Raw genomic sequence first — 116,150 nt, forward strand, 5'->3', positions numbered from 1 at the left:
CTCCACATCGAGAACATACATCTCTTTGCTCGAACTCCATTGATTGAGGCGCTTTGAAAGCGTCATTTAGATGGCTCTTAGTGTTGGTGGCGCCACCAACATGGCCAGAGGCATTGCCTTCCTCTCTCTTTCCACATTTACCTCTTCGGTTCTGTGTTCGCCTATTTTGGCGGTTACCTTCCTAAGTAGAGCGATTATATGGATTAGAATGTCCAGAAGTATACCTAAGATTAGGGTTTCGCTCTTGGCGCCCTCTTTTAGAGGTGCGACTATAATTGGATTCCGGAATATGCTCTGTTTCCACGGATCTCGAATTATAGTTCTTCACAAGGATATTGTCATGATTTTCAGCGACATTCATAGCTCCAATGAGCTCATGAAACCTTGTGATCCGTCTTGCATTTACATCGATTCGATAGTTCTTAGCAACCATCAATGCAGAGACAGGGAAGATAGAGAGAGTCTTCTCAATCAACATCGCATCTGTGATCTCTTTACCACAGAATTCCATTAAAGATTTAATGCGAAGTGCTTCAGAGTTATAGTCAAGAACCGACTTGAAATCACAAAAGCGGAGGCTATGCCATCTCACTTCTAGGTCAGGAAGCAAGGAGTCACGGACGTTGCCAAATCTTTCTTCGAGTGAGACCCACAGCCTTCTGGGGTCTTCTTCCTTCATATACTCGTACTGGAGCGAATCATCCATATGACGAGTCATTAGGATGATGGCTTTCGCCTTATTTGCCTTTAAGGCTGCTCCATTTGCTTCCAAAGCTTGAGCTTGCTCAACAGTTAGCACATTCTGGCTAGGCTCGAGAATCATATCCAGAATTCCATCAGCCTTGAGATGCTGGCGGATATCACGAACCCACCTGTGATATCCAAAGCCATTTGTTCCCAATGGAGCAAAGTCCAATTTGTTCAGGTTACTCATCCTGAAAGAGAGCAAGAAATTAGGGTAGTTTCGGAGCGAAATAGGCTACCACGAAAACATATGAAATTTCTGAGCGTAATCGCTTCCAAGAAAATAGGAATTTCCGAGCGTAGTCGCTTCCAAGAAATTCGATTCCAAGAGATATTGGATTAGATCGAAACAATGATGTAAGTGGTCGATCATAAATTCTCTACAAACTCTAAGTTTGGAGATCTCAACAAGCTCTAAGCTTAGAGTGAGCACGAACCCCCACAGTTCTGCTTAATTTGGTCTCCCGTATAATGAAGAAAGGGGGGTAGAATAAGGGATGTTGCAAGTCCCCGAAAAGAAGAGAAAATAAATTTAAAGACTCTAAAAAAAGGGGAACGTTTAGTAAAAAATACCTCGAAATAGGTCGCAGGAAAATTTGACCGGAAAAAGTGGTCAGAAAATGTGCCTAAAAGTCACAGGAAAATGTGCCGGAAGTCGCCGGAAAAGTTGCCAAAAAATGGCCGGAAAAAGTCACCGGAAAGTTGTTGACCAGAGGTTCACTGTTGACCGGCGCTGACGTGGCACTGGTGCTGACATGTCAGGATGATGTGGCTGTGTTGCTGACGTGGCGATCTTGCTGACGTGGCAGCAGTGTGGATCAGTGGGCCTTCTGATGGTAAGTGGGCTGTGGGGCCCTCTCTTCCTTTTCCTTCTTCTTATTCTGCTGGGCACTGTGCCCTCTTTTCTTCTTTCTCTTTCTTCTTCTTCTGCTGGGCACCGTTTCCTCCTTTCTTTTCTCTTTTCTCTTTCTTCTTCTTTTTCTTCTTTTGGGGCCTGCGCCCTTTCCTTTCTTCTTCTCTTTTCTTTTTCTTTTCTTTTTCTGCTGGGAGGTGGCAAACCGGGCAGCGAGCAGGAATATTTAGGGTTTGGCTATTAGATTTTTGGGTTAGGGCTTCGTGTTGATAACGTGTTTTAGGGAATTAGAAATTGAGAGATAAACGCTGTGTATTCTCATTGATAATAGGGGCCTCTTTATATAGAGGATTACAATGCATAGAGTTAGAATCATACAAGGAAACATAATCTCTAGATTCTTCTAATTAAACCCTATTACCACTAGGTCAAGTAACCTAGAGTTTGGATTAAACACAAATAGAGATATCCTTAAACACAAATCAGATTGTTTTAAATTTACTTTTGTATTAAATGATAGGGTCATGTATATAAATTAATTATTTTCACTTAATTTTTTTAGGTACATTATAAAATTATATAGGTAATATAAGGAAATTTTGAAGAAAAAAAAAGTTTAATTGAATGTTAGATTAATGGGGGAGGTCCAACTAGAGATAGAGATCAAAGTATCAAATTTGAAAGTCCAACTAGAACCACTCAAAACAAAAATAATTAATTAATTAATTCAAAAAATAGAAAAAAAAAAAACGCGCCTCCACATGCTTGAAGCCTCTAGCCTAGTTTTTCCTCTCCGTCTGGCGGCACGTCCTAGCGGCGTTGTCGTCAGACGGGAAGTGATTGTTTTGTGCCTCTTTTGGCTGCTCTGGTCTTTAGTGAGCTTTGGGTCTGAATATCCGTGTTAATGATGGGGAAGAGATATGTTGGCCAGAAGGTTTTTCGAAGTCGATGGTGGTGGACGGAGGTGGAAGGTGAGGGAGGTCAGATTGCACCGTTATGCAGCGCTACGATTCAAGATGATAGATGCCTACTCGGAGATGGGATCGTTGGGGTTTGGCTGGGATTAGAATTCAATCGGATCTGGTCTGATTGCAATTGAGATCGATCTGATCCAAGTAGATTAGTGACGTCAATCCTAGGGCTGGGCTCGGGTCGGGCTGGGCCCGAAACTTAGTGAGACCGAGACCGAGACCGAACCCGAAACTGTCGGTTCGGGCCGGTTCGGTCTTTTTGTAAACTGAAAACCGACAGAAACCGAACCCATTCGGGCCGGTTCGGTTTTCAGGCTTTTTCGGGCCCAAACGTTTATTTCCAATGAAAAACAAAAACGAAACATTTTTTTTTTCCTTTTCTAATGCCCAACACCACATCATTGTATATGTTACATGTGATCAAGATAAAGATTTCATTTAGTTACAAAATCAAAGGTCACCCGCAGCCACGGGGCCCCTAGATGGGTCTCTTTCTGGCAACCTAATATAAGGTGTGTCACTGTGTTGTAATATATAAATTGTAAAGTATCACAAGACTATAACTATCCTAATGGAAACTACAAGGGAACCTTTCCAGGTTGTACATTGGAACGTTTTACAAGTCACCCTGCAAAGAAAAGAGAAAGGAAAACTTATGTAAGAAGTCATATATCTAAAACAATAAGCAAATACATGAATTCGGGTCGGTTCGGGCTTTCGGGCCCTGAAAATATGGAACCTAAGACCGAACCGATTACATGAATTCGGGTCGGGCTTTAGACCAAACCGAAAATTTCTATTCTAAAACCGAACCGAATCGGACTTTTTTCCTCGGTTCGAGTCGGGTCCTCGGTCTTTCGGGTCCGGACGCCCAGCCCTAATCAATCCTCAACCAGATCTCGTTTATGGCAAAATGGGGTTGTCATCTCCGGTTAGTCGAGTGGGCTGGTATTACTGGTGCTACGAAGGTGGTGAGGGGCTCGCGGCGGCAGGGGCTTGGTGTTGGTGGTGGTGCGACTATAGGGAGGAGGCGAGAAAACGTCTGGGCCTGGCGTAGACTTCCTACATTTTGGGAAGGATATTGGGCCTGGGGTCTGGAGTTGGGCCTATTTTGGGCAGCTATGTTTTTATTGCTTTGTATTTTTAGTTGCAAGTTATTTACCGTTTTCAATAAGTCTCAACCGCCTTATGCTTTGGAGATGTGGGTTTGGTCCCGGTCTGTGCACCTTGCGTGCCTTGTCTACTCTAGGTAGGCTGCGAGTTCCTTTCATTACCAAATTGTCGCAACCTCTTAATTGCAGTAATGTGTCTGCTCTAGGTAGGAGGCAAGTTCCTTGCGTTGTCAAATGGTCGCAGCCTCCTAGTGGCAGGGTGAAACTAAGTGTCACCGGGTTTAGGTAGGGTGAAACTAAGTGTCACAGGGTTTATTTTTCGGTGGCAACATAGTGGGAAATCTATGCTATTTGTAATGATGCTTCTTCATATTAGAGTTATCTTTCCGGTATTTCACCACAATTGTAAAGCGAATGGAGTAGCCAGTTGTGCACTCTTCGCTAGTTGGTGCTCACTAGAATACATTGTTTTAGTTGAGGCTCTTGTTATTATTTCAGGAATTTCTCTTGATCCATATTGTAATTCGGGGTTCAGGTACCCCCCCCCCCCCCTCCCATGTATTCTGCGGTTTCATTAATCAAGGTTTGAGGGCAGCCGCACATGCCCTTATTAAAAAAAATTAATTAATAATTCTGGGCATTCCCAATTCTTTTGGGCCTAAAAATCTAACCAATGTCGGCAAGATAAGCCTGAATCGCATGATATGGGATAGAATAAAAAGTGATGAGACCAAATTCATTCTCAATACTATTCTTTTCCATAGTATCTATAGTCATATTGCAAATTTTCAGCCAAATTGATGATCATTAAGGTATCTAACTCACTTAAACAAATTGACGGACTTTAAAGCAGTTATCAATGCCTTAACGATCATCAATTTGGCTGAAAATTTGCAGAGATGATCTATACACTAGTACCTAAAAAATGAACGGTCGAGATGTGGATATGTGACCGATAAATGACCCAAAACTCGAACTTCACAAGTTAATTTCAAAGCAGAGCTCCGCTCTGAATATATAGGATCTATGTGTATATATATATATATATATATATATATATATATAGCTCGCCAATCTAGAACTGAGGACTTCTATAACATACAGTTAATTAAGCATTTGGAATCTGACGTGATGATTATTTCAACCTCCGAGTAATCCATAGCTAGAATCAAGGCTTCCTTCAAAGCCAAGGCTTCAGCAGCCATAGGAGAAGGAGCTAGAACTATATATATACAGATCCTATCCAGAGCGGAGCTCCGCTTTGAAATTAACGTGTGAAGTTCGAGTTTTGGGTCACTTTTCGGTCGCATATCCACATCTCGACTGTTTTGTTTTTAGGTACTAGTGTATAGATCATCTCTGTAAATTTTCAGCCAAAATGATGACGTTAAGGCATTGATAACTGCCTTAAAGCTAGTACGGTTCAGGTTGACATATTCAGTTCATCCATTGGTTTAAGCGAGTTAGATACCTTAACGATCATCAATTTGGCTGAAAATTTGCAGAGATGATCTATACACTAGTACCTAAAAACTGAACGGTCAAGTTGTGGATATGCGACCAAAAAGTGACCCAAAACTCGAACTTCACACGTTAATTTCAAAGCGGAGCTCCGCTCTCGATAGGATTTGTATATATATATATATATATATATATATATATATATATATAAATCAACAGCACATCATCAAGAGTATTCATTAGAACCTGACAAGAGAAAGGCAAAGATCCAAGAGGCCGGTTAGATAGTGTGACAATTTCCCTTAATCAAATTGGCCAAAATATATAGCTGGAATTACTTTCAATCTCCAATTTCATAATCCTACACTGGTACCTGAAGTTTCAGCATGGCAACATCTAATATGTCACCCAAATTAATTTGAAAACCAACAACCTACTCACAATGGTGGTTTCTTATTATTACACTACTAGCTCCAATTTTACCAGATATGCAAGACCTAGTGCTATCAATGTTTAGCTTGAACATTTGTAAGGGAGATCTGCTACTGGAGAGCTTTACTTGAGCAGCACACCATTCATCAAAAACCTTATAGATGATGCTAGTAGGATTAGCAGTTATATGGAAGTTTGTTCATATATTTCTTTGTTGCGTCATTTTCATATGAACCAATAAATGAACACAAACAGGTTGCGCCACTTCCATATGAATCAACAATTGAACACAAACGTACAGGTTGTGCCATTTAATTACATTGCCACTAACAAGGATAGAATAATGAAGGTGTGCAGGATCCACTCATTCCAGTCAAGAACAAATGAGTTTTAAATGAAAATAGATTTAGAAATTGATCTCCACATAGCCTGAGTCGACCTCTCACAATCCCTAAAGAGATGAACAAAGTTTTCATCAATGTTATTGCATTTTGCACGTACAAGTAGAAAAATTAGTTAAATTTTTCAAGACTCTATGCACATTGGTCAGAAAAATGATGCAGGCAATTTTTTTCCCAAAAAAACTAAATGAAGGCAATTTTTCGATTCCATGGAAGAATTAATTTGAAACACAAGCTGCTAGTAAGATCATTGGATAATTTTAAGGTCATATCATTATTTTTTTTGGGGATGTGTATGTATTTGCACTACTTTATTGAGTCGCTGCTAGAAAATTACATATATCATAGCCTAGACCCTGAAGCAACAAACTGCCATGCCTTTTCAGTTTAATTCGAGAGAAAATCCCTGTTAAACAATTTCATTCCAGAACTTACTGCCTTCTTATTCAAAACGAATTAAAAAGAGACGCAACTACTCAACTAATACATCACTTCACAATTCACTCAAAGAGGCTCGCCTGCACACAATTGTGGTACGAAACAGCACAAGAGATTAGATGAAGTTTGCCAATGACATACTAGAAGACAAATTGTGGATCTGCCAAAAACAAAAAAAAGAAACGAAAAATCAAGATAGCAAAGACTACGTTGAGGCCCAAAAAACGAAATTAAGACTCTGGGCCTATTAGCCCAAGCCCAAATCCCTATGTTCTACAATGAAGCATGCCTGATGTGAATGTCACTAGCATTGTTCGTGGAGTCATACAAGAGGCTAGAGGTGGCAAACGAGCCACTAAGCACGGGCCCGGCACAGCCCAAACCCGTTAGTGGCCAGGCACAACCCCAGCATGTTAGAATAATAGGTCAGATTGGGTCTAGGAATATTAGCCCATTGGTCTAGCATGGCACAGGCACAAAATATGAAAGTATTGTGGGCCAGCCCGTTACAAACACAAAATTTCATTTTGTTTTTAAAAATATTAAAAAACTATAATGATGAGATTTGAATATTAGACATTTTTATTCAAATTAGGGCTGTCACTCGGTCGGTTCGAATCGGTTATAGGTATTATCAACTTCAAAACCAAAGCTTTCAGTTTCAAAACTAAGTTACCAATTACCAACCAAAATTTTCAATTGTTAATTATATCTACCAAATTCGGTATTTCGGTTTTCGGTATTACCAACTTTAGAACAACTAATCCTTTATAATATAAATTAGAATGAACAAATCTAGGTTTTTGAATTTTATAGTCATAAACTTTGTATTCATCTACTAATTATAGCTTTCTTTTGTATATATGACATCAAGTTTTTGCAATTTTCAATAAACTAGGTTATTTAACCATCGTTGACTAGGTTACTTAAAATACATATACTATTAATGTAGTATATGTAGTAATGTTCATACTATTATAAAAAATTTTATGTTTATTTCTTAATATACATGTATGTGTATTGAAAACTGTAGTATATAAATATAATATTTAGATAATCGGTAGATTCGGTATTTACCAAAACCAAACCAACTTTTTCGGTAATTTTCGATTTCAGTTTTATCGGTCTCAGTTACCAAAAAATCAGTTTACCAAACCTAAAACATCGGTTGGTATTCGGTCGGTTTGGTAATTACCAAACCAAGTGGCAGCCCTAGTGGTAATACTTAAAATTTATTTTTTTAATAAAACATCATGATTAACTATGATTATGTTTTATAATACATGACAGTTTTATATTGAGTGGTGGTATCACCACCAAAGTATTGGTAGTGAGCAAATTTGAATCTCCAATGGCCCAATGTGCATTGAGACCTAACCAACTTAAATTTAATTATGTAACAAGGGTGAGAGAAGATTTATTTTATCATGTAATCCTTTGATCTTTCTTCTCAGAGTTGGACCAAAAACAATTGCTCTCTTCTCGCACGATGTCATCATTTTTTTTTCACACACTCCTTTCGCATTGTTTGGTGTATTTTAACAACTTCCTAAATCTAGAGACTTGGTGCTCGGACGGCCAACATGGCATTGCAGCTTTTATCCTGACCACATATATAATTCAATAAATAAAAGTAAACCAATTCAACCACAAAGCACTTGAAGATGGAATTTGATATGAAAGGCCTTGGGAGAACAAATTATTGTCTCGACTTGAAGCCCGGGCACAGTGTAGATGAAATTTTGGTCCATCAAATTACATCTAGAAGATGTTAAGACGCTTTAATGAGGATAAAAGCAAGCACACCCATGGTCGTCCGAAATCTAGAGAGAACTGTATCGTCCTGCAGATGATAACAAAGAGATATTGGTGCCAGAAGTTCTATATCTAAGTGCAATAGGCGCATTATTGTACTTGGCTCAATGCCCTAGACAGAACATCTCATTCAATGTGAACTTGTTAGGTAGATATAGTTCTACGCTCCAATACGCCTCCACCGAATGGCACAAAAGACATTTTACGCTACCTTAGGGGTGCAACGTATATGGGCTTATTCTATCCCTTTGCATCAAGGAATGGATCAAACCCCATTTGATCCTCAGAATGATGTCAGCCTTGTTAGATATGCTGGCACGGGTTATTTGTGTAAACTCACACAAGACTTGTTCCCAAACTAGTTATGTCTTTACTATTGGGAATACAATAATATCTTGGAGGTATATGAAACAAGCCTTGTTCCTATTGCTTCAAATCATGCTAAGAGTCTAGCTCTTCACGAAGCATATTCCAGGTATTAGTTTTACCTAGTATGTAGTTTTTAGGGGGAGTCGATATCAGGGGGAGTATCCTAAAGCATACTCATTTGATCATCGTGTACTCTTTTTGTCCTTCATCCAAGGTTATTTTGTCCCATTTGGTTTTGTTACCTGACAAGGTTTTAACGAGGCACATCTTTAGCATGGTCACCCCACTTATACTACATCCTGAAGATGTTTTGATTCGACAGATACGCATTTTCTCACATTTTCCCTTCGACCACGGGTTTTTCCCACTAGGTTTACCGGGCAAGGTTTTGGTGCAGCAACTCTAATGCATCCCTCTCGTAGACATACTGCCTACTTATGATCCCAACAAGAAAACTTCACTCATCTCTGAAGTTTTGATACGTCTACTCCACACTCACGTGCATTGTGCTCTTTTTTCCTTTGATCAAGGTTGTTTTTCCCACAGAGTTTTTTTTTTTTTTTTTTACTTAGCAAGTTTTTTTACAAGACAACTTAGAAGCGCACAGCAGGGGCAACACTATTGACATGGAATATCCAAGGGAGAGTGTTGTAAATATTAATGCGGCTACTCATGTAATAGCAATTAGTGTTGCGTGATACGCCAATTAGGATTGATTGGTGATTAACATAATATAATTAGCGATTGATTGATTTGTAATCAGATGAGTGATTGTTGTAATCGTTAAATAGTTACTTTTTGTATACCTGAGGTAACTCTATATAAACCTCATGGTGAGATGAATATAAATACTTCATTCTCTGCGTCTAAACTCTCTCTCTCACTTGTTTACAACACACACACACACATATATATATATATATATATATTATTTGATTCTTTTTAATCAATGCCCATGTGTTCAGTTATACATCTGAGCTCAGCTAGAACATCACACGGTTTGACAAAATAAACTTACATAAACTTGTTTGTGTGAATGGCTATTTGGATATCTGAACAGCTGGATAAACAGTAGTAATCAAAAATGGGAGAAATTCAATGAATACCGAACAATAATTAAGCACCGCTGTATAGCTATAAGTATTCAACAATTGGAAGCAACAAAATTGTGAATTAAGCTTAATAGGAGTCTTATTTGTAATGGGTACCGTAAGCGAAATCAGTGAGACTTGTCCGTCATCTTTAGTTTCTTTTAATGTTTTAAAATGCTGAGGCGTATCTGAGGCGTTTTCGAGAGAGTCTTACTAAGACGTTAACTTTGAAGTGTAAGGCGTAAGCCTTATGATATAAAAATTTATAAATAAAATATTAATTATATAAAGAAAAAAGATTATTCATGATCACTAATAATAATTCTTGATAATTAAGGTAATGGTAAAAATCATATCTAGCAAAATATATACATATATACTCAGCCTTGCTCATAATGAATTAATACACACTATTATATATATAAAAGAGTAGAGGTGGGCTACTAACAGTAAACGTTGTCGAGGAAAGTGGAAGAAGGAATTTAAATGAAAAGCATCTAACAGTAAACAGACTGAGATCCAGTTGATTAAACTGATTCAGCAAATAGAGTTGATCAGTCTGATTCAGCAAACAGTCTGGTCCTCCGGCCCCTACTGCAATTATTAGCCTCCCATACTGACTTTCCTTGAGGACGACTGTCGGTGAATTGACTTGCTCTGCCTTTTTCTCTGCATCTCCACCGATTGCAGCAGCACCAGTTGGCGCGGCACGTACACCTTCATCACGTTTTTTCCGCTTTTCGGGAAAAAGCTCAAGTTTTTGGCGCCTTGCTATGAAAACACAGGCGTTTTGAAGGCAGAATTTCGCTTTCCACACCTGAAGGCGCCTGAGGCGCGCTTTTTAATACCATGTTACCAAGTATCTAACAACTATTCTAATGATTCATAGCAAATTGTATTATATGTTGTTTCTTTTTCTTTTTGACTATTGCTGAGAAAACGCGTTAGCTCTTCTTATGTGTGCTCAACCCCCAATCAATTTCCTGCTTTTCTCAAAAGTGAAACCGATTCTTGCTTTTGCTCTTGTTGATTTGTAGGTTTACTCAACTCTCATTCCTGTTGATTTGTATGTTTACTCAACTCTCATTTCATTTGCAAAGGAGAAATAGGAACTTTGGAGTAAACGGAGCAACATAGATCGCAGGAAGCAGCACCAGTGGCCGGGGAAGAAACCCCTGAGCCTTGGGGTGCGCAGAACCTATCATGATTCAAATAAACAGGTTTGAATGGCTATAGACACTCCGATCAATTGGAAGAACGGTCTTAATCAAAACTCAGAGAAATTTAACTTAATTCTAAACAATAATTAAGCACCACTGTATATGTACGTTAAGTAGCACCCTTCAATTAATAGTCAGTTCACTCAGTTGCAATATATAACTGGCTAGCTCTAGTGTTCAAAAATAATATAGAAATATTCGCGCCCTCCACTCGGAGCTTTGAAAATTCTTTTACCAGAAAGTTGAGCTTACGTAGAAAAGTTCTGATTCACATGCGTATAATATTCAAAGTAGACTGATAGAAATAATAGTTAGGGAGGACCCAGATATATACATTCAGCTACTACGTACTCGTCAGCTCTCTACAAAAGGGTTGATATGCATTAGTCTCCAATCAAAACCAATCTCACCTCCAACGTTAGAGCAATTCCTAGCAAATAAATAGCTTCTCCTCGTCAAGTTTCATTTTCCTCATCATAATCATCATGTCTACATTTTCATTTGTTGCAGCAGCAATTGTTCTCTTTACCATTGTGTTGGGCAACTCCAATGCTCAGCTCAGCTCCACTTTTTACGACACAACGTGCCCTAATGTGTCGAGCGTGGTTCGTAATGTGGTGGAGCAAGCTCAACAGAATGATATTCGTATTGGCGCCAAACTCATCCGGGTTCACTTCCACGACTGCTTCGTCAATGTAATGATACATTATAATCTCACATAAGTCATAACTTCACAAGGGTTTCTGCATATTGCACACACATTTAATTGTTTTCTTACCAAGCAGTTTGACACCCTACAATGATGTGAATTAAACTATTTATGAGGTTGATTTTTACCTTAATGTGTGATAAATTCACAGTTTTTGTGAAGAGTCACTATTCGATCAGAAAAAATTATTTTGTGTATCCAATACACCAGTGCAGCGGTATATAAACTACATGATATTGATAGTATATATCAATGTTTTAAAACGCTGAGGCGTAGGCCGAGGCGTTTTTCTATGATCCTCAAGAAGGCATTCGTCTTGAGGCGTAAGGCTTACGCCTTACGTATAAAAGACCTATAATGATGTAATTATTACTCTTATATGTACCACATTAAGAGTAACCAAAAGAACATTATTAATTGTCATTCACTCATAATAAATAAAGTACTAGAACTATATGATTCAATAAAATCACCAAACTAAAATGAAATCAAAGATCTAAAGTTGAAAGACCAAGGATGAAGCTTAATGGAGTTTCATTTTGCCACACAGATAAAGACACACCAAAGAACTAAAAAGAAGAGAATAACCAATGCAACTGTGAACTGGGTAGACAATATTTTCAAAATCATTGTAATTTCCCAATGAACACAAGAACATTGAGCAATAGGGTTTGCAGACTACAATATAATCCAGATGAATTATTGCTATCTTTTGGGAAATAATGATAGGAAGAGTAAGATGGACAGTACGTAAACTGAATCTGACTTCCATTTTCAATTAAAATTTCAGGGAAGCTATAACAATCTAGCTACTTTAGCAAAAGAAAGCAGGTAATCTAACTCCAATTCAGCTCATGAAACTTGATAAGGCTCAAGGATAAACAAGGTAAAGGTACCTTGCTAGAGCTACTCTTTTATGCTGCAGCTGCTGCTCTGCTTCTTCTTCCTAACTATTTCGAGCTCTCATGCGATTCTCAATCTCAAAGAATCTCCCTTGTCACCAAATTTATGTGCTTGAAAACGGGAGCCAAAATTGAATCCATTCTTTCCCTCCATATTTACGGTGAATGAATTCAGAACCAAGCACCAATCACCAATCTTTAGGCCAAAAGCTTTTACTTTTTACAATGTCACAACCCCATTGTTAACCTCCATAGACCAAGTCCTAGACGTCCGTGCTGATACCACCTGACGTAGTCGGATTTATAACTAGATTTACCAGCAATAAACCTAAGCAAAAGATTCTGGAGTCCACCAGAGATAAAAGAGAAAATCTCTATTTTATTGATTAAAAGATGAAAGATGCGTTCTGCAGACGCTTGCGGCTGCATAAATAAGAGAAAAGTACCCTAGGGCGACTAACAACGAAACCCTAAGGCCCATGGATAAAAACGAAAACAATCCAAAAATAACTAAGAAAACCAAAAACGGGTAAAATAGAAAAATGCCGTTTTGAGGCCCTAAACGATTCCCAAAGCCCAAAAAATGCTACAGCTCATGGCAAAGTGATGAGTCTTGTTTCTGGCGCGATTCCCTTTCCGGAAAGGTAAGGTGCGTCCCAATCAGACACCAAACTGCCATTTCCTATCTACTAGTCACTTTTCGTTTTCCTCCTTTAGCACGATCTAACTGTTGCTCAAATTGAGCAGCCATCCTCTCTGCATCAGTCTCCTCCACCTCCGAAGAACTCGACCCCGAGTTCTCATCTGGATAAAGAACCTCATCTTCACGAAACTCATGCAGGTCAGCCACATTAAAAGTGTTAGAGATACCCATAGAATCAGGTAGAGCGACAACATAAGCATTGTCGTTAATCTTCCGCAGCACCTTAAAAGGACCATATTTTCTGGGTTTCAGTTTGTTATAGGTACCAACAGGAAATCTCTCCTTCCTCAGAAATACCATCACGTCATCACCCTCTTGGAACAATTTCACTCTGCGATGTTTATCAGCTGCAGCTTTATTCTTAGCATTAGTTGTTTCCAGCTTGGCCTTAACTTCATCTCGAACAGCTTGTACATCTCTAGCCATACTATCAGCAGCAACACTAACTCCAGGAACCTTAGGAAGCTTCACCAGATCAACCACATGTTGAGGAACAGTAGTATAAACTAAGGAGAATGGTGACTTCCCTGTGGCGCTATGCACAGCACTGTTATAAGCAAACTCCACCTGGGGCAAAGCATAATCCCACTGTTTGGGTCGATCTCCACAAACGCTCCGGACCATGTTACCCAAAGTTCTGTTAGTAACCTCTGTCTGGCCATCCGTTTGAGAATGGGCTGTGCTACTACGGTTCAAAGATGTTCCAAACATCCTCCACAAAGTAATCCAGAAATGGCTAAGGAACTTGGTGTCTCTGTCAGATGTAATGGACTTGGGTACTCCATGCAAACGAACCACTTCCCTGAAGAACAGTTTAGCTATATTAGAAGCATCAGCAGTCTTTTTACATGCGATGAAATGCACCATCTTAGAGAACCTGTCAACTACCACAAACACTGAATCCACTCCCCTTTGGGTACGGGGTAAGCCCAACACAAAATCCATAGCAAGGTCCTGCCAAATGTCATCAGGAACAGGTAAAGGTAGATAAAGACCTGTATTTTGGGACTGACCCTTAGATACCTGGCAGGTGTAGCACTTTCTCACAATAGTTCCTGCATCCTTCTTCAACTGTGGCCAGAAATACCGCTCCTCCAGACTAGCAATAGTCTTGTCTCTGCCCAAGTGCCCACTCAATCCTCCTCCATGCAGATCTCTGATCAGTTTTTCCCTCAATGAAGAACTAGGGATACAAAGTCTGTTGCCCTTGAATAAATATCCTTCATTCTCATAAAAATATGCGACTGCATTGTTATTGCTGCACTTGGCCCAAATCGCTTTGAAATCAACATCTTCCTCATACAACTCCTTCAAGAGATCAAACCCCACAATCTCCTGAGCTAAAGTGACCAGTAAGGACGCCCTCCTACTCAAAGCATCTGCTACCCGGTTAAGAGTACCAGATTTATGTTGAATCACAAAAGGAAATTTCTGCAGAAAACTCACCCACCTTACATGCATTTTATTCACAGTTTTCTGGCTATTGAGGTACTTCAAGGCTTGGTGATCGGTGAACAATACGAACTCCCTCTGAATCAGGTAGTGCTCCCATTGCCTCAATGCCCGGAACACTGCATAAAATTCTTGATCATAAGTACTCCACTTCTGACGAGCTTCACTCAGCTTTTCACTAAAGAATGCTACTGGTTTCTTCTCTTGTGACAACACAGCACCTACTCCCACGCCACTAGCATCACATTCAACCTCAAATATCTTGTCAAAATTAGGAAGAGCAAGAACTGGTGCAGTACAAAGTTTCTCCTTGATTAAAGCAAAACTTTTCTCTTGTTCCTCTCCCCATTGGAATTTGCCTTTCTTCAAACATTCAGTAATAGGGGCAGTAATGGTACTGAAATTCTTCACAAATCTTCTGTAGAAAGTAGCTAAACCATGAAAACTCCGCACTTCAGAAACTGTTTTTGGAGCTGGCCATTCTCTTATTGCTCGTACCTTTTCTTCATCAACCTGAATGCCTTCTTCTCCAACCACAAATCCCAGAAATAATAACTTGCTGGTGCAGAATGTGCATTTTTTTAAGTTGATGTACAGTTTATTCTCCTGTAAAGCTCCCAAAACCTGCTTCAAATGCACCAGATGTTCTTCTTTGGTCCTGCTATAGATCAGTATATCATCAAAATACACTACTACAAAGGAACCTATAAAAGGGCGAAGAACCTGGTTCATAAGCCTCATAAAAGTGCTGGGTGCATTAGACAACCCGAATGGCATAACCATCCACTCGTACAAGCCATCCTTGCTTTTAAAAGCTGTCTTCCATTCATCCCCTGGCTTGATTCGAATCTGGTGATATCCACTTCGAAGGTCTATTTTGGTAAACACTTTGGAACCTTCTAGCTCATCAAGCATATCTTCCAAACGAGGAATAGGAAACCTATACTTCACAGTTATCTTATTAATGGCCCTGCTATCAACACACATCCGCCATTGATTGCCCTTCTTAGGAACAAGGAGGACTGGAACTGCACAAGGACTCATACTCTCTCGAATGAACCCTTTTTTCAACAAGTCTTCAATCTGCTCTCTCAAAATCTCATTCTCCTTGGGACTCATTCGGTAATGTGGCAGATTGGGCAAGCTAGCTCCAGGCACCAAATCAATCTGATGTTGAATGTCTCTCATAGGTGGCAGCTCGTTGGGTAACTCATCCGAGATCAACTCTGCAAATTCTCCCAACATGTCCTGTACTTCTTTGGGAATCACCACTTCTTCCTTTTCTGCAGACAACAACCCCTTTATCACCACTGGACAGAAAACCTCAGATTCTTTAAAGGCCCTCTCCATCTCAAGTTCACTGCTAGATAAGGTCAGGAAACTCTCCCCTTTCTTCACAGCAGATTTCTCAAATTGACACACAGGAGCCATAGCAATTTTATGGTTATTCCACATAAACAACATCACATTGTCCCTGCCTTTATAAGTAACATCCACATCATATTGCCAAGGACGGCCAAACAAAATATGACAAGCATCCATATCAATAATGTCGCACAAAACTTCATCTTTATAATGCTTACCAATGGATACCGGTACTTTGCAGGATTCAACAACTCGAACTTGTGGACCTTTCTTGACCCACCCGAGGGAATAAGGTGCCTCATGAGGCTGCGCTGGTAACTGCAAATACTCCACCAGTTTCTTGGCTACAAAATTTTCGCAGCTCCCATTATCCACAATTAAATTGCACACTTTGTTATTAATGGAACAAAGTGACCTGAAAATATTGCGCCGCTGCCCCTCTTCTTTAGGGCATAGTAGAACCCATTGCAACACAATGTTAACCTTCTCAGGGGATTCCTCCTCCGCAAACTCAACCCCATCATAATCGCCATCTCTCCTAACTTCTTCTTCATCCTCATCATAATCATCTATAAGGGCAGTTTGTCTCCTCTCAGGACACACATTAGATCTATGCCCAGGCTTGTTGCATCGATAACAGACATCTCCTGTAGGTCTAGCATAAGGATTATTAAACCTCTGATTCGGGGCTCTATTTTGAGCACCACTAGAATTGTTAGAACTGCCCGCGCCTTTAAAAGGGGGATTAGAAGCTTTGAAGGCGTTTTCTGCTCTCTGCAGCGTAGTTGTACCCTTGGCAGTTGAGGCATTAACCAAATCTGCACTCCTTTGGTAGTTATACCTTTGGAAAGAAGAAGCTCGTGAAGGTTTCTCCAACAACTCTGCTTTCAATGCTAGGTTTGTAACTTCGGCCATAGTATGAACAGTTTGTAACCCAATTCTCTCCTGAATGGAAGGCTTCAGCCCACTGATATAGCGAGCCACCTTCTGGCCTTCAGTTTCTCCCAATTCATTACGCTCTGAATAGCGTAAGAACTCAGCCGTATAATCAGCCACCGTCCTAGTTCCCTGGACACATTCAATATACAGCCTATATAGAATCTGCTCATAATCATCTGGCAAGAACCTCTCCATCATCAACTGCTTCATTCTTCGCCATGTTCTAACACCCTGCTTCCTCTGCTTCTTTCGAGTGTTCTGCAACTTATCCCACCATACTGCAGTAGTACTCTTCAATCTCCAGGCTACATGCTTAACTTGCTTGTGTTCAGGCACTTCCATAATCTCAAAGAATCTATCCACCTGAAGCTGCCAATCCAAATAATCTTCTACACCCAAATTGCCCGAAAAGAAAGGAATTTCGGCCTTGACTTTGTAATCCTGGTCAGTTTGTCCATGTTGTTCATGTTGTAAAATTTCTTCTTCAGGTTCAGATTCTGATGTATTATCAACAACTTCACCACGTGGAGCCCTAACTCGCTGGCCTCCTTCCCCATCTCTACGCCGATTATTGTTGTTGTGGTTGTTGTTGTTCCTCTCACCCAACAATCCACGAATTTCTCCAATCTGATTATTCATGGAATTTATGGCAGCGGTAAACGCTGCTGTAAGAGCTTCAATATCTGATTTCGTAACTTCACCCATTGCTACTAAGGCAAATAAAAGAGACAGGGAAGACCTGCTCTGATACCACCTGACGCAGTCGGATTTATAACTAGGTTTACCAGCAATAAACCTAAGCAAAAGATTCTGGAGTCCACCAGAGATAAAAGAGAAAATCTCTATTTTATTGATTAAAAGATGAAAGATGCGTTCTGCAGCCGCAAATAAGAGAAAAGTACCCTAGGGCGACTAACAACGAAACCCTAAGGCCCATGGATAAAAACGAAAACAATCCAAAAATAACTAAGAAAACCAAAAACGGGTAAAATAGAAAAATGCCGTTTTGAGGCCCTAAACGATTCCAAAAGCCCGAAAAATGCTACAGCTCATGGCAAAGCGATGAGTCTTGTTTCTGGCGCGATTCCCTTTCCGGAAAGGTAAGGTGCGTCCCAATCAGACACCGAACTGCCATTTCCTGTCTACTAGTCACTTTTCGTTTTCCTCTTTTAGCACGATCTAACTCTTGCTCAAATTGAGCCGCCATCCTCTCTGCATCAAAGTTGGCCTCTCCGAGGACCTCACCCTCCTGCCCCAAACGCCTAACTAGATTGGGGCATCATATATAAAGAATATGCAATTCATCACCTAACTATAATTTCAAACACAGTGCCACTCCAGCATATCAATTAACACTCAATGACTAGTTCGGGCAGCATATCATGACTAGTTCATACAAAATCCCCAACTTCAAGTCCAGATTACATACAACTTACAAGTTCCTTACTTTAAAATCAACCCATCAACAAATGATGCCCAAAAGTGAGACACTTAGATACTCATTAAGAGCAGCCCAGAATCAATTGGAATCATACACATTTTTCAAACCCAGATACATCAAACCCAGAAAAGGTGGACGGGAACAACTCAAACCCAGAAAAGCTTGACATTACCAAACATTCAAATATATTCTTGACATTACCCAGATAAATATAATCTACTGCGAATCGAAATCGAAATGGCCTGCTGCGAATCAAAATCCAAAACCTTCAAATTGACTCCTGCGAATCGAAATCGAACTCCTAACTCAAACTCTGGGTTAGGGATCGAATTTGCTGCCTTTTGGAAGAGAGAAGATCTGAATTCGGCTCTTCCAACAAGAAATAACAGAACATCGCGACCCAGATAGGCTTTAGAACACAAATCTTTTCAAACGACGTCATTCCTCCTTTATTGCTGAGCCTGCGCCTTTGGCGCCTTGGGTGTCGCCTTTCACGCCTTGTCTGACGCCTCAGTAGCCTCATCGCCTACCGATCGGAACCCACTCAATTTTATGCCGGATTTCCGCCTTTTGAGCCTCAGGCGCGCTTTTTAATTCATTGGTACTATATATAGATTTCAGGTCTAGCTAGAGTTCATAATTTCAGAGTTTAGTGCTTATTTTTGTTATAAAATTTAAATGTGTACCTCACACTATTTGCTACTATGCACTAGCAAATGGTTGTATATATCTGGGAGGTATAATATACCAAGTCAGCCGTGTATGGAATTCAGTGCCAAATAATTACTGTTATGAATTGCATGTCAATGACTATGAGTATGTACCATTATTACCATATATGCATTTCAATGACTTTGAGCATATGTTAGCACTCAAAATATATAATTTTATGGGGTGATGCACATATGCAGGGCTGTGATGCATCACTTTTGCTTGACAACGCAGACGGCATAGAAAGCGAAAAAAATGCAGGTCCGAATCTATCCACAGCTGGATATCCATGTGATTGATGACATCAAAACTGCACTCGAGAATGTCTGCCCTGGTGTTGTCTCCTGTGCTGAAATTGTAGCTCTTGCTTCTCAGATACTCGTTTCTGAGGTAACCTCTCTATTCTTTCTTCTAGTAGTATGACTAAGTTAGCTACCTAGCTAGAAGGTCAAATAATGAACAGCTCAAGGATATGGTCGACTCCAAAAAAAATAGTAAAAAATAATTAATTAATAGATATATACTAATTGGGTCAAGAATGTTTTTTGATACTTTCTCTTCCTTTAATTAATACTAGTCTGCAATAATATGTTCTGCATGTATAAGAAAAACCTTCATTGTGTAAACAGATAGTGGATAGTTATCTGCAGAGAAAATGAATTTAGTGGATAGTTATTCATGGAGTTTGTAGTTCTCCCACGTATTTATCTATTTCCCTATTTTTTTTCTTTTCTTATTTTTCTGTTTCTCTTGTAATTTGACTATATTATCTCTTTATATTTTATGAGTATGAAAGTTTATTAATATTTCACAGTTATTTTGGTACAATTTTTCAATTTTAGCTAACAAAGTTTCTTTTCTTAATAATGATATAGATTAATAGGTGCATTTTTTTTTTTGAGAGAAATTAATAAGTGCATTTATATTGCAGAATGGAGGACCAACTTGGGAAGTTCAATTGGGAAGAAGAGACAGTAGGACAGCCAACCGGGCTGGTACTACTGCCATTCCAGGTCCTAGAGAAACCCTTGCGCAAATTACCAAAAAGTTCACTGATGCAGGACTTGATTCTACAGATCTCGTTGCTTTGTCAGGTACATACATTCTTTGCTTAAAATCTAGGATTTCAAGTTTAATCACATTGTTATTAGAGTTTGACGTAGTAAAAGAATTGCTCTAATTAAAAATTCGAAATACTTCATTCGATTATTTCAGTTAACATATGGCTAGCTGTCTTCTTTTTCAGGTGCTCATACATTTGGCCGGGCACGGTGTTCAACTTTCGTCCACCGCCTATACAATTTTAGTGGTACCGGGAACCCCGACCCAAGCCTGGACACAACTTACTTGGAAACCCTACGCCAAACATGCCCCGAAGGCGGCGATGGAGGTACATTGGCCAACCTTGATCCTTCTACGCCCAATGGCTTCGACAACAACTACTCCACAAACCTTCAGAACAAGCAGGGGCTTCTCCAGACGGATCAGGAGCTGACACTGTTTCCATTGTGGACCGGTTTGCTAATAGCCAAAGCGACTTCTTTGACACTTTTGCTAAGTCCATGATCAATATGGGAAATATAAAACCTTTGACGGGCAGTGATGGAGAGATTAGGTCTGATTGTAAAAGAGTTAACAAAGTGATCATTCTCAATTAAATTAATAATTTTAGTAAGCATCGAGTAAATTGGCTACTTATTTTTTCGATCACAAGTAAATTATGGGTCACGTTCGCTGGTGAGCTATAGTCCGTTAAATATTTGGCTCACGGATTTAATTTACGAACATAATGGGTGGGGTGGATTGGGTACGGTTGGGATAAAAGAAAAGGAAAAAGAAAATGTAAATGAGTCTTTACCTTGAGAAAAGCTAATTATCTGAAGCAGCCAATGAGCCTCAAATGACATGACTCACTGCGCAATTTCAGCTTGTAATCCAACTAAATGATTAATTGTTATTAATGACTTTATTATGGTGCCGAAGAGGAACTTAACAGAGTTGAAGCCAATCCTTAAGCCCACTCTTCTTTTTTTTGAACAATTTAAGCCCATTCTTCTTAAATTTGAGGGCCAGTTATTCAGTCAATTTTTATGGCCTCTATACTAGTGTGTATTTGTGCAATTGCTATTTCAATCTATATGTTTTGAATTTCAAAATCTTAGTCCATTTATTTGATAATCTATATAAGTCTGACATTTTCATTGTTTTGACGTTATAAAATGTTCGCTTTTATCGTAAGTCTTAAATTTTGCGGTAAGATCAAATTTTCATTTATTTGTTTAAATTTTTTTTTTTTTGGAAACTAGACTTGATATCAAGGGCAGGCCCAGAAAACAATTCCCCGGGAAAGATCCCAAACCAATATAGCGAATGCAGTACAAGGGGGTGAAATCGATGCTGAAGGTGAAAAACAATTGTTCATATTCCCAAATCATTTCAAAGTTCAAAATGATGAAGTGACCAAAATTAAAACAATAAAAGAAATAGAAAAATATAAAATAATTGTGAAACACGAGGATGAAAACACACAACTAAAATTACAATTTGACAAAAGCACAAAACCAAAATTGCAAATATTCTTCAATTTAATCGTGAAAATACAATTGATCGATCACAAGTTTCAGTTTCAAAAAAAAATGATGATGAAGGTTTTCAACTTTGGTCTTTATATAAAAGACTGAGGTTAAAAGTTAAAAGTCGGTGTATATTACCGACATTTTATCCTTGCACCGACTCTACGCTTTATTGGTACATTTGTAGGGCCGCATTTTTTTTTGTTGGGACGTAAAGTAGGGCTGCATTCATTGATCTGTTTGTGCTATGTAGCACTCGTTTGCCAAATGTGTTTGTCATTTTTGATCTGTTTGGTTTCCAATTAACTGTTTGTCACTTTCTACATAAAAATCTCACATGCATTAATATATACCACTACCGGCTGTAGCTCATTCAACTTGTTAAAAGAGACCTGAGGAGATGCCTTCTTCTCTGTATCACTGTGCAATGGCAACTACTAGTTCTGCAGTTTTCTTTGCATTGTTGATCTTATTGTGTGCAGGAGGATATGGTGAGGCTCAGCTGACCCCGACGTTCTACAATGAAGCATGCCCCGATGTGAATCTCACTAGCATTGTCCGTGGAGTCATTCAGGAAGCTTTGCAGACGGATCCACGTATCGCTGCAAGCCTCATTAGGCTTCACTTCCATGATTGCTTTGTCAATGTAACTAACTAGCTAGCTAGCTAAGCACAAAAGTACTTTTAGAACTAGCTGCTTCTCTGTTATGACTTCTGAAATTTAATTTAGCACTAAAGGACTTGTTAATTAACTCTGGTTCTGCAGGGTTGTTATGCATCAATTTTGCTGGACAACAGTAGCAGTGTCGATGGCATAGACAGCGAGAAAGCAGCCTTTCCGAATGTCAATTCAGCGAGAGGATTTTGAAAGCTTCAAGATAAGCTTGAGAGAAAACCAGAGAAAAGAGAATAAATGGAAACTAGGCTTATTATGAAGTTAAGTATTACAGAGAGGTTAGGTTTTGTATTTATAGTAAGCTAGCTGACCAACTCAATTAGCACGCTAACCATGCTAATTGACAAATCTATCTAACTAATCCATGTAACCATCAGCTATATGGCACGTGTCAGAACAACACACGTGAGGGGAAAAATACACTTGAAAAGCATGAAGTAACAGAATTGATAAACTGGTATATATGTTAACACCCCTCCTCAGCACAGCACAACTATCTGTGTACCAGCTTGATGCTCGGTCCCTCCCATCAAGCTGGTACACAGATAGTTGTGTTGTGGAGAGCAAAGGCCCTTGGTAAAGAGATCAGCAAGCTGGTCATGAGAGCAAACGAACCGAAGGCGGATGGAGCCATCACGAACCTTGTCCCGTGTAAAGTGGACGTCAACTTCAATATGTTTGAGCTTGGAATTATGGACAGGGTTTGTGGCAAGCGCCAAAGCAGAGATGTTGTCACAGTGAAGCGTTGGAGGAGAGGCACAAGGGAGATGCAAGTCAGCAAGGAGAAGTTTGAGCCACTGCAACTCAGATGTGGTGTCCGCCATGCTACGATACTCGGCCTCAGTGGAAGACCTGGAAACAGCGGTTTGCTTCTTGCTGCACCATGAAACTGGAGAGCCATTTAGTAAGATAACAAAGCCAGTGGTGGATTTGCGATCGTTAGGATCCCCAGCCCAATCCGCATCACTATAGGCTTGGAGGGAGAAATCGTGATCAGAAAAGACATGAAGGGAGAGATTGGTAAGAGAGGAACCCCTCCTGAAGGTGATGCCATAATCGGAGGTGCCTTTGACATATTTGAGGATACGTAGAGCAGCCTGAAAATGATGATCAGTTGGGCAATGCAGAAATTGGCACACAGAGTTTACACTATAGGCAATGTCTGGCCTGGTGAAGGTAAGATACTGCAAACATCCAACAAGACTCCGAAAGTGAGCTGCGTCACTGGGAGAGAGAGAGGTGCCACTATCCCTTAGAAGTTTGAGACCAGATTGGCATGGAGTAATGTGGGAATGACAAGTATCCAAACCGGCTTTGTGAATAAGATCTGTCGCATACTTGTGTTGGGACACAAAAAGACCATGGGATAGATATTTGATTTCCAATCCCAGAAAATAATGAAGTGGACCTAAGTCCTTCATGTCGAACTCATGCTGTAACGACGTTTTAATTTCAGCCAAGAGATGCTCACAATTGCCAGTAAGGATGATGTCGTCAACGTAGAGAAGTAGATAAGCTTTGGAAGAACCAGAGACAAGGGTAAAGAGTGAGGGATCTGCATGTGAAGATTTAAAACCAAGAGAGGGTAGAAAGGAGGTAAACCGTTCATTCCATGCCCGAGGGGCCTGCTTGAGACCATAGAGAGATTTGTGGAGCTTACAAACATGAGTGGGAAGCTGTGAGTCTTCAAATCCAGGGGGCTGGGCCATATACACCTCTTCATGAAGTATACCATGCAAGAATGCATTTTTGACATCAAGTTGGTGTAACTTCCAACCATAAAAGGCCGCAATACTCAAAATCAAACGAACAGTAGTGTGGCGAACCACGGGTGAGTAAGTTTCGTCATAATCAATACCATATTCTTGACTGAAACCGCGAGCAACCAGCCGAGCCTTATGACGAGCAATAGAACCATATGCATTTTTCTTCAGTTTAAAAATCCACTTACAGGATACTAGATTCTTATCTGGAGGAAGGGGAACTAATGTCCATGTATTTTGATTAATTAAGGCATCATATTCTTCTTGCATGGCAGACTTCCAAGCTGGGATTTTGAGAGCAGTTTTGTGAGAATGGGGTTCAGAGAGTGTAGGGTCCGAACAAGCAGAAGAAAGAGAGGATAAAAAGGCCTTTTTCTTAATAATCCCTCGTTTGCTTCTAGTGAGCATGTGATGGGTATTCATAGTAGAATCAGTCAACCCCTCCACGGGATGTAGAACATTGGAACTAGATATGTGACTAGTAGGTCGGGTGGGAGCACATGCTAATTCAATAGAGACACCAATTCCAGGTTGGGAACGGATGTCAACTGAGCCGTTAATTTCATCAAAGTGTATAACTGTGTGTGTATCTGATGCACTAGATGGAGAGTTGATTGTGGGAGTGGACATGAGAGCAGTAGGTGCATGTGCAGGAATAGTAGAGGGAATGCTCATAGTATGAGCAGTAGGTGTAGAGGGAGAACTTGTAGGTGCATGTGCAGGAATAGTAGCGGAAGAGTGCATTGTGGAATCAGTCATAACATCAATAGCTGCATGTGTAGGCAAAGTAGCATTAGTACATATAGTAGAGGAGGTAAGAGGTTGACCTGACGCAGGAACAGTAGGAACATTGGTAGTAGAGTGGAGAACAGGTGCTGGGATGGTAGACTGAGTGGGGGACTGAGTAAATGAAGAGCAGGGCTGTACACTAGGTTGTTGCAGCGGTGACCCATGAGATAGCTGAGAGCCAGCATAAGGAAAAGACGTTTCATCGAAAAAGACATGTCTTGATATAATACACTTCCTTGTGATCCAATTGTAGCAAATGTAACCCTTGTACCCAGATGAAAAACCAATGAACACACATTTTGTGGTTTTGGGTTGGAGCTTGTCAGTCCTATAGGGTGTCATGAGAGGATAGCACGCACATCCAAATACCCTTAACAATTCAACTGAGGGAATCCTATTGTACAACTTTTCAAATGGAGAAAGCATCCCTAGGACAGTGGTAGGCATCCTGTTAATAAGATATGTAGCAAGAGCGCATGCGTGATACCAGAAAGGAGAAGGAAGAGAGGCAGTTTGCAAGAGAGTTACAGCTGTTTCCCGAATATGCCTATTCTTTCTTTCTGATATACCATTCTGCTCGGGTGTATAAGGACATGAGACCTGATGAAGTATCCCATTAGCATTCAGAAAAGCTTTAAACACTGAGCTAGTGTATTCACCTCCGCCATCACTGTGCAATGTTTTAATGGTTTTGGAGAATTGAGTTTGAACAAAGGCACAGAGAGACTTGAAATGAGGGAATACTTCAGTTTTATTTTTCATTGGAAACATCCAAGTATATCTAGTACAATCATCGATGAAAATTACAAAATACTTAAAGCCATCTAAGGACAAATGAGGAGCAGGGCCCTAAACATCTGAATGTACTAAATCAAAAGGTGCTTCACTTCTGGTTTGAGATGCTGGAAACGGTAGCTTATGAAGTTTACCAAGCAAGCAGGCTTCACAGAGTGTAGGGTCATCAGTAGAATCATCAGGAAGCTTACACTTATTCAACATACTTTTGACTATGTCACTAGTAGGATGGCCTAACCTTTGATGCCAAAGAAAATGTTTAATATTCTTTATTGTCTTCCCAACATATGCAGCCTTGGAAGAAGAACTAGGAACAGAAGAAGATGATATAGAACCCAGCTTGAGAGGCAGATCAAACGGTATGGGATACAGCCCTTGGTTACTCAGTCCCTGATAAAGAATTTTTCCCAGCACCTTGTCCTGTATCACACACATAAACTCATCAAACCAAACTGAACAGTTGTTCTGTTTGCACAGTTGATAGATGGATAATAAATGGGCAGCCAATTCAGGTATAATAAGAACATTATCCAGCTTGAGTAAACCAAGAATAGTATTACCAATATGAGTAATATTGAGTTGTTTACCATTACCAACTTGAACTGTATCAGAGGCATTGTAAGGTGCAACATTGTTAAGCAATTGAACTTCACTAGTCATGTGATTGGTGGCCCCGGAGTCGGCAAGCCAAAATTGAGGTGTGGCTGAAGAGGATGCAAGCATGGCAGATGGATGAAGTGGAGGTGATCGTTGTGGGTGACTAGGAAATCCAATAATATGATAGCACCTATCAGCAGTATGATTCTTCTTCTTGCAATACTGACATTCCACACCTGCAACGGAGTTGGTAACAAATGGAGGCTGCACAAAAGGTTGATACTGAGACAAAGTCCGACAAGTCCTGGCACCATGACCAGGTTTGCCACACAGTTGACAAGAAAAAGTGTTTCCAGACTGTGAAGCAAAGGTTGAAGCATCTGTAAAACCAGTCGGATTGTAGTTGCCACTTGCAAAGCCCCTACCAGCGGTAGGAAAACCTCTGCCAGACCCACCAAGTCTCCCCCTCCCTCTACCAACAAAGAAACCGGTCATGCCAAGATTGGGATCAAGTATAGGGAATGGAGTGAAGGGGGAGTATCCATAGGGCACAGGCGAAATGGGAACATAAGAGGGCTGTGACACCGGGGAAAGAGTTGTGCTAGTAGTATGTGAAGGAGAGGGACTAAATCCAGGAGGAATGAGAGGGGACACAGTGGGTGTGGAGACAGGAGCAGATGGGACCGAAGGAGTGGTGGGTGTAGAAGACTGTGAGAAGGAAGGAGAACCCTGTGCAACCATTGCAGTGAGAGAAACAGCCTGAGCCTCACTCTCAATGTCAACCTCAGCAGCCTTGAGTAAAGTTTTTAGCTCCCCCATAGAGCAACTAACAAATTGAGCCCGGATGACAGTTTTAATGGCAGCAAATTCAGACGGTAAGCCTCGCAAGACAGTAACCACAATATCTTCATCATCAAGAAAGACTCCAACAGTTTCAAGGGCATCTCTAGCCGACTTGATCTTGTCCAGATAAGTCTCAATATTGTCAGACCCTTTCTTAAGACCTTGAAGAGTAGACTTAAGCTGCAAAATGTTCTGCCTGTTTGGGGCTGCAAACTTGAGACGAAGATTGGACCACATCTCAGAAGCAGATCGACTATCCACAGCACAAGACATAGCAATTGGACTCAAAGTTTGGCCTAGCATATTAACTATGCTATGATCCTGTGTTTTCCACGCAACATACTCATTGGTCACAGACTTAGTACCATCAGAGGCAATAGCATACTGTGGTGGACATGGTGTGGATCCATCCACGAAACCAAAGAGGTTCTGACCTCTCAAGAACGATTCAAGACGAAAGAGCCATGTAGGATAATTCGATTCATCTAACAGAATGTTAGGGAGAAACACAGTGGTTTGAGTAATAGCCATAGGGAAATAATGTGAGATATCAACTAGCAAATCACAGAGAGTAGATGAAATGCCCAAAAACTAGGGTTCCAAGTTCACAAAAGTAGCAATAACCAAATCGGAATAGTATTGATGATATAGACTGAAAGAAGAACTAGAATCACAGCGTCAATTATGAAGAACAGGCTCTAAATCCCAAAGATCTAGGGTTTTAACTTGGAACAAGGAACAATAACCAGATCTGAACCACTATGATAAGAAACCAAAGCTTCGATGATGAAGAACAACCACTAAATCAACAATCGAACGCTGAGAGTGAAACGAAACCAGTAGGAAGAACAAACTTAGCTGAAATTGACGAAGGAAGGAACACCGGAACTACGATCGGACGCCGGAACTACGATCGGAACAGCGACGAGGCTCCATAGTGACCGGCCATGGCTCTTGATACCATGAAAGCTTCAAGATAAGCTTGAGAGAAAACCAGAGAAAAGAGAATAAATGGAAACTAGGCTTGTATATTATGAAGTTAAGTATTACAGAGAGGTTAGGTTTTGTATTTATAGTAAGCTAGCTGACCAACTCAATTAGCACGCTAACCATGCTAATTGACAAATCTATCTAACTAATCCATGTAACCATCAGCTATATGGCACGTGTCAGAACAACACACGTGAGGGGAAAAATACACTTGAAAAGCATGAAGTAACAGAATTGATAAACTGGTATATATGTTAACAGATTTGATGTTGTGGACAAGATTAAGACTGCATTGGAGAATGCTTGTCCCAGCACGGTTTCTTGTGCTGATATTCTTGCCATTGCAGCAGAAGAGTCTGTTTCTTTGGTATATATCCCTATTTCACTTCACCAACACCATTTTGTACTCTTTGTGACATGGCCTGATATAAAAAACAAATTCATTAATGAAGCAAAATGCTAAGAAAGTAAGAATCATTAACTAATTTATGGTTGCAGTCTGGAGGCCCCTCATGGACAGTCCTACTAGGAAGAAGGGATGGAACAACAGCAAACCGAACAGCTGCTAATGAAGCCCTTCCAGCTCCCACTTCAAACCTTGATGTACTCAAGTCCAAGTTCTCAGCTGTAGGCCTAAACACCACCGATCTGGTTGCACTATCCGGTAAGAAAAGAAAGCGAAGCAAATATAAATGTTACATAGTACGTTTTTTTGTAATGGACAACATTGATCGGATTTGCATACATATTCACAGGTGCTCACACATTTGGACGCGCCCAGTGTCAGTTTTTCACTGATCGATTATACAACTTCAACAACACAGGGAGTCCTGACCAAACCTTAAACTCGACCTACATAGAAACCTTGAGAGGCATATGCCCACAAAATGGGAATGGGAGTGTCCTGGCCAATTTTGATCCCTCAACACCTGATGGTTTCGACAGCAACTATTTCTCTAACCTTCAAGTTCATAAGGGTCTACTCCAAAGCGACCAAGTGCTGTTTTCGACTAGCGGGGCTGATACCATTGACATGGTTAACAACTTCAGCGTTAATCAGACCACATTCTTTGAGAGCTTTGTGGAATCGATGATTAAAATGGGGAATATAAGCCTCTTGACAGGAACTGATGGAGAGATTCGATTGAACTGCAGTAGGGTTAACGAAGATTCATTTGGATCATCTGCTGCTTTGCTAGCTGAGTACTAAACTACTTATAAGAAGCTAAGGCTACCTAGTTACACTAGCTAGTTGAGCTTTATGTATGATATATATGATGATGATGATAACTGCTATGAGTTTAGAATAAAGCTATGACTGCTAGGATTCACAATTATAGACCCCACATCATTTTAGAATTCTCATTTCAAAATTTTCTAGCATGTCATACATACAGTTTACAACCATGAGGTTATATGAACACGCACTAAATTAGATTGTGTGATGACCACAGAAGAATACATAAAATATTTTCTCCAAAACATTTTTAGGAGTGAATCTATCCAAAGAGCACAGCTCCCGTTTCAGGGAAACCAGAGTTGCAGCAGTGACTGCGATCGGTTATTCTCAAAGTCTCAAAGGTTCTCCTCAGTGATTCTGCTTTCCTAAATTAAATGGATGACCATCCAGCCACAAACCAGTCATTCCGTGATGTTACATGGAACAATATTGGAGTATTCATTCCCCTGATTAGAGAGCTAGAGAGATTTGATTGTCTGTATGAACCTCACATTGTATTGTACCTCAATCATAAAATGTAGTTCAAAGGCAGCAGCTTCACAATGTCAAACAAATGTTGTCCAACCTTCAATCATGCTCAGAGATACAAATTTCTCCTGAGAATAAAAAAGAAGTCCACTGTCAATGCTAATTCACTAACCAAAAGTAGAGCTCTAGAAGAAACAATTACCTGTCTGGAGCAATATATATCGTGACCATTAAGTTTAATCAAATTCTCAGCTCTCCTTCAGACCAACAAAGCATCAGGTTTAGTACCTAGTAAACAAAAAACAAAAGTTACAAAGATAGGCGCAAAAAGATAAGACTTAACTAAACCACTTGTTATACATGCATCTGGATTGGTAGTATATAGTATATGATTAAAGTGTTTCTTTGCAGCAATAGAACTGGAAAGGAATATATACACTAGGACCTCTCAAAACTACCCTGCATAGTTTTTCACCCTTGCATGACAAGCTTATTAATTAGAATCCACCTTACAGAGTTTATATATAGAATAAATGGCAAGTTCAAAACAAAGACGTCCTATAGAATCTATACCCCACATTAGTGTCAGCACCAGATCCCTTCCTCCACAGGAGCATATCATATCAGCCCACATTTTCTTTGTTTTGGCAATGTAAAATTTCCAGGGCCTAATCTGTAGCATCCTACATGAAAGTAAGAAAATTGCCATAATCAGACAATATCCACTCAAGTACTCAACCATCTCAAATCATTAACGCCAACCAATTAAGTGGCTTTAAGTGCCAAGAGGACCGGAAAACCTCTATACCATTAAAAGCAAAGAGGAACTCAAGATCTTACAAGACACAGAGTAATGGTGTACATAACTACATACCAAGAACTAACTTAATCGGCATATGGATGTATCCATTGCAGCAAAACTACCAAGAATGCAAAAGTCCTCTTTGAAAGCAGCTGTCCGCCTTTGTACATGCTTGCAATTAAGTAGATACTCCTTTTGCCCTGAGATAGTAATTGCTCTTAGAATACACAAATGCCCAAATCCCTCAATCAACCAACCTAATAGAGAGTTCAGTAAGAAGCAGTTACCTGTCAATCTGTCAGCAATATCTGTACCATCTAGTTTCATCTCAATCAACTCTTGTTAAGGCCAGTATTAGCATAAGGCATTTACCTAGTAAAAAATCCAACAGCTGCAATGATAAGTTAAGAGTAGGCACAATCATTAAATTTAACATCAAGCTATTAGTGTCAACTTTACCAAGTCTAACCGGCCATGTAGACGGCCTAAATCCTCATCTACTCCATGATGTCCATGTGGATAGCATTCCAAGACTCCATCAATTCAAACTCCTTGACAAAATATGCAAAGGAAAAAAGTTCAGATACATGTAGATTTCCACTTCAAGGCACGTTTAAATGTTTATAGAAACCTCCATAATGTACATCTTCTTTGAATCTCAATGTTTGGCTTCCTGGCCCTTTAAATGAAGATAACGAGGTATCCATGGTTAGTTGGATAATATCAATTCAACTTCATCTCTAATGGTTAACACCAACTAAAACAGCAAATAAGTAACCTTAGTTACATAAAATAAGCAAAGAGAAAGTTCAATAGAATACTTTGATGATATGTCGCACATTTGCTCTGTTTTCACAGCGTTAGACGGCAGTCGTTCTTCAGTGATAAGTGTGGCGAAATTCGTCCACAGGATAAACATTACTCCATATGTGGTGGAGGTATGGCTTGCCTTGTTCTGAATTTCACAAAGAAAATAATAGGTAAACAACTAATTTTATTCACAGGTAAGTAATAAGGTACATTCTGAAGGCACTGAAAGTAACTTACTGACTGAAGGGGTCGGTAAGCTCAAAACAAATTGGCCTTCATCCTCTGGCATTACAACGTGGACTCCGCAGCTTTGCATCGGGGGCCCTTCGTCCTTAATCTCGTTAGACCATACATCGCGGGTTTTAAATTCAATCTTAACCAGACACACGGAAGGTGGTGGTGACCCACTCTCACTCAGCCGTTCTATTATAGTATCGAATGGCAAGTATCCCCACACGGACCATCCCGTCATTAGGTATACTTCAGTGATGCATACACCGTTAACGTAGATTGTGACTATTCTGAAACATGATCTCATAGCCCAGCGCTGGTGATCGTTATCAACAGTTTGAGCACAGAAAGCCAATCCTTTGTCCTCCCATTTGAAATTTCCAGGAAAATCAATTCTAAATTCACATCCTTCCATTTGAAGTCCTTCCATATCGAAATCCCTGCGCCAAGTGAACCACTCCGGAATCCCAAATTTGTAAGGCGGGCCGTTAAAGAAAACCTGACACTCAGATTGCCGACATGAGAAAACGAGAAACCACAGAGCTGTTGACCTGGAATTATCCGGTGAATTCTTTTTCACCTTTGCCACGTCACGGGCCAGATTGCCGGACAGTTCATACCACTTAAGCAAGTCCATAAAAGGGGTCAATTTTGACTCTTTACCTTCCAAAATGTTTGACAATTTTGAAATTTTTTGCAATCCATAGCAGCCACTCGCATCTAGGTCATATCTTTCTCGCGGAATTTCTGCAATTTCTACAAGACGCCCGCAATTGTTCAGATGGACGAATAATGGAGCATAGTGCTTGTCCTGTAAACTGGTCGATCCCGTTGAAAACCCTGACTTTGTTGGAAATGTTACCAGCTTTTTACAATAAGAGAGATCCAAAAGCTCTAGATGTTGCAACTCAAAAATGCTGCACGGCACATGTTTAAGTTTATGGCAATATGATAAAGTTAACTCTTCCAGATTAATGAGACATCTGATTGTTGATGAAGGCAATTCTCTGATTGCAGTACGGCTTAGATCCAACCTTTTCAAGGATTTCATCTCTTCCACAATTTCAAACTTTTTGACTTTTTTATTGTCTCTTATTTTCAACTCCTCTAAGTTTGGCAATCTAGAGAGGTAGGAAAACGTTGTTACACCATTGCAATTTCCCAAATCGACCGATTTCAAATTGTGCATATTCTGTAGGCAAAAAATATATATATATATATATATATATATATTTATAAAGTTAATAACACTCAAAGCCGTTTTATAAGTAATAAAAAAAATGTGAAAAAGAGAGAATATGTCTTCATGTCTTGGGTGAGGAATTTTTTTTTTTTTTTGAGTAAATATGATATTTCATTAGAAACTCAAACTACAATTGCACATATAACTATCCTAAAATTTGGCACCATTTACTTATACATCAAAGTTCAATTATTAAATGAGCCAACAGTCTATAACTATCACCTTGGACAAAAATAATTTAGATTGAATCTCGCTTCACTAATATATATGCTCAATTGCGGTGTTTCAGAAGTTTCATTAAACTAGCTAGGTGTGAAAAATTATCCTATAGTATGTAGGCACCTCAATAGTAGGCAATCGCCAAATTGAAGGAAAAATTACTCACCCAGGGTCCCAAATACAGTACGAACTCAACAATCTAATTTGAGCCCAAAACCCAAATAGCATTTCAGATTGGTCTGCGAAGCCAAATAATATTGGGCACCCAAAATTTTCATATTACTTTAAGACCCAAAAGTCTTGGATGAGTTTTAAGAATTAGACATTTCTTTGCTAATAGAGTAGCCAGTAGAGCACTCTTCGCTAATTAGTGTTTTTTAGAATACATATGTTTAGGTTAGACTCCTGTTATTATCTCAGAATGTTCTGTTAATGCTTATGGTAATTTGGGGTTTAGGATCAATGTCCTCCCCCCCCCCCCCCCCCCCCCCCCGCCCCAAAAAAAAAAAAAAGTATTCTATGGTTTCATTAATGATTAAGACTTAGGGCAGCCGTATTTGGCCCCTCCTCAAAAAAAAAAAAATCTAAAATAATCCCCAATTAGCTATTTTACTACAAAACTCCAAAGGGGAGTGCTATATACACACTCACTTGAGTGTGTGTGAGCCACACTCAGACAAGTGTCAGCTTCTCATAGCTTTTCACTATTTAATTACACAATAATAATTAATGCAACTTTGAATTTATTTTTTTCCATCTCTACCCCTGTTTTGGAAAACATAGAGATTGGAGACCCCTTTTCCTTCTACTTTCCTTTCCCGCCACAAGCCAATTAAAGCTTCAGTTTTCCTGCTTGAGGGCTTAATTACCTCAAAGTAAAATTTATAGATCCATGATTTAGAAAGAAAAAAAAAAACAAGCTTCTGAGATGCAATTTCCAGCTATATTAGTTACTTTTGTGGGTTGCCTTTTTCATTGAGGTAAGATTCTTAATCAATTTAGGGGATTTTTATGTTGATAGTTGGTACTGATATATACTCATGATGGTCCCTAATTAAATCGGTACTTTATTGTGAGATAGTTCTTACTCTTATATATCTGATTTCCTCTTTTATTTGACGTGATTGTAGGAAATCAGTTAATTGACCTGCTATCATTTATATTGTCCAATTATCCTTGTTTCATTTCTCAGATAGTGAAAATTGGTTGAATAGTAGTTTTTTTCTGATGTAATTTTGCAAAATGTTAATGCAAATAATGATCTTATTTTTTGTTGATCTTAATGGTTGAAGAAAAAAAAAAGGATCTTATAGTACCTTACCAACCAAGTTTGCTAAATGTTAGTTCTTGATAAACTACCTAGCTGTCATAAAAATAAAAAAATAATAATAAAATTTAAAAAATAAAAATAAAAACTACCTAACTGCTATTACTAATAAATGCAGCACCATTGTTGCCGAATAAGTCAAGAATGGAGAGACTAGTTTGTTTGATTATATTGTGTTTTATAATGCTCGTAATAAGCTATTAAGTGGTACCCATTTTTTGTTATAAGCATATTCACAATCACATGGGTTTTGATTAAATGGGTTGTAGCTATTCAGTGTTCTATCTAGAAATAGAGATAGTGGAGGGAAAGTAAAAAATGGAGGGAGAAAAATGGCAAGGGGTAGAGATGGAAAACAATAAATTCAAAGTAGCATTAATTGTTATTGTGTAATTAAATAGTAGAAAGTAATGAGAAGCTGACACTTGTTTGAGTGTGGCTCACACACACTCTAGAGAGTGTGTATATAGCACTCCCCAAACTCCAAATTCTCCCTCTGCATGGTCCCCACCAGATTCGAGTGATATTATTAGTTGGGACCACCACATGGCAATGCCACGTGGTACTCCGAGACCACCTAATAATTTCCCCCCTCTTCATATTAACAATATTGAACTCTTGCAAAAAAAAAAAAAAAACAAGAAGAAGAAGAAAAAGAAAAAAACAGTAATCATTACGTTAAATTACCTGTAGTCTCTTCCCCAATGGTGATGTGCAGATCCTAGTCATTCGACGTAGAAAACCTCCCTTTGAAAAAAAAAATGTATTCAATTGAATTAAACATAATATAGTATGCGACGATAAAATTGTGAATAAATTTACACCATAGCTTCAAAATTTGTTAAACTATACCTTAAGTACACTCCATGGTGATGATATCTCACTGAAATCCATCTTGAGTGCAGCAAGTTTCCTAGGATAAAAATTTGATGGAAAATATTGTAACTGACAATCCTTCCAGTTTAAGAGTCTCAAATCATTGGGAAGGTAATCCACATGATCTCCATAGAATGCATCACCACAAATTATAAGAATTTGAAGACCGTTTAACTTTAAGAAGCTTTTCTTATTCAAGGGTATTTGTTGATCTGGTACGCCTTTCAGAACCATGATCCCTTTAACTTTGCTTGTTCCCTGGTATGGAAAACATACAATAAGATTACCAAAGACATTTTTCCTCAATAAGAAATTTCAAATGTAAAATTTTTAAATTTCTTTTGGGTCTTAATATGTATGGAAAAACTCTTAGCTTTATTTTATTTTGTGATGATTTTGGCACTTCACTTAGCCATATATTTTACCACTTGCATTTTACTTTGTGTAGTTCAAAATGAAGTGCAAATAATAAAGTAAAGTGGCAGAATCCTTTTTCTAATTTTTTTTTATGTTTGAATATAAATTAATATGTACATGATGTGTTGCTCTTGAATAAATAACACTTCTCTATCTATATATTTTACTTACAGTGTTGTGCACAAAAACGTGATAAACATCTTCGTACAACCACAATCTGCTACGTTCTCCTGGCTCTGATGACTCTTGACAAACTATTTCTTTGCCCATTTCTTCTAGCACATCATGCATCCAAACACCATTTGCTTCAGTAATGCTTATGAGGGCCTTTTCTATGAGTACTTCAATGCTGTGTTTAGGTCGTAGGTCACATCCTTCTAATATGTCCATCACATAGTTCTTATTTTTACCTTTAAAGAAACATGCGATGTGAAGAAAAACTTCCTTCATCGAAGGTTCAAGTGCATCATAACTTAATTTGAGCACTTGTTGAAACTTAGGATCTCTTTTGCAAGACTCTAATGCATCTTTCCACCTGTCTATACTTCTACCACGTAGATATGAACCCATAACTTCTACAACTAGAGGAAGCCCTTCAGCATAGCATATTACATTATCTATGAGTTCAACGTAATCACCCATCTGTCCTTTTCCTTTGAATGCATTAAAGTTGAAGAGCTCCAAAGCTTCACTGTGACTTAACTTCTCCACTTGGTATATGTGATTAACATCATGTAGCAAGTGCTTATCTCGTGTTGTTATGATTATTCTACTACCAGAACCAAACCAATTAGACTTTCCGACTAAACTTTTTAACTGGTCCAAATCATTCACATCATCAAGAACTAAGAAAACTCTCCTATGGCTTAATATTTCTTTTATCATGATGCTTCCTTCATCAAGACTATTTACCTCTAAGTCTCTCAACCCTAGAGTCTTAAAAAGAAGAAACTTCTGTAGTTCTTGTAGGCCTCCATATTTCAACGATCTTTCTCTAACATTTTCCAAAAAACAACTGCCTTCAAATTTATGGGAAATTATATTATAAACAGTCTTTGCAATTGTTGTTTTGCCTAATCCACCAGTGCCCCATATCCCTATCATTCGTACGTCACTTTCTCCAACACATAAAAGCTTTTCCATATGTTTTAAACGAGACTCTATTCCAACTAAGTATTTGTCCCCATTCAAATATGTAAAATTTAAAACTTGTTGTGAGATCTCTTCAACAATTTTATGAATGAATTTAGATTCATGCCTGTCAATTGAAAAGAATAGAAAATATTAAATGCGATAATATCAGATATCTATTGTAGAAAAAAGAAGATGATTATTATAAATATGAAAAACAAACTAAAGAAGAAGAGATCTACACCCTCCCTAGTAGAGACAAAACCACAACTATTTATGCAAAATAAAAGCTTGAAGAAGAATATCACAGTTACTATGAAAGTATAGTAGAAGACTTACCCTCCGTGTGAGAAATGCCACCCAGAAAGATTTCCTGCTTTTGTAAGAGCTGTCTTCCATCCTGCCACCTTCTCCAAGTTATCATGATGAGTAAGTGCCTGACCAAAACTACCCTCTTGGTTTCGTACATCTGATGGATCTACCTTGTAAAAAATAGGGTATACAATTTGTTGCTTCGATTCATTACAATGCATGATCTTCACAAGTTCTTCTAAACACCATTTTGAGGAAGCATAACTTTCAGAGAACACAATGACAGAAATTTTTGACTCGTCAATTGCTTTAAAAAGTGCGCTTGATATTTCTTCTCCTCTTGTAAGGCCATCATCTATGAAGGTTTTAATTCCCTTCTGAACCAAATTGTTGTGCAAATGGCCTGTAAAAGTGTTGCGCGTATCCTCTCCTCTAAAACTCAAAAAGACATTGTATGTCCATGACTGAATGGTAGCACAAGAGGAAGAGAAAGAGGGCTGAATGGTACCAGAAGAGGAAGAGAGAGATGAAGAAGAAGAGGCCCCAAATTGAGTGGTCATTATTGTAGGACAACTAGATCTACAGAATGATTGAGGCTCCAAAGACAGGGATCATCAGAAATATATCTCCCTGTTATATATTAGGCCTTTGGGCACCACACAATTTTCTTCTTTTCTTTGGAACATGTGGGCACCACACCATGCATGTGAAGATGATTTCTTTTACTTTCGATGCATGTGAAAATTCAAAATTGTAACCCGCCGAGATATGAACTCGGGTTACAATTTTCTTCTTTTCATTAGGACGTGGGGGCACCACGCCATGCACGCAATGCAAGTTGGAACTTGACTTCAGTGGCATTAGCTGAAAAGGAGACTGCAACTCTAAATCATTGAGTTGACCTTAAGAGGGGAAGACTGACCCACCCATTTCTTTTGAATAACCACTTTGAGAATCTTTTCTTTATTTCGGGGGCGTGCAACTGATGTAATTTAAATTTAAATTTGCAATCTATTGCAACAATATGATGTCTAATCGGGCTTGTAAGCCATCCTATAGCAACTTTAATTTGCTTGAACTGGCCCAATAGAGGAAGATAAAACCTGGGTCAAATTCTCAAAGTCGGAGATTGACCAATATTTGTAGAGCCATTGGGTGAACTCTGCATTATTGGTACATCCACTACATCTCACTTTCAGAAAATATGTCTAGTGCTAATTTACTAATTTACTAGTACTACTCATCTGCCTACTATGTCCGTCACTTTTGATGGGGAACTTGCATTTTGTTTGGTTTTAAATTGAATTGTTATCACTCTCTACATACAAAGGGATTTGAAATTTTTTTTTTATCAAAAGTGATTGCAAGTTTGTAGCTTATACCATAAAATATGCACGCACAGAATGTAGCAAAATGCTAAAAGCCATCAATTTGTGTAAGTCGATAACCAACTTATGGTTACAGTCTAGAAGCTTCTCCTTATGGACTCTCCTACTAGGAAGAAGGGATGGAACAACGGCAAATCTAACCACCGCCAATGCAGCCCTCATGGTTACAGTCCATAAGCTTCTCCTTATGGACTCTCCTTATGGCTTCGACAACAACTACTTCACAAACCTTCAGAACAAGCAGGGGGCTTCTCCAGACGGATTAGGAGCTGTTTTCGACCAGTGGAGCCGACACTGTTTCCATTGTGGACCGGTTTGCTAATAGCCAAAGCGACTTCTTTGACACTTTTGCTAAGTCCATGATCAATATGGGAAATATAAAACCTTTGATGGGCAGTGATGGAGAGATTAGGTCTCTGATTGTAAAAGAGTTAACTAAGTGATCATTCTCAATTAATAGTGTTTAATTAATTTTTTTTTTTTTGAAAAGAATTAATAATTTTACTAAGCATGGAGTAAATTGGCTACTTATTTTTTCGATCACAAGTAAATTATGGGTCATGTTCGCTGGAGAGCTATAGTCCGTTAAATATTTGGCTCACTGATTTAATTTACGAACATAATGGGTGGGGTGGATTGGGTATGGTTGGGATAAAAGAAAAGGAAAAAGAAAATGAAAATGAGGCTTTACCTTGAGGAAAGCTAATTATCTGAAGCAGCCAATGAGCCTCAAATGACATGACTCACTGCGCAATTTCAGCTTGTAATCCAACTAAATGATTAATTATTATTAATGACTTTATTATGGTGCCGAAGAGGAACTTAACAGAGTTGAAACCAATCCTTAAGCCCACTCTTCTTCTTTTTGAACAATTTAAGCCCATTCTTCTTAAATTTGAGGGCCAGTTATTCAGTCAATTTTTATGGCCTCTGTACTAGTGTGTATTTGTGCAATTGCTATTTCAATCTATATGTTTTGAATTTCAAAATCTTAGTCCATTTATTTGATAATCTATATAAGTCTGACATTTTCATTGTTTTGACGTTATAAAATGTTTGCTTTTATCATAAATCTTAAAGTTTGAGGTAAGATCATATTTTCATTTATTTGTTTAAATTTTTTTTTTTTATTGGAAACTAGACTTGATATCAAAGGACAGGCCCAGAAAACAATTCCCGGGAAAAGATCCCAAACCAATATAGCGAATGCAGTACAAGGGGGTGAACTCGATGCTGAAGGTGAAAAACAATTGTTCATATTCCCAAGAGCTGATGAAGTGACCAAAATTTAAAAAATAAAAGAAATAGAAAAATATAAAATAATTGTGAAACACAAGGATGAAAACACACAACTAAAATTACAATTTGACAAAAGCACAAAACCAAAATTGCAAATATTCTTCAATTTAATCATGAAAATACAATTGATCGAATACAAGTTTCAGTTTCAAAAAAAATGATGATGAAGGTTTTCAACTTTGGTCTTTATATAAAAGACTGAGGTTAAAAGTTAAAAGTTGATAATATATACACCTCACCGACATTTTATCCTTGCACCGACTCTACGCATTATTGGTACATTTGTAGGGCCGCATTTTTTTTTTTTGGGACGTGAAGTAGGGCCGCATTCATTGCATAAGTCCAAGAGCATGTTTGTACTATGTGGTACTCGTTTGCCAAATGTGCTTGTCATTTTTGATCTGTTTGGTTTCCAATTAACTGTTTGTCACTTTCTACATCAAAATCTCATATGCATTAATATATACCGCTACCGGCTCTAGCTCATTCAACTTGTTAAAAGAGACCTGAGGAGATGCCTTCTTCTCTATATCACTGTGCAATGGCAACTACAAGTACTGCAGTTTTCTTTGCATTGTTGATCTTATTGTGTGCAGGAGGATATGGTGAGGCTCAGCTGACCCCGACGTTCTACAATGAAGCATGCCCCGATGTGAATGTCACTAGCATTGTCCGTGGAGTCATTCAGGAAGCTTTGCAGACAGATCCACGTATCGCTGCAAGCCTCATTAGGCTTCACTTCCATGATTGCTTTGTCAATGTAACAAACTAGCTGCTTCTAAGCACAAAAGTACTTTTAGAACTAGCTGCTTCTCTATTATGACTTCTGAAATTTAATTTAGCACAAAAGGACTTGTTAATTAACTCTGGTTCTGCAGGGTTGTGATGCATCAATTTTGCTGGACAACAGTAGCAGTGTCGATGGCATAGACAGCGAGAAAGCAGCCTTTCCGAATGTCAATTCAGCAAGAGGATTTGATGTTGTGGACAAGATTAAGACTGCATTGGAGAATGCTTGTCCCAGCACGGTTTCTTGTGCTGATATTCTTGCCATTGCAGCAGAAGAGTCTATTTCTTTGGTATATATCCCTATTTCACTTCACTAACACCATTTTGTACTCTTTGTGACATGGCCTAATATAAAAAAACAAATTCATTAATAGGGATTGTAAGTTTGTTCCTTATACCACAAATAGGCACACCAGGGATGAAGCAAAATGCTAAGAAAGTAAGAATCATTAACTAATTTATGGTTGCAGTCTGGAGGCCCCTCATGGACAGTCCTACTAGGAAGAAGGGATGGAACAACAGCAAACCGAACCGCTGCTAATGAAGCCCTTCCAGCTCCCACTTCAAACCTTGATGTACTCAAGTTCAAGTTCTCAGCTGTGGGCCTAAACACCACAGATCTGGTTGCACTATCCGGTAAGAAAAGAAAGCGAAGCAAATATAAATGTTACATAGTACGTCTTTTTGTAATGGACAACATTGATCGGATTTGCATACATATTCACAGGTGCTCACACATTTGGACGCGCCCAGTGTCAGTTTTTCACTGATCGATTATACAACTTCAACAACACAGGGAGTCCTGACCAAACCTTAAACTCGACCTACATAGATACCTTGAGTGACATATGCCCACAAAATGGGAATGGGAGTGTCCTGGCCAATTTTGATCCCTCAACACCTGATGGTTTCGACAGCAACTATTTCTCTAATCTTACAGTTCATAAGGGTCTACTCCAAAGCGACCAAGAGCTGTTTTCGACTAGTGGGGCTGATACCATTGACATAGATAACAACTTCAACGTTAATCAGACCACATTCTTTGACAGCTTTGTGGAATCGATGATTAAAATGGGGAATATAAGCCTCTTGACAGGAACTGATGGAGAGATTCGATTGAACTGCAGTAGGGTTAACGAAGATTCATTTCGATCATCTGCTGCTTTGCTAGCTGAGTACTAAACTACTCATAAGAAGCTAAGTCTAACTAGTTACACTAGCTAGTTGAGCTTTATGTATGATATGAAGATGATAACTGCTATGAGTTTAGAATAAAGCTATGACTGCTAGGATTCACAATTATCGACCACATCATTTTAGAATTCTCATTTCAAAATTTTCTAGCATGTCGTACATACAGTTTACAACCATGAGGTTACATGAACACGCACTAAATTAGATTGTGTGATGACCACAGAAGAATACATAAAATATTTTCTCCAAAACATTTTTAGGAGTGAATCTATCCAAAGAGCACAGCTCCCGTTTCGGGAAACCAGAGTTGCAGCAGTGACTGCGTTTTTCTCAAAGTCTCAAAAGTTCTCCTCAGTGATTCTGCTCCCTAAATTAAAGGGATGACCATCCAGCCAGAAACCAGTCATTCCGTGATGTTACATGGAACAATATTGGAGTCTTCATTCCCCTGATTAGAGAGCTAGAGAGATTTGATTGTCTGTATGAACCTCACATTGTATTGTACCTCAATCATAAGATGTAGTTCAAAGGCAGCAGCTTCACAATGTCAAACACATGTTGTCCAACCTTCAATCATGCTCAGAGATACAAATTTCTCCTAAGAATACAAAAGAAGTCCACTGTCATTGCTAATTCGCTAACCCAAAGTAGAGCACTAGAAGAAACAATTACCTGTCTGGAGCAATATATATCGTGACCATCAAGTTTAATCAAATTCTCAGCTCTCCTTCAGACCAACAAAGCATCAGGTTTAGTACCTAGTAAACAAAAAACAAAAGTTACAAGGATAGGCGCAAAAACATAAGACTTTAACTAAACCACTTGTTATACATGCATCTAGATTGGTAGTATATGATTAAAGTGTTTCTTTGCAGCAATAGAACTGGAAAGGAATATATACACATAGGACCTCTCAAAACTACCCTCCACAGTTTTTCACACTTGCATGACAAGTTTGTTAATTAGAATCCACCTTACAGAGTGTATATATAGAATAAATGGCAAGTTCAAAACAAAGACCTATAGAATCTATACCCCATAGTAGTGTCAGCACCAGATCCCTTCCTCCACAGGAGCATATCATAGCAGCCCACATTTTCTTTGTTTTGGCAACGTAAAATTTCCACGGCCTAATCTGTAGCATCCTACATGAAGGTAAGAAAATTGCCATAATCAGACAATATCAACTCAAGTACTAAACCATCTCAAATCATTTACGCCAACCAATTAAGTAACTTTAAGTGCCAAGAGGACCGGAAAACCTCTATACCATTAAAAGCAAAGAGGAGCTCAAGATCTTACAAGACAGAGAATAATGGTGTACATAACTACATACCGAGAACTGACTTAAGCGACATATGGATGTATCCATTGCAGTAAAACTACCAAGAATGCAAAAGTCCTCTTTGAAAGCAACTGTCCACTTTTGTACATGCTTGTCAATTCAGTAGATAATCCTCTTGCCCTGAGATAGTAATTGCGCTGAGAATACAAAAATGTCCAAATCCCTCAATCAACCAACCTAATAGAGAGTTCAGTAAGGAGCAGTTACCTGTCAATCTGTCAGCAATATCTGTACCATCTAGTTTCATCTCAACTCTTGTTAAGGCCAGTATTAGCATAAGGGTATTTACCTAGTAAAAAAAATCCAACGGCTGCAATGATAAGTTAAGAGTAGGCACAATCATTTAATTTAACATCAAGCTATTAGTGTCAACTTTACCAAGTCTAACCGGCCATGTAGACGGCCTAAATCCTTAACCACTCCATGATGTCCATGTGGATAGCATTCCAAGACCCCATCAATTCAAACTCCTTGACAAAATATGCAAAGGAAAAAAGTTCAGATACATGTAGATTTCCACTTCAAGGCACGTTTAAATGTTTATAGAAACCACCATAATGTTATGAAACCAAATTCCCTCCTCACCTTAGCTCACATCTTCTTTGAATCTCAATGTTAATTTGGCTTCCTGGCCCTTTAAATGAAGATAACGACGTATCCATGGTTAGATAATATCAATTCAACTTCATCTCTAATGGTTAACACCAACTGAAACAGCAAATAAGTAACCTTAGTATTTGTAGGTACAATTCTTATACATATCGTATTGGCATTCCCATACAAAACTATGACAAAGCCCTTTACTGATCTTGGAGAGTCACAGGTAATTGCATCTGCATATGCATGGGATTGCAACGTGTGTTGCAATCCCCGAGTCAGCTGTCAGTTTTATGTGGAGTCCGATTTTGGAAAGTAGGTTATAGGTTTTATGTATTTATGTCTTTAAAAGATTTTTCTGAGTGTTAAAATCGTGGTGTTGATGTCCTAGGGTTTTTAGGACTTGTCTATTCCTAATTGATTTCCCTCAAGATTTGTTGGAGTTCATATATGGGAAGTTTCTTTCCAAATTAATTGGGAATTAGGGTAGAATCTTTGCATCATCTTTGAGTAATTGCCGCTGGTATATTATATGTGGAGAAAGATACACGGTCTGTAGACATATCTATAGAGGCAAGAATTTTGATAGAGTCTTGCATGTTTGTTTTGAGTTTGTGTCTTCACAAAGAGTCAAAACACTTGGTCCATGTATAAGTGTTTGTGATCATAGTTTCATATGCATAATACTCTCTCAAGATCAGTAGGGAGACTGTGAAGAAAGAAGAACAAGATTTGAAGATCGTTCAAGTGAAGGAGTTCAAGAACGAAGACAAACTTTGTATTAGATTTTGTGTGAATCTTATAGCCGAGCTAGTGCTATTCAAAGTTTGTAAAAGAACATATCCTTTTCAATATGATGATCTTTATTTTGGGTTCTCATGAGTAAGAGCCCCGCAGTGTTTTTTTAATCTCATATTTTGAGATTTTCACTGCGTAACCAAAAGTCTGGAGTTTGGTTCATTGTTTCTGATATCTGCCCAGTAGGGATTGATCCATACACTGCAATCCTCGTTTTCCAGGAAATCATATTCTGTCCTTGTATTTTCATTTGGCATCAGAGCAGGTTCTAAAGCTTTTTTAGTTGATCCGTGGTCAAGGATGGAACGTGAATATAACAGAGCCTCTAGTTCTATAAATTGCCCGCCTTTATTTGATGGTGAAGACTATTCACAATGGAAGATTATGATGAGGGCTTTTCTCTACTCTCAAGATGAAAACATGTGGAATATAGTTGAGAATGGATGGGAACACCCAACCAAGACCGAAGAATCAAAGAAAGTAGAAGGGTCCTTTGCAAGGGTTCTCAAACCTAGGAAGGAATGGACAGAAGAAGAAGTTCGTGATAGAACTTGTGACTTTAAGGCAAGGAATTCACTATTCACAGCTTTGTCCAAGAAAGAGAGGATGAGAATTAGCCACTGTGACACAGCCAAACAAGCTTGGGATCTACTTCAGGTTACTTATGAGGGAAACAAGAAGGTTAGAGGTCAGAAGCTTCAAAGACTCGTATTGGAATTTGAGAACATGACCATGGGGGAAGATGAATCAATTGATGATTTTCATGCTCGACTTCTCAATGTGACAAACCAATGCTGTAGCCTTGATGATCCATTTGAGGAGCATCGAATAGTCAAGAAATTTCTCAAAGCTCTTCCTTCAAAATTTCAAGCCAAGCAAATTGCAATAGAGGAGACTCAAGACCTGGACACCTATTCTCTTGACAAACTTATAGGTAATCTCAAAACATTTGAGATGAGGATCAAGCCCGAGAAAAAGGTAAAAAATATTGCTTTCTCTTCTGTTAAAAAGAAAGATGTTGTTGATAATTATGTGGATTTATCGTTGTTGACAAAAGAGTTCAAAAATTTTCTGAAAATGCTAAATGCTTTGAGTGTGGTGGAATTGGTCACCTTGCTGCCGATTGTGGCAATAAAAGGTATTTGCGTGGAAACAAGGCTCTAAAATCTACTTGGAGTGATAGTGATGAAGGCTCTCAGTCAGATGGTGAAGAGGTAAATCTTGCTCTTACTTCCTCTCTTAATATTGATGTTTCTGATAATTCTGATTTAGAAGATGACACTTTTGATGAAGAAACAAATGTAAAATGCAAGCAATTGTATAATGCCTCAAGAATTGTTCTTAAGAAAAATAATAAACTTGAAGAGGAAATTGAATTCTTAATGGGTGAGAAAGAGAAGATTGAGAAAAGATTTGAATTATCCTTGAAAGAATGGGAAGATGAGCGTACTGACCTTGTTGCTAAGATAAATGTTTTGCAGGGTAAGGTCAAGTCTCAAAATTGGGACAAGGAGCATGATGAGATTACTAACAAAATCAAAGTTTTGCAGGTTGAAATTAAGGCTCAATCTTCCTTAAATGTGTCTCTAACCCTTGAGAATGAGAAATTGCAGGAAGAATTATTGAGGGTCAAGGAAAGCTTTAACAAATTCTCCATTGGATCTGAAAAAGTCTCTAAGATGATGGGAATTGGCAAAGCTCATGGCAATAAAGAAGGATTAGGATATAATGATGAATCCTGCAAACCAGTGGCTTTTGTATAAAGTAAGGGAAGTGAGAGTTCTTTAAGTCAGTCACAAAGTTCTAGTGAAAATGGGTCTGGTTCCAAGTTGCTTGAAAATTCAGAACCACGTGTGGCTCACCAAACACTTCAGAAAAGCTCCTCGGTAAGTCCTGACAAACTTTGTCAGCTCAGGTATATTCACAACTCCAAAAACTTTGTTCCTACTTGTCATTATTGTGGAAAATTAGGACACATACGTCCTAGGTGCAATATGCTTCGTAGGGTTACTCAAAATCAGAGGAAAACGATGAGAATTAACTCACCTGCCTCGTTGCAAGCTGAGTTGAAAGAGGGTCTGAATCTGATCGCCAGGATTGCAAAGCTGGCTTCAATCCCAGTGGATCTAGAAACAAAAACGAGGCAGAAGCAGATCTGGATTAAAAAAGGTTCAAATAATCGTTTTTCTACTCCTATGGATAATCTTGATAATATGCTTGAGCGTGCTTTTGTTCCTACTGATCAGAAATTGGCTAATTCGGTTACAAGGCCTTTAGACATAACTCAATTTGAATCACTTAGAAGCACCGTTGGTGGATGCTCTAAGTATTGATACTCTCACTTCATTTGATCCATTTTGCATGCATTCATGGTGTAAGTCTTCATGATAGTATAGGTGCATTTTCTTTATGTTTCTGCATTGTTAGGTTCAGTTTGTGGAAATTTAGGATTGAAAAAATAGTGGTTTGTATCCCTGAGTGTCTGACAGATTATTTTGAACTCTGATTGACAAGGGCCATACTCTTTTCTTTAAATATGTGTGCAATAAGGTGCCTAGTACGTTTTGAACTTGTACTTACATCACTCTGTAATTGTGAGCTTGAACAACATATTCTCTACAATCTTGAAACCTCACATGCACACATACTCTTGTTTGAACCTAAATTTGGCAAGACCTACGTGACTTTAAGCCGGGTCCCACATGAACCAGGCCTGGGTCATAGTGAGCCGTGATATAATAAATATTTAGCCGAGGCCCGGCTCACTTCAGCTGAGGTCCGGCTCACTTCACCTCACTTCAGCTGAGGTCTGGCTCACTTCAGCTGAGGTTCAGCTCACTTCACCTCAGTCGAGGCCCTGTTTCACTTCAGCCGAGGTCCGACTCACTTCACCTCACTTCAGCTGAGGTTCGGCTCACTTCACCTCAGCCGAGGTCCTGCTCACTTCACCTCAGCTGAGATGGTTCTAGCAAATGCCCATTTCAGTTAGTTAGGGACGCTGATGGCGGGTTTGGCAAGACATTATGAGCTACTAAATGCCAACTTTTAAATTCAGAGACATTACAGTATTGAGTGTGGCCGTTACAAAATAATCATTGAAGAGTCATGATGGTTGATTGTCAGTTATGCACATCAAAGGAATTTTATTCTTAGAATTATTAGTTTTGTTATCTTTATTCTGTACTATAAAAGGGGCCGTAGACATCTTTGTTAGGGGTCCTCGACCAAAACGCTCTACGCGATTACACAAATTTTATCTCAATACAATTCAACAATTCAGCAACACTTATCAATCTTTACTTGTTTATCTTATCGCTTTCTTTACCGGTATTTATCTTTCCTACACTTTACTTTTTCTTTACCTGCACTTTCGTTTATGTTATGTTTTTCATTTTGTTTACTTTACGTTATTTACTTTATTCAAAATACAAAATCACAAAAAGAATCATCATCACTTCACTTTCACATTCACTCACCGAATTGAATAGTATGAACACTCCGGCTAGCAAAGCTGAATCGTGTAAAGTCCTTGCATCCAAGGCAAAGAGAACCCCGCGGCCGAGATCGATCCTTTCTCGGCCCACAGTCGACTTGTAATACCCCTTTTCTTTTTATTCTTTTTATTTTGTAAGAAAAACAAAGTATAAAGGGTTCCGGGTTTTGAGCAAGGAAAGGTGGGGAGTGTGGTACTTTTGCTTTTATGTAAGTAGTGATGGTGGAGTTCTAAAAGTAACCAAGAGCAATCAGCTCTCTCTCTCTCTCGTCCGAAGACACGAAACCAAGAGCAAAAAACTCACCGATCATTTCCTTCCTCCACCAGCCATCAACCGACGCCAAATAACCTTCTGTGGCTTCGTCTTAGCCTTGCGAAGCTGCCTGCGGCGGTCTTGGGTCACAGCACAGCCGGAAACGGCGGTGAGGAGTCGGGTTTGTCCAGGCCCGAATTGGAATCCAATCATGGTGGTTCGAGCTACCGATCACGAGACCTTCTCAAACTCCATCCACAGGTTCGAATCAACCTCCTGAAGCTCCCAGAAGCAACCTTGCACGGCGGCACGGCCCGTAGCAGCAGCTGCAAGGCAACCCCACGGAACCGGAATTATCGATTCAAATATCTCGAGCTACAGGATGTCGTTTTTCATGTTCCTTGGACTGGTGAACTCAGAGTGAGGAGCTGAAAAACTTTCTAGAAGGGATCGAGGCCTGAGGTTGAAGTTTCTACGTTGAAAACTCAAGCCCGCCGGATTCTGGAATTTTTCCGGCCACCGAAACCTTCGATCAGGTATATCTCGAGTTGTAAAGCTTTGTTTTGGGTGATTCTTGAACCCGTGAGTTCGCCTTGATGTTCTTAACAACTCTCCAGAAGGAACAGAGGCCAAAAGATGAATTTTTTACGTGGCAAAATCGGTTGGACGGTTTCTGCAATTTCGCCGGTTTCTGGAAATTTTCCGGCCATCACGGACTGTTTTAGGTAATTTCTCCTACTTCCGTTCATTTTCAGACTTCATGCTAGTTAGGAAAATTGTTGGGCTTGATGAGATGAAGAGGATCAGCCTGGCCCCGACACCATTGGAGGTGGTCGGCGGCGGCTCTGACCCTAACTCCGGCGGCCCTTTCCGGCCACCTCCGGGGGTCAAAAATGTGATTTCTTTACATTTTTAGACTCTACATTTCAATACGATCATTTCGATATATTATACGCAATTTTTGGATATCGTATGATTTAGTTATGAATTTAACGATTTCGATCGATTTCGATCGTTCCATTTGTGATCTGTGAAGATCAGACCGTCGGATGGACTTGTAATTTTAATATGTTGGTTGTATGACTGTCCCGATGACTTTGTGGGGTCACGGGCGAAGATCTGACCGTTGGATCTTCGTATAATTGTGAAATGGTGTTTTGGAAGGCGATTCGTGAGAATCCAACCGTCGGATTTTCATATAAATCTGGGGAGATGTTTATAAGGACGATTCAGGAAGATCCGACCGTTGGATCTTCGTGATAATTTTGGAGGATGATCCTAAGGGCGATCCGTGAGGATCCGACCGTTGGATAATCATATAATTTCGATCCAACCGTTGGATCGTCGAATAAATCCGATCTGACCGATGGATCATTGTATAAATTCGATTAGACTGTCAGATCGTCATTTATTTTATTTTATGAGTTGTTGGCTAAATTCAAGTCACTTATGATTAGGTGTTTGACGGTTTGATTTGGCGGACGAATTGTGATTCTTATTCGAGTTATAAGAAGACGCAGCGGGATTAGAGGTGAGCAAACCGCACATGGTTCATTCACGAACCGGAGTTCTAAATATTTATAGCTGTTAATACATGTGCGAATGACTTTATACATATTTTATTATTGATATAATATACGTGTTTTTGGTTTGTGTTGAGGAAATTATATATTGAGTGAAGTGTTATGTTTTATTGTTGAGAAACAGTAAATTGTTGAGTTGTTGAGATATATTGATCTGTGGAGATCAATAGGTCACAGGGGTGACCATGGCATCTGTTAGTGAACCACGCTCTTGTACCGAGTTGGTGGTTACTAATAGCATTAAATCGTGAACCACGCTCTCGCGCCGAGTTGGTGGTTGCGATCAGTTAGAGCTCTAGTCTGTCTGCCAAATGTTGAGTGACCTTATGAGAGAAATTGAGAGTAACTCATAAGTGTCTATATATATATATATGAGAGTGAGAAAGTGACGTGGTTTGGGGTGATTTTATGAGGGAAATTGAGAGTAACTCATAAGTGTCTATATATATATGTGAGAGTGAGAAGTGATGTGGTTTTGTGGTGGTCGTTGTGATTGTGATATTATTACAATTTCATTTGCTTGAGTTGAAATTGTTATATTAAATTTGTGCAATCCTTTCGTTTACTCATACGGGCTGTCAAGCTCACCGGGTTTGTGTTGTTGCAATCCCGGTACACTATTTATATTGTGTAGCGGGAAATCCTACAGGTCAGGAGAATCGAGAAGGTGATCAGGCTGCTTAGAGTAGTGGTATTTGAGTTACAGCATAATTGTGAGTTTCGTTATGTTCATTTCGAACTTATCAATTTGGAATTTGTGATAGTGTGTTGTAATAAGAAATTGAGGAGTTGGGTAATGTAATATTGAGTGGTGTGAGGCGTGTTACTCTGAAAGAAAAATTTAGATTGGTATTTGTATTTGTAATTATTCATGTTTCGGATTTGAATTGGTTATTCAAAATTTGGGGCGTGACACGACTGATTAGAAGTCCGATCAGCGCAAACTCTATAACCTAGATCAAAACCTCGCTCGGCCTCTCGACCCTGAGTTGGTACGCCCGCGCACACGTTACCAAGCCAAAAAGACACGTGTAAGCTAAGAAGACCTCAGCCGAGTGACACGTGGCCGAGACGATTTTTGAGCGAACTTCTTTTGGCACGCCCAGTGGGACAACATTTGGGGAATATTATTAGACCATTTAGTGAGACATTAAATATGATGTATTTTCACAAATGAGTTATTATGAGCCGAATTTACACGGCTCTATTTCAATAAATAATTACAATAGCCAATATGGCCAAGATCAATTTTATGGTTATGATGGCAGATATAGCTATGATGCTTATCAAAGTTTTGTTGATTTAAACTGCCATGCATCATGTGATCAACAAAATCCCACAATACTACCTCAATATGGCTTTGATCACCAAAATGGCTATGGCAGCCAACATGGTTATGGGCTGGCCAACGAGCCGTATGATACTTGTGGCCAAACAATTAATGCACCATGCAATGGTTATGATCAAAATTATAATCATAACAACCAAGACGGCTACAACCAAATAGGGCCTTACAGCCATCTTGATGGCTTGAGTTGCCAGCTTGTATGGGAGACTCGACTAGCCGCGCTACAGCCCCTGTACGATCAACAAGTTGGCCACAATCAAATGGTCGAAGAAAATGTAAGCTCTTGGGGAGGTGGTGTAAAATCTTTTGAAATAGCCATAAATGTGAACAAGATCATTCAAAAAGGGTTGACAGAAATAGCCACACAATTTTATATTTTCAAAGAAGAGATGAAGTCACACCTGAATAAGATGAAGATGCTGAGACATCAAAAAATACTGAAGTACGCATGCCACTGTAACCGCTACCATGACCTCAAAAAAGAGGTATCCATTGAAGATCATATGGAAACTCGGCCGCCTATTGTTCTTCCTTCAAATTTGGAGGCAAAAATGGTGGGCCAAAATTTGCAAAATGTCAAGGAGAATGACCATCACATGGTTGAGTGTACAATTAATGAGACTATTCATATGGATATGGTTCTTGAAAAGAAAGCCGACCTCAAAAATCTGAGGCTTGATGAAGATCTCAATCTTGTAGCCAAGGAATGTTAGCTCACTGAGCATAATGTGGTCAATGGTGATGATCATCTAATTCAAGATGTCATGCATGTTGACATGTTTATTGGAAATAAAGCTGACTTGGAGAAGCCACTGTTAAATAAAGTGGAACCGAGTACATTTGAGGAGCATATAATTTCGGCTCACATGAAAGCCGAAAAGAAAATAAATCTCAATCATTCCCTTTGGTCAATGAAGATCGGCCTTGAAAATTTTGAAATTCATGCCGAGAATACAAAATGTTCAAAACTTGGGGTGAAACATTGTTGGCCACCTCCATAACGACACACAAAATTTTAACATTTTGTTTTCTTGCTTTAGTTTCTGCAAAAAATAAAATAAGATAAAATAAAATAAGTGAAAAGTTGGTTTTTGGGAGTCGTTCAATTGCTCGGTAGGCACGAAACTGTAAGGCCGAAATATTTCTATGATCATGGCTGGAAAAAATTTGAATGTCATTCGATAATGAGGACGACTTTGTTCACTAGTTCCTTCACCACTCGGCTCGAGCCGAGGCTCAAGGAATTAGGGAGGGAAGTCTACGATATCACTTGATATGGGCTTGAATTAATCCAATTAATTCAAGGGAAGGAAAGTATATGCATGCACATTTCCTTGGAAGACAAGAGTAGCATTATGGAATGCTCAACAAACTCTGAGGCCGAGATTTATAAAAAAATATTTCATAACTCGGCTTATGCAGAGCTAAAAAAAAAAAAAAACATAGAGAGACTTGGCTAGAATTACTGTTCATGATGCTGAGCTATACCAAAGTTTACTATTGTAGTACCTTGAGGCCTAGTTACTTTAAAAAGGAAAGCCACGGCTTGATTTGAAGCCGAGTTATAGAAGGAAAGGAGAGTTCGGCCAGCTTTCATGAAGCTGAAGTTCCAGAAAGTTTTTACCTCGGCTAGACTTCATGAAGCCAAGCTCCATAAATTATTTGAATTTTGACTCAGCTAGATTTTATGAAGCCAAAGTTCGGAAAAGTATTTACCTTTGGATAGATTCATGAAGCCGAGATCTATAAATTATTTTAACTTGGCTTGCTATTTTTTTTTTGAAGCCGAGGTTCAATGAAGAAAAAAATCCATGGTCAAATTGGGCAGAGGAACAATAAGTGAAGTCAAACTTACGGCCAAGTAAGGCCGAGCAGGTGGCAGCCCAATTAAGTTCCTTACAACGAATGGAAGCGTACCAGACATGGCATGGTGTAAGTTGGAGCAGATGAGCTAGAAAAGTTAGGCACTTGCCAAACCAAAGAACATCAGTAATCCTACAATCCCTTAACCACTCGGCATTGAAGCTGAAGCTCAAGGGACTGGGGGGGCTCTGTTTGAATCTAAATTTGGCAAGATTTACGTGACTTTAAGCCGGGTCCCACATGAACCAGGCCTGGGTCATAGTGAGCCGTGATATAATAAATATTTAGCCGAGGCCCGGCTCACTTCAGCTGAGGTCCGGCTCACTTCACCTCACTTCAGCTGAGGTTCAGCTCACTTCACCTCAGCCGAGGCCCTGTTTCACTTCAGCCGAGGTCCGACTCACTTCACCTCACTTCAGCTGAGGTTCGGCTCACTTCACCTCAGCTGAGATGGTTCTAGCAAATGCCCATTTCAGTTAGTTAGGGACGCTGATGGCGGGTTTGGCAAGACATTATGAGCTACTAAATGCCAACTTTTAAATTCAGAGACATTACAGTATTGAGTGTGGCCGTTACAAAATAATCATTGAAGAGTCATGATGGTTGATTGTCAGTTATGCACATCAAAGGAATTTTATTCTTAGAATTATTAGTTTTGTTATCTTTATTCTGTATTATAAAAGGGGCCGTAGACATCTTTGTTAGGGGTCCACGACCAAAAACACAACAGCTCAATACAAATTCAACATTCTCAAATTCTCTATCGCATCTCTACATTCTATCAATCTAAATTATCCATCGTCAATTATTTTACTTACTGGTATTTTCTTGTCTTTCCTGCCCTTTACATTCTTGCATATTTATTCTGTCGTTCTTTAATTCCTTGTTATTTTTCCTGCACTTACTTTTTTCACAAATCATACAAGAAAGTCATATAAACAAGTTTTTAGAGTTCATGCGTTTCTTCGTCCGAACTCGTATTGAATCAAGGCATCAGGGTAACACCTTATATTTTGATTTTGTTTTAATGTGACTTGTGAGTATCTGGATCCTATAGATTTATCAATTATCACTCGCACTTTCACATTCACTCACCGAGTTACACAGCACGAACACTCTGGCTAGCAAAGCCGAATCGTGTAAAGTCCTTGCATCCAAGGCAGAGAGAACCCCGCGGCCAAGATCGATCCTTCCTCGGCCCACAATCGACTGATTAGAATTCAGATCAGCGCAAACTTTGTAACCTAGATCAAAACCTCGCTAGGCCTCTCGGCCGCGAGTTGGCACGCCCGCGCACACGTCACCAAGCCAGAAGGACACGTGTAAGCTAAGAAGACCTCGGCCGAGTGACACGTGGCCGAGATAATTTTTGAGCGAACAACTCTAAGTGGTGGTAAGTCTTAATTGATGGTTGGCTTGTTCTCATTGCTCATGTACGAAATTACTCTTGTTAGTTGCTCCTTGATATATATAAAAAAAAAAAAAAAAATGTAGTTGGTTAATGGAGCATGGCCAGGCTATTCCCAAAGTAAACAGGCCTTGGTCATGACGAACGATATGAGGATTGGGAAGAAACAGGAATGGTTTAGTCACCCCGGTGGATTGTGAAACTATTGACTCAAGTAGATGTGCTCTTTGGGATGTCCTTGTTACATCTAGTACCCTAAAGTCATCTGACTTGGGAGTTGCTAGCATAATACTTGTTACATGGGTCGTAGTCTTCTTGAGAAAAAATGTTACTTTGTGTGAAAGGCAAAAGAAAAATTCAAAATCATTCCCACACGGTGTTTTAAGGGGGAATAAAGTTTATGTGCTTAAATGTGTTTCGTATGTGAGCCTTGCTTTTCAGGTTTCCACAAATATTACACACCCCATCTTGAGTTATGTTCACTATTCACAACAAGAGGTATAGAATACTCGATCACTCTCTATCTTACCTTGTGATTGTCGGAATCCATTCACTCGTGTGAACTTATTTTGTTGCACTCTTGTTTATGGTTAAGTGGTATTGTTCTTGTTGGAAAAGCTATGCGAATTAGATCTGTTCTTAGCATTTGGATACAACCCACTCATTGTGTGTTTGCATTTCATTCTTGCATCTCTCATCACATGATCACACTTAGGGGGAGTATTAATACTTGGACTATCTTCCTCTGATTGATTCGCCTTGGGCTAGTGTCTCTTGTGCACCTTCTATTTGTGCTCCTTCTACATCGCTTCCGCTACGTAAGTTGCCTTTGTCATTCATATTCAAAAAGGGGGAGAAGTATATGATGTTAAATGTGTTGTGTGATCTGTTGGATTTACATGCTATATATGTTTAATCAGTGGTATCATTATTCTATCTTGTGAATTCTACCAATTGTGTGATAAGTGTTTCAGGAAAATTATGGATGATGAATTGTGATGTCTCTCTTGTACTTGTTGAGGGGGAGTTTGCATGGATTAGATGTGTTTTGTATAGGAATGCCAAAGGGGGAGATTGTAGGTACAATTCTTGTACATATCGTATTGGCATTCCCATACAAAACTATGACAAAGCCCTTTACTGATCTTGGAGAGTCACAGGTAATTGCATCTGCATATGCATGGGATTGCAACGTGTGTTGCAATCCCCGAGTCAGCTGTTAGTTTTATGTGGAGTCCGATTTTGGAAAGTATGTTACGTTTTATGTATTTATGTCTTTAAAAGATTTTTCTGAGTGTTAAAATCGTGGTGTTGATGCCCTAGGGTTTTTAGGACTTGTCTATTCCTAATTGATTTCCCTTAAGATTTGTTGGAGTTCATATATGGGAAGTTTCTTTCCAAATTAATTGGGAATTAGGGTAGAATCTTTGCATCATCTTTGAGTAGTTGCCGCTGGTATATTATATGAGGAGAAAGATACACGGTCTGTAGACATATCTATAGAGGCAAGAATTTTGATAGAGTCTTGCATGTTTGTTTGAGTTTGTGTCTTCACAAAGAGTCAAAACACTTGGTCCATGTATAAGTGTTTGTGATCATAGTTTCATATGCATAATACTCTCTCAAGATCAGTAGGGAGACTGTGAAGAAAGAAGAACAAGATTTGAAGATCGTTCAAGTGAAGGAGTTCAAGAACGAAGACAAACTTTGTATTATTGGATTTTGTGTGAATCTTATAGCCGAGCTAGTGCTATTCAAAGTTTGTAAAAGAACATATCCTTTTCAATATGATGATCTTTATTTTGGGTTCTCATGAGTAAGAGCCCCGCAGTGTTTTTTTAATCTCATATTTTGAGATTTTCACTGCATAACCAAAAGTCTGGAGTTTGGTTCATTGTTTCTGATATCTGCCCAGTAGGGATTGATCCATACACTGCAATCCTCGTTTTCCAGGAAATCATATTCTGTCCTTGTATTTTCAGTATTCTATTGCTTCATACAACAACATATATAAAATAAGCAAAGAGAAAAAGTTCAATAGAATACTTTGATGATATGTCAGCACCAAATTCCTTTCTCTGTTGAAGCATATCGCACATTTGCTCTGTTTAGATGGCAGTCGTTCTTCAGTGATAAGTGTGGCGAAATTCGTCCACGGGATATATGGCTTTGCCTTGTTCTGAATTTCACAAAGAAAATAATAAGGTAAACAACTAATTTTATTCACAGGTTTTAAAAGATCACGTACATTATAAAGGCACTGAAAATAACTTACTGATTGAAGGGGTGGGTGAAGAGGGATTCAAACAGTCGAGTCGCTTGACGATCATGATCGAATTAAGCTCAAAACAGTGTCCACCACTCAAACTATGAGAGTCGAAGAAACCAATATCCCTCTGAAGGACTTACTATCAAACAGTTAGTCGATCTTCAGCATCGTAGTAGGAGTCAATCTCTTCAGCATCGTAGTAGGAGTCAGTCTCTTCAGCATCGATCTTCAGCTCTCTTATGGAAAACGGTGGAATCCTTTGACAATCATTTACAAATCGGCCTTCATCCTCTGGCATTACAACGTGGACTCCGCAGCTTAGCATCGGGGGCCCTTCGTCCGTAATCTTGTTAGACAATTGGGTGGTTTTAAGTTCAATCTTAACCAGACACACGGAAGGTGGTGGTGACCCCCTCTCACTCAGCCGTTCTATTATAGTATCGAATGACAAATATCCCCACGCGGACCAAGCCGGCGCTAGCCACGGTGTTTGAGTGATGTGTACTCCGTTAATGTACATTGCGACTGTTCTCATAGCCGAGGACGGGTGATCGAGATCAACAGTTTGAGCACAGAAAGCCAATCCTTTGTCCTCCCATTTGAAATTTCCAGGAAAATCAATTCTAAATTCACATCCTTGAAGTCCTTCCATATCGAAATCCCTGCGCCAAGTGAACCACTCCGGAATCCCAAATTTGTAAATCGGGCCGTCAAAGAGAAAATGACACACGGATTGCCGACATTGCTGTTGACCTAAGAACCAGAGAAACAACGGACCTGTTGACCTGGAATTATCCGGTAAATAATTTTTCACCTTTGCCACGTCACAAGCCAGATTGCCGGACGGTTCATAGCAATTAAGCAAGTCCATCAATTTTGACTCTTTACCTTCCAAAATGTTTGACAATTTTGAAATTTTTTGCAACCGGTAGCAGTGTCTCACATTTAGGCCATAGCTTTCTCGTGGAATTTCTGCAATTTCTACAAGATGCTCGCATCCGTCCAAATTGACGTTTAATGGAGCACAGTGCTTGTCCTGTAAACAGGTCGATCCCGTTGAAAACTCTGACTTTGTTGGAAATGTTACCAGCTTTGTACAATAAGAGAGATCCAAATGCCGTAGATGTTGCAACTCAAAAATGCTGCACGGCACATGTTTAAGTCTATGGCAACATGATAAAGTTAACTGTTCCAGATTAATGAGACATCTGATTGTTGATGAAGCCAATTCTCTGATTGCAGTACGGCTTAGATCCAACCTTTTCAAAGATTTCATCTCTTCCACAATTTCAAACTTCTTAACTTTTTTACTGTCTCTTATTTTCAACTCCTCTAAGTTTGGCAATCTAGAGAAGTAGGAAAACGTTGTTGCACCATTGCAATTTCCCAAATCGACTGATTTCAAATTGTACATATTCTGTAGGCAATATATATATATATATATATATATATATATATATAGTTAATAACACTGTTTTATAAGTAATAAAAAAACATAATTAATTGTAATTATAAAAAAATGTGAAAAAGAGAGAATATGTCTTCATGTCTTGGGTGAGGAATTTTTTGTTTTGTTTTGTTTTTTTTGAGTAAATATGATATTTCAGTAGAAACTCAAACTAGAATTGCACATATAACTATCCTAAAATTTGGCACCATTTACTTATACATCGAAGTTCAATTATTAAATGAGCCAACAGTTTATAACTATCACCTTGGACAAAGATAATTTAGATTGAATCTCGCTTCACTAATATGCTCAATTGTGGTGTTTCAGAAATTCATTAAACTAGCTAGGTGTGAAAAATTATCCTATAGTATGTAGGCAAGACACCCTTAATAGTAGGCAGTCGCCAAATCAACGGAAAAAATTACTCACCCAAGGTCCCCCCTCCCCCTCCCAAAAAAAAAATGTATTCTATGGTTTTATTAATGGTTAAGGCTTAGGGCAGCCGTATTTGGCCCCTCCTAAAAAAATAGACATTTCTAATATAATCCCCAATTAGCTTTTTACTACAAAACTCCAAATCCTCTTCATATTAACAATATTGAACTCTTGCCAAAAAAAGAAGAAGAAGAAGAAAACAGTAATCATTACGTTAAATTACCTGTAGTCTCTTTCCCAATGGTGATGTGCAAAGCCGAGGCATTTGACATAGAAAACCTCCCTTTGAAAAAAAAAATGTATTCAATTGAATTATGTTAGCATGCGACGATAAAATTGTGAATAAATTTACACCATAGCTTCAAAATTAAACTATCACAACTAAACTATGAATAAAAATCTCCAGTATAGCTCCAATATTAAAATTGTAATGAATTATTATCTAAAAAAACAAAATTAGTGAATAATTTACAGCTAGTCTATAGCGTACGTACTCATAAATTTGTTATTTGTAAATTTGTTAAACTATACCTTAAGTACAGTCCATGGTGATGATATCTCACTGAAAACCATCTTGAGTGCAGCAAGTTTCCTAGGATAAAAATCTGATGGAAAATATTGTAACGGACAACCCTTCCAGTTTAAGAGTCTCAAATCATTGGGAAGGTAATCCACATGATCTCCGTAGAATACATCACCACAAATTATAAGAATTTGAAGACCGCTTAACTTAAAGAAGCTTTTCTTATTCAAGGGTATTTGTTGATCTGGTACGCCTTTCAGAACCATGATCCCTTTAACTTTGCTTGTTCCCTGGTATGGAAAACATACAATAAGATTACCAAAGACATTTTTCCTCAATAAGAAATTTCAAATGTAAAATTTTTAAATTTCTTTTGGGTCTTAATATGTATGGAAAAACTCTTAGCTTTATTTTATTTTGTGATGATTTTGGCACTTCACTTAGCCATATATTTTACCACTTGCATTTTACTTTGTGTAGTTCAAAATGAAGTGCAAATAATAAAGTAAAGTGGCAGAATCCTTTTTCTAATTTTTTTTTATGTTTGAATATAAATTAATATGTACATGATGTGTTGCTCTTGAATAAATAACACTTATCTATCTATATATTTTACTTACAGTGTTGTGCACAAAAACGTGATAAACATCTTTGTACAACCACAATCTGCTACGTTCTCCTGGCTCTGATGACTCTTGACAAACTATTTCTTTGCCCATTTCTTCTAGCACATCATGCATCCAAACACCATTTGCTTCAGTAATGCTTATGAGGGCCTTTTCTATGAGTACTTCAATGCTGTGTTTAGGTCGTAGGTCACATCCTTCTAATATGTCCATCACATAGTTCTTATTTTTACCTTTAAAGAAACATGCGATGTGAAGAAAAACTTCCTTCATCGAAGGTTCAAGTGCATCATAACTTAATTTGAGCACTTGTTGAAACTTAGGATCTCTTTTGCAAGACTCTAATGCATCTTTCCATGTGTATGTACTTCTACCACGTAGATATGAACCCATAACTTCCACAACTAGAGGAAGCCCTTCAGCATAGCATATTACTTTATCTATGAGTTCAACGTAATCACCCATCTGTCCTTTTCCTTTGAATGCATTAAAGTTGAAGAGCTCCAAAGCTTCACTATGACTTAACTTCTCCACTTGGTATATGTGATTAACATCATGTAGCATGTGCTTATCCCGTGTTGTTATGATTATTCTACTACCAGAACCAAACCAATTAGACTTTCCAACTAAACTTTTTAACTGGTCCAAATCATTCACATCATCAAGAACTAAGAAAACTCTCCTATGGCTTAACCTTTCTTTTATCATGATGCTTCCTTCATCAAGACTATTTACCTCTAAGTCTCTCAACCCTAGAGTCTTAGAAAGAAGGAACTTCTGTAGTTTTTTTAGGCCTCCATATTTCAACGATCTATCTCTGACATTTTCCAAAAAACAACTGCCTTCAAATTTATGGGAAAATTTATTATAAACACTCTTTGCAATTGTTGTTTTGCCTAATCCACCAATGCCCCATATCCCTATCATTCGTACGTCACTTTCTCCAACACATAAAAGCTCTTCCATATGTTTTAAACGAGACTCTATTCCAACTAAGTATTTGTCCCCATTCAAATATGTAAACTTTAAAACTTGTTGTGAGATCTCTTCAACAATTTTATCAATGAATTCAGATTCATGCCTGTCAATTGCAAATTATAGAAAATATTAAATGCAATAATATCATGTATTTGTTGTGGAAAAAGAAAGAAGATTATTATAAACATGAAAAACAAACTAAACAAGAAGAGATCTACACCCTCCCTAGTAGAGACAAAACCACAACTATTTATGCAAAATAAAAGCTTGAAGAAGAATATCACAGTTACTATGAAAGTATAGTAGAAGACTTACCCTCCGTGTGAGAAATGCCACCCAGAAAGATTTCCTGCTTTTGTAAGAGCTGTCTTCCATCCTGCCACCTTCTCCAAGTTATCATGATGAGCAAGTGCCTGACCAAAACTACCCTTTTTGGTTTCGTACATCTGATGGATCTACCTTGTAAAAAATAGGGCATACAATTTGTTGCTTCGATTCATTACAATGCATGATCTTCACAAGTTCTTCTAAACACCATTTTGAGGAAGCATAATTTTCAGAGAACACAATGACAGAAATTTTTGACTCGTCAATTGCTTTAAAAAGTGCAGTTGATATTTCTTCTCCTCTTGTAAGGCCATCATCTATGAAGGTTTTAATTCCCTTCTGAACCAAATTTTTGTGCAAATGGCCTGTAAAAGAGTTGCGCGTATCCTCTCCTCTAAAACTCAAAAAGACATGGTATGTCCATGACTGAATGGTAGCAGAAGAGGAAGAGAAAGAGGGCTGAATGGTACCAGAAGAAGAAGAGAGAGAGGAAGAAGAAGAGGCCCTAAATTGAGTGGTCATTATTGTAGGATAACTAGATCCACATAATGATCGAGGCTCCAAAGAGAGGGATCATCAGAACTATATCTCCCTGTTATATATTAGGCCTTGGCGTGGGCACCACGCAATTTTCTTCTTTTCTTTAGGACGTGTGGGCACCACTGTCATGCCCCCAAATCCAAGACCAATATTGTACTGAAATATGGCTCGTGAATTTGTGACGTGAGTCAAAACAAATAAAATTTTCTTCTTGAATAAATCAACAGGAAGTAAAAGAAATTATATACATGTTTGAATAGTACTTTTATTAGAAAACAAATATCGGTAATATATTTACATAACCAAAGTTAAGCAAAATTCGAATCAGTACAAGTATTTACTAGAAATAGTAGTAGAAAAATATTATTTTATCTAGTAGGTTCATCCCGTTTCCCCAAGCATCTACTCAATACCTGAAAACAAGAAGGTGTAGCATCATGAGCAACACAAGCCCAGTAAGTACACAACTTACATTCTTATATTAATGTGTCTTATAAGAAACCAAAACTGAACAACCAATTAAAATGTACCAAGAACCATTTATATGTTCATACAAATTCTTAAATATGTATATATATACACACAATACATACACACACATATATACAAATATATTCATTCGTGTGAATGGTTTGGTAATAAATCACATAGTCACATCTTCTTATCAAACCAACAAATATTGTAGTATTAATATGTGAAATAACATTAAAGCAATACATGCTTGATTCGCTTTTCACTTAGCACCATAACATATTGATAATATATATCGCAGACAGATATTTGATCAAAATAATATAAGTACACTTCTCTTTTTAGTGAATTTTCGAATTAACTGGTAACAAATCACAAATCCACGTGTTAGGGTCCGACGTACTATACCCAAAACACGGGAAAACAAGGTTGACTGGTAATAATTCATAAATCCACGTACTAGGGGCCGACGTACTATACCCAAAGTACGGGTAGTAAGCCGCAGCATACCAAGGACACTACCAAAGTATGTATACTCAAAGTAAGCACCCTTCCTAAGAGTATAATAGTGCACTATCTGAAGGGACTAGAGCCCACAGCTTAACTTCCACATAACACCAAAACACATTTACCAGTAATTCACTTAAGCACGGGGTAGTAGATAACACCCGGCTTCACAATTGTACTTCTCAAACATAATCAAATTCACAACATACAATCTTTATGAATTATAGATCGTAATATATGTATATGTACACACACATGTAGATACATATACTTAGGAATAATCCCATATGAAAACATGTGCAACATAATTGTATATCACAAATAAGTAAATTCACTAGCAAACAACATAATTAAAAAGAAGCTTATACATAATTGAAATCAAGTAAAATAGGTAATAATAAAGCACAAGCATTAAATAAGTAACTACATATAAACAATTAAACAAAATTATATTATAGTTAGTAATTCAGTCCTTATGTCCAAATCCATTGAAGTTCATCAACCATGTTCATGTTTCTCCGATTAGAGTCATCAAACTTCAAAATATGTTATGTTGTCCATCACAAGTCCGAATTAGTCAATTGAGTACATCATTTCAAAGGGTTTTTCACAAGGAATCCAATGGAATAAGTCATGTAGTCCAAATCAGAGTGATATAGTCCAGAAATGGTGAAGAACCATAACAGTGCAGAAACTGATATTTTTGATACTGTCCTTTGATGTCTAAGTAATTACGTACTGTGTATTTTACCATTACTTCTAAAACTCTCCAGATCAGAAGTAGAGGTCCTAAGCTTCAAATTGATATAAATTTTGTAGAAAATGGATAAGAAATGAGGGAGATATGAATTTTTGAAGTTGTGATGGCTGTATGAGATTTCCAGGGAGTTTAAAAGTTGAAAACTTTGATTAGCCATAACTTCTTCATTTCTTAACCTTTTTTAGTGATTCAAAAGCCTAAATTGAAGAAATTTTGATGCGGAATTTAATACTGTAAATATTTTTGACAAAACAGATTTTGTTATATACGAAAATACTGGTTTGCAGCAAAGCAGATCCTTTTCCATCTTATCATTGATTATGTAGTTTGATAAATCTTAAAGACAAAAGAACATAGAAATGTATTCATGTACTTACTTAAGGAACTCAGAAGGTCTTGTGATCAAACTTTGGACTTATTTCACAAAAAGGAAACTTCTTAAGGGAAAAAGGGTGAAGGATTTGTATGAGGAACTTCTAGTTGAGTTTTCTCTTCAACTAAGGGAGTTTTTGGTCAATTTTGCATTTGATCTTCAAGCTTGTAGGAAGTATGATCAGATCATATGCTTAAATAGGCTAGAATTAAGCATAAAATAAGTAAGTGACTAATTATTATAAGGTGAGTGACTAATTACTATTTAGGTTAAATGATTAAAATGATAAGATAAAATTAAAAAAAGTAATAAAAGAAAGAAAGCATAAATCCACTTGCTAAATATATATATATATATATATATATATATATGTGTATGTACACACACACATCCATATGCACATTTACCCAATTAATAAGTAAAGAACTTAGTGTTTTCTTAAGGTAAAAAAAAAATTACAATAATTAGTACTAAAATGTCATGCATCACAAAAATAACATAGATGAGAGTCTTGAGCTCAATAACAAAAATTTTTCGAATATAGTTAATAATATAGTGTTCTATAGTTGACACTAATTTTCGGGTTATTACAACCACACCATGTGTGCTAAGAAGTTTCCTTCTACTTTCGATGCAAGTTGGAACTTGACTTAGACTGCAACTCTAATTCATTGAACTGCCCCAGAGGGGAAGATTGAACCGCCCACTTCTTTTGAATAACCACTTTGAGAATCTTTTCTTTATTTCCGGAGCGTGCAACTGATGTAATTTAAGGCCCCGTTTGGAAATGGAATTTGGATTTGGATTTTGATTTCAAATCTTATGTATTTCAAATCTGAGTAATTGAAATCCTAAGATTTCAAATTCGTCTGTTTGGGTAATTATTGAATTATGAGGATTTGAATTTAAGAATTCAAAACTAATGAAGAAAGCTACTTATATAAATGCTAATCTAATGAAGGAAGATTTTTTTTTAGCATTTAATCTCTAGAAAGGTAATTGTCATGCTGCATAATTCCAAAAGCGTTTTATCTCATATTCTCAATAATAATAATAATAATAATAATATGTGTTTCATCAGTATAATTCCGTCTCATATCCTCAATTATACACATCCGAAGTGTTTCATCTTATATTCTCAAAAAATATAATAATAATAATAATAACTTTTTCATCTCCATAGTTCCATCCCATGAAACTCCAAATTGTCATGCTCCACCCTCAATTTCTTGGTTGCCCTGAAAACAATCAACAAAGAAAAGGGCTTTTATCAGCATTTAATTACAAAAGAAAACGTTAAATAGAAAAGAATAGGACCATGAGTACATCAGTGCACACATCAAATGCAAATAAAATTGAGAACGTGTTCCCTTGAATTATTGATTTATAACCAGACTCATACTAAACATAGTGAAACACATACTCACTTTCAACTAACCACCTAAAGTATATTCAACAGCTGAAACATGAGACAAAGTGGGAACAAGTATACCTTCAGATTGCCATATGAGCATTCTTATCCACTCACTCTTTTCAGCATCATTAAGAGACTTCAGTAGAGAAAATTCTTTGGGGTTACCACTCATCAATATGCGTACAGCTTTGAAGACTTGCAATTTGCTGAGGTTTGCTACTTTAGAAACCACTTCATGTACATCCTCTCCTTTGAGTTGTGGGGAGACTTGAGCTGCCATAAACTCTTTCAAGGTGTTGGCCACATCACCAATTGCTTGTGCTAGTGGATCCTTTTTCTTTTTCTTATTTGGAGGATGTCATTCACAAGTCAAAGTTGTTGCATGTGTGGCATGTGAATTGGGAGTCACATCACTTTCATCTTCTTCTGCTTCAAATTCCATAGTTTCTTAAGCATCTCCAACATCTTCTGCTCCTTCACCAGTAGCTCTATCCCTCCCACATAGCATAGCGATATCATCCCAATTTTCTATTGACTTGTTTTGATATCCTTTAGCATTAGGATGTGACTACAAAAATATAACAATGAATCATGCTTAAGAAACATATACAACAATAAGTTATTTAATCATGCTTAACAATGAATCATACCTCAACATAAGCATTCCAAATTTCCAGGTTTTCTGCAGTGATTGGAACCATCTTTTTCTCTTCATCCCAAACAAGCCCGCTTTGACTTTTGATGTCGGTGATAATAGCATAATGTCTCTTCCAAGCCTTGAGTCTATTCTTGACATTAAGTTTTGTGAGACCAAGTTGCCATGTAGCATTCAACTTATCCACTACTGCTTGATAAGCTTGAGGTTTCCAGTCTCCATCAGCCTTATGTCCTGCAATTATGATAATACTTTCTTTATTACCTGCATCAGTTTTTTATTGACATACATGCACTAGGCATCTAAAGGAATATACCATTTCCAATTTGATCAACAATAAGATTTCCACATTCTTAAGCAGGAACATACGCTGAAGGAATACAAGCCATAATAAATTGTGTTAATACAAGCCACAGCCAAACTCATATTAGTTCATTTTTTTCCTTTGAAGGGGACAAAGCAAATTAATCATAGCAATTAATACCAACTTCTTTTCTTTCACGTCTTCTCTCTCTGAGCTAAGCTCTCAATTTGTTAGAGTTAATGCATTTCTTGACTAAAAGGAAAACAAGGAATATTCCAGAAAACCAAATATATAAAAAAACTTCTATTATAAATACATAAGAACATAGCAGGTCCTGACTAAAAGAAATCCCTGATCATTGTATTTGAAAAGCTACGCAACCAAGTGCTCTAGCTATACAAAACTCAAGTTGGACAGTAAGTCTAAAGATAAGAGACAAGAGTTGGTCTGATATGTAATCTCAGACAAGAAGGTTGAGGGCAGGGTTAGCTAACTTTGCTATGAAGGTTGGACATTCCATGTCCTGGAAGGCTGTAAATCATGTTTAATAATGTGAATCACAACTTGATGGGTTGTTTATTGTTCTATTATTGACCCATTCTAATAACTTACAGTTGAAAGCAAGAACTGATGGTTTGGTAGAGGAAACAAACATAGCAGAAAGATACAGAAAGATAAATTACAGTATAGTGAAAGTCATAAATTGTACCTGCGTTCATTTGATCATAAAGTACTTTAGCAAGTACATCATCCATTTCTTTGTTCCATGAGAGATATGCCCTAAATGTGCCTGTTCCTTTGCCCTTGCCCTTTAAGTTAAAATTGGACACAGGTACAAGACTTTGAGATTTTTCCTTGCCCTTACTCTTCATACCTACATATAGGAAATCATATAAAACATTGAAACAAAGTAGGAAGGCAGGAACTTATGTTGCATAAAATTGATTGATATTCTGAACAAAAATGAAAACAAAATCATATATTCTAATAGTATAATTCTCATTCACTAAATATAAAACTCAATACAAATCATAGTATAATCATTACAAATGTATGATTCATATTCTGCACACAAAACATAATAAAAATTCAAGAATCTTGAGCTCTTCTAATAGCTTGATATTCTGCAAACATTTCCATAGCTAAAGCATCTCTAAATGTTGTCCACTCTCGAGTTACTTTGACTACTCTAATGTTCTCATCATCCACATCTTCATCTTCCACCTCAGGTGTATTTTCTAAGTCTCGGTCCACATCATCCAATAGTTGATCATTGGGTATTTCATCGCGAAGATAATTATGAATGATGCAGCAAGCATTAATAATCCTAACTTGTGTTTTCACATAAAAAAAAACTAGCTGTGCGTAGTATTGCCCATCGCTTCTTCAATAATCCAAATGCTCTTTCAATTGTATTTCTTGCCGATGAATGCCGAAGATTGAATAGCTCCTTGTGATCCCTTGGGTGTTTCCTCTCCACAAATTAAGATGATACCTAGTTCCACGATAAGGAGCTAGAAACCCTGGTCCATTTGTGTATCCAGCATCCACAAGATAGTATTTATCTACAACAAAAATGTATTAACTATATAAATTCATACATTAGACAAAAATACAACTAAAAGACTAAATTAGTGATTGAATGCCTACTTGATTGGATTTTTAACCCATTACGCCTAGTCAAAGCATCACGTAAAACTCTAGAATCTGCTGCAGATCCTTCCCAACCAGGTAATACATAGATGAACTTCATATTAGCATCACAAACACCTAAAACATTTGTACTAATGTCACCCTTCCTATTTCGATATCTTGGATTATCTTCGGTAGAAACCATTAGATCAATAAATGTCCTATCAAGTGCTCCAAGTGCGCCCTAACATGCATAATAAATATCATTAAACTTGTACTCTGAACTCTGATTTTGTCAGTAAAACATATATCATCAGATTATAATACCTGAAACCGTCTCCACTTCTCAGAGTCTCGCTCATTGAGAACTAACTCATGTTGCTTCAAGTATAACTTCCCAAGCTTGACTACTGATCGCAAAACATGATGAAATTGCCTACTTATAGTTTCTCCTGAACAGGCATAGATAGCTTTGATAGTACTTATTTTCAGATTATGTCCTAGCATATGCAAAAATAAAGCCACAACTTCTTTGATTGTGACATTCCTTGTAACCACCAATCCCCCTCTATCCCGTAAGAGTGCACAAAACTTCTCAAATGCAGCAGGTTTCATGCGTAACTATTCAAAACAAGTAGACTCATGTTCTAAGACTCTCATCCAAAGCATCCTTCTATAATTCTTTTCATCAACTTCACTTCTTGAAGGCTGTTTTCTCATAAACCTTCTACGTCGCCTTTGAGCACCCATGACCAACATCAGGAATCCAATAACCAATACAACAATATGCATTAATTTTTTCTTACGTAACTTATCCCTATTCCTTTCATTTTCACTTTGAACCACCAAGTCTCTCACATCATTATTCATAATGCTACAAGCAAACAAAAAATATAAATATATGAGCACTTAAAGCATGTATTAGAATATGTAACCTAAAAGATAGAACTGATCTATTATGTGATCAAACTATATATAAGTATAACTACAACAATAGACCAGCTAGCATATATTAAAAGTCCAAAAGAATACAAAAAAGGCTAACATACAAGCATATATTATTTGATCCATTGAACCAAGATCAATAATAACAAATGATTAAGCATTCAGGACGATGCTTCCTGGAATCAACATGCATGCTTACTTTGATCACCTATTACTTTGATCACCTAATATCTTCTTCATTGCTACTGACATCAGCATTAAATTTAATCAGAAGCATGATATGTCAAGCAGTTAACAACCAAAAAGAGAACAAAAAGGTTGCAGAACCAAATAGCTGTACACATTGCATCAACCATATACATAATGTTAATACATATACTGAAGAGGTCAAACTACAATGTAGAAAAACTTTAATGCAGAATAGAAACAATAAAAGGAGACCCATCAGTGAGAGGTCTAATATGAACCCTATGGCGCGCAGCTCTAAAACTAAAGACTAACCAAAAAACTAAACCACCCTATTTTTAGCTCTGAAAACCCAAGAAAAACAAAAGCACTAGAGATTCCACCAATACAGAACACATAGATTTAACGAAGTGAAAACTATGCTCTATCACCAATACAGAACACTTCGATTTAACTTCTCATTTACTTTTCTCAGAATCAAGCAAATTACGAATCAAGCTCAAATATTCACCATTGAAATCGAGCAGCATATTGTTTAGCCCAGCTTTCATTATCACTATGGCTGATCAAATTAAGAGATGAACGATCAAATTAAGAGAAGAAAGAAAGACCACCTTCACCAAATCTCACACCAACCGAAGCCCAACCTCTGCGATTTGTTGAGAAGACGAGAGGAGAGAAAGCGAGCTCTGCTATTTTGCAAACGAGCTCCGCTAGTTCGAAAGCGAGAGAGAAAGAGATTTGAAATAACTAGGGTACCCTAGTTATTTAGAATCTCCGTATTTTGTTTAATGAAATCTGTGGGCTGATTTCATCAAATCCAAATCTTTGATGCAAAATTTGTACCAAACGGGCTGATTTGTATTTGGGTCTTCCAAATCCAAATCCACATTCTTAAATCCCTATATCCAAACAGGCCCTAAAGGAATTTGCAATCCATAGCAAAAATTTGGTGTCGAATCGGGCTTGTAAGCCATCCTATAGCAACTTTAATTTGCTTGAACTGGCCCAAGAGAGAGAGTTTAAACCTGGGTCCAAAGCTCAAAGTCGGAGATTGACCAATATTTGTAGAGCCATTGGTACATCCACTGCATCTCACTTTCAGAAAATATGTCTAGTGCTAATTTACTAGTACTACTCATCTGCCTACTGTGTCAGTCATTTTTGATGGGGAACTTGTATTTTGTTTGGTTTTAAATTGAACTGTTATCACTCTCTACATACAAAGGGATTTGAATTTTTTTTTTTTTTTATCAAAAGTGATTGCAAGTTTGTAGCTTATACCACAAAATATGCACACACAGAATGAAGCAAAATGCTAAAAGCCATCAACTTGTGTAAGTCGATAACCAACTTATGGTTACAGTCTGGAATCTCCTTAAGGACTCTCCTACTAGGAAGAAGGGATGGAACAACGTTAAATCTAACCACCGCCAATGCAGCCCTTCCAGCTTCAGCTTCAACCATCGACATTCAAGTCCAAGTCACATCTAGGACTCAAAACCACTTATCTGGTTGCACTAACTAGTAAGAAAAGAAAGTGAAGCAAATAATTGATGCTTATTTCAGTGAAGAGGCTAGTTGTGCATAATTCACAACTAAACCACTTGTCATACATGGACTGTAACTAAACCACTTGTCATACATGCATCTAGATTGGTAGTATATTATCAAAGTGTTTCTTTGTAGCAATAGAACAGTAAAGGAATACACACACATATTATCACACTTGCATGACAAGCTTGCTGATTAGATACCACCTTACAGAATTTATAGAATATATGGCAAGTTCAAAGCAAAGAGCTATATGTTGTAGTATATATGATTCATGTTGTACATATGAGTCATAGTATAAATGTCTATATCATGAATACAATAGGTACTTGAGTGTATAATGTAGGTATTGAGACTTGTGTGACAAGCTTTATGCCAAAGGGCAACAAGCATGGCAATTATCATCATCACAGCCACCATGTGGAGCTGCAGCTGTAAATGTAGTTGTTATCAAATTGAGTTACTCTTTGAGCTTTCACGCTTGCAATGTATTCCTATAAATACCTCTTTGTATGAGATGAATAAACACATTTGAATCTCCTTTCTCTCTGAAAGATTACTCTCTCTCTCTCTCTCTGTATCAATTTATACTTGTCCTCAAACACATTATCAACACAAAATTGCTCTAGAATTAGAATCGAAATTGAAAAGAGTAGAGGTAGTTCATAATCCGATCGAAGTCATTTTTTCAAACTTACAAAAAACCTCCAAACCCTAGCTCATATCAAAGCCCTTGATTCAAGAAGCCCAGAACCAGTTTCAGAACCGCCAGAACCGGCCGGAAACCGCCCGAACCGGCTGCCGGAAGTTCTGAACCGCTGCCGGACCGCTATCGAGTCCTGCCGAAGTGCTGCAGAGTCCTACCGAGCAGCTGCGCAGAAGCTGTCGACAGCACCTGCCGAAGATCTGCCGAGCTGCTTCCGAAGACCTGCCGAGCAGCTGCCGATACCTGCTGAGAGGACTTGCCGATACCTGCCGAGCTGCTGCTGAGCCCCTGCCTAGCCTCCTGCCAAGCCCCTGCCTAGCCCCTGCGCAGCAGCTGTCGACACATCTGTCGACAGATCTATCGAGCGACTTTTCCGGCGACTTTCGGACAACTTTCAGGCGACTTTTCCGGCAATTTTCCGACAACTTTTCCGGCGACTTTCCGTACACTTTTCCGGGGACTTTTCGGACACTTTTCTGGCAACTTTTTGACAACTTTTTCCGGCAATATTATTCCAAGGTATAATTTACTAAAAGTTCCCGTTTTTGAGTTTTTATTCCATATTTCTTCTCTTTCTTTTTCTCAGGAACTTACAATTAAAAGCGGAATTACCGAAATTCACGCTAAACAAACTAAGAGCGTTCGTAATCATGAACTAAGAGTGTTCATAATATTCGGACTAAGAGCGTCCGCAAAACATCATTGTTTTGGTCTAAATATTATTGATTTTAGCTTTCGTGGAAGTTTAAACTCCGAAACTAATATATCTTCTCTTATTATCTTCAGGATGTCGAATGAACCTAGACTCGACTTTCAAATGCTTGACTCAACGGGTTCGGAATACCATAGTTGGGTAACCGACATTGAGAAGCACCTCACTTCAAGAGGAATATTGCCCATAATTCAAGCTCCTAATCCAGGCCTTGTGTTCCAACGAACACCTACAAAGCATGCACAAGCTATTATCTTGATGCGGTGCCATATGGATAAAGGACTCAGATTAGAGTACATGTCAATCAAAGATGCTAGAGACCTATGGGTAGCGCTAGAAGAGCGTTTTGGTAATATCCAAGATACCCTCCTCCCTGACTTGAAGGTTCAGTGGAATAATATACGCTTCTTCGACTTTAAGTCTGTATATACGCTTCTCCGACTTTAAGTCTGTTGCTGAATATAACTCGGAAGCTCTTCACCTCAAAGCCATGTTGAGGTTCTGTGCAAAGCCTCTCACAGAAGAGGAACTAATTGAGAAGACTCTCTCCACCATTCCCGTCTCAGCAATTGTGATATCAAAGCAATATCGCACCGAAGTCAATGCTGGACGAATTACAAGGTTTAATGAGCTTATTAATCTTTTGTCGATAGCTGAAAAGCACGACAACATCCTTGTAAAGAATTATCATTCAAGGCCCATTGGGACCAAGAGCATCAGTGAGGCAAATTATAATGCACCCAAAAGAGGGCGCAAGCAGCAATACCCTAATAACAAGGGACAAGAAAGGCGTACGGGCCCATATAACCACCCCAATAAAGAGAGAAACCGCAACTTTAAAGCGGACACTCGTGGTGGCAACTTCACACGTGGTGGTAACTCCACACATGGTGGCTTCACACGTGGTGGCAACTCCACACGTGGTAGTAGCAGTAACCCTCCTAGGAAATATCCACAACGTGGACAAACTACACCTCCAATGAAAGGAGGCAACCATAATGACGTGTGTCATCGGTGCGGATCAATCGAGCATTGGTTCAAGCAATGCCATGCAAGTACTCAACTAGCTGCAAGCTACAAAGAGTATAGGCAAGAATCCAACCTTGCCGAAGATGAAGAGAGTGAAGATGTCAATCTCACCATAGAGGACTTCAAAGCTAAACAAGTGCACGAGGATGCAGTAGACTTTCATTAGAATAGTCTTTTCTATTTTCCAAGAATGGCAAATGTGCCTTAATCAATAAAAATTGTATTGACTCTTTCTCATGTGGCGTACCCAATGAAGTATGATGTCTAGGAAAGTAATTGAGATCAAGGTATTTAAGCGAGCCTCGCTCCACCAACATCTCTCTACTTCCCTGGTCATATTTCATTGGAATTACCAAACGAAATGAGCAATTACAATTTGTATAAAGTTTGATTGTATTTTGGAATAGACTTTGGAAACCTTGATGTAATCATTGTTTATTTCCCTTATCAATAAAGTATCGCATTCAATGTCATGGACATGTGTTAATATTTTGAACTTTATTCTTTTTCAGTATGTTTTCCGGAGAAATGGAATGCCTTCTTGATAGTGGCACCACACATACTATATTACAACATAGGCAATTATTTTTATGGATGACGCCTAGTCGATCTTCAATAACTACGATGGCAGGATCATCACAATTGATTCATGGTCGAGGATCAGCTCAATTTTTGTTGCCAAATGGCACGAATATTAATATCATCGAAGCTTTATACGCTCCTAGGGCTGGAAGAACCCTATTGAGTTTTAAAGATATAAGAGCCAATGACCTTCATGTGGAAACACATTGTGAAAATGGACAAGAGTTCCTTTGCATTACCTCTAATAACTACGGAAATACACGAGTATTAGAGAATCTTATGTGTCGCTCTAGTGGATTATATGCAACCACTATCGGAGTAATTGAATCCAACCATGTCATGAATGAAAATTTATGGGATTCTGACACATATAGACTTTGGCACGACCGTTTGGGTCACCCAGGTCGTGATATGATGCTTCGTATATTAAAAACTTCACACGGACATCCATTCTTCAAAATGAAAAGAAGTACGAACCAAAGATTGGTCGAAAGAACTACTTCATATCTTTCGTTTTGCAAGGCTTGCTCTTTAGCAAAGGTAGGATCAAGACCATCCTATGCAAAGGATACTAAAGAAAATATACCCATTCTTGCAAAGAATACAAGGTGATAGTTGTGGACCTATTCAACCAACTTGCGGACCATTTAGATATTTTATGGTGTTGGTTGATGCATCGACACGCTGGTCACATGTCATGCTATTATCCACGAGAAATGCTGCATTTGCTAAACTCCTAGCACAAATCATTAAATTAAGGGCTCACCACCCTGATCATCCTATTAAGTCAATTCGTCTTGACAATGCTGGAGAGTTTACATCAAAAACTTTTGATGATTATTGCATGTCCATTGGGATTGAGGTTGAACACCCTGTACCTCATGTACACACCCAAAATGGTCTCGCAGAAGCTGCCATTAAAAGACTTCAAATGGTTGCTCGAGCATTGGTTATGCGCACCAATCTCCCTATTTCTGCTTGGGGCTATGCAATATTTGCACGCAGCTGTACTTATTCGTCTGAGGCCCACTGCCACCCAACCATTTTCTGCTTCCCAGATGGTCACTGGGTATGAGCTCGATGTCTCACACTTACGCATATTCGGGTGTGCAGTCTATGTGCCAATTGCGCCGCCACAGCGCACCAAAATGGGTCCTCAAAGACGATTAGGTCTTTATACTGGATATGACTCTCCTACCATTATCTGCTATATAGAACCCTTGACAGGTGATCTATTTACCGCTAGATTTGCGGATTGTCACTTTGATGAGACAGTCTTCCCGTCATTAGGGGGAGACATGAACAATAATGTTCAACAGAAGAAAAGACAGGAATTGTCATGGTTTGTCCCCACTCTGTCTCATCTTGATCCCCGAACAGCACAATCTGAAATAGAAGTTCGGAGAATTCTCGATCTTCAGATCGTAGCAGAATCAATGCCTGATGCGTTTTCTGATATCGCTAAAGTGACAAGATCACATATACCTGCTGCAAATGTGCCTGCAAGGATTGATGTCCCTAAAGGACATGATGCCATCTCAAAAGTACATGAGAATGGCGCCAACGTCCCCTATATGGGTGACGTAGTGGCTAGACCCACGGCTCCCGCCAGAAAGCGCGGGAGGCCCATAGTTTCGATGGATTCTCGCCCAAGAAAGAAAGCAAGTTTGGCACAAAATAATCTATTAATCATCGATACAATTAATCCATCTCATGAAAATATTCCGGATTATGGTTATGTCAAAGAGACATCATTGGAGGATTCTCCAATAACAGAACCAATTCCAGAGAATAGAGAGATCTCCATGAATTACACTAGTATACATGTGATGATGGATAGAAATTCTATGACTATTAATGATGCGTTTGCATATCATATTGCAAAAGGAATTATAGAATACGATGATATCGAACCTCGCTCCATTGAAGAATGTCAACGAAGAGCAGATTGGTCTAAATGGAAAGATGCGATCCAAACTGAATTGGATTCATTTGGGTCTATAACGCTGACACCACCAAATATAAAACCTGTTGGCCATAAATGGGTCTTTGTTAGAAAGCGTAATGAGAAAAATGAGGTTGTTAGATACAAAGCTCACCTTGTGGCACAAGGTTTCTCACAACGCCCTGGAATCGACTACGAGGAGACATATTCTCCCGTAATGGACGTTATAACGTTCCGCTACCTTGTCAGTTTGGTAGTTTCCGAAAAACTTGACATGCAGCTTATGGATGTGGTTACAGCATATCTCTATGGGGATTTAGATTCAGAGATATATATGAAGGTTCCAGATGGACTTCAATTACCCAAATCAAATGGCTCTAAACCACGGAGCGCGTTTTCAATAAGATTGAGACGCTTACTATATGGATTGAAACAATCCGGACGGATGTGGTATAACCGTCTAAGTGATTACTTGATTAGGAAGGGATATATTAACAATGAAATATGCCCATGCGTGTTCATTAAAAGGACAAGTTCCGAATTTGCAATTATAGCAGTTTATGTCGATGACATGAATCTAATTGGAACTCTAAATGAGTTAAAAGAAACTGCTAAATATTTGAAATCCGAATTTGAGATGAAAGATCTTGGGAAAACACGATTTTGTCTCGGAATAGAACTCGAGCACCGTAGAGATGGGATTATGATCCATCAGTCAGCATATACTCAAAAATTACTAAGGCGCTTTAATGAAGATAAAGCAAAGCCTGTGAGTACTCCCATGATCAGCCGTAGTCTTGAGCCCAGAAAAGATCCATTTCGTCCAAAGGATGAGGACGAAGGCTTATTAGAGGCTGAAGTGCCATATCTAAGTGCAATAGGTGCATTATTGTACTTAGCTCAATGCACAAGACCGAATATCTCATTCGCAGTGAACTTGTTGGCTCGACATAGTTCCTCGCCAACACGCCGCCATTGGATTGGTATAAAGACAATATTTCGATACTTAAAAGGTACGATTGATATGGGCTTGTTTTATCCCTACAGGGAGAAAAGAAAAGACGGAGGTATGAGATTAGATCCCACAAGGCAAAAGGCCACCTTCCGTAATATGAACGCCGGCGACACCATCCATGGTGGCCGACGTTCTCCTCCTCCCCTCTATCAAAATGATAATGATGTTTTGATGGGTTTTGCTGGTGCAGGGTATCTCTCTGACCCTCACAAAGGTCGCTCCCAAACAGGTTATGTCTTTACCATGGGAAGCACCGCGATATCTTGGAGATCCACAAAACAGACCCTTGTTGCTACTTCCTTAAATCATGCAGAGATTATTGCTCTACATGAAGCTGTGCGTGAATGCATATGGCTAAGGTCTGTAAATAGACACATTCGAGGAACCTGTGGTTTGAAGTCTACCACAGAAGAACCTACATGCATTTACGAAGATAATGCAGCTTGTATTGAGCAAATGAAATTAGGTTTCATCAAGGGGGACAATACCAAGCACATATCGCCAAAATTCTTCTACAATCAGCAACAACAAACACTTCTAAAAATTGAAGTAAATCAAATCCGATCAGAGGAAAATGTAGCGGACCTATTTACTAAGTCGTTACCAAAATCCCCTTTCGAGAAACATGTGAAGAGTATCGGATTGAGAAGGTTATCCAAACTCCCATGATCTCCAGGGGGAGTCTAAATCAGGGGGAGTATCCAGATACATACTCCACACTCAACGCGCGTTGTGCTCTTTTTCTCCTTCGACCAATGTTGTTTTTTCCCACAGGGTTTTATTACTTGGCAAGGTTTTTAACGAGGCAATTTCGAAGCGCATGACCTAGACAATACTATTGACATGAAATATCCAATAGGGAGTGTTGTAGTATATATGATTCATGTTGTACATATGAGTCATAGTATAAATGTCTATATCATGTATACAATAGGTACTTGAGTGTATAATGTAGGTATTGAGACTTGTGTGACAAGCTTTATGCCAAAGGGAAAAGCTTTATGCCAAAGGGCAACAAGCATGGCAATTATCATCATCACAGCCACCATGTGGAGCTGCAGCTGTAAATGTAGTTGTTATCAAATTGAGTTACTCTTTGAGCTTTCACACTTGCAATGTATTCCTATAAATACCTCTTTGTATGAGATGAATAAACACACTTGAATCTCCTTTCTCTCTGAAAGATTACTCTCTCTCTCTGTATCAATTTATACTTGTCCTCAAACACTATAGAATATATACCCCATACTAGCATCAGTACCACTCCCTTTCTCCACAGGAGCATATCACATCAGCCCACATTTTCTTTGTTTTTGCAATGTCAAATATCCTGGGCCTTAAAAATATGTAGCATCCTCCATGAAGGTAAGAAATTGCCATAATCAGACAATAGCAACTCATCTATTGGAGAGCAGACTGGAGGATATCCCCCTTCATCTATTGGAAATCTGGATCCAAGTTCATGGTCTTCCTTTGGGACAGATGACTCTCGCCAATGCTAGGATGATTGGAGAGAGAATCGGATGTGTCCAAGCAGTGGAAGACCCTCACAGCACAGAAGGATGGAGGGGGTTCCTTCGTATAAGGGTCCAGCTTGACTCATCACAACCTCTTACTCCTGGTTTCTAGTCGAAAAGAGCCAATGGCACCCCTCTTTGGGCAGATATAAGATATGAACGATTATCTGATTTTGTTACAATTGTGGCAGACTAGGCCATGGCTCTAGACAGTGTGCCCATCCTCGTCATCCTTCGGCAGAGAAGTATGGCGCTTGGCTTTCCATAAATGCAGCTAGACGATTTCTTCCCCGCCAAAATGATGGCGAAAGAAGATGGAATGGTCTCCAGGAACAATGCTTTGAGGTACGTCGTCAACGCTGGACTCAGACGGCCACAACAAAAGTCGCTCATGAACTGAATCCATTGGGAGCTGGCCCTTCTATCCCGGCCAACAGGGAAGAAGGGGATATCATCCTAGCTAGGCCATCGGAGGGATACATAATCAACAATCAGCTCATGATATTGGGAGAAGAAGGCATGGCAGCGGAGACACCTGAATCAGTGCTCCAGCTCAACAATTGTGAAGCTCTAGTGCAAATGGATTATGCTCAACTACAAGCTTCTTCTGCTCGTGAACCCATCATCATTGAAGGCAACTCGGCTTTCATGCAATACCTAGACTCAACTCCAGTAGCTAATCCCATAATTGACACAGACCTCGCTCCATGGGGCTATACTAACCTTACCATCCCTGTAACTAATCCCTTCATGCCGGGCCCAACCACTTATCTCTACAACATCCAAACCAATGATTATGAACTGGAGTTAGTGAGCCCAGCCCAACAGCCCAATTCCACAAACAATCCCACTCTCACCTATCTAGATGAAGCTGAACACGACCCCTCAACCACAAGTTCCCTTCCTCCCCTACCATCTTCGATCTACTTCCCCGATCCAACCCTTCCCCCTTATACCCACCATGATGCTCCCCCAATCTCAGACTCCCATTCAACCCCAGACATCCCAACCCCCACCATCAGTCTCACAAATGAGTCCACAGTTACAACTATCACTAGAATCTCATCTAGTTTGGAGCTGTTGCAACTTAAAAGGGGAGCTTCAAGAGTGGAAGATCAGAGTCTTCTTAAGAAACAGAGGGTGGAAGAAGAAAATCAGGCTCCTGTCAAGCCAATATCCACAAGAACCAGATCGGGAGTGGGCTCCTCCAAGATAGGGGTTCGTTCAAAAGGCAAGAGAAGCCGTGGCAGAAGGGGTCATCTCGTGAGTTCCACTCAAATGGAACCACCCCCAAGTGAGGCATCGGAGCTGTTTGAAGTACAAATCCAGCAGGTGGAACAAGTCCGAGTGACTACACTTCAATTTCCCCAAGCAACTGAAAGGGAGGAAGACTCTCTGAGGATTCAGGACATCCAGGATCCTACTGATCAATATGGCGGTGGCGGCTGGCCTTCAACAGCCACAGCTCATCCATGAGGTCCATCTCATGGAACTGTCAGGGGCTTGGATCATCCCTGACATGGAAAACTTTGAGGAGGTTTTGCAAAAAACATAATCCTGAGATCCTGTTTCTGATGGAGACTAGGCAACAAGAGGACACAATAAAGGAGTGGCGGAGCAAATTGAAATTCACGGATCATCATGTGGTTCCTCCCATTGGAACTGGAGGGGGATTAGCTCTATTCTGGGGTGATGCTGTGCAGGTCACTGTCTTGGACTCTTCTCCAAATTTCATAGATACGGTTGTTTGTTTTATTTCGGAAGCTTTTGTATGCAAAATCACATGGATGTATGGTAATCCACATGAAAATGAAAAGAAAGCTTTCTGGCGTTTTGTTTACCATCGTTTTCCAGTTCAGTCTCTCCCTTGGCTCGTCCTAGGAGATTTCAATGATATTCTGGATCCTTCTGAAAAGTGGGGGGGGGGGAATCCACCTGCTCAATGGAGAATGAATCTTTTCAGAGAATTTTTGAATCGGTGTCATCTCAGGGACTTACATTTCCATGGACCTGATTTCTCTTGGTTTTCCTTGAGACATGGCCGTGTGTACATTAAGGAGCGTCTTGATAGGGCTCTGGGAAACATAGCTTGGTGTTCTGATCAACCTAACACCCAGGTTCTCCACCTTCCCAAGATTGGTTCAGATCATAGACCAATCTTTTTGGATACTCAGCCCAGAGTTTGGAAAAGGCATGGCCTTTTTCGTTTTGAACAGCTGTGGACCTCTCACGAGGATTTCAGTGATCTAGTTCGGAACTGTTGGAGAATTGCCCCTGGTAGATCAGCAATGGGGAATTGGAGTGGAAACCTATCTTCCTGTGGTAAAACCTTGACAAGGTGGAGTAAGGACACTTTCTCTAATCCCTCCAAGCTTGTCGACGTTTTATTAGCTGACATTGAGAAGCTTTATATAGCCAACCCTCCTGATGTCAACCAACAGATCAACATGCTTACTGAGCAAGTGACGAAATTATGGACTCAAGATGAAATGTACTGGCATCAGAGATCCCGAGTTAATTGGCTGAAGCTGGGTGACAAGAATTCTAGCTTCTTTCACCATAGTACTCTCCAGCGCAGACAATATAACGCAATCCTAAGAATCAAGAATGATCAGGGGAATTGGCTGAACTCCGATGCAGATATTTCTCTCCATTTTCACAATTATTTCCAGTCCCTGTACCAATCCAACGGTCCGCAACAATGGCAGGAAGTCCTTGAATTTGTGGATACAATCGTCACCCCTGAAATGAATGAGGCCCTTACATGTCCAGTTTCTCTTATTGAGGTAAAAAAATGCAGTTTTTGGCCTTGGAGTGACTAAAGCTCCTGGCCCGGATGGGTTTTCCGGCATTTTTTATCAACACCAATGGGAGTTGGTACAGAGTGTTATCCATGAGGCTGCCCTCCAGCACCAGCAGTCTCCTTCTTTGCTACGAGTCATGAATAAGACGCATCTGGCCCTCATCCCCAAGATCAAGGCTCCAGTGGATGCTACCCATTACAGGCCTATAGCTCTGTGTAACTTTTCCTACAAAATTTTGACAAAGATCATTGCGACTAGATTGAAACCCTTCATGCCTGGCCTAATAACAGAGAATCAGTCTGCTTTTGTGTCCAACAGGCAAATTCAGGACAATATCATTGTGGCACATGAAATCTTTCATCACCTAAAATTGAGCAGAGATGGCAACTGTGGGGCTTTTGGGCTGAAATTAGACATGAACAAAGCATACGATCGAGTCGAGTGGAATTTCTTAGAGGCGGTTCTCCGAAAGATGGGATTCTCCAGCTCTTGGGTAGGGCTGGTCATGAATTGTGTCACAACGTCCTCTCTCTCTGTTTTGATTAATGGTAAGCCTGGCCCTTTCTTCTCTCCCACTCGTGGCCTTAGACAGGGTGAGCCGCTCTCTCCCTTCCTTTTCCTGTTTGTCAATGATGTCCTCTCCAAAATGATTATCAAGATGTGTAATGCTTCCCTCTTATCTCCAGTCACTATTGGTACAGATCTTCTGCAAGTTAGTCACTTGTTCTTTGCAGACGATTCTCTATTCTTCTTAGAAGCTACTTTGAGGAACTGTGAGACGTTATCTGATCTGATCCATACCTATTGCCTTGCTTCTGGCCAGCTCATCAACGTTGCAAAGTCTTCCATCTACTTTAGTCCTAATACTCCCCCTGAGATTGTCCATCTTCTTAGCTCTATTATGCAAATCCCGTCGATTTCTGATCCGGGAAAGTATTTGGGCCTCCCAACTTTTTGGCACAGATCGAAGAAAAAAGCATTGGGATTCATAAAAGAGTCAATCCAGAGCAAAGTTAAGGGTTGGAAGAAAGCTACTTTGAGTCAGGCAGGAAAGGAAGTCCTCATCAAAGCGGTTGCCACTGCCATCCCAACTTATCCAATGGGATGTTTCAAGTTACCCCCTTCACTGTGCAAAGAGCTCAATGGAATTCTAGCTAGTTTCTGGTGGGGCAATGCGGATTCAAAGGGTATGCATTGGAAGTCTTGGGACTTCTTAGCTAGACCCAAGAAAGAGGGGGACTGGGTTTTCGGAACTTGGAAGAGTTTAACAATTCTCTCCTAGTTAAGCAAGCCTGGAGAATTCATCAAAATCCTTCGGCTCTTTGGGTCCGGGTATTGAAACAAAGATACTTCCCTCATACTTGCTTTCTTGAAGCCACTAAAGGTCCCAGATCGTCATGGATTTGGAACAGCCTCCTAATTGGGAGGGACTTTATTAAACAGGAGGCTCTTTGGAATATTGGTAATGGCTTCTCAGTGAATATTAGCGGGGCTAATTGGATTCCCTCCCACCCTAATCTCATATTGCCCTCCCTCCTGAGTATGAAAATAACAGAGTGTGTGAGCTAATCAATTGGGATACTAAAGCATGGAATCTGGAACGATATGACTCTGTTATCTCTCCTAATTAGAAACTGTTGATCTCGGCAATTCCAATCACTTCTCTTGCAGCTCAAGATACATTGGTTTGGCCCCATAATAAAGATAGAGCTTTCTCTGTTAGATCGGCTTATCACCTCATCCACTCCAAATCCCAGGCTAGCCAGAATCTTCATCCTCACCATTCGCAGTCTGTTCTTCCTTCTTTATGGTCCTTCATTTGGAAAGTGCACTCCACTCCTAGAATAAAGAACTTTCTCTGGAGAGCCACGCTTGGGATCCTGCCCTCTCATGCGAACCTTTATAGTAGACATATTGCTTCAAATGAGGCCTGTTTCTTGTGTTCTCATCCCTCAGAAACTACTTAACATGCTCTCCTTCAGTGCTCCTGGGTTCGGTGTGCATGGTTTGCTCACCCATTATCATTCAAAGTGAACATTCAAGCTATCACTTCCTTGGCAAATTGGCTACAAGATATCTCTGCTTTCGAAGCTCCTTTGGATTTTATAACTCATGTTTCTTTCCTTCTGTGGAGAATCTGGAAACATCGTTGTGACTGCTTGTTCAAAAATAAGCCTCCTGATCCTGTTAAAGTGGCGCTCGAAGCGTTCTCTGCCGCTTCTGAGTTCCTGGAGTCCAACCACAGACTCCCTTCTTCTTCTCAGCAGATTTCAGGTAGACCAAGAGTGCCCCACAATAGGTCATGGTGTCCCCCTCCAATTAACTCTATTAGTATCAATACTGATGCCTCTTGGCATCAGGGTACTCTGAGCGGAGGTATTGCTGCAATTGCTAGAAACTCTGATGGTCTAGTCTTAGGAGGTAGAGCCATGAAAGTTCTAGCTCCTTCCCCTATGGCAGCTGAAGCCTTGGCTTTGAAGGAAGCCTTGATTCTAGCTATGGATTACCCGGATGCTGAAATAATCATCACGTCAGACTCCAAATGCTTGATAAACTGTATGGTACAGAAGTCCTTAGTTCCTGATTGGCGAGCTACGCACATAGTCTCCCATGTTCGTAGTCTGTCGGTCCTTAGGCGTGTTAGCTGGTCATGGACCAGCAGAAGTGCTAACCAAGCTGCTCATTTAGTTGCTTCCTTAGCTCACAGGGGGGAGTGCTCTTCTGACTGGTTTCAGAATCCTCCCCACTCTTTATGTATTATTTTGCAGCGTGACTGCTCTTCTTCCTCTCCAGGTTGAGGGTGTTTTGTTGTTTGCTTTGTAAGGGTTCTTTTTCCCCTTTTTCTGCAATGAATTTCACTCACTTACAAAAAAAAAAAAGACAATAGCAACTCAAGTACTACACCATCTCTGATCATTAATGCCAACCAAGTAACTTTTACTTTATAGCACATATATAAGTGCAGAGAGGACTGGACAACCTCTTTACCATTAAAGGCAAAGTGGAACTCAATATCTTACGAGACAGATTTATGGTGTACATAACACATAACTACATACTGAGAACTGACTTAATCGACATATGAATGTATGATGTATCCATTGCAGCAAAACTACCAAGAATGCAAAGTCCTCTTCGAAAGCACCAGCCCACCTGGCCACCTTTGTACATGCTTGTCAATCAAGTAGATAATTCTCTTGCCCTGAGAATATGAGATACTAATTGCTCTGAGAATACACAATTGTCCACTTAGAAATACAAATCCCTCAATCAAGCAACCGACTACAGATTTCAGTAAAAAGCAGTTACCTGTCAATCAGTCAGCAAAATGTGGACCATCTAGCTTCATCTCAACTCTTGTTAAGGAAAATATTAGCAATATGGTATTACCTAGTAAAAAAGTCCAATAGCTGCAATGGTAAGTTCAGAGTAGGCAAAATCATTAAAATTAACATCAAGCTATTAGTATCGACTTTACCAAGTCTATCCGCCATGTAGATGACCTAAATCCTTACAACTCCATGATGTCCATGTGGATAGCATTCCAAGGCATCATCAATTCAAACTCCTTGACAAAATATGCAAAAGAAAAAAGTTCAGATACATGTAGATTTCCACTTTATGGCACGTTTAAATGTTTATAGAAACCTCCGTAATGTTATGAAACCAAATTCCCTCCTCATCTTAGCCCACATCTTCTTTGAGTCTCAATGTTTGGTTTCCTGGCCTTTTAAAGGAAGATACCACCGTGGACATAGTCCGATGATATCAATTCAACTTCATCTCTAATGGTTAACACCAACTAAACCTGCAAATAAGTAAACTTAGTATTCAATTTCTTCATACAACAAAAAATATAAAATAAACAAAGAGAAAAGGTTCAGATACAGATAGTAGATTCTCACCATATGGAAAGTTTAATAGAATACTGTCATGATATGTCAGCACCGAATTCCCCTGGAAAACCAGAGATGCTGCGGTGACTGCAATCAGATTATCTCAAAGCCTCTAAGGTCCTCCTCAGTCAAATTCTGCTTTCGTAAATTAAAGGATGACCATCCATCCGGAAACCACTCATTCTGTGATGTTCAGATAGAAGACTGGAGTCTTCATTCCCCTGATTAGCAAGTTCAAGATGATGTGATGGTGATTGTGTCTTTATGAACTTCACATTGCATTATACATCAATCATAAGATGTTTTTCAAAGGCAGCAGCTTCACAAGTTCAAACTCCTGTTGTCCTACCTTCAATATGCTCAGAGATACAAATTTCTCCTGAGAATACAAAAGAGGTCCACTGTCAATGCCGGCCAATTCACTAACCAAATGCAGAGCTCTAGAAGAAACAATTACCTGTCTTGAGCCATATATATCATGACCATCAAGCTTCATCAAATTCTAAGCTCTCCTTCAGACCAAAAAAGCATCATGTTCAGTACCTCGGAAAAAAAAAAAATGTTATAAAGAAAAGCGCAAAAAGATAGACTGTAACTAAACCGCTTGTTATACAGGCATCCAGATTGGTAGTACACGATCCAAGTGTTTCTTTGCAGCATTATAAATGGAAAGGAATAAATACACACTCATAGGACCTCTCAAAACTAGCATCCATAGTTTGTTATACTTGCATGAAAAGCTTGTTAATTAGAATCCACCTTACAGAGTTTATAGAATATATGGGAAGTTCAAGGCAAAGAGATACAGAATATATAACCCATACTAGTGTCAGCACCAGATCCCTAGCTTCCTCCACAAGAGCATATGATATCAGCCCACATTTTCTTTGTTTTCGCAACGTCAAATTTCCAGGGCCTTAAAAATCTGTAGCATCCTACATGAAGGTAGGAAAATTGCCATAATCAGACAATATCAACTGAAGTACTCAACCATCTCAAATCATTAATGCCAACCAAGTCACTTTTACTTTTTATAGGTGCCGAGAGGACTGGACAACCTCTTCACCTTACAAGAAAGAGATTAATAGTGTACATAACTGAATACTGAGAACCGACTTAATTGACACATGGATGTATCCATTGCAGCAAAAACTACCAAGAATCCAATGTCCTCTTTGGAAGAACTTATCCACATAAATACACAAAACTCCACTGAGAATACAAATCCCTCAACCAACCTAACCTAATAGAGAGTCCAGTACGAAGCAGTTACCCGTCACTCTGTCAGCAATATCACTGGACTATATATCTAGCTTCATCTCAACTCTTGTGGAGGCCGATATTAGCAAGAAATTTACCTAGTAAAAATTCCAAAAGCTACAATGATAAGTGCAGAGTAGGCACAATCATTAAATTTAAAATCACAACTTTACCAAGTCTATCCAAGTAGACGACCTAAATCCTTATCAACTCCATGATGTCCATGAGGATAGCATTCCAAGACCTCATCAATTCAAACTCCTTGACAAAATATGCTAAGGAAAAGATTTCAGACGTACACATGTAGATTTCCACTTTATGGTAAGTTTAAATGTTTGTAGAAACCTCCATAATGTGATGACACCAAATTCCCTCCTTATCTTAGCCTACATTTTCTTTGAATCTCAATGTTTGGTTTCCTAGCCCTTTAAAATCTGTACTATCTTACATGAAGATAACAAATTAACAACGTAGCCATAGTTAGTGTTAGCGTTAAACTTCATCTCTAATGGTTAACACCTACTAAAACAGCAATAAGTAGCCTCAGTATTATATCACCTCATACAACAACATTTAAGAAAATAAGCAGATAAAAAGTTCCGATACAGATTCTCACCATATGGAAAGTTCAATAGTATACTTTGATGATACGTCAGCACCGAATTCCTTCCTCTGTTGGACACTAGTACAAAAATTGAATCAGACGACGGCTAAAAACTGTCGTCTGATGCGGAGGTAACTGTCGTATATCTCGCTGACGTCTAATGAAACACGATTTAGAGAACTGTCGTCTGAAGAACTCGGCATCCATGTCGATAGCATGTCGACAGGCTGTCGATAGCTTGTCGACATCATTAACTGTCGTGTGAACATCTGACGCAGTCGGAATGATAAACTAGGTTTACCAGCAATAAACCTAAGCAAACGATTCTGGAGTCCACCAGAGATAAAAGAGAATAATCTCAATATATTGATAAAAGATGATAAGATGCCTTCTGCAGCCGCTTGCGGCTGCATAAATAAGAGAAAAGTACCCTAGGGCGACTAACAACGAAACCCTAAGGCCCATGGATAAAAACGAAAACAATCCAAAAATAACTAAGAAAACCAAAAACGGGTAAAATAGAAAAATGCCGTTTTGAGGCCCTAAACGATCCCGAAAGCCCGAAAAAGGTCACACGTCGTGGCATAGCCACGAGTTTGCTTTCTGGCGCGATTCCCTTTCCGGAAAGCTAAAGTGCGTCCCGATCGGACTCCGGAGGCCCATTTCACGTCTACTAGTCCCTTTTCGGTTTCCACCCTTAGCACGATCCAATTGTTCTTGAAATTGGACCGCTATCTGTTCTACATCAACATCACTCAGACGACGGGCAACTTAAGAACCCGTTGTGTGATTGTGATTCAGAAGTCATTTTTTTCGTTATAACTGTTGTGTGATTGTGATACAGAAGTCATTTTTTTCGTTATAACTGTTGTGTGATTGTGATTCAAAAGTCATTTTTTTCGTTATAACTGTTGTGTGACTGTTATTCACACAACTAAAACATTGATTGCATCTGTGATCAATATTAGTCTCACACAACAGTTTTTATTGTATGCCTGTTGTGAACATTGTACGCACAGCAGAAAATGAAATCAAAATTACCATATGAATAGTAAATACCAATATATATCTAATATTGTTATAATCCACATAATTATACTGAAATGTATTACACAATATTGCCAAAAAGGAGCACTGTACTACTCCATGCCAACACCAAAATATGGAGCACATCTATACAACTCCACTAGCAAAATAAGTGAAGAAATGCACTTGAAATTGTCACTTTGGAGCACAAAAATACATTTCTAGCCTATTTCACTTCACAGCTTCTAAGGCATGAGCAATTGCATACATTACAGCTTGAGGATGTTCTTCAACACATAACTTGCAAGCTCATTACGCACTTCATCAATTTCCACATGACCATAAACATGGTTGGCTCTCCTAGCCCACTGTAATAGTTTGAAAATAACAATGAAATAAATGCCATCTGATAAACTAAAACAAAACTATTTTAAAAAACTAACAGCAAACATCCAAATTAAGAAGTTTCATGCAGTTACCTTATCTGCAAATGACAAGTTTGTATCATGGATGATATCCCTCATATATCTCATCACAAAATAGCCACACTGTTTGTCGTTTGGCTGTGATGGAATGCCCTAAAAAATAGACAGCGTTCACCTTCATTCAACAGCATACATATATACTACTATAATTATTGACTGAATCATCATTCAAAAGGAAATAACTATGTCGAACACTACTTACTGCCATGTTCTTCCATTGAATAGAGCTCCGTCCTTTCTTGTTGCGTTCCCCTTTAAACATTGATATAGCACTATATAAAAGCATACCAACATAAGAACCAACAATATATAAGCTCTCTGCTGACCAACATTAGAAAGGACTAACAATATATAAACAATCATTAAGCAATATCTTACGTGTCAACAATATCTTTCCATTCTCCGCCCGGAAGGCGTCTTCTCAATGGATCCATAAAATAGACGGTCTCATTGTCCGGATCGATCACAGTCAACATCCAATGAACACTATAATTCATAAAAATTATTTTAGGGAAATATCCATGTGCATGTAATAGCAGCAATCTATCATATGAATAACAAATTAGGCTTAGTTTAAGCAAACACATACGATGCATTGTAAGGCAACAAGAAAATCTTATTTGGAGAAGCACTTATCAGGCGATCTTTTATACTTCGAGACCTCGTTGTTGCACTCCCACACCCTTTCTCACCAATCAATGATGGGTCTATGAAACCAACCATGTCTAGCATTTTGGATTCTTTAAGTACATCATGCAAGTACCTACAGCAACAGCAACAGAAACATGCACGTATGACATACTAATATATAACCAAGAAAGGTTCTGAATTTGGGATAAACATGCATAAATATCATTGAATTTCATGTTAAGAAGCACAAATTTACCTCATATACAGCACTATAAGGGTTCCTGTTACTTCTGTCATGGTTGCAAGCCTCGTAACATCTAAGTCAAGTAGATAGCTCTTGGCATTAATACCAAACACATGATCTTCTTTATAAAAGCAAACAGCCTTTCCATCTTTGAACCCTTCTTTTCCCCACACACATAACCTCTGCAATGCAGTTGGCAAGCTTGATTCGAGTGACAACAAGCCAAACTCTTCTTCTGAATCTTGCATAAACTGGTTTTTTTTCTTCTTCCTACTTGCTTTAGCACTTGTTTTTGTCTAAATGAAGAGTTAACAATACAATTAACAATAGGATAATCCTCACAATATCTAAATAAAAATATACTGATCACATACAAGTATATATACCTTTTCATCAAATATGATCAAGTTTTTCGGCCACATTACCCAGCTCCCCATAGCTTGCTTCACTGTCTTGATCTCATCTTCTACAACAAATGGAATCAGAGCATTTTCCTCCAAAGCAGCATAAACAGAAACACGCAATCTATCATCTCCCAATGGAGTCCCATGACAAACTTCTAAGGGACCATCGCTTGTGATAACCGTTGCAAAAGCAACAATATGGTCAGCTGAACCCAATGCTAACTTGCATTTCTTCTCCATAGGATTTACCTATACCAACAATCAGTAAATAACAATACACACATTAAAATGAATACAATGATATGTAGAAACTTGTGCATCAATAAAAGAACAATCAGCTTTCCACACGAGTAGTCAATCTACAAGTTTTGATTGCTAATCTTATAAACATTCCTACTATAATTGAAATGTAATAGAATGATTAAGGTTTAGAAACTGAACTCCATAAATTACCCATCAAGCCAGAATTGAATCACACACATTCAACTAGAACAATATGTATCTTTATAATGCACGTAAATATACCTTTCTTTTTTTTTCTAGGAGGGTCAAATCAACTGATTCTGTTTCCTCTGTATCATTCTTCATTGCATCAACATGCAACTGATTCTTCCCTACAGCATTATCTTCATCTTCAAGTTCTCCAATTGCTGCTTCAAACTCAATGTTGGACTGCTTGACCTTTAAAGTCTTCTTCCTCCCTTTTTGCGCCAACTTAGTCTCCATCACATCCAAAACTTTTGTCACTTCAGAAACTATCGCTCCCTTTTTAGTGTCTTTTTAATATTTGAAAATCTAGTGTATTAGAAAAACCAAGCAGTTTATGTTTTTAAAAACATATGAACAAGACCATGATGAACGAAAAAACATATAACCAATCGTATCAGAACAGTGTCTGCCCATAAGCCATGAGTATCAAGAATCTACTATCAACTACAAGCCAAATATGAAACTATATGTATTACATAAGAGAATACACCAACATCTGTTATGGTCCAATTTGCTTAAATCTGTTGGAGAATGATGTACTGATGTTGTTTGGCTCCATTTTGGGTTCAAACAGATATAGAAAGATAAATCATGCTTTAAGATGATATTACAAAGACATCTGCCCCATTAAATCAGATTTGCAGAAAACCTTGCTTATATGTATTCTAACTCATAAATAAACAAGTCAGATGAACCTTGCATAAATAAACCTTGCTAAAACATCATATTATTCACTTGAGCTAGTAATTAAGAGGAAACCTACCACTTCTCAAAACCAGTTGCTGCTCCTTTCAAAACCACTTGGTCAGATAACTCAGTGACAGCAGAAAACAGTATTTGGGTCTGTCCACATTCATGCAACCAGTAAGTGCATATATAATACATAGGGTGGATGTATCCTCATCAAATTCTTATTGTTCAAGCCTTAACCAACCAAATGAAAATAGAACGTACATCACCTAGTAAAGTTACCGTATTTAATCCCAGGCCCAAGGTATCGATTAATACTCCATCTAAGCCTCCAACTCTTGCTGCATCTGAGAAAATCTACAAATTGAACAACAATAAAGTATCTTAGTTAGAATTTCAAATAGGAGATCAAAACGACACCTAAAGATGAACTACATTGTCTTGGGTTAGCTTTACCTTCTCCATCACTTATCAAACCCCACCACAACACACAAACAACAGAATGAAGAATACCCTTTCCTCATCCTCAACAACCAAACAAACAACATGAATAAACAAACCCAGAAACCCATCCATAAATTTGGGTCCTCATGAATACCCTTTCCGCATGCAGTTGATAATTACAAAAAAAAAATCAAAACTTGAGAGAACCCAATGGAAAACAGGACATAATAATCAAAACTCATTTACAGAATCAGAGAGAATCAATAGAAAGAAAGTTTTAGTACCTAAAATCGCATCCAAAGTGGGAAAAAAATGGAGGCGACAGAACAATTTGATCTTGCGTATGTGTATTCGTTTCACCAACACGCTCGGCCGGCTTAGTCAGCTCCAAGTTCTAAGTTTTCGCTCCGGGTTCTGAGTCTTAGCAGAGTTCTTCAACAGCTTCGCTCCAAAGGAATCGGGTCGAACTGAATAAAATCGATCTCAGTTCAACGCCTCAATCCCTTTCGCAGTCTACCATCACACTCGGAGAGATGAAATTGGTTTGGGAGAGTGACATTTTGGCGAGAGAGTGAGCTAGCTAGGGTTTTGGTTTTGGGTCGTCCGTTGAGAGTGAGGCGAGGCGAGTCGAGAAAGGAAAGGGAAAGAGAGTGAGGTTTTGGGTCGTTTGTTTCGATCGGGTCTGTCGAGAGAGAGAGAGAAGGTTTCGGTATTATTTGTCAGTCTAGTTATACTTTAGTTCTTTTTTTCCCTCTTTTTTTGCTTATGTGTAGGGTTTCAACCGGGTTTGTGATGAGGCCCTATCAATTTAGACAAGGACTCACACAACAGATTTGTCTAAGAATGTGGTATGATTGGAGCTATGTAAATTTGGGATTAGCTCTTATTAATTTGGCTTCCCTCTTTGGGGAGCGCTGGAGGAAACATCGTGGTGGGAAATCTCCCTCCTTTATGTCAATCGTATAAATCAGACCACAGTTTTATTGTTTCTCGTTGTATGATTAGCACCTGTTGGGCAAAATTTTGGACTTTGAGATGAGATTTGGCACCACTGACATGGTGGGAAAGTTCCCGCTCAATTTTTTTAGGGTCATACAACAGTTCTGTCCTGAAACGTTGTGTGAATTGATTCATAATTTCATATCAGACGACAATTTTTACAAAAACGACGTCCAAAAAAATAAAAATCTATCAGACGACAGAAAACTGTAATATGTCGTCTGAGAAGTGTCGTCTGATTCAATTTTTGTAGTAGTGGGAGCATATCGCACATTTGCTGTGTTTTCTCAGCGTTTGGATTTTATACCATCCTACATATGAAGATAGCGACATATAGCCATAATCAGATAATAGAAACTCAACTGTTGCTAATCATTAATACCAAGGAAAACAGTTACCTTAGTTCGCAGTTCTTCTTCAATGTCAAGTGTCGGTCTGGCGAATTCGTCCACTGGATAGACATTACTCTATTTGGTGCTGGAGGTATCACTTGCCTTGGTCTGAATTTTCGTCTGAATTTTCAACATCGTTCCTAGAGTAGGAGTCAGTCCTGAAGTTGATGGACCAATCCATTTACAAATTGGCCTTCATCCTACGTGGACTCCACAACTTCCCATCCCGCCGTCTTTGGAGATATCAAATTCAAACTCAACCAGACAGTTGGAAGGTGGCGGCAACCCACTTTCACTCAGCCGTTTTATTATAGTATCGAATGGCATATAGTACAACCACAACGAGCCCGCGGACAATCTCCCCAGGAAGTCCTTTTCCGATGCTTCAATGATGGATACACCATTAATGTAGATTCTGAGTATTCTGAAATATACTCGATCCGGTAAATTCTTTTTCACCCCTGCCACGTCAAGAGCTAGATTGTGGTACAGTGCAGGGCATCTAAACAGGTTCATCCGAGGAGTCATTTTGGACTTTTTACCTTCCAAAATGTTTGATAATTGTGAAATTCTTTTCAATCTACTGCAGTAGCTCGCATCTAGGCCATATATTTCTCGCGGAAATTCTGTAATTTCGACAAGATAGCGGCAACCATTCAAATCAAGGGACAAGAAATTTTTGGACATGAAAAGAAATTTTTGCCTCAATTGTTTGTAATATAATGTAGTTCATGTTATAGTTAGTTTAATTCTTTATATATGTCTATATAAATTATTCTTCACAACCTTTATCATAGCACATAACCCATAATCAAGGGACAAGAAATAAAGATCCACACAAAATTTTCAAGAGTAATTTGTCATTGTAAACCAATGTTCTATATATGAAACAACAAAAGGCTTGATATAATTTCAGTTACAAGGGAGTTAATTTCAAGAGTAATTTGTCTTTGCTCTCATAACACTTTGAAGGTTTTGTCAAAAAGCTTAATATAATTCCAGTCACAAGGGAGTATAGCTCTAATTCCTTCGCATCTTCATCATTCATTCGTCTTGCGAGCAATGCGAACCCTGATTCTTCTTGGAATACTCCTGATTCCTCTGCCCCAGAATTGCTTGTTCAACTTCATATCCACCCTGACATCATTTGTTCCCATTGCCTTCTGGGCAAACTTCCTGATCTCTTTGATGGAATTAGGAACCTTCTTCTGGAATGAGCATGAAAAGAGTTTATCAAATGCTGGTAATTCCAAAACAAACATAAGAACACCTCATGAATTTGTGCAACCATGATTGCAGCTAAGCAGGTGAGACAGCAATAACATTAAAGATTAATTGTGGAGTAGCTAGTGAAGAAAAGCAACAATGAAGACAAAAACACACAACTTTCCATGCCCCAAACTAACACAGTAGGACTATGAGATCCTAAGTTCAAAATTTAGTGCTTCCTTACATAGCTTTACTAACTATGATAGCAGAATTTAAAGGATGATTTATTAACATGTACTACAATGAAAAAAAAAAAACAAATATTCTAGTAGATAACAGTTATATAATTTCAAATGTGGCCAGAGTAGGTGTGTATATGGATAGGCTGATTGTAAATGGATATGTTGGAATCATGATGGAGGGTCATTGTGATAGACAAAAATTGCACCACTTTAGCATGCACTATTAGATTTAAATGTTCTAGATTGGCCAGGGCTTCCTTACCATGTTTTGATTCATGTGCCGTGTAACTTACTGAAAGATGGACTCATGCATCCTAACTATTGTGAAAGAAAGTTGAGAAATTAAGATGGCATTAATGATAACTCTTATTGGCTACAGATGGTGTGCGACATATTTGTTTTACTGAAAAGGTGCAAAGTTAATATGTGTTTGTGTGTGTGTGTATGCATGGTCTCAAATATATGCGAAACATGAGCATCACCTGCTATGTATGATGTTTTCAGGAAACAAAGGTGTTTTCAACCGAGTGCCAACTCTCCCGGAACAGTTTCCTGCATTGCATAAGAAATAATGAAACTGAATCAGCAAGACAAGAAATTTGAATGGTAAAGACGTGTCTAAATTCTTGCATTGCAGTAGCATATATACATGACCAAATTTAACACAAAGCCATCAATCAGCAAGTCCCAAATTTAATAATTCTTCCAAATCACTACTCAAGCTCTGCAGGCAAACTTATTCTTTTCTGAGTCCAGAAAACTGGACCGCACATTCATTAAAATTTGGACTGAACATAAGCATCAAAACTGGACTGCAGAACCAAAGCCAGCACAATGACAAGCAAAAAAAATTAAGCAACCAAAAAGTAATGCAATCTCACTGATCTTACACAAGGATTTCAATCCATATATGCTACAAATCATAAACATCTTTACCACTCATATCCCTAAAACCCAGTGTAAGCTTAACTAGTACAACGAGCGATGAACATCTGCAATCAATTAGTATAAAGACTATCCACTCAATCAGATCAACGGCCATTACAATGGCCAATTGTGATAGAATGAGAGAAATTAGGGAGTTACACTCCTAACCCAAACCCAAAAAAAAACCCCAAAAAGAAAAAAGATCAAAACTTTAATCCAAACCCAGAATACACATAAAACCCAGCGTTAAGAACCACAACCCATATCCCATACCCATAGCGGTTGGCCAGCGTTTGCTTTTGCTCTGAAAAAGCCTGGGCTTAAAAAGCAAAGCGTGTCATTTTCTACTTTACCAAATAGCTGGGTCTGCTTTACTTATAAGCAGGGAGCTTAAAAGCCCTCCCAAACGCAACCTTAGGCGGTTAAGTGATGACGGGCCAACATTGGGCCAAGAGTCCGACTCTAATTGATTGAGCTGGCCCGAGACTCCAAGAGTGGAATCAATACTGAACCGGAAAGGGTCCAGAGCCCAAAATGAAAGTAGGAAAAACGCAGAGCACATCAGCAGTCTGGAGATGGAGAATCTCACGCTGTGTGTATTACTAATTTACTAGATCGACTTCCATAATATAGATTAGTCTCCAAGCCAATTTTGATCCCTCAACACCTGATGGTTTCCACAGCAACTATTTCTCTAACCTTGAAGTTCACAAGGGTCCACTACTCTACTCCAAAGCGACCAAGGGCTGTTTTCGACCTAGCTAGCGGCCCGGGGCAGATACCATTGACATTGTTAACAATTTCAGAGTTAGTCAAGCTGTATTCTTTGAGAGCTTAGTGGAATCGATGATTTAAATGGGGAATACTAGCCTCTTGACTGGAACTGACGGAGAGATCCGATTGAACTGCAATAGGGTTAATCAAGATTCATTTGGAATTTTGGATCATCTGTTGCTTTACTAGCCGAGTACTAATAAAAAGTAAAAGCGATATGTAAAACTAGCTAGTTAAGCTTTATGTATGATATGACGATGATCACTGCTATGAGGTTTCATGAACACTGCATTACGTTAGATTGTGGTACTTTTAGCAGTGTAGCTATCCAAATAGCCGAGATTCTGTATCTTTTATCTAGGATCTACTTGCTGCTGCTCTAGCTCCATGTATCAGGAAAACCAGAGATGAAGCCGGGACTGCAATTGCAAAGCCTTAAAGGTCCTCAGTCAAATTCTGCTTTTGCAAATTAAAGGATGATCAACCATCCATCTGAAAACCAGTCATTTCGTGACAGAAAGAAGATTGGAGCCTTCATTCCCCTGATTAGCGAGGCCAAGATGATGTGATTTGATTGTGTCTGTATGAACTTCACACCGTACATCAATCGTAAGAAGTTATTCAAAGGCAGCAGCTTCACAATTCAAATGCATGCTGTCCACCTTCAATCATGCTCAGAGATACAAATTTCTCCTGATATTACAAAAGAGGTCCACTTTCAGTGCCAATACAATAACCACGTGCAGAGCTCTACAAGAAACAATTACCTGTCTTGAGCCATATATATCATGACCATCAAATGATTCAAATTCTCAGCTCTCCTTCAGCCCAACAAAGCATCACGTTTAGTACCTAGTAAAAAGAAGAAAGTTACAAAGAAAATCTCAAAATGATACTGTAACTAATCCACTTGTCATACTTGCATCTAGATTGGTAGTATATGATCAAAGTGTTTCTTTGCAGCAATAGAACTGGAAAGGAATACACACACATAGGACGTCTCAAAACTACCCTCCATAGTTTGTCAAACTTGCATGACAAGCTTGCTAATTAGAATGCACCCTACAAAGTTTATAGAATATATGGCAAAGCAAAGAGCTATAGAATATATACCCGATACTAGTGTCCACCACCAAATCCCTTCCTCCACAGGAGCAAACCATAGCAGCCCACATTTTCATTGTTTTTGCAACGTCAAATTTCCAGGGCCTTAAAAATCTGTATCATCCTACATGAAGGTAAAAAAATTGCCATAATCGGACAATATCAACTCAAGTACTCAACCGTCTCAAATCATTAATACCAACCAAGTACCTTTTACTTTATAGGCCATATATATGCTGAAGAGGACTGGACAACCTCTTCAAAGGCAAAGAGGAACTCGGGATATTACAAGACAGAGTAATGGTGTACATAACTACATACCGAGAACTGACTTAATCGACATATGGATGTGTTCATTGCAGCAAAACTACCAAGAATCCAAAGTCCTCTTTCAAAGCACTTGTCCATCGTTATACATGCTTTTCAATTAAGTAGATAATCCACTTGCCCTGAGATGCTAATTTCTCTGAGAAAACACAAATGTCCACTGAGATTAATACAAATCACTCAACCAACCTAACCTAATAAAGAGTTCAGTAAGAAGCAGTTACCTGTCACTCTGTCAGCAGTATCCGGATCATCTAGTTTCATTTTAACTGTTGTAAAGGCCAATATTAGCATAAGGGTATGTACCTAGTAAAAAATCCAAAAGCTACAATGATAAGTTCAGACACTTCACAGCAGGCACAATCATTAAATTTAACATCAAGCTATTAGCATAAATCCTTATCAACTCCATGATGTCCGTATGGATAGCATTCCAAGACCTCATCAATCAAACACCTTGACAAAATATGCAAAGGAAAAAAGTTCAGACTTACACATGTAGATTTCCACTTCATGGTAAGTTTAAATGTTTATAGAAGCCTCCATAATGTGATGACACCAAATTCCCTCCTATCATGAAGATAACAAGGTAGCCATAATCAGATAATATCAACTCAACTTCATCTCTAATGGTTAACACCAACTAAAACAGCAAGTAATCTTAGTAGTCTATTGCTTCATACAAAAACACATATAAAATAAGCAAAGAGAAGAAGTTCAGATACAGACGGTAGATTCTCACCATATGGAAAGTTCAATAGAATAACTTCATGATATGTCAGCACCGAATTCATTCCTCTGTTGGAGCATCACGCATTTGCTCTGTTATCTCAGTGTTCGATTTTCTGACAATTAAAAATCTATACCACATCCTACATGAAGATAGTAATATATCCATAATCAGATATAGAAACTCAACTGTTGCTGATCTTAATCATTAATGCCAAGAAAAACAGTTACCTTATTAGCATCAGAATATGATTATTTTCATGTTTTCATCGCACGTGTACTTCACTGCTAAGTACGTGTCTGGCAAAATTCGTCACGGGGTAGACGTTACTCTATTTTGGTGGAGACTCTCCCTCAGGAGTCTCCCCTACTATTGCCTTTTGTTTCCCGGCCTGAACAGAGGCTGTCTTGCTCCGGGTAGTTTGCTGCAAAACACACTCAGGAATAAGAGCGGGAAAATCAAGACAAGGAAAAGGAATGGTGAAGAAAGACAAAAACTTACTGTTGCCCTAGGCTCGTGGATTTGTATCCCTGGACGTGATGAGCGAGAAGGTAGAATAGGTCGCGGGGGTTGTGCTGCAGGGTTGGAGAAGCGCTCAAGAATCTCGCGGTCCTCCGGACCAGGACTACTCATGCCACGAAAGATCAGGACGAAAAGTTCGTCATGTGGCAGGTCCCAACAGTTCACGGACACTTCTTTCCACCAATCAGCATAATCATCGTCGACATCGTTGAGGGGGTACAGCGCTCTGACCCAAGGGGGAATCACTATCAAAGTAAACTGACTCTGAAAGGGGGCAGACCAAGGTGGGGCTAATCTCCGCCAAGAGGTGTAGTAATTAGCAGAATCAACCAGAGGCCAGGGTACCAACTGGGCCAACCCAAATTGGCGAGCGAAGTGGTTAGGGGCATAGAGCTCATAACTTACGTGGTCGGTGGCAAGACGAATATCCAAGAAGGAGATGGCGCGACGAAAGGCTAGGAGGGCTCTTTCGCTATGATGCAGTCCACTCGACAGAAAGCCATCGTCAAGGGGAGGAGGGAAACGCCTAGAAAGGACTATTTTTGGGTCCGGCATCTCTCCTAGCAAGTACAACTAACACTCGAAGTAGGGAGGAGCTCGATACCTTACGTTGCGGCAAAGCCAGTTCCCCAAAAGGAAATCGACTGGAGGTTCCTTTGGAATATCATCGCGACGGAAGCGAGGGAAATAAATCCGCAGCCAAAAGGCAAGGATCCAGAAAGGGCCACTAATGTCGGTATCGAAGGGGCGCATTACTGCCCTATAAAGGGAACGATATAACGCACCCAATATAGGTTGCCCAAGGCCAACGTAAGTACCATTGTAGAGAGCAGTGGCCAGAGAATTCCAAGGCCCAGTAGGTTTGTTGGAAGAAATGCAAAAGATAAATTTGCAAAGCCAGAATTCCAGGAATGCGATACCTCCTGTATGGTCACGCTGGGTGCAGTAATAGTCGCGCCAGATTGGGTAGGATCTGCTGTGATGCCCCCGACTAGCCATATCCATTCTCAAAGAAAATTGAATGCCATCAAACTGACCATGCACATAGGGGTCAAAGTCAATGGGCAACCCGGTGATGGTAAGAACATCCAGCAGAGTTATGCTCATCTACACAAACCGGAAATCGAATGTATTGCTGGAGGTGTTCCAGAAGCAAAGAGCGGCGGCTAGTGGTGCAGGGCTAGTATTATGGGGAAGACAGAATCATAGATCGATGGTTAGGGTGATACCCACCGCATCCCATCGGGCCAAATCTCTCGCTCGGACATCCTGATACCAAACCTTTTCCTCGGGAGCGATGGTAGGCCAGAAGCCCACTTTCCTCCTTGGTCCCCAACTGCTAAAATCACCAGACACCTGCCAAAGAGCCGCTATGGGACGGCGGATGGGAAGCCCATAATAGGCCATAGCATCATCTGGCAAACGATCGCGAGGTGTGGGACCCAGACTCGCTTGACTATCACCGCCACCAAAGCCCATCAGTCGACTTCTCTCCTCTCTGGTCTGACTTCTACATCGAACACTCATGTTAATCCGCCATGTGAATGCGGCTTTCTCAGTGATTTCATCTGCCTGATCGATAACGAATGGTTTCTTGGATGCCATTTCTGGGTCACAAGGAACACTTCTCCATTACACCTTGATTTATAGCTCAGATATTTTTGGAGATTAATTTATTAGCTGGGCCAGTGAGTGGCCCTAGTTGATAATTAATGAATCATTATTCCATCTTGAGAATCGCATCTAAGGCGACAATGAAGATGTTCCACATTTTCCTACCACCGCAGGGCCATCATAGTGGCCTGATATTTTTTATAACGAATGGTTTCTTTGAAGCCATTTATGGGTCGCAAGGAACACTTCTCCATTACACCTTGATTTATAGCTCAGATATTTTTGGAGATTAATTTATTAGCTGGGCCAGTGAGTGGCCTTAGTTGATAATTAATGAATCATTATTCCATCTTGAGAATCGCATCTAAGGCGACAGTGAAGATATTCCACCTTTTCCTACCACCGCAGGGCCAGCATAGTGGCCTGATATTTAAAAAATAAAAAATAAAACATGATCAAAACCAATGCGGTTTTAGATGCTAAAGTTGCAGCAAATATGGTGGTTTCACTTCGTCACATGTCATGATGTCGATAGCCATGATCCAATCATCCTCTTCGGCATAAGACTCGCGAAGGATTAAATGACAACAAACAGTTTGCTATTCTGCATCTTATTTCGCCAAGTACTGTAGGCCTTGATCTAGCCAGCGAAGCGGCTCCAACACCTACATTTGAGAAAATCAACAGAGAGCCAGCAACCAATGGCAGATACTTGTTGCTATACACATGGCAAAGCTACCACCAAGGAAGAGAAGGATCCTCATTCATGATCAAAAGCAGTCTCATTCGCATGGGGGGCACGCTAAAGTTTTGATCTCCTACAACCTGCCCAAGTTTCACCAATTCACTGCATACCAGACATCATATCCATGGGGGGGCAATAAAGTTGGCAAAGAAAGCGTCAGTTCATAACAAAGGCAATTCAGATTATGGCATTCAAGCTTTATAACCTATTTAGAGGCCTATATGGAAACAGTCAAGCCAATACAAGTGGCTTTGGAGCAACAACATTATAAGAGTAGTGCTGATTCAAGACCTCTTCAGTCAAGACGAAGACCTTTGACTTCGAGGTCTGGGGGGCAATGTTTGGACCCAAAATGAGCATTTTGGCCTGACAAGGCACGTCTTGGAGAAATTGAGCCACTGTCAGTGGCTAAAGCTATATATTGTCGACAAGTTCGAAATATATATTTAGAGGCTAAATAAAGCCTACTATGGAAGCATAGAAGCATGAAAAGTCAACTTTAGCACATTTTCCTACTTCGGCTAGGAGAAACCGAGCTAAACAAGGAAGGAGGGGCGGCAGACTAACCAAACGAAATCCAAATGAGCTAAAACTTTCTAAATTAAATCTAGAAATCCCAAGGATCATTTCTTATGAAGAGTGCCAGAGCTATTTTTGAGTGGAAGGCCTTCAAACAATCAGTCTAATTTTATGCAGAAGCAAAACTGGAAAACTGGACCTGTAAGAAATACAACAGCGTTTTCGGCCCAACCACTATACCAAAAGCCCTGAAATTTTACCAGGATGATCTACACTCATAGTGGAATATTTGTTATGAAGAAGTCAGGGTCAAAATCTGAATTCTTGATAGAGATATAATTGAAGGAATAAAGGAGCCGAAAGTGCTTCCTTATCTCCAAAATTCATCATTCCTTATCTCCAATTATGCTTCCTTATCTCCAAAACTCATCATTCCTTATCTCTACTATCATTTGTTTAAGAATAAACACTTTGGCATGGTAGCCTATAAATACATGTTACAATGAAACACTTCAAAACACAATTCATCACAACAATCTCTAAGATTATCCAAGCCTCTCTAGAGCAACCCTCTCCTTCTCTTACCGGTAGTCACACTCCAGTCCTAGTCTCCTCAAGAGCCGACTGTCAGTGCCACCAAACCTTCCAGCCAAGCTAAAGGCACGCTTTAACAAGTTTTCCTCACTTCCTAGTAGTTCTCGCTCTGCTCGATCTACAACATTGAGTATCAATTGTGATTTTGAAGAAGCTCAGCAAAAGTCCTCGCCACGAGGCACAAAGAATCCCACGACGAGGTTAGTGCTCTCCTCGTCCACAATCGCTTGAAATAAGCCAGGTCAAGGGACACCCCCGACGACCACACCCGAACTGTGCTGGCACGCCTGCGCAAGAAAAGAGACTGTTGACCAGCTCAAGGAAAACTGGAGCCAAACATCGGGTTTTTGGCAAGTCAAGATGAATCCTAAGAGTATTCCTCTCACTGCATTTGGAACACCACAAGGCCATTACGAATGGTTAGTAATGCCTTTTGGTTTAAAACAAGCTCCCTCAATCTTCCAAAGAAAGATAGACAACATCTTCAAACATGTTGCGGAGTTCTGCGTCGTCTACATAGATGACATCCTTGTCTTCTCCAAAAACAGAGAAGAACACATGAAACACCTCCACGAGATTGTAAAGCTGATAGTTCAGTATGGAATTATCCTAGGAGAAAAAAAAATCTTCTTTATTCTCGATGAAGTCGATTTCCTAGGAATAAACATCAAGAACGGAGTAATAAAATTCCAACCTTATATCGTTGAGAAGATCTGGAAGTTCCCAGATAGAATTCCTGATGCTAAGAGTCTAGAGAGATTCTTAGGAGTCATTAATTATGGGAGAGATTTCATTCCCAAAATCTCAGGACTAACAACAATGGTATCTCCTAAAACAAGTTCCAAAAGAAAATGGAACTTCACAGAAGATGATGAAAAAATTGTGAAGCAGATAAAAAATCTCTGCAAAAACCTCCATCCTCTTCAACAACCAGAAGAAAATGATGAGATTATCCTCCAAATAGATGTGAGTGATAATTATTGGTCCGATGTTGTTCTGGCAAAAACGCCTAGAACTAATATTGAAAAGATCTGTAAATTTTGTAGTGGCAAGTTCAGCCCTGCAGAACTATCCCACAGGGGAAAAAGAAATTTTGGCTGTCAAGAAAACGATTTTAAAATCTCCAGCTTTTATTGGAAAACCCTTTACTGTCTGCATCGATTGTGCTAGAGTAAAGAATTTCAAAAGTTTTAAACTTGATAAATCTGCTGATAGAGGAAGATTAGCAAATTGGCAATTATTTCTTAACCAATATGATTATAATGTTGAATTAATTGCAGGAAACAAGAACTATCGTCCAGACGCCTTAACCAGAGAAACGACCATGTTCAACCAAAAAGATGACGACGAATGTCGCAATCCCAGAATCAGAAGAACTGGGAAAGAACATGAACCTACTGAGGACCCTAAAGAAAAAATCCTCAAAAGATTCCTGCTAAGTCCAAAAGGACTAGCCACAACTGATCAGTCTCAGGGTAAAGCCCGTCTCAAACGGCAAACGGTAAAGGCTCCTCAAGACCGTTGAAGGCTGTTGCTTTGCCAAAAAGCAAACCTACTCCAACTGGAGTAATAAATGTTTTTAATTATGAACTTCAAACATTTGATGCTCCTGTGTTCAGAACTGGCAGGAGACTAGCTTACCACCAACAGGCAATCCTGGATAATCTTTTATTTTCCTTTCAAGAAAGAAGCAGTGGTCTGATGTTCCCAGCTCTCTTTGCACTAGCTGAAGAACTCTATGAAAATGCTAGACCACAGTTTGAAGAAGCTCATACGCAGCAGAGTGCTGTTAGAACTGAAAAAATTCACTTCCTTGAAGATCTAGAAAGTGCTAGAGTTCCTACCATAGCACTAAAAGAATCAGATTGGTTAGAATTCCATAATCTGATAGGAAGTCATAATTTTGAGGCCTGTATTCCTCCAACTCTCTTCATCATTGTTGGACCTTATGTTGGAAGATACTTAGTCAATGTTCAAAGTGAACATCCTCAAGAACACAAGCTTTGCCTTGTTGAAAATGGTTTTGTCCATAATCTGTGGACTAAAACAAATGATGATCTCAAAGGCCTGCCTCCCATCATTGTCAACACAGTCAAAAATGTCAGAAACAATGACTGCATGCTTCGACTGAAGTTTAGATCCACTCCACCAGAATGGATTCAAAAGGCAAATGGTGAGGTTGAATGCATTTCTCCATATCATTATGTGAGAATTATTCAAAGAAAATATCTTCAGCCCGCCTGTGTTGGATACAATGGCCAGCCAAATTCAAGCATCCCATGGATGAAAGCCATGGCTCTAAAATACATCAAAAAGATCATCTCTGAAGATGTAAAGAATACATTTTTAGCAGCAGGAGAAAAAACCATTATCACTGCTTACGATCACTCTGACGTAGTCAGCAGTGACCTTTTTTTATCTCACAAGAAAGGAGATAGACTCGACACTGGTATGCTTACAGTGGGTTGAAAGGCTTGAAACGGACAACCACTACAAAATGTATGTTGACACGGATGTCGAAGATAATGCAACAACTGTTCGAATGGCCCAGGCAGACAACGACTCCTTTGTCCTTGGCCACAACTCAGAAACTGACGCGAATATGTGAATCTACAGGTGAAGAAAAAGCACCAAAAATGCAACTGTAGACTTTTCAAAAGCTACTTTTGCTTTTTCAAAAGAGAAAGTGAAAAACATTTCACTAAAGGGTTTTCTGCTTTTCCCCGTCCGACCTCCATCATCAGGAGCACTCAGGAAAGCATAAGGTCACGGAGTTGTTCTGTACATTTTTATGTTTTTAATTCTGATTTGAGTTCCGCTCCCTATGTGGGAGTAGTTCATGCCAAAATGGATTCTGCCGCTTTTGTTCGCCCTCCCCCACCTGGCCATTTCAGTAAGGTTGCCCAAAGGATTTGAAAGAAAGTTTGTGTCTAGGCGACTATACTTGGGCCGCACGTCTAAACCTTGATTCACAGTGTCTTATTGAATTCAGCTACTTTCAATTCAGACTTCCAGAAGCCATTGGGAAGTCAAGCTCAAACCCTTATCAAAAGGTTTACGTTAACTGCCTGAAACATAAGACCTCCAGTTACGTTATCAAAAGGCTTAATATCCTTTGGGCAGTTATCAAAAGGTTTACGTTAACTGCCCAAACGAAATTAAGCCTTTTGATAACGTAACTGCAGGTCTTATGTTTCGGGCAGTTAACGTAAACCTATTGATAAGGGTTTGCGCTTGACTTCCCAATGGCTTCTGGAAGTCTGAATTGAAAGTAGCTGAATTCAATAAGACACTATGAATCAAGGTTTAGACGTGCGGCCCAAGTATAGTCACCTAGACACAAACTTTCTTTCAAATCCTTTGGGCAACCTTACTGAAATGTCAAGGTGGGGGAGGGCAAACAAAAGAGGTAGAATCCATTTTGGCATGAACTACTCCCACATAGGGAGCGGAACTCAAATCAGAATTCAAAACATAAAAATGTATAGAACAACTCCGTGACCTTATGCTTTCCTGAGTGCTCCTGATGATGGAGGTCGGACAGGGAAAAGCAGAAAACCCTTTAGTGAAATGTTTTTCACTTTCTCTTTTGAAAAAGCAAAAGTAGCTTTTGAAAAGTCTACAGTTGCATTTTTGGTTCTTTTTCTTCACCTGAAGATTCACATATTCTCGTCAGTTTCTGAGTTGTGGCCAAGGACAAAGGAGTCGTTGTCTGCCTGGGTCATTCGAACAGTTGTTGCATTATCTTCGACATCTGTGTCAACATACATTTTGTAGTGGTTGTCCGTTTCAAGCCTTTCAACCCACTGTAAGCATACCAGTGTCGAGTCTATCTCCTTTCTTGTGAGAGATAGAAAAAGGTCACTGCTGACTACGTCAGGGTGATCGTAAGCAGTGATAATGGTTTTTTCTCCTGCTGCCAGAAATGTATTCTTTACATCTTCAGAGATGATCTTTTTGATGTATTTTAGAGCCATGGCTTTCATCCATGGGATGCTTGAATTTGGCTGGCCATTGTATCCAACACAGGCGGGCTGAATATATTTTCTTTGAATAATTCTCATATAATGATATGAAGAAATGTACTCAACCTCACCATTTGCCTTTTGAATCCATTCTGTTGGAGTAGATCTGAACTTCAGTCGAAGCATGCAGTCATTATTTCTGACATTTTTGACTGTGTTGACAATGATGGGAGGCAGGCCTTTGAGATCATCATTTGTTTTAGTCCACAGATTATGGACAAAACCATTTTCAACAAGGCAAAGCTTGTGTTCTTAAGGTTGTTCACTCTGAACACTGACTAAGTATCTTCCAACATAAGGTCCAGCAATGATGAAGAGAGTTGGAGGAATACAGGCCTCAGAATTATGATTTCCTATCAGATTATGGAATTCTAACCAATCTGATTCTTTTAGTGCTATGGTAGGAACTCTAGCACTTTCTGGATCTTCAAGGAAGTGAATTTTTTCAGTTCTAACAGCACTCTGCTGCGTATGAGCTTCTTCAAACTATGGTCTAGCATTTTCATAGAGTTCTTCAGCTAGTGCAAAGAGAGCTGGGAACATTAGACCACTCCTTCTTTCTTGAAAGGCAAATAAAAGATTATCCAGGATTGCCTTTTGGTGGTAAGCTAGTCTCCTGCCAGTTCTGAACACAGGAGCATCAAATGTTTGAAGTTCATAATTAAAAACATTTATTACTCCAGTTGGAGTAGGTTTGCTTTTTGGCAAAGCAATAGCCTTCAACGGTCTTGAAGAGCCTTTACAGTCTGCCGTTTGAGACGGGCTAGCCAATCATTTACCCTGAGATTGATCAGTTGTCGCTAGTCCTTTTGGACTTAGCAGGAATCTTTTGAGGATTTTTTCTTTAGGGTCCTCAGTAGGTTCATGTTCTTTCCCAGTTCTTCTGCTTCTGGGATTGCGACCTTAGTCGTCATCTTTTCGGCTGAACATGGCCATTTCTCTGGTTAAGGCGTCTAGAAGATAGTTCTTGTTTCCTGCAATTAATTCAACATTATAATCATATTGGTTAAGAAATAATTGCCAATTTGCTAATCTTCCTCTATCAGCAGATTTATCAAGTTTAAAATTTTTGAAATTCTTTACTCTAGCACAATCGGTGCAGACAGTAAAGGGTTTTCCAAGAAAAGCTGGAGAATTTAAAATCATTTTCTTGACAGCCAAGATTTCTTTTTCCCCTGTGGGATAGTTTAGTTCTGCAGGGCTGAACTTGCCACTACAAAATTTACAGATTTTTTCAATGTTAGTTCCAGGCGTTTTTGCCAGAACAACATCGGACCAATAATTATCACTCGCATCTGTTTGGAGGATAATCTCATCATTTTCTTCTGGTTGTTGAAGAGGAGGGAGGTTTTTGCAGAGTTTTTTTATCTGTTTCACAATTTTTTCATCATCTTCTGTGAAGTTCCATTTTCTTTTGGAACTTGTTTTAGGAGATAACATTGTTGTTAGTCCTGAGATTTTGGGAATGAAATCTCTCCCATAATTAATGACTCCTAAGAATCTCTCTAGACTCTTAGCATCAGGAATTCTATCTGGGAACTTCCTGATCTTCTCAAGGATATGAGGTTGGAATTTTATTACTCCGTTCTTGATGTTTATTCCTAAGAAATCGACTTCATCGAGAATAAAGAAGATTTTTTTTTCTCCTAGGATAATTCCATGCTGAACTATCAGCTTTACAACCTCGTGGAGGTGTTTCATGTGTTCTTCTCTGTTTTTGGAGAAGACAAGGATGTCATCTATGTAGACGACGCAGAACTCTGCAACATGTTTGAAGATGTTGTCCATCTTTTTTTGGAAGATTGAGGGAGCTTGTTTTAAACCAAAAGGCATTACTAACCATTCGTAATGGCCTTGTGGTGTTCCAAATGCAGTGAGAGGAATACTCTCAGGATGCATCTTGACTTGCCAAAAACCCGATGTTTGGCTCCAGTTTTCCTTGAGCTGGTCAACAGTCTCTTTTCTTGCTCGGGCGTGCCAGCACCGTTCGGGTGCGGTCATCAGGGGTGTCCCATGACCTGACTTCTTTCAAGTGATTGTGGACGAGGAGAGCACTAACCTAGTCGTGGGATTCTTTGTGCCTCGTGGCGAGGACTTTTGCTGAGCTTCTTCAAAATCACAATGGATACTCGATGTTGTAGATCGAGCAGAGCGACAACTACTAGGAAGTGAAGAGAACTTGCTAAAGCGTGACTTTAGCTTGGCTGGAAGGTTTGGTGGCACTGACAATCGACTCTTGAGGAGACTAGGACTGGAGTGTGACTACCGGTAAGAGAAAGAGAGGGTTGCTCTAGAGAGGCTTGGATAATCTTAGAGATTGTTGTGATGAATTGTGTTTTGAAGTGTTTCATTGTAACCTCTATTTATAGGCTACCATGCCAAAGTGTTTATTCTTAAACAAATGATAGTAGAGATAAGGAATGATGAGTTTTGGAGATAAGGAAGCATAATTGGAGATAAGGAATGATGAATTTTGGAGATAAGGAAGCACTTTCGGCTCCTTTATTCCTTCAATTATATCTTTATCAAGAATTCAGATTTTGACTGTGACTTCTTCATAACAAATGTTCCACTATGAGTGTAGATCATCCTGGTAAAATTTCAGGGCTTTTGGTACAGTGGTTGGGCCGGAAAAGCTGCTGGACCTCTTACAGGTCTAGTTTTCCAGTTTTGCTTCTGTAAAACATTGGACTGATTGTTTGAAGGCCTTCCATTCAAAAATAGCTCTGGCACTCTTCATAAGAAATGATCCTTGGGCTTTCTAGATTTAATCTAGAAAGTTTTAACTCATTTTAATTTCGTTTGGTTAGTCTTCCGCCCCTCCTTCCTTGTTTAGCTTGGTTTCTCCTAGCCGAAGTAGGAAAATGTGCTAAAGTTGACTTTTCATGCTTCCATAGTAGGCTTTATTTAGCCTCTAAATATATATTTTGAACTTTTCGACAATATATTGCTTCAGCCACTGACATTGGCTCAATTTCTCCAAGACGTGCCTTGTCAGCCCAAAATGCTCATTTTGGGTCCAAAAACCCGACTTTGCATCGAATTTTGAAAAGACTTTGGCTCCTCTGAGCTGGTTGATCAGTACTCTTACTTGAGCAATTTGATAATCGTCTTTGACAGTCTTCTTGTTGACATCTCTGTAGTCAATTACCATTCTAACTTTTCCTCTAAGGTCTTCTACATGATTTCTCACGTAGAATGCTGGAGCATGATAAGGGCTAGTGGAAGGTTGAATTAATCTCTTTTTCTGGAGATCTTCAATATCTTTTCTGAATTCCTTTTAATCTTCCTCTTTATATTGAGGAATAGCTTTGACATGACAGATAGCATTCATGTCATGTAATCTTAATTCACAGACCACTGGGTCTTTTTCCCAAAATTTCTGAGGGTCTACCTCGATATTTTGTTCGAGTAGTTTCTTGATTTTCTCAAGGGTTGGGATTTTCTGGGACTCAAGCTTATTCTGAAAATGCTTGAGGTTATGCTCATGGAGAAAACTAGGTTCTTCATCTTCGCTAGTTTCTTCTTCTTCTTCAGAAGATTCTTCAACAAGTAATTCTTCTTGTTGTTTGATTTGGAGTATGGGTTCAAATTTGGGCTTGTAGGGGGTAAGATCACCACTATTCTGTTGGGATCTCTGATATTGTGCAGTGAAGTGTGGACCTACTACACTTTTGGCTTGGGTAAGCCTATCTGCCCAGAACACCCGTTCTCCTTTTCTGATGCCTATCGCTTCTTCATCCTGGATGAATCTCTGTTGGAGAATAAAATCATTTCCCAACAAGAATCAGATCCTTGTCCTTCAGATTGCCAAACATTGTGGATGATAAATGTTCCTCCACCAATGGTGATATGAACATTTTTCGCTACTTTGTTCATTGTAAGGTGACTACCGTCAAAAGTGACACCAGTAGCAGTTCTTTTCTTATCTTCTTTCTAGAGTTCTTCTGGAATTACAAATCTTTTTGCAACAGTAAATCCCGATCCATTATCTACAAATGCATGTAGATGATATTTCTTGTGATCAGGGAATTTTAGTCCAATCTCCATGTAGTTGCTGTATCTACTAGTAGAGACGACTTTCGATTGTTGAAGCCCTTTTTCTTGAGCTTGTTCCTTTGGTATGAATGGTTTACATTCTTCTGGAACAATTTCTGGTGGTTCAACCAATTCAATATTTTCATCGATTTTTTCTTCATCGATTTCTTCTTCCTTTACTTTTGAGGAAGATGGTTCCATAATTTCTTGGAACAAAGTTTCTACTTCTTTCTCTTTTTGCTCAGAGAAATATTCTTCATATTCTTGTTCAACCAACTGGCTGATAAGGTCATGCTTGGTTTTTCTTCTTGCTTCGGCTATGAAGCATTCGTTGTGATAAGTCTTCTTTGACTCTTCACAAAACATAAGGAGACCATTCTTTTCGTGACATAGGCAGTAGTCACAAACGAATGTACTAAGGTTTACCTGATAAGAAGACATTAATGATTATGTCTTACTTTCCTCCCAGTTTTTGACTTTCAAAACATTCATCTGTCTAGATTCGAAGTACTCTACTTCAGAATCTGTTTCAGATGATTCAGATTCTTCGTCTTCAGACCAGGCAGAGTAAACTGACCTGTCGTCTTCTTAATCATCAGAATAGGCTATTTCGTAGCCTTTTATGTTTGCTATTTCTACTATATGCTCGTATTCTTCAAAGAGAGCTTTAATAGATTTTTAACCCTTTTCCGGGCATTCATTGGCATAGTGCCTTTCAGCTTTACATAACCAATATCTGCAAGCTTTCTTGCTTGGTTGTTTATGATTGACTTGGTGATTCTTCTTTTTCTTGAAGAATTTCTTTTTAGGATCTTCATCTTATTGTTTCTTGAAATTGGAACTTTTCTTGAATTTCCAATCTTTTTTCTTATTACTCCTTTTGAATTTTTTAGAGTAATATTTTTCTTTTTTCTTTCTTTGGAACTTGGATTCATGACATCCCCAGTTGGTTGGCATATCCAGTATTCGATAACAGAAATTTTCAACTCCTTTGAGTTGTTTCTTAGCCATCTTTGCTCTAAAATTGGCTTTGCATTGTTCTTTTAGTAATTGCCTTATTCTGTCGGCAATTCCTCCAACTGAAAATCTTTCAATTGGTTTTTCAATTGGTTTTTCAGCTATGCTTTCTCTCACAGCTGTTCTCCATGGTTCAGGGAGTTTTCTGTGCAACAGATTAACTAGATTAGTATTCTCTAGTTCACCAATTGTACAGTAATATTCTTGAAATTCATTCAAGTATTCTTCAAAATATCTCATGTCACAGATTTTGAGAGCATAGATATTTAATTTGGCCGTTTCTTTAGCCTTCTCACTCAGATTTGAGAGATCTCCACAGAACTGATCGTACAGGGGTACTGCAAAATCATATGGAGATTTCGAAGTTTTGATTTCTTCCAGCCATTCTTTGAAGGAGAAGTAATACTTCTTTGCTACTTCTGTGAGAGTAGTTTCAAAGTACATCTGAAGATCAGGTACTTCGAATTTTCCAAGGGTAAGAGCAGAGGCCATCATCAGGCTGTCTACCCATTGGTCAAGAGTTTTTCTCTTGTCTAGAGCTTTATCTAAATCTAGCCAGGTACTCTTGGTATCTTGTCCTCTGGGACAAATCTTTGAGAATTTCTTTCTCCATTTTTCCCCGTAAGGGCTTTCTGTATAGGGAGTTTTAGTTTTCCCTTTTCTCTAATGATGAAAGTTTTGGAGCTTTCTCCTTCTTCCATTTCAGCATCTTGATAGGGAAGGAGTTTTCTTTCCTTTCCTGGTCTGAATTTTTTCATTTCTTCGATTAGTTTTTCTAATCGATCAGGATTTTCGCAGGATTCTGCTTCATCATAGAGATCATAAAGCTTTTGTGCTCTAAGCATATTAACTGGTCTGTTCAGATCAGCTTCTAATTCTTCTTCAGTGATAGGTTCTGTTGGTTCTTCAACAGAGAATTTGGTACCACTGCTACTAGCTTCTCTAGTGCTGTAGCTTCTTCTAAGAAGATTATTATTTATCCTGATATTTTCAGGACAGACGTCACTTTTTCTGTGATCGTTGAATTTGAGACTGATTTCTCCAGTCTTTCTACTTTCATAGATTGCTGTTTTGGCATTTTCTGCTGGTTTTTTCGGACCAGACAATTTCCATTCAATAGGAAAAGTTACTTCATTCCAAGCAACTTTGTGAATCTGTTGTGAATGGTTCTTCTGACTGGTGAGGAATTCAGTAGTAAGACCTGGGATATTTGATATCCTTGTTTTTTGTTCAACTGTGGTACTCACCAGTTTATAGTATATTCTATATACTATTGCGAGTTCTTGCATATCGTTTTTCATAGATATGACATCTGTCTTAGACAGTGAGCTGCATCTTTCAAGCTGGTTGAGAAATTTGGAAAGCAGTTGAAATATGCCACTTGATTGCATAAAGATGCTTCAAGTGTTCCCAACAGGCTAGCTTGAAAATCTGTCAGTCTATTGTCTTATATAACACATAGAACTGAACAGTTTATGCCTTCTCGGGCAAGAAGTTTTATGCCAACTTGGACTGCTCCAATGTGCATAAATTGATAATTTTTTGTTCTTGCTCGGGCAACTTCTGTAGGAGTGATTAGTAGTAAATCTGTTTCTCCTGTTGTGGAGAGGGTTGTAAATTCTAGTAATTTGAAATGATGGCTATCCGGCCATCAGGTCAACTATTCCCCTTTTGTAGATTTGTTTAAAATCTAGCTTTGGAATTGAGGCGTTTTTAACCTCGTGTTCGATTTCATTGTATTCGAACTCTTCAGCATTTAGGAGTTGTACTCCTTTCTTTTTCCCGAAGATGCTCATCATATTGACATCTCAAGTTTCTTTCGGATTTTCATACCGAATACTAGTATAACTAATAGATGGTTCCAGAAAAATCATATTTGGAACAAGATTCTTTTCTGGTCTTTCTAATGGTTTGAATCCATTAGTTTTCTTTGTTTTTACTGCAGGCACTTTCTTGTCCTTCAGTATATTTCTCATAGAATCCAGCGTTTTTTTATGTTCATTGATTTTTCTACTAACATTTGTTAGATTTTCTTCTTCCGTTTTTGGAAGTTCCTTGATATAATCCAGTTTGCTTTCCAATTTTTCTAATTGGTGGATTATAGCAGGTAGTTTTTCTAGATGATTTTGACATCTAGATAATTCTTTCTGCAGGTTCTAATATTTCTCATCAGAAGATTTTAATAGAGAATTAAACTTCTCTAATATTAAATCGGACATTGTTCCCATGGGGGAATTCCCCTGCTGAGCTCTTTGCAAGCTCTTATACCAGTGATTTGCGGATCTAACCAATGCTCAGATAATCAAGAGGTTTTTGTTCCTCCGAAAGCATATACAAGATGTTTTCAATATCTTGCTCGACTTTATAAATTCTTGTCTGGGTGCTGAATATGATATCCCAGTAACCAGGAGTTTCTCTTTTAAGACTTTCTCTAAAGTCTTTCAATTTTCTCAACTTTTCTCTCTCTTTTCTCAATTCTTTGCTAGTATTTTTGCAGATAACATTTAACTCAAGTCTGTCAACAATCAAAATTATGAATAGTAAGGCGTACTGTTTACCTTTGAGGTAGAGGATGAACTTTAACAACTGCACTTATATGTAAACAAATAAAATTCTGATGGGCCCACTACGTTTCATCAAAAAAAAAATTTATAAGTGAAACACCGAAAAAGACAGCGACGAAGGGTACTAAAGGTAGGAAAGTTGACAAGATGGGTAGGTAGGAAGAAAAGAGAGAGATTTGTGTAAAGAGAAATAAAAATAAGATATTGGGGTGTATGAGAAGTATTTTGGCAGATTCGGGGTGTATGAGCATTAACCCTTTATTTTATGTAGACTTTCCAATTCAATAATATTAGATTGTATTCCTTATTATTTTCCTTATCTATTTTCATTTTCCAATTTCACTACATACTTATTAAAGCATTCATATATATATATATATATATATATATATATATATATATATAGATCTTATCCAGAGCAAGGCATCGCTCTGAAATTTCAGAGCGAGGTTAGGGTTTAGGGTCACTTTTCGGTCGCATATCCACATCTCAACCGTTTAGTTTTTAGGTACTAATGTATAGATCATCTCTGCAAAATTTCAACGAAATTAATGGTCTTTAAGGTATCTAACTTGCTTAAACCAATGGACGAACTGAATCTGTCCAACCTGAACCGTACTAGCTTTAAGGTAGTTATCAATGCCTTAACGACCATCAATTTGGCTGAAATTTTGCAGAGATGATCTATACATTAGTACCTAGAAACTGAACGGTTGAGATGTGGATATGCGACCGAAAAGTGACCCTAAACCTTAACCTCGCTCTGAAATTTCAAAGCGATGCCTCGCTCTGGATAAGATCTGTATATATATATATATATATATATAATAAGAATTAAAAATATGATTAAGATCATGTGACATAAAAATGTATGATATATATGTTGAACGCATATTGGTGAGGGGAAACAAAATAAATCTTCTTATGATTTATGACCTAAATCTAAGTCAATCCATTATATTTGCAAAAAAAAAAAAAAAAAAAAATATTTAAATAATTAATCATGTGGTACAAAAAATACAGAAAAAAAAATAAACATTAAAAAACAAATGATTTTTTTTTTGCGAATAAAAACAAATGATTTCTTCATATATTTTTTTGCACAGCTAAAATAGAAAAAAAAATTTAAAAAAAAACATAATAGATCATGGTTTTTTTTTTTTTTTTGAGGGAAATGAAAGACTAATTCATTGATGGGGAATCATTACAATCAGAGATTATAATAGCCTCCACACTTGGAGGAATGTTGGTAAAGAAATTCACCCGAAACTGACCCACCTTGGCCTCTTGCGCTAGAGTATGCGCCACCAAATTTGCCTTACGATTACTATAACCTACTCTTGCACCTAACGCAGTTTGCAATAACACTCTCAAGTCCCTTAATAAAAAACCCAGGTCCGAGTGATCCAGAGAAGACCCAGCCACGGCTTGCACCAAATCCATGCAGTCAGTCTTTACCACGAACCAAAGGAGTAAGCTGATAATCAAGTGCTCGTTGCACTCCTTGAATTAAAGCAAGCATCTCCGCATGCCTTGGGGAATTAGCCACCTCCAGAGTATGTCGAAATCCCCCCACCGCAAAGCCTTCATGATCCCGAAAAATCCCGCCCAACCCCGCTAGGCCGGTTTCTAGGTTGAAAGCCGCATCCACGTTGAGCTTGATAAACCCAGCCGATGGTTTACACCACTTATGTAAAGCCTGTTGCCTATTGTTCAGAGCCGGGGAATGTGAGCAGCTTTAAAGTCGTTCCACCAACCCAATGTCAAAGGCACAATTTCATGAGCTGGTTTACTTACCTCATCCCAAATCCGGGAATTTCTATTCCTCCAGGTAGCCCAAAGCAACATCAACAATGGAGAAAAAGCATCCGGTTTAAGGTTATAAATAGCAAGTAACCATTCCGCCACACTGGATGCAATAGTAAGATTAGGAATATTAGCCACTTGAAGAATACTTGCTGCATGCGGACAATCCCGGAGAGCATGGATAAGAGACTCCACTTCTTCATCACAAAACGGGCATTGGGTATCAATATCAATACCTCTTTCACTAAGCCGACTTCGTGTAGGAAGAATATTGGTAGCTGCTTTCCAAGCACACATCTTCACATTCCCGGGCACTTGAGCTTTCCACAGTTGCTTCCAGAGGAGAGCACTAGGGTTAGGATTAGAAGAATCATCCTCCAAAATTCTGCCCCTAGCAATATGATAAGCAGATTTCACAGTAAATCTGTCCTTCTTGTCATCTCCCCAGATCCACCGATCACCGTGGTGGTGGGGACTTAGAGGTAACTCTTGGATTTTGCGGACAATATGAGGAGCAAACAAGCTAGTTAACAGCTGAAAATGCCACACACCTGGAGAAAGAAACAGGTCAGCGACCACCGTAGCAGCCGCAGACCGAAAGGAACTCAAGTCCTCTCCCATTAGCCATGGGTCGGACCATATATTAGTAGTTAATCCATTGCCAACATGACAACGGATACCAACACTAAGAATATCTCTACCTTGCATTATACTCCTCCAAGCATAAGAGGGTTGATCACCTACGGATGCTTCCCAAAAACTACAATGGGGAAAATAAATAGCTTTCAACAGTTGCCCAATTAACGAATCTGGATTTTGAACTAATCACCACCTTGTTTTGCCAACATCGCCAAATTAAAAGCAAATAAATGCCGGAATCCCATGCCACCGATACTCTTTGGTTTGCATAAATCATCCCATGCACGCCAATGCATGGCCCGCTTGTCCTCCGTACTCCCCCACCAAAATTGAGCACATAGTT

At 38.9% G+C, this 116,150-nt stretch overlaps 6 protein-coding genes, 4 long non-coding RNA genes and 2 pseudogenes across 11 annotated transcripts; 6 read left to right on the forward strand and 6 right to left on the reverse strand.

Annotated features, from left to right (window-relative positions):
* Positions 1 to 11,386: 11,386 nt before the first annotated feature.
* Positions 11,387 to 39,062, forward strand: LOC112164384 (annotated as a pseudogene).
* On the forward strand, positions 22,130 to 29,365 carry LOC112202174 (peroxidase A2). The gene is made up of 7 exons (XM_040507171.1): positions 22,130 to 22,348; positions 22,469 to 22,546; positions 24,627 to 24,631; positions 27,012 to 27,020; positions 28,417 to 28,522; positions 28,654 to 28,819; positions 28,911 to 29,365. Exons 1-7 carry the CDS (start codon positions 22,130 to 22,132, stop codon positions 29,363 to 29,365), a joined length of 1,038 nt encoding a protein of 345 aa, XP_040363105.1.
* A 1,397-nt stretch (positions 39,063 to 40,459) lies between the features above and the next one.
* LOC112166093 (peroxidase A2) lies at positions 40,460 to 41,889 on the forward strand. Its single transcript, XM_024302858.2, has 4 exons — positions 40,460 to 40,678; positions 40,797 to 40,997; positions 41,178 to 41,343; positions 41,435 to 41,889. The coding sequence occupies exons 1-4, from the start codon at positions 40,460 to 40,462 to the stop codon at positions 41,887 to 41,889; spliced, it is 1,041 nt and encodes a 346-aa protein (XP_024158626.1).
* Positions 41,890 to 42,274: 385 nt separating this feature from the next.
* On the reverse strand, positions 42,275 to 42,963 carry LOC121049065. Its single transcript, XR_005799240.1, has 3 exons — positions 42,937 to 42,963; positions 42,574 to 42,659; positions 42,275 to 42,499 (listed from the first exon to the last, which is right to left on the reverse strand). It is a non-coding gene; the product is annotated as an uncharacterized LOC121049065 (long non-coding RNA).
* A 72-nt stretch (positions 42,964 to 43,035) lies between these two features.
* LOC112166095 lies at positions 43,036 to 43,661 on the reverse strand. The gene is made up of 3 exons (XR_002923118.2): positions 43,625 to 43,661; positions 43,454 to 43,535; positions 43,036 to 43,366 (listed from the first exon to the last, which is right to left on the reverse strand). It is a non-coding gene; the product is annotated as an uncharacterized LOC112166095 (long non-coding RNA).
* Positions 43,662 to 45,247: 1,586 nt separating this feature from the next.
* LOC112164385 lies at positions 45,248 to 46,404 on the forward strand. The gene is made up of 2 exons (XM_024300584.1): positions 45,248 to 45,619; positions 45,736 to 46,404. Exons 1-2 carry the CDS (start codon positions 45,248 to 45,250, stop codon positions 46,402 to 46,404), a joined length of 1,041 nt encoding a protein of 346 aa, XP_024156352.1.
* Positions 46,405 to 48,333: 1,929 nt separating this feature from the next.
* Positions 48,334 to 51,204, forward strand: LOC121053170. The gene is made up of 4 exons (XR_005810953.1): positions 48,334 to 48,923; positions 49,005 to 49,112; positions 49,845 to 49,918; positions 50,605 to 51,204. It is a non-coding gene; the product is annotated as an uncharacterized LOC121053170 (long non-coding RNA).
* A 5,660-nt stretch (positions 51,205 to 56,864) lies between these two features.
* On the reverse strand, positions 56,865 to 61,447 carry LOC112164386 (disease resistance protein RUN1-like). Its single transcript, XM_040519782.1, has 5 exons — positions 61,186 to 61,447; positions 59,887 to 60,973; positions 59,275 to 59,556; positions 58,967 to 59,026; positions 56,865 to 58,275 (listed from the first exon to the last, which is right to left on the reverse strand). The coding sequence occupies exons 1-5, from the start codon at positions 61,314 to 61,316 to the stop codon at positions 57,001 to 57,003; spliced, it is 2,835 nt and encodes a 944-aa protein (XP_040375716.1). The 5' UTR covers positions 61,317 to 61,447; the 3' UTR covers positions 56,865 to 57,000.
* A 539-nt stretch (positions 61,448 to 61,986) lies between these two features.
* Positions 61,987 to 63,987, reverse strand: LOC112201802. Its single transcript, XR_002936923.2, has 2 exons — positions 63,853 to 63,987; positions 61,987 to 62,150 (listed from the first exon to the last, which is right to left on the reverse strand). It is a non-coding gene; the product is annotated as an uncharacterized LOC112201802 (long non-coding RNA).
* Positions 63,988 to 64,946: 959 nt separating this feature from the next.
* LOC112167148 lies at positions 64,947 to 66,968 on the reverse strand. 2 transcript variants are annotated; one of them, XM_040507266.1, is made up of 4 exons: positions 66,931 to 66,968; positions 65,913 to 66,151; positions 65,341 to 65,830; positions 64,947 to 65,086 (listed from the first exon to the last, which is right to left on the reverse strand). In XM_040507266.1, the coding sequence occupies exons 1-3, from the start codon at positions 66,938 to 66,940 to the stop codon at positions 65,711 to 65,713; spliced, it is 369 nt and encodes a 122-aa protein (XP_040363200.1). In that variant the 5' UTR covers positions 66,941 to 66,968; the 3' UTR covers positions 64,947 to 65,086; positions 65,341 to 65,710. The 2 variants fall into 2 exon arrangements, with proteins under 2 accessions (XP_040363200.1, XP_024159884.1); XM_024304116.2 differs by having other exon boundaries at positions 64,956 to 65,086; positions 65,377 to 65,830.
* Positions 66,969 to 67,607: 639 nt separating this feature from the next.
* On the reverse strand, positions 67,608 to 68,668 carry LOC121049305. The gene is made up of 3 exons (XM_040506051.1): positions 68,181 to 68,668; positions 67,872 to 68,097; positions 67,608 to 67,786 (listed from the first exon to the last, which is right to left on the reverse strand). The coding sequence occupies exons 1-3, from the start codon at positions 68,466 to 68,468 to the stop codon at positions 67,608 to 67,610; spliced, it is 693 nt and encodes a 230-aa protein (XP_040361985.1). The 5' UTR covers positions 68,469 to 68,668.
* A 9,218-nt stretch (positions 68,669 to 77,886) lies between these two features.
* On the forward strand, positions 77,887 to 83,646 carry LOC112164388 (annotated as a pseudogene).
* Positions 83,647 to 116,150: the final 32,504 nt, after the last annotated feature.

The sequence above is a fragment of the Rosa chinensis genome, chromosome 5 (assembly GCF_002994745.2).
Source record: "Rosa chinensis cultivar Old Blush chromosome 5, RchiOBHm-V2, whole genome shotgun sequence".
In the NCBI taxonomy this organism is placed as follows: domain Eukaryota; kingdom Viridiplantae; phylum Streptophyta; class Magnoliopsida; order Rosales; family Rosaceae; genus Rosa; species Rosa chinensis.

Bases quoted from the DNA above. Each gene is read 5' to 3' on its own strand.
- LOC112167148 (XM_040507266.1), bottom strand. The intron at 65,831-65,912 runs GTATGATTCATT...ATATTTTTGTAG, and splicing joins TTTGGAATGCTTATGTTGAG to TCACATCCTAATGCTAAAGG.
- LOC112202174 (XM_040507171.1), top strand. From the start codon at position 22,130: ATGGCAACTACTAGTTCTGCAGTTTTCTTTGCATTGTTGATCTTATTG. The intron at 22,349-22,468 runs GTAACTAACTAG...CTGGTTCTGCAG, and splicing joins TCCATGATTGCTTTGTCAAT to GGTTGTTATGCATCAATTTT. The intron at 28,523-28,653 runs GTATATATCCCT...TTATGGTTGCAG, and splicing joins CAGAAGAGTCTGTTTCTTTG to TCTGGAGGCCCCTCATGGAC.
- LOC112164385 (XM_024300584.1), top strand. From the start codon at position 45,248: ATGAGAATTAGCCACTGTGACACAGCCAAACAAGCTTGGGATCTACTT. The intron at 45,620-45,735 runs GTAAAAAATATT...AAATGCTTTGAG, and splicing joins GGATCAAGCCCGAGAAAAAG to TGTGGTGGAATTGGTCACCT.
- LOC121049305 (XM_040506051.1), bottom strand. From the start codon at position 68,468: ATGAAACCTGCTGCATTTGAGAAGTTTTGTGCACTCTTACGGGATAGA. The intron at 68,098-68,180 runs GTATTATAATCT...TATGCATGTTAG, and splicing joins AGAAGTGGAGACGGTTTCAG to GGCGCACTTGGAGCACTTGA. The intron at 67,787-67,871 runs GTAGGCATTCAA...TTTTTGTTGTAG, and splicing joins TGGGTTAAAAATCCAATCAA to ATAAATACTATCTTGTGGAT.
- LOC112166093 (XM_024302858.2), top strand. From the start codon at position 40,460: ATGGCAACTACAAGTACTGCAGTTTTCTTTGCATTGTTGATCTTATTG. The intron at 40,998-41,177 runs GTATATATCCCT...TTATGGTTGCAG, and splicing joins CAGAAGAGTCTATTTCTTTG to TCTGGAGGCCCCTCATGGAC. The intron at 41,344-41,434 runs GTAAGAAAAGAA...ACATATTCACAG, and splicing joins AGATCTGGTTGCACTATCCG to GTGCTCACACATTTGGACGC.
- LOC112164386 (XM_040519782.1), bottom strand. From the start codon at position 61,316: ATGTACGAAACCAAAAAGGGTAGTTTTGGTCAGGCACTTGCTCATCAT. The intron at 60,974-61,185 runs GTAAGTCTTCTA...TGCAATTGACAG, and splicing joins TGGCATTTCTCACACGGAGG to GCATGAATCTGAATTCATTG. The intron at 59,027-59,274 runs GTATAGTTTAAC...TTTTTTTCAAAG, and splicing joins CACCATGGACTGTACTTAAG to GGAGGTTTTCTATGTCAAAT.